This window comes from Marmota flaviventris, chromosome 12 (assembly GCF_047511675.1).
Source record: "Marmota flaviventris isolate mMarFla1 chromosome 12, mMarFla1.hap1, whole genome shotgun sequence".
In the NCBI taxonomy this organism is placed as follows: Eukaryota; Metazoa; Chordata; class Mammalia; order Rodentia; family Sciuridae; genus Marmota; species Marmota flaviventris.
This window is the reverse complement of record NC_092509.1, coordinates 75,717,435-75,847,558: the sequence shown is the minus strand read 5'-3', so window position 1 is coordinate 75,847,558 and position 130,124 is coordinate 75,717,435. Positions and strand designations below refer to the sequence as shown.

Sequence of the window (130,124 nt, the reverse complement as noted above, 5' to 3'; positions counted from 1 at the left end):
AGAATGCAAGACCCCCCCCAACCACGCCTCCTGATGCTACCTACACTGCGTCCTCAACCCAGGCCTTGAGAACTTGGTGATTTGCCGTCATACTTGAGGGGCAGCTGCTCCCCAGAGGTGGAGACCAATGTTTAGAGGCTGTTGATGTCTCCTCAGGCCACAAAAGTCAGGGGCAGGCTGGGCTTGATTTCTGCCCAGCACCAGTTCCACTACACTAGACCTCTACAGCTGTCCTAGGCAGCTAGATACAAAAGTATAGGACCCGACCAGACCTCAGACAATTAGTGCTTGCTGGGAGGGGACTGGGGGATCAGAGTGGGGGCTTTAAGCTGATTTTTTTTTTCTTTTGATACATATCTCCAACCCTTTTTATTTTTTAAGACGGGGTCTCAGGCTACGTTGCCCAAGCTGGCCTTGAACTTGAGATCCTCCTGTTTTAGTCACTGGGATTACAGGTGTTCACTGCTGCCCCTGACTTTAAGCTGAATTTGAAGGCAACCAGATGAAACCTGTCTATTAAGCACCTGCCCCATGCCAGACACCGTGCCCAGGCTTGTCTCATTGATCTGCACAATATCCCCTTTCCCTCTGCTTTGCCCATGACAGTGGGCCCCCAGAGGTTAAGTGATTTGCCCCAGGTCTGTGTGCCACTCCAGCCCTTGGTCTTCAAGGAGGGGAGGAGCACGCAGGAAGAGAGATGAAGACGGTGCAGAGGCCCAGAGGCAGCAAGCAAATGCGAGGAAGGGCCTGGGCATGCTGCTGTGCTAGAGCACCTGGAGGCCACTGTGTGGCCAGGGGACAGTGGCAACCTTCTGCACGCAGACGCACCTACATCTTTCAGTCTTCCTGGGGCAGCTATTCTTGCTGCTGCAGCTGTGGAGACACATCGGGGGTTTCTAGTGTCCATCTGGAGCCATCAGAAGCTTCTGTCCTAGAAGGCTGCGGGACAGGACCCTGTGGGACATGCTCACACCAGGTCTTGTGTGTGGCAGGTGCTTGAAGACTTTCAGGGTAAAAATGATGGCTCTCAAGAAGAAGGGAGCTGAATTCAGAAGTGAAAGGGGGCCGAGTGACTGAAGGGCTGCAGGAGCTGCCCCTGGGCTCCCCAAGGACCAGATTGAGGCATAACCCTGCCCCAGGTCCTGGTGCCCTGTTTCCTGGGCATCTGACAATCACTTTGTCTTTATTTCAAGTTGTAGGTGGACATAATGCCTTTCTTTTATTTATTTATTTTTTGTGGTGCTGAGGAAGGAACCCAGTGCCTCACACGTGCTAGGCAAGTGCTCTACCACTGAGCCCCAGCCCCAGCCCCTGACAATCACTTTCCAATGTCGCCTGTGGCCCTCTGCACCATCTTCATCTCTCCTACTGCGTGCTCCTCCCCTCCTTGAAGACCAAGGGCTGGAGTGGCACACAGACATGGGCAAATCACTTAACCTCTGGGGGCCCACTGTCATGGGCAAAGCAGAGGGAAAGGGGATATTGTGCAGATCAATGAGACAAGCCTGGGCACGGTGTCTGGCATGGGGCAGGTGCTTAATAGACAGGTTTCATCTGGTTGCCTCCAAAATCAGCTTAAAGTCAGGGGCAGCAGTGAACACCTATAAACCCAGTGACTAAGACAGGAGGATCCCAAGCTACTAGACTCTTACAATCAGGAGCCTGCCCATCGGTTGGAGTCCCTGGCTATAAGCACCTTCTGGTGAGCCATTGTCCCTTCTGGGTTCATTTTGCCATCTGTTCCTAGGATGGGTCAGGAAAGCCTGGTCCCTTCCACTGGCCTTCCCTTTCACAATGCCCCCCAAGTGGCAGGACCAGCCCTGTACTGGGCAGTATTGTGAGACCTTTTCCTTTCCTTCTTCCTTGAAGCAGCATGGCCCTTTTGACCCATCTTCCCACCTCCACCTTCCCTAGGTCCTTCACTTCCAGGTGTGACTCCGTGGCATGCCCCTAAACCCTGTCTCCAGAGCCAATCGTCAGCACCATAAATTGGTCACAGATTCAGTGCCTGAACCTGAGGACACAGGTGCAGGACACTCCAAGTTTGCCTTCCAGAATCTCAGTCTTGCTAGTAATAATGGCCTTGCTTACAACAAATTTTGTCAAGCACTCTCCTCCGGGCAGAGTGCCAAGCGCTGAGGATGAATGGTGAACAAGTCGCCAAGACCCTGCTCCATGGAGCCTACGTTCAAGTGGGGAAGGAAGACATTCCCCAAATCAACACAAGGCATGCCAAGGGATTGGAAGTTCAAGAAGATCAAGCAGGATCAGGGGATGTCAGGGTGCAGTGTGGACGGCTGATGTACTAGCATGGCCTGGGGCCCCTCTGGTAGAATCTGGGGGTGTTATGACTTGTAAGGGAGGGAGCCAGGAGGACACTCAGGAATATTCCAGCACAGAGAAGGTGAGAGAAGCACCTGCTGGCTATAAGCTATGAGCAAGAGAAGGTGAGACTGGAAAGACGTTTCGGAGCGGCAAGAGGGTTGGACCAATTTATGTCTCTGACTTATTGAGTCAGGTGTGGTGGCACACACCTGTAATCCCAGTGACTCAGGAGGCTGAGGCAGGAGGATCCCAAGTTCAAAGCCAGCCTCAGCAACTTAGGCCCTAAGCAACTTATAAAGACCCTGTTGCAAACTTAAAAAAAAGGGGGGGGCTGCTGAGGATGTGGCTCAGGGATTAAGCACCCCTGGATTCAATCCCTAGTACCAAAAAAAAAAAAAAAAAAAAACCCAAGATTTAGAGATAGCTGGCTTCAGCAGCTGCGCTGGATTCAATCAGTTTTTAACAGTGGGACCAGACGTCAGCCATCAATAGTTTTTAATAGATTCCCACAATGCCCCCCCCCCACTCCACATCTGGGGCTAGGGCTCTAGCTCAGTGTTTGAGTGCTTACTTAGATGCACAATGTCCTGGGTTTGATCCCCAGTACCACACACCAAAAGGTCCCCAGATGACCCTGATGTGCAGCCACTTACATGACAACCACTTATGCAGAGTCCTGTAGGCCATGGTAAGGGCTCTGGATCTCAATCTAAGATGGAAACTCCGGACCTGCTTTTAAAAGCTCAGGAGATGTGGGCCCCCATTTGGATGGTGCTGTGTGGGCAAAGGAGGACCCCCTCTGGGCTATTAGCTGAAGTGTATCTGGCATAGTGGGAGGGAAACAGTGTGTCACTATGAGGTGGAATCTGCCATCCCATTTCCCAGGGGAGGTAGCCAGGGCTCTGGGGTTAGGTGACTCTCCTGGCCACACAGTAAGGTGGAGGTTTGGTCCCAGGTCTGCCTTCCTGAGCAGTGGTGTGTTTTGCACCAATCCCACTGCCTGGGGTAGGGTCTGGGCTGGCACTGATGCTCCACCTCTTTAGTTGTTTGGAGGACACACATCTGGATCCCCAGGGACTGGGAACAGCACCTTTGCCTTCTGGTTGCCTACAAGCATGCCTGGTAGGTAGCCAGTAGGTTCTAGGAGTTAGACAAAAGTCACTGTCCCCCCATCCCACAAGTGCCTCCTACCATTAATCACCCAGTCCCTCCTCTGGATCCTGTAGGCCTCTTACCAGCCACCAACTAAAGAGACAGAATTGGGCAGTGGGGACCCCTGGTCCTGCTCTAACCACTCTGGCACTCTGTCTAGTGTCAGTTATGATGGGCAGTGTCCAGCTCCAGACAAGAAAGCAAGAATCTCTGTAGTGGATGGAGAAGGGAAGTTAATGTGTAATGATATTAAATTGATCCTTCTGTGTGCCAACTTGTCGCCTTGTTGTTGGTGACAAGTTGGATGGATGGGGCCTGGAGCAGCACTGATGGAATCACAGATGCTACTTGGCCAATTCCATCTTCACCCAAGGTTTTCGCCTCTCCTTTCCTTCCTCCTCCTCCTCCTCCTCCTCCTTCTTCTTCTTTCTCTCCTCTCTCTCTCTCTCTCTCTCTCTCTCTCTCTCTCCCCCCCTCTCTCCCCCTCCTCTTCCTTCCTTCCTCCCTCCCTCCTCTTCCTCCTCCTGTGGGGCACTAGGTACTACAATGAGTGGTCCCAAGATCAACAACCTGACCCAGCCAGGCTTGCGGGCGCCTGTAGTCCCAGTTCCTTGGGAGACCAGTTCAAGGGGAGAACCCCACCCCCCACATCTCTTGCATGAGTAAATAAAAAAAATAACAACCTGGCCTCTTCCCTGGGGAAAACTTTTTATAGGTCCTCTCTGTCCACCCTTGCCTCAAATCCCTGAACAAGTACCTCTTTGTGTGTGTGGTGCTGGGGATGGAACCCAGGGCCTTGTGCATGCGAGGCAAGCACTCTACCAACTGAGCTCTATCCCCAGCCCCTGAGCAGGTCTCGATGTCACTCTCCTGCACTCTGGTCCGCTTCCTGGTGGTGTCACCGTGACCTCTCTGTGACCTCATGGTTTTTATCACAAATCATCACCTGCTTTCCTGACACTGTCATCATTTGCCTCGGCTCCTTTCTGGGCTAGAAGCTTCTCCCCCCAGTTTCTCATCTTCCTGTCTCCTGAGCTTCTCCCTCTTTATTTCCTCAGTCTCCATCAGATGGTTCCAGACTACCTGCCAGGCTCTGTCTTCAGGACACGGGATGTAAATTTGACCCTGACTTGGCCCTGTCTACTCCTAGGAGCTCAGAGTCTCAATCAGTGTGGCTTAGGATGTGGTCTTTCCTCCTTTTGGTGAGCTCTCGGATCTTTGGGAAATAGGGAGTTGTCCATTAGTCATTCTTCTAAAATCTACCCAGCTGGCGTAGAGCAGTTGCCTAGCATGCACCAAGTCCCTGGGCTCCATCCCCAGCACTGCAAACACCAAAAACAAATAAACAAACAAAACTACACGTACACAAATTAAAATCTACAAAGCTTTTTTATTTTTCCAGATACTTTTGAAACTATCTATGTTTTCCCTGAGAAGGAATTGGCTGGGCCCTGGATTCCTGGGGGAAAGTTTTGCACATTCAGGGGCACAATACCAGATTCCAAAATCATACAGACCATGATTCAAATCTCACTTCTCTTGCTTGCTGAGTCACATGGGCATGTTACTTACCCTCTCTGTGCTTCAGTTTCTTTCTTTGTAACACCTTTCTCACTAGGTTGTGCAGATTCAAAGGAGAATGTTCACAAGGGGCCTGGCACACAGAAGGATCAATTTAATATCATTACACACTAACTTCCCTTCTCCAACCACTACAGAAATTCTTGCTCCCCCCCTCCCTGGGGATCCCAGTCCTGGAATTAAAATTGAAGATCCTGAAAGTTTTTCATTCTTCATTCATAAGATCTCAATCAGCAAGAATGTATTCTATACATTCTACTTAAAAGAATTTGCGAGAGTTTTTTAAAAAGATGACCTCAGCTCAGGGTTTTGTCTTCACAGCACTTTAAATGTGTCTAGAAAAGTAAACGCAGAAGGAGGATTTGTGATAAAAACCATGAGGTCACAGGTGTTGCTCAGTGTGGATCAGCTGCCTCCTAAGGTAGTGAGGCCTCCATCCCCAGGAGCATTCAAGCAGAGGCAGGGAGATCACTTATGGGAATTTTAGGGGCACCCCTGCTCCTGGAAATCATACCAATTTTCTGAGGAAGGGATCGTCAGATCTGCTCCTGTCTGATCCTGTTCCTTGAATCTGTCCTCTTTGCCATGTAAGGGCAGCAAGCTGTACCTGGCAAACAAGACACATCTCTTGGAGAAGCCGAGAGGAATATGGCAAACCTTGGTTCTGGGCACGTAAGCACCCTGGATCCAGGAGGCTGGGGTCATCCCCTCAGCCCCGATGCTGGCTTTGAGCCAGATTGAATCCTAACCCTGGAGTTGATAAGGGTCGGAAGGCCACCCAGGCAGGAGGGCATGGGGCCGGGGGTTAGGGCCTGGTACTGCTTCCTGCCTCAGATAGAGGCCTTGAGCCTTATCCTCAGCCACATGTGGCTCTGCTCCTTGGGCCACATGTCCCACTGAATAAAGGGCTCAGGTATAAGAGAGGAGGCAAGGGTGGGATTTACAAGCAACAGGCAGAGCAGTGTGGAGGTCAGGAGTGGAGCCCAGGACCAGGCTGTCTCGCCTGCATTTGGACACCACTGTGTTCTGAGTGTGTGACCATAGCCACCTAATGTGCTTCTCCCCGGGTGGTCTCCCATCTAAGTAGTAACCAGGTCTGACCCTGCTTAGCTTCCAAGATCAGATGAGATCAGGCACATTCAGGTGGTATGGCTGCAGACATCAAATGTTACACGTTTTTTATTTTCTTATGCATTACAGGTATACATAACATGGAGGAATGTGGCTTCTGTGGGACTCAGTTTCCCTCATCTGCAAAGCAGGGTGCTCATAGGTTGGGCATGGAGATCAGAGGGGTTAGCACATGGAAAGCCCTCAGAATTTACTGGACACACAGAAAGCTCTGCATAAGTGTCAGCTGTTAGTCTCTGTCCCCAGGATAGAAACAGGCATCAGAGACTTCACCTTGAGGGTGGTGACCAGAGATCAAATGTCATTTCCTAGAAGGGCAGGGGTGACATGGGGGACAGGAGTGGATCAAACCCCTTCTGTCTGTGAAGAGCCACCTATCGTCCCAAACTGCCACCAGAGTTTGGGAATTCTGGTATCCCTTATCCTGACAAATATATGTGTTAGGTAGGGTGATAACAAACATCTAAATTTAATTTTTTAAATTTAATAGACATTGATTAAAAATCTTCTTGGCCCAAACCAGTCTGAAACACCAGAGATCCAGAAGTAAGTAAACGGTGTTGTCTCCTCCGGGAACTTGTTCTGGTCAGGGAGAGAAGAGCCAACTGAAGAAATAATAAGACTGGCTCCGAGCGGGCACCCTATCTGCATTTCACAGATGCAGAAAGCGGTAATCTCAGAAGGAGCCACAATCCCAGAGGGTGTAAACGGCTCCCCAAAGAACCTGCTCCTTCTGTCTCCTTGGCCTCCCTGCCCTCCGCCCCTGCCAGCCTCCTAAACGGAACTGGACCTCCACCTTGAGGTCATGGGTGGGAAGGCAAACAGGAATAAAAGCATAAACATGAAACATCTGCTACATTAGGGACTTACTGGAACCCACCCTGCCCTGGTGCTTCCTCCCCTCCCTTCCCTGCAACAGCCAGCACCCCGCAGACCCCGCTCCCTTCAACTCAGACCACTTTACAGACTGAGTGCCCATTTACAGTCGCAGGGTAACCTCAAATTATTTCCAGGTGTTTCCGTATTCTACTGTCCACCTCCCTGATCCCCAGGTGTTTCCAGGTTGCAGGGGGTTGTGGAGAGCAGCTTCAGGACATCCTGCTACTTGTCCCACTGTCGTCTCTAAGAAGCTGTGCCCACTCCTCAGCAAGGTGCCTGATGACCCTTGGTGCCCTTCCTTGACCTCCCAGTCTTACTACTAGATCACCACCCTCTGTCTCTGGAAGCTGCCTCCCTCTTCAAGTCTTTGTGCTTTCTAGAGAATGCCTGGTCTTCCCCTTCCACCTCTCCTGATGCACCCTCTCCAGCCCAGTCATAGCCCACTGGGCCTTGGCCAAGTGGGCTCCTGTCCCTACAATGAAAGTGGCCCCGACATGTCCTCGGAATATCCTCTTTATATCCACTATAGTGTTTGATTGTGTGGCTGTGCTGGGAGTGGAATCCACCAGCTCGCACAGGCTTGGCAAGCGCTCTGCCACTGAGCTACACCCCCAGCCCCACATTGTGTTTTATAAAAGTCACTTCCCTCTCTCCTTCTTTCAAACACGTCTCAAACTCCCCTCCCCCCTCCAGGAAGCCCCCCTTGACCAACCCCACGAATACTCCCTTAGGTGCTCAGTTCTGTTGGTACCAGTTGGTATCCCACCAAGGCTGGTGCCAAGGGCCACGGGGACTCGAGCCGGCTTCTTACTGCCATTCTCCAAAAGACCACCCAAATACATAACAGTCTAAATAAAATCAGAGTTTACTTCGGAAACAATTATCACTTCTAAGTAAATCCTCCAATCCATCATCCCTGCCCCAAACCAGACTATCAAGAAATTCTAGAAAGTCTGAACCTGTATGCGCAGGCGCTCAGTATCTGGTAGGTCTCTTTCTTGGGCTTAGGTGGTAAACTGCCTGGGCCCAGGGAGACATGCCTTCTCATTCTTGGCTGTGACCTTCTGTAGGTGTGCACCCCACAATGCTTTGTTAGAGTAATAATGCCACTTGGTAACCAAGTAATGCCTTTTATAATGATTGAGGTGCTTTCCTGCACAGTAGCCCATTTTGCTTTGAAAACATTCCAAGAGGGAAACAGGGCACATATAATTACCCCATTAGACGGATGTGGAAACCGAGACCCCTAGAGTTTGAACACCTTGCTCATGGTTAGCTGAGCAAACCCTCCACCAGCCACGCCTGCCGGCCTCGCCCTGTGACCCTCAGTCACTCACTCAGAACTGCTTTGTTTGCCAGTTTAGGTTTAATCCTTCTACTGTCGGGCTGTAAGCGGTGGCCCCAGGGCCGGCAGGGGAGCCAGAATAAACAGAATGGACTTCTAATCTGCCTCTCCAGGCCGGTTCAGAATGCTGCCCAGCTGGGGGGGATCTGTCTGTGCTTCCACCCCTCCCTGTCCCCCTGTCCTCCAGCCCCTCCGCACACCCCTCCTCCTCTGGGAGCCCCATGTGTGCTGGGTGGGGTCCCAGGAGGATGTGAGCTTGTGGACAGGCGGGATGTTTTTCCTCCGGGGCATTGTTCTGCCCCTGTCCCTTGTGTGTGCAGAGAGCAGGACGTCATCAAGTCGCCTGGCAAGCTCATAGCACAACTGGGGAAAGTTTCCGGAGAGGGACGGACCCATTAGGAATAGCGGAAGCTTTTCAAAAGCTCTGGATCAGCCATACTGGGAAAGCCTAGGAGAAGCAGGGCTTGGACACTCGGCTTCCTGGAGGCCCACTTTATGGATCAGGGTCCCAGGAACGTTGGCAAGCCAATGGTTTGCCAAGCAGAACTCTCAGACTGTGCCTGCCACCCAGGGAGGGATTTGGCAATGGGAAGTGGAGGGGTCCTGGAGCCTGAGCCCAGGACTGGTGGGCAGACGCCCAGCTGTGGGCGTAGAGGGAACCAATATTGTATTTATTTACAACACTTACATCCCAACTTGGGGTGGCTCACACCTCAGGTGGAAAAGGATCCAACCACCTTTAATAGTTCTACTGAATGGAGCCCAGAGGAAAGGGAAATAGAAATTGTTTTGAAACAGCTCAGGGTTTTGCCACTGGGCATGAAAGGCTCAGTGTCCTTAACTGGCAAAGACTCTTCCCTCCCAGAAAAAGTATTTAAATATGCATCTCTTTATCACCAGGCTGGGTGTGTCTGGGTAGATTTCCTCCTTCCATGGGCTTTGTGTACTTTTCAGGGTTGACTAGTCCCACAGCAAGACCAATGAACCCATAGACAGCCTCACTGCTGATACACCAGGAAACTGAGTCTCACCGAGGTTAGGGATAGTTCCAGACCGCACAGATACTCTGTGGCAGAGCCCTAGTCTGTGCTACTCCAAATCCCACGTTCTACAGGACTTCTCAAACATTCCAGGGCATACATATGACTGGGTGCTGGCTAAGACTGCAAATTTCTGGGCTCTGTCCCTTCTCCTCTATTCTAATCCACTAAATCAGGGTGGGGACTGAAATCCGCATTTTTGCTAAATGCACAGGTGGATCTGAAGTGACTGAGTCACAAGTGAGTCCCTGTCTGTTTTAGGACTTTGGCCAGAGAGCAGCAACCTGGTGGGAAGCTTGTCAGACCCAGGCTGCTGCCGCCCTCAGGAACTGGCCCTCTCCCTGCACTTCTCCTTGCCTGGGCAGGTCAACCCAGGAGAAGCATCCCGGCCCCCCAAAATCAAAAAGGACTGATCTGCCGTCTAGAAAAGCTACTGAGCATTTTAACATTGTAAAACCACAAGAGAGAAACCTGAACAACAAAATCAGGAATGAAGTGACACTCATTCATCCTTAGGTGTCTGTAGAAGGCTGCCGAGAGTAAGATCCCGGGCAGACACCTCCAAGATGGCATGTGAGCAGTTTTCTTAGAGCTGAGCTCACCAGGAACCTCCTCCTTTAGAATTGGCAGAGGTTTGCTAAGAATGCACAGCCTGGGCCCCAGCCCAAACCTCCAGGTCAAGATCTCTGAGGATAGACTCTGGGAATCTGCCTTGGAAGTACTCTCCCCAGGCAACCCTGTAGCAAACAAAAGTTTGGGAAAGAATAGGACTAGGATGGCATGACTCTGGGTCCTGAGGTTTAGGGTCCCAAAAAGGACCCTAAAGCTACAAGTTGTGTGTGCGTACATGCACGTGCGGGTGTCGTGGTACTGGGGATTGAACCCAGGCACTCACACATACTGGGCAAGTGCTCTACCACTGAGCTACACCCCTGGCTCCCCAAAGCTACAGTTTTTCCTGGGAATCCCTGGGGTACAGGGATGGATTGTTGAAAGGAGAGCCGCACGTGGCATGTAGAGATCTGGGTTTGAACCTAGCTTGGCCACTCTGATGCTGGGTGACTGACTTAACCTCCCTGAGTCCCAATTCCTCACATGCCTAAGGAGGAGAATCTGGCTCACCTGGAGCATCCTGCGGAGACCTGGGTAGAGTAAGCATGAACAGGCCCTGAGTGAACAGGAAGCTCACTCTGTCTGATATGTTTTTTGGCAAGGCCAACAGGGGCTCCCAGAAGCTTTACACTGGCTCAGGCCCTCTGCATTCCATTTGGGGAGTCAAGGGCTGGATTGGAGGTGACATAGTTAGAGCTCAGAGTCATGACCCTGGACCCAGATGGGGTGGCACAGGGCACCCTCAGAGGCTCAAGGATGTCAGGGGTCAGGGTATAGCTTGCGGAACTCTGCAGAAAGCAGTATACCCCTGGCAGGACAGCCTCGTGGTCATGGGCATGGCTCTGAAGCCAGAGGGTTCAAAATCCTGACTGCACCATTTTCTAGCTGAGCCACCTGGGCCACTTTGCCTCTCTGTGCCTCAATTTCCTTGTGTGTAAAATAGAAATATAAACGACCCATCTCCTTGACCCAGGAAAGCACTCAGATTAACTATTCATTGAGTATCAGCCATGATTGCTTATTAATGGAAGGATTTGGAGTGTGGGAGAGCCTTTGAATAGTCTTAACTTCACAGGTCACTTCCTGTGTATGTGTGAAGGGAGGTGTGCCTGCCATGGCCAAGGTCAGCCCTGGTTGCCCTGATCTGGAGGCGAGGCTGAAAATGGAACCAGGAGTCCGAGTTCTCAGGCTGGGATTTCTGCTCTTGGTAAACGCTCCTGGGAATCAGAATCGGGATGAGGCAGTAGCTGCGGGTTAGGGGAGCATCTCACCGGTGCCTCTTAAGTCAGAGCTTCCATTTCCTTCGGTTCCTCGGGTTCCACTTCTGCATGAATTGAGGGCTGGGCTGGGGAGAGAGACCAGGCTGGAGCAGGTTGTGTCTCACTGGATCTTTGTACTCTGAGAACCTGGGAAGGATCGGAATTCTCCACCAGCTGTGTTCTGTGTGAGTTAGCTAAGAGGCAAGGATAGTGTCCATTCCTTCAGAGAAGCAGCCAGGCGGGAGTGGGGTCCAGCTGCAGTCACTCCCCTGCTCCTGTGTCCTCCCCTTCTGCCCAATTTCCCCCTGAATGGGGAAGGGGACAAGATGGTTGGGAAGACTTCTAGGTGGGTTGTGGAAATCTTTGGGGGCCAAAGTTCTTAGCCGGCCTCCCCGCCCCACTTTCTCCAGAGATTTCTCCTCCCTGCCCTCTCCCCAGGGAGTCACCCTTGGGGAGTCCACTTCACTCAGGCTAGACCACTGGGGGATGATCAGTGCCTACCATGGATCTGGAAGATGATGCTCTGTCTGAAGAAAGCCATTAAGAGTGTGGCTCAGTAGTAAAGCCCAAGGCCCTGGGTTCTGTCCCCAGCATCATGGGAAAAAGGACTCTTTGACTAGACTATCAAGCAAACTCAGTATTTTAAAAGTGGGGGGAAGGTGGACAGGGCTGGGGGTGTAGCTCAGTGGTAGAGGCTTACTATGCACAAGGCCCTGGGTTCCATCCCCAACAACCCTCCCCCAAACAAAAGAATGTTGCTAGGTAGAGGCCCCAGCATGGAAGGAGCAAGGACATTAGGCAGCCACATTCGGCAGAGCACCAAGATCACAACCCAGACACTGACAGACCTAGAAAGGAGACACCAAGCGAAGACTCTCCTCCACCCACCTGCAGAGCTGGAAGAATCCCTGGGAGGACCCGGTGCCAGCCAGGGCCTGGCCTACACCTGGCGGTACAGTGACTCACATGACCAGGTCTCACACAGGGGGAATCCAGGCCAGCAGGAAGCAGTTGGTTCCTGGGTACAAGGGAGAGGTGATATTTGAACAAGACATGAAGGTTGGGTTGCATTTCTGCAGGATCAGTGAAAAGCAGTGAGGGACCCCGCTCTAGGACGACAGGTCCTCCCTTGTCGGGAAGCTGGGGAAGGAGGGGAGAAGAGGATGGAGATGCAAGCAGGGGCCCCCACAGGCACGTGTTAGAGACTGAGCTTTATCCTGTAGACAGCAGGAGACAGAAGCACATGTCATTCTTTTACTGACTATTAGAAGCAGTTTTCATTAAAAAAAAAAAAATTAGAAGAAAAACAGAAAAGGGCTGAGGATGTGGCTCAAGCGGTAGCACGCTCGCCTGGCATGCGTGTGGCCCGGGTTCGATCCTCAGCACCACATACAAACAAAGATGTTGTGTCCACCGGAAAAAAATAAATATTAAAAAATTCTCTCTCTTTAAAAAAAAAAGGAAGAAAAACAGAAAAAAGGTAAGGAAGAAAAGCTAAATAACTCCTAGGCCAATTACCCATTTAAAAAATCACTGTGCATGAGTATTTTAAGGTTTTGCTCTCAGATTCTCTTATAAAGACACATTTATCAGAGTACAAGGAGCCCAGCATGGTGGCACGTGCCTGGAATGTCACCCTATCAGGAGGCTGAGGCAGGAGGATGGCTTGAGCATGGGAGTTCAAGACCAGCCTGGGAACAGGCTTTGTTTGAGACACCCATCTCAAAAATAAACAGACAAAAAGGGACTTGGAGTACAGCTCAGTGGTAGAACACTTGCCTTGCAAGTTCAAGGCCCTATATTTGATCCCCAGCTCCACAAATAGAAAAAGAGTACATGTGTTATAGATATGACACATACTGCACATACTCATGCTATATTCATATGCCTATAGGAGCTGGGAGTGCAGCTCACTGGCACAGCACTCTTTTTTTTTTTTTTTTTTTTTTCAGTGCTGGTGATAGAACCCTGGCCTTGATGTGTTGCTAGGCAAGTGCTCTACCAGAGAGCTACAATCCCAGTCCCTCAAGGCATATCAATATAGCAAAATGCATATTTCATATTTAAAAATGATGCTACACAGGTTGAACATCCTTAATCTAAAAATCTAAAATCTGAAATGCTCCAAAATCTGGAACTTTAGAGCACCAATGTGACCCTCCCAAGTGGAAAATTCCACACCTGACCTGACACAACAGGTTGCAGTCAAAATGCAGGTGCACTAAAAATACTGTATAAAATTACCTTCAGGCTAGGAGTGCACTCTCAGTGGTAGAGCACGTGCTTCACATGTGCAATGCCCTGGGTCAAATCCCTAGCACCAAAACAATAAAAAAAATAACTTTTAGGCTATGTGTATAAAGTGTATATGATATATCAATTAGACCTGGGTTCCATCCACAGGATATCTCATTACATATGTGCAGATATTTAAAAAAAAAAATCTGAAATCTGAAACACTTCTGGTTCCAAGCATCTTAACTAAGGCACACTTAACCTATATTAGAGTATGAGTATAATCCCAGCAACTCAGGAGGCCTGTGTGGGCAATGTAGTGAGACCCTGACTTGAAATGAAAAATGAAAGGGCTAGGGACATAGCTAAGCAATAGAGTGCCCTGGGTTCAATCCCTAGTATCACCAAAAAAAAAAAAAAGAAAGAATATATATGCATGTATTGTGAATTCAGAGCATATATAGCTTAATATACAAATTATTTAAAAATGTTAAACATTTGGTATATGTTTTTTTAAAAAACTAAATTGAGATAATACAAAAGGAGGGTTTTAAATTGTATTTATTAATTTAAATAGACAATACAATCATGTGCTCCATAATTCAAAAGATACAAGAGCATATGCAGTAAGAAGACCCCTTTCCCATCTTCTCCATCATCTAGTTCCCCTCTTTTGACTCAATAGATGCTACAACCTTTCAGGGATTTTATGCACAGACAAGCAAAGAAACATTTTATCTTCTCCCTCTTTTATGACAATGTTACACAAGTGTCAGCCATTTATTCTGTATCATTTTGCTTTTACTTAATCTTAGATATTATTTCCTATCAATTTATAAAGAATTTTATCATTTTTATGACTCCATATTAATATTTTATATGAATGCATTCTACTTTTACTTAGTAACTCCCTGGTTATAGTTATTTGGATTGTCTACAACCTTTTGCTTCTATAAAGAGTGCTGCAATAATTAAATCTGTACATGTATCATTTTGCACATGTACAGCCCTATCCCAGGATAACTCCATAGAAGCGGAACTGTAGGTCAAAGGGTCCAAATAGTGGCTTTTTTTTTTTTTTTTTTGGTGGTGCTGGGGATTGAACCCAGGGTCTTGTGCATTCGACACAAGCACCCTACCAGTTGAGCTATATCCCCAGCCCCATACAGTTGCAATTTTGATGGATATTGTCAAATAACCCTCCATAGAGGATACTCATTGCTTTAAAATGTCCCTATTTTGACATAAATTTGAGACATAATCAGGTCTGAAGTTAGAACCTGAGAGGATGCATTAAGGGAGGGTAGAAAGGACCCAGTTAGGAGGCTCCTGCCATAGGACAGAAGAAGCTCGCCTGGTGCTACCAGTGGGACAGAACCACTGGACAAGGGCAGTTGATGGAGCTGGAGCCACGAGCTCAAGAAACACTCTGGACTTCACACATGAGCATTTGGAGGTGAGGTCACAGAGGTCTCTGACAAGGGTAACCAGGAAGCTGCATCTGACCTGAACCCAGGCGAAGACACTGATGAAACAAAAGCAGCCAAGCAGAGAAAGAAAGAGCCCCTTGGATTCTGGAAGCTTCCATTTTCTTATGATGATGAAATTCTCATTTGTTTCATTCTCCCAGGTCAGGAGGGAATAGATTTCCATTCAAAGCCAGACAGTCAGCCACGTGCATTTGTCCTCTCTCTCCCTGACCCCACTAAAATGATAATAAAGGGATGAAGAAAAGTACACCTCCCTAAGGACTCAGAGCACAGGAGGGGGCCACCCGCGGACACACAGCTCAGCAAATAAGTAGGAACTGGGCCCGGGAGAGAGAGCGGGAGTCACCAAGGAAGTAAGTAAGCGGAGGTGTGTTAGTCAGCTTGTCATTTCTGTGACCAGAAACATCTGACACAAACAACTTAAAGCAGCAAAGGTTTATTTTGGCTCACGATTTCAGAGGTTTCATGGCTGGCTGGTTCCACTGCTCTGGGCCCTGAGGTGAAGCAGAGCATCATGGTGGGAGGGCACGGTAGAGGAGAGCTGTCCGCTCATGGCAGCCCAGAGGCAGAAGGAGAGCGAGGACAGGGCTGGAACAGGTGACCCTTCAAGGGCATGCGCTCAGTGACCTGCTTCCCCCAAATCGGTCCCCCCTTCCTATAATCTGTTCAAATTATTAATCCATCAACTGGATGAATCCACTGCTGAATTGGAGCCCTCATGATCTAACCATTTCCTAAAAGCCCTCACCTCTGGACAGGCTGCATTAGGGACCAAGTCGGTAAGTATATGAGCCTTTAGGGGATTATTCCAGATCTAAACCATAATAGGACCGTGGGCCCAGACAGGAGGGGGACAGTAGAAAAGGCAGAACCCCTGGGGGCTCAAGCCTCCCAGACACCCTGAGTTTCACAGTGGAGAGGAAGCAGCAGACATAAACATGACAACTGATTAAAGGAGGATTGGCCAACGTGATAAGGAACATTCAATCCCCAAGCAACACACAGGGCAGCCAGGGATCTAGCTGCCATCAGAGGGTTCAATGGCCCCAAAGAAGGGCTTCCACTTCTATTGCTTGTGGTCTCCTCCATGTGACATTGGCTCCCTGCCCAAATGAAGTCTGCCCATTGACTAGCCCGGTGTTCTCTTGAATTGAAAAGACAAAAATAATCAGATTTGAAAAAAAGCCCCTAGAATGAGGAGGCAAGTACATGGGAATGGGACGCTCTGAAAGAAAAAGAGAGAATTTAGGGAGGACAAAAGGCAGGGGGGCTTTTAAAAGGTGGATAGGAGGTGAGATAGATTGGTGGGCAAGATTAAGGAGGGAAAGGAGCTGGGGCTGTAGCTCAGTGGCAGAGTGCTTGCCGCAAATGCCCAAGGTCCTGGGTTCAATCCCCGGCACCAAAATAAATAAATAAATAAATAAAAATAAAGAGAGCAGCATCAACAGATGAGTGGGTTAAGAAATTGTGGCGTACCTATACAATGGAGTTCTACTCAGCCATTAAAAAAGGATGAAATGATGGCATTTCGTGGTAAATGGATGGAAATGGAAAATATCAGGCTAAGTGAAATTAGCCAAACTCAGAAACTCAAAGGACACATATTTTGTCCCATATGTGGAAGCTGGAGTAAAATAAAGGAAAGGGGAAGGAAGGGTAAGATAACTTAAAGAGCCAGTCAAAGACAAATTCATAGACCAGTGAAAGGAAGTCTAGTAGAGGAAGGAGAAGGGGAGGGGGTAGGGGGCACGAGAGGGAAAAGGGGGATCCTGAATGGAAACTGATCTCCGTGTGTGGATGAGTTTGTTGGGATGAACTCAACCACTATATGTAACTCTAAGCTCTAATAATAATGATTAATAATAAGTTGCCAGGAAACTTGTTCTTCAACAACGGGGTGGAACTGGATGAGGGAGATGGAGGAACTGTCTATACTATGTTGGCAACTTTTCTGTAAATCTAAAATTATTTCAAAATAAAAAAAGTGACTTAAAAAAAGAAAAAAAAAATTAAAGAATGGCAGCACAGTGGAAACCTTCATGAATGTAGAACCTGCCGCTTGTCCAGGGGACCGTGACTGGGGAGGCATCTGACCCCACAACAATCTGGGATGAGCTGCTTCTCGGTCACTATGTCTTGGAGTTCATCTGCAGTAAACTTGCTAAATAAGGCTCCACTTCTTTGAGCTGTGGATCTTCTGGTGGCCAGAGAACTTGAACTTGGTCCTGGGTAGAGCCTTGATAACAAGCTCCTGGTTCTGCAGCTTGGTCTACATAGACATGATGACTTGGCCAGCCCAGGTGCCGCCACGGGGCTTCCCACCTGCACTATCTGGAGTCTAGATGGGAACAGCATAAGATGGGAGACTTGAACATCCACTGCAAGGGGTTGTCTCCAAGGTCCCTTAGGGCAACCATACCGCAACAGGCTGCGCACACTAAAGGAGACTACTGTTTGCAACCTTGCACACAGAGACCTATGAATAAAGGCATCCGATGGACTTATTGGCTGCAGGAAGAAAATTTTATCTTTTTTTCAAGATAGGGGTTCACTGTGCTGCCCAGGATGGTCTTGAACTCCTGAACTCCAGTGACCCTTCCTCCTCAGCACCCTGAGTAGCTGGTACTACAGGTGCATCCCATGGCACAGAGCCAGGAAACGTTTGAATAAGTGGTAACCTCAAAGAAATATGAGAAGGTATTGCAGCCTTAAAAAAGGATTGGATGCTATGAAAAGAAGCAATCAGAGAGTAAGTGTGAGCTATTGAAAATTAAAAAGGATTATGGAAATTCAAACCTCAATAGTTTCAATAGGAGGTATTGGAAGGTAAGAGAATCAGCCCAATATCTAGGTAACAGTGTATCCAGATGCTGAAATTTTCCTTAGAGGAAAAAATGTTACCTTTAAAAATATAAGAATGACATTGGCTTCAGGATCCTTGTTAATAAAGGCTGGGATGATGCTCGACCTTCCTTCCTCCCTCCCTCCCTCCCTCCCTTCCTTCCTTCCTTTATTTCTTTCTCCCAGGAGTGTTTAACACTGAGCTACATTCTCAGTCCTTTAAAAATTTTTTGTTGTTGTTTGAGACAGGGTCTCACTAAGTTGCTGAGGCTGACCTTGAACTTGCCATCCTCCTATCTCAGCATCCTGAGTCACTGGAATCACAGGTGTGTACCACCACATCTGGCTGACAAAGGCAATATTTAACCAAGAGTTTTACATTTCTGTCCAAACTGCCATTCAGATATGAAGGTAGGACAATGACCTTGGAGGTAAGAATGGCTCAGAAGATGTACATAATAAACATTCCTTCTTGAGAAATTACTTGAAGATGTTACTGGAGTCCAGAGGCCTGACTCTGGATGTTCCAGCAAATCAGATCCAGCCACTCACTCCAAAATCCAAACAGAAAAAGTAATAGTTAAAAAGCAGAAAGGAACTTGAATCGAATCGATATGGCAGTACTGAGAAGGCACAGTGAGGTCAATCATTTCCACCCTGTCTTGCGGGTGTTCATGTGAACTTGAGGTTTAAATGGAGGAAGGGTCAGAGCAGGGGGTGAGAGGTATTCCTAGTAGGCAGTCTTGGTCAAACTGTGCTCTGGTTGATCATTATCTCAGTTCTGGTTCTGCAAGGTGGCTCCAGAGAAGAACAGGTAATTTCCTCTTGTTGCTCTGTCAGGTCTGTGATTCTGAAAAGGGTCAGTTCAGTTCCCATGAGATGTACTCCTGTTTAGCGGGACAGCCTCATATGGGGTGGTCTGCCTGCAAGGCTCTGCTGCTCTGAGAAAACCTAGGGCAATGACTGGAGACTTCTAAGTGCCACACGAGGGGTCTAACACAGGGCAGTATAAATGTCCCTGCAAATCTTGCCTTGGTCTTAAAGGAGGACAAGATAGGTTAAGTAAATTCAGGGCTAATCAATCTTGTATGACTTGTTTTTAGATGAACACACCTTAAATGATTAACATGCTTATGTGCAGAGCTGAGCAGGAATTTGAAGACACACAAAATGAAGGCAGAGACGCCAAGCTTCATCTGGCTTTCAGTTAACCCCCACCCCCCACCGGGGTATCTGCAGGCCCCAGACACAGTCTGCATTTCGCCAAGGCAGCCTCTCTAAGTTCCTGCTATCGATGTGGCATAGCAAAATGAAAGCATAAACAAAGATGAAAAAAGAGAAAAGTGAAAGGAAGAAGTCCTAAGTCAACAGCAATGTGACAGAAAAGAAGTCACAGCCCAGATGAGCGCAGAAGGGCAGAGGGCTCTGTGTGACAGGTCCCTAGGGAAAAGGAGGACCTGTACTCAGGGCCATGGTCTGAAAGTGGATCGTTCCCTCTTAAACTCTCATTAAAATTTAATACCATTATAAGATATTAAGAGGCGGAAACAGATGGACCTTCAGGAAGTAATTCATCCATTCATGCAATTAATGGATAAATGGATTAATGGATTATCTTGAGAAAGGATCTGCTATAAATGCCAGTTTGGTGGGGTCTCTCATGCACTCTCACTGTGTCTTGCCCTGTGCTGCTTTGACTCCTGACTGACTCTGCCAGCAAGAACATCCGTAGATTCAGGCCCTTGACCTGGGGCCAGAACCATGAGCCGAAATACACCACTTTTCTGTATAACTTCTTGTGATATTGGGTTATTGGCAACAGAACTCATTCTAAGACACTGAGGAAATAAGAATGGCATGTAGATGAAAAGAATAAAAAGGGGAAAGAGGAAAGAAGACAATCCAAAATTTGATGAAATTTGATGAAAAACTAAAAGCAAATAAAAGAAAGGAAATTAGTGTAGAATATTGTGTGGCTCTGTGATAAATGTAAAATATTTACATTTTTACAAAATATAAACATTATGTATTGAATTTAAACTTTTAGAATCTGATGGACTCCCAGAGACTTGAGAGGCTGAGGCAGGAGGATTACAAGTTCAAGGCTAGCCTCAGCAACTTATGGAAACCCTAAGCAATGTAGAGAAACTCTGTCTCAAAATAAAAAATAATAAAGGCTCAGTGGTTAAATGACCCTAGGTTTTTATCTCTGGTACCATAAATAAACAAATAAACAAACTTTTAGAACTTATCTATAGGCAAAGCACAGAAGACCTGATTTTATTTAGAAAATGGGGATATAAATTGAACATTCAGGCCAGTAAGATGCCTGCCTGTAAATTCAGCTAATCAGGGGGCTGAGGCAGGATGATCACAAGTTGGGGGCCAGCTTGGGCCACTTAGTGAGACCCTGTCTCAAAATAAAAAATAAAAAGGGCTTGGAATCTGGCCTAGGGTTGTGGTTCAGCAGTAGCGCGCTTGCCTAGCATGAGGCACTGGGTTCCATTCTCAGCACTGCATACAAATAAATTTAAAAAAAATAAATGTCTATCAACAAATAAAAAATATTTTTTAAAAAAGGCTTTGGAATATAGCTCAGTGATAGAGCATACCTGACTGGTACTGAGTTTGCTCCCCAGTATCACCAAGAAAAAAAAAAGTGAGTAAAAACTACTATCACTAGCTTGTGAAATGAATAATAAAGTTGCAAATATGTTACTTAAAGCAACAAAGGTAATCAACAGATTTATTGTTATTTTCCTTAGAGCAAAACAGAAATAAAAACTAAATAAAAACAGAACCATATTGGGAGCGGGGTAGGCGGAGGGGTTGTTTGGATGATGTATATGAATTAAATCCTCATCTCTCATAGTTATAAATCAATAGAGGATATTTAAGCTTGAAAACCCAAGGAGCAGCAGCATAGGCATATTATTTTGAGATATGGAAGTTGTTCCCAGAATAAAGAGCTAAAAGAGTTAGAAGCAGTTGCCTCTGGGAAGCAAGACTAAGGGGTGGGGAGGGACGAGGTAGGGGACTCATCTCCGTAGGCTCCTCTGTTTTAGTTTATTTTTATCCCTGTGCATGAATTATTTTGATACAAAAAAAATTTGAGCCCATCATAAGACAGATGAGAGGGTAGCTGGTGAGACCTAGTGGGGCTGAAGCCGAGTCTGGAGGCCAGACTCAGATGAATTAGACACCAGCATCATGAAACACGTTGCAGGTAGGACCAAAAAACAACTCAGACGCATTGGGGATGAGCGAATGTTCTGATTTTTACAAGGAGACAGAAGGTATTTCTGGAAACTATAGACCAAATGGCTCAATATAGAATCCTGGCAAAATTCTAGCACAGATTATTAAACAGATGGCTTGGGAGTGCTTTGTGATTTATTTTTATTTATACTCTGCTTCATTCCAAAAAAGAGGGGTTTGCAGTGGATTATAGAGATATGTACAATACAATAAGACAAAAAATATTTTTAATGAGGAAAGGGTCTCAAAAAGGCTACACAAAAAGTTACTACATGAACCATCAAACCACCTCTAAGTATATACCAAAGAGAATTGAAACCTGGTCATGTAAACACTTGTATACAGATGTTTGCAGTGGTATAATTCATAATAGCCAAATATCGATCAGTCGATGAATGGTTTAGCAAAATGTGGTACATCCATACAATGAAATATTATTCAGCTATAAAAAGGAACGAGGAGTGCTAATGTATGCTTGCTACAACACGGATGAGCCTTGAAAACATTATACTAAGTGAAAGAAGCCAGACATAAAAAGAATCATTGTGGGATTCTATTTATATGAAACCTCCAGAAAATGCAAATCCTTAGAGACAGTAAGTAGGGCAAGGGATGGAAGAACTGGAGAGTGACTGCTAATGAGTATGAGCTTCTTTGGGGGTGGTGAAAATGTTCTGGAATTAGGTAGGGATGATAAATCCCCACATCTTGCAAATATACTAAAATCCACTAGATTATGCACTTTAAAAGGTTGCATTTTATGATATGTGAATTAATGTCAATCAAAAAGCAGTATAATGGCTGGCCACGGTGGCATAGGCCTGTAATCCCAGCAGCTTGAGGAGCTGAGGCAGGAAGATTGAAAGTTCCAAGCCACCCTCAGCGAAAGCAAGGCATTAAGCGACTCAGTGAGACCCTGTCTCTAAATAAAATACAAAATAGGGCTGGGGGTGTGGCTCAGTGGTGGAGTGCCCCTGAGTTCAATCCCTGGTACCAAAAACAAACAAACAAACAAACAAAAAACCCCAGTATAACGGGGGTGGGGGGGGATGAAGAAAGGAGGGTGAAGAGAAAAGGAAAATAGAGGAACTCAGTTAATCCACAACACATACATCCTAAAATTCTACATAGGTGGTAAAGGTGGACCATAACTTTGGGAGATTTCTAGAAGTTATTACAAGCTAGGAAAATAGTATTAATTAAATGATTCCCAGCATCCGTAAATAAGCACTCAAATCGACTGCTCAGAGGGAATCACAGCTTTGTCTTGTGCTGATGTCTAAGAAATGTCTCTTGTGCATCTTTATAAAGGGAACCATCAGCAATGACATCTCCTATAACTCCAGGGAACAAGAGTCACATAGCTATGTCATAGGGACACTCAAGTGAGACACAAACCACAAGTGCAATTCAATAAAGGCATTAATGATGTACCTAAGTGGAGCAGGGTATCCAGAGGTGGCTGTGGTTCCCTGAAACACTGACCTCCACCCTTAGGTGCACATTACGAGCCCAGGGAACTTTTGCAAAATACCAGCACAGGACTCCACTCACCAGAGATTCTGACTTTTTAAAGTTTGCAGGTGATTCTAATATGTGGCCTGAGGATTTGACAAATTGTACATCATTCATGAAATCCTCCACTAATATTTCTTGACTCAGAGTTTCATAAGTAAAAGGTTATAGTGGTTTAACTACTATATTTAATGCATACTTGTTTAGCTAGTATTTTCTGCATGACTGCTGTGTGCCAGGCAATCAACACATAAGAATGAACAAGCAAACTAATCTCCATCCTCAGGCTGCATTGTGGACACCTTAGCTAATCATCAGAAGGGAGGGCAGTAAGTTAGGAAATGGAGGGAGCACAAAGCAGGCACTTGGGACAGCCCTGAGTGGGCAGGGGGGCTCCCAACAGAATGAACAGTTCATCTGAGTCCCAAAAGGTTAATAAAAAAATAGGAGTAGGGTGGGCACTGTGGCGCATGCTTGTAATCCCTGCAGCTCCGGAGGCTGAGGCAGAAGGATCGCAGGTTCAAAGCCAGCCTCAGCCACTTATTGAGGCCTTGAGTTATTCAGCGAGACCCTGTCTCTAAATAAAATATTAAAAAGGGCTCAGGATGTGGCTCAGTGGTTAAGCACCCCTGGATTCAATTCCTAGTACCAAAAAAAAAAAAAAAAAGGTGGGAGGATGGCGAGTTGTGTTCAGTACTTTTCTCATCGATTTGGATGTCTATTCATCACATCGCATATGAACATAAGGTACATGCCCAGCTGGAGAGAGAGCCCTCTACGGCATGGCTGAGCCAGAATCCAGGCAAGAGGAGCCCAAACTATTTAAATGAGACTCCAGAGCAGGGAAGGGCAACTGGTAAGTGTGAGCAGGACCACAAAGAGTGTTCTATCAGGAGTTCTGCACATGTTCTCATTTAATCCCACATCAACCTTGACAATTGAGGAAACTCCACTAAGGCTCATGATGTCGATGCAGTGGCCCTGAGTGGACACAGCCAGGTGCGTGGCCGGAACCCAAATCCAAGCCGTCTCACTCCCAGCTCCAGGTTCTTTCCATTATTTTTTATATATATATCAAGTTCTGCACTTTGATTAAAAAAAATCAACCTCATAGACAAGATAGAAAGACTTGGTTCCTAGCAATTCCTGTGGGGGAAATGCAAACAGCTACAGGCTCACACACTGGTCTTAGGTGCCTAAGTGTAAACTGACTGTGAGGGACAGATGGTCTCATGGGAGGACCCTGACTTTAGAGTCAGGACACCTGGCCTCAATACTAAGCTTCACCATTTACCAGCTGTTTGACTTTGGACAAAGTACTCTGCCTCTGGAGCCTCCGTGTCCTTATCCATAGAATAGGGACAGTCATGCCAACCTCATGGATTCCTTTTGAATATTAAGATAATCGATGTTCAAAGAGAAGATATTTACAACCCATGTATTGAACAAAGAACTCAGATCCAGAATATATCAACAACTCCTAAATAAATTTCAAAGAGATGGACAACCTATATTAAAAGTAGACAGAAGCAATTCCTATAAACAATATCAATGACTTTTTTCATAGCTATAGGAAAAAGAAACACTTCTAAAATTCATATAGAACCACAAAAGACCCCAAATAGCTAAAGCAATCCTGAGCAAAAAGAACAAAGCTGGATAGCCGGGCGGGGTGGCGCATGCCGTAATCCCAGCGGCTTGGGAGGCTGAGGCAGGAGGGTCATGAGTTCAAAGCCAGCCTCAGCAACAGCGAGGTGCTAAGCAACTCAGTGAGACCCTGTCTCCAAATAAAATACAAAATAGGGCTGGGGATGTGGCTCAGTGGCCTAGTGCCTCTAAGTCCAATCCCCAGTATCCCCCACCCTTAAAAAAAACAAAGCTGGAGGCATCACAATACCTGACTTCAAAATATACTGCAGGACTGGAGATGCAATCCATGCTGGAGCTCAGTGGCCTAGCATGCATGAGGTCCTGGGTTTGATCCCCACACTATAAACAAACACATAAAAGACATACTACAAAGCTATAATAACCCACACAGCATGGTACTGGCATAAAACCCAATGGAACAAACGGAGAACCCAGAAATGAATCCATGTATTTACAGCCAGGTGATTTCAACAAAGCACCAAAACATACATAGAAGAAAGGACAGTCTCTTCAATAACTGGTTTTGGGCCGGGTGCAGTGGCACACACCTGTAATCCCAGCAGCTCGGGAAGCTGAAGCAGGAGGATCCTGAGTTCAAAGGCAGCCTCAGCAAAAGCAAGGCCCTAAGCAACTCAGTGAGACCCTGTCTCTAAATAAATAAACAAAATAAAAAGAGTTCTCTCTCTTTCTTCCCTCTCCTCCTCCTCCTCCTCCTCCTCCTCCTCCTCCTCCTCCTCCTCCTCCTCCTTCTTCTTCTTCTTCTCTCTCTCTCTCCTTAAAAAAAATAACTGGTTTTGGGAAAATTGGACATCCATATACAGAAGAAGGAACTAGGCCCCCATCTCTCACCACATTAAAAATCAAGTTAAACAGTGTTCTATTAAGTAATTATGCATTTTTTAAAAAGCAGCCAGAGCTCATCTAGGTAAATTCCAATTCCTAGGTATAATTCATATTTTATTCAGAGTTGGTGGTTGTACATGTAAGTAACAGTTGGTTTCAACAGTAACTTTTTATAAAAGGGACTTGAGAGATTTATAAACCTTTTTCTCATTGTCTTTCTTTTACCTAAAGTAAAAACTAAGAAATTATGTCTCAAACCTACGTATATTATTTTATATTGCATAGAATAAAAATTCTAATTTTTTCATTGAAAAATAAACAAATAAATAAGAAATCAAGTCAAATGAATATAAACGTAAATGTAAGACCAGTAACTAGGAAACAACTAGAAGAAAACAGTGGACATTGGTCTGGACAAGTACTTTTGTGTATATAACACCCCAAAAGCACAGGCAACAAAAGCAAAAATTGATAAATGGCGTCACATCAAATTAAAAAGCTTCTGCACAGAAAAGAAAACAATCAACGGAGGAGAGACAACTATCAGCATGGGAGCAAATATTTGCAAACTATTCATCCGAGAAGGGATTAACAACCAGAATGTGTAAGGAACTCAAACAGCTCAATGACAAAAAGATCAAATTAAAAAAAATGCTCAACATCACTAACCATCAAGGAAATGAAAATCAAAGCCACCAAGGTATCATTCACCCCAGGAAGAATGGCTATTACCAAAAATGGGGGAAGGAGAACTCATACACATTATTGGTGGGAATGTAAACTAGTACATTCATGACAGAAAGCAATGGGGAGGCTCCTCAAAAAAACTGCAAAATAGAACTACCGTCTGATCTATCTACTTCACTACTGGATTTATATCCAAAGGAAAGGAAGTCAGTATGTCAAAGAGACATCTGCACTGCCACGTGTACTGCAGCACTATTCACAACAGTCAAGACATGGAATCAATCAAGGTATCCATCAATGCATGAGCGGATAAACAAAATGTGGTAGACATACATAACAGAATATTATTCAGCTATAAAAAAATGAAATCCTATCCAACATGAATGGAACTGGAGGACGGTATGTTAAGTGAAATAAGTCAGATACAAACAGACAAATATCACATGTTTTCACTTGTAAGTAGAATATAAAAAGTTGATCTTGGGGTGAGGGATGTAGCTCCGTGGTAGAGCACATGTCTCGTGTGAACAAGGATCTGGGTTTGATCCTAGCGCTGCCAAGAAAAAAACATTCATACTCATTACAGAATAGAAAGACATTAACAGAGGCTTGGAAGGGTGATAGAGAGGGTGGTTAATTGTTGGAACTGTAGGAATAACCTCTGATGTTCTGTCACACAGTGGGGTAACAATGGGGTAATCACTGTGGACACCAATTATTATTATTATTTTTAATATTTATTTTTTAGTTATAGTTGGACACAATACCTTTATTTTATTGATTGATTTTTATGTGGTGCTGAGGATCAAACCCAGGGCCTCACATGTGCTAAGCGAGTGTTCTACCACTGAGCCACAATCCCCAGCCCAACAATTATTATTATTTGTGGTGCTGGGGATTGAACCCAGGGCCTCAAGAATGCGAGAAAAGCATTCTATCAGTGAGCTGTGCCCCCAGTCCAATTAAAAAATAACTAGTAGAGAGGATTTTTAATGCTCCCAATACAAAGAAATTATAAATGTTTAAGGTGATGAATACTCCAATTATACAGATCTGATCATTGTACACATAAATATGTATGATCGTTATGTGTCACTTAAAATGTTTTTAAATGTTAAAAAAAAAAAGCAGGCAGAAGACTTGAAGGGTCATTTCACAAACAAGAGTATGCAAATATGGATGCATATGGTAAGATACTGAACCTTATTTGTCACGAGGGAAATGCAACTAAAAAACACTGAGACACTGGTGCACCCCAACAGGATGGTTACCATTAACATGATCAATGATGCCAAGGGTCAACGAGGAAGTAGAGTAACTGGAATTTCAGTGGTGGCCCTGAGTGGGCACAGCTAGGTGCATGGCCAGAACCCAACCACTTTGGAAAACCAGTGGCATCCGCTAAAGTCAGGTCTATTTATAACATGACAATTTCCTTTCATTTTTATATACTCAAAAGAATAAGGGCGGGGCTGGAGATATAGCTCAGTTGGTAGAGTGCTTGCCTTGCATGCATGAGGTCCTGGGTTCAATCCCCAGCACCACTAATAATAATAATAATAATAATAATAATAGTGTGTGAATGTTTAGAGCAGCTTTATTTATCATAACTTCACATTAGAAACTATCTGAATGCCTACCAATAGTATATGAGATAAATATATTGTGATGTGTCCACATAAGAGAAAACAATAAAGGAGAAGAAACTACTGTTCCCATGGGCATAATGTTGAGCAAGCACCCCGCTGTTTCTGGGTTGGGTACCAGAAATATTCTATTTCTCCATCTGAGGAGTGGTCACATGTGTGGGTAGACATGTAAAAATTCACCAGTTTATTCACTTAAGACTTGTGCACTTTTCTGTGGTAAGTCTAACTTCCATCCAAAAAGCAAACACAAGGTTGCTGTGTGTCATGTGTTTGTCACAGAGCAGGCAGAAGAAAGGCGGCAGCAAGCCCACTGCACTAAGAAGTAAAATCAATAAATGGGATGGTATCAAACTTGAAAGCTTCCTCACAGCAAAGCAAATCATCAAGAACATGAAGAGAGAGCCTACATAATGGGAAAATATCTTTGCCACCTGCACTTCAGATACAACATTAATCTCCATGATATATAAAGACCTCAAAAATCTTAACACCAGGGCTGGGGATGTGGCTCAAGTGGTAGAGCGCTCGCCTGGCATGCACGGGGCACTGGGTTCGATCCTCAGCACCACATAAAAATGAAATAAAGATGTTGTGCCTACCGAAAACTAAAAAATAAATATTAAAAAAATTCTTTCTCTCTCCTAAAAAAATCTTAATACCAAAAAATAAATAACCCAATCAATAAATAGGCAAAGGAACTAAACAGGCACTTCATAAAGAAGAAATACGAATGACCAACAAATATATGAAACAATGTTAAACACCTCTAGCAATTAGAGAAATGCAAATTAAAACTACACTGAGAGGGGCTGGGGATGTGGCTCAAGCGGTAGCGCGCTCGCTTGGCATGCGTGTGGCCCGGGTTCGATCCTCAGCACCACATACAAACAAAGATGTTGTGTCCGCCGATAACTAAAAAATAAATATTAAAAAATTCTCCCTCTCTCTCTCTCTCTCTCTCTCTCTCTCTCTCTCTCTTAAAAAAAAGAAAAGAAAAAAAAAAAAACTACACTGAGACTCAATCTCACTCCAGAAAGAATGGCAATTATCAAGAACACAAGTAACAATAGATGTTGGTGAGGATGTGGGGAAAAAGGTCCACTCATACGTTAAGGGTGGGACTGCAAATTGGTGCAACCATTCTGGGAAGCAGCATGGAGTTCCTTGGAAAACTTGAAATTGAACCACCATTTGACTCAGTATCTCACTCCTCAGTAAGGACCCAAAGGACTTAAATCATCATACTATAGCGACACAGCCACATGAATGTTCATAGCAGCTCAATTCACAATAGCTAAGCTATGGAACCAAACTAGGTGCCCTTCAACAGATGAATGGATAAAGAAAATGTGGTATATATACACAGTGGAATCTTATTCAACCATAAAAAGAATGACTTTATGGCTTTGGCTGGTAAATGGATGGAGCCGGACAATATCATGCTAAGTAAAATCCCCCAAACCAAAGGCCGAACGTTCTCCCTGATGTGAGAGTGTTAACACTCATAAGGGAGGGGAAGGGAAGAATAGAAGTTCATTGGATTAGACAAAGGGGAATGAAGGGAAGGAATGGGGGATGGGAATAGGAAAGACAGTAGAATGAATCGGACATGTATATATAGTATGTCAAAATACGCTCTACTGTCATATATATCTAAAAAGAACAAATAAAAAAGTAAAAATTAAAAACAAAACAAAACATTGCACTAAGTGCTGCTCAGACCACAGGAGTCCAGGGTTGCAGGGCTGGGAGCCACCCTTTGTAAAGAAAGGGTCACAGACAATCAGAGCATGTCATGATGGCAAGATAAGAAGGACAAAGGAACTACCCACTACATGAGGAATGGCTGAAGAAAGTGGAGAAGATGATGTTAGGAACAAAGAACACAGTGTCTTCAAAGGGTGAGTGACTCTCTGCAGAATGAGAATTAGACTTTTTCTTTGCAGCTTTAAAGCAGTGATCTCGAACCTTAGCTGTATCTGCATGCCCTGGAGGGTTGTTAGAACACAAATTACTGAGCCTTTTTCCCAGAGTCTCTGATTCAGCAGGTTTGGGGCAAGACTCACAATTTGTATTTCTAACTAGTTTCCAGGGACATGCTGCTGATGTTGCTGCTGCTGGTTCAGAAGCACACTCTGGTAGCCCCCGTCCTAGTGTGCATAAACGGAGAGTTGTTTGTGCTTTTGTTAATAATAATAATGATGAAAACTTGGGTTTATGGGAACCCAATGTATCAGCTCTTGTGTTATATACTTTTGCAATGTTTTCTCACTGTAAGGGGACTGTGATTCTCTCCATTTTAGAGACACCCAAAGGCTCAGTTTTCTACAGGTCTCACAGCATGGACTAAATCCCTCTGACTCTGAGCCTCAGCATGCTCAGGCTGAGGCCAAGTGGCTACGGGCAGGGATGGTGGAAATGGAGTTCTGCTTGTGAGTGGGAGGTTTCATTTGCATTAGATAATTCCAGACACTCAAAGTTAGGCTAGCTTCAACTGGTAATTTTTTTTTTTTTTTCTGGCACTGGGGATTGAGCCCAGGGTTGCTTTATCACTGAGATTACGTCCCCAGCCCTTTTTATTTTTTTTTTATTTTGAGACAAGTCTTACTAAGATGAAGAGGGCCTTGCTATGTCTCTGAGGCTGGCCTTGAACTTGAATCTTCCTGCCTCAGCCTCCTGAGTCGTTGGGATAGTCGTGCACTGCTTCACCTGACTCAGCTGGTAATTTTAAGCACTAGCACATATTATTCACCATCTCACCAGGATGTTTGTGGCCACTGGTCTAACTCTATGATGCTTCTGAGTCATTTCACCTCCTCCTCTCCTCCTATCCTCATTGACACCTGCAGTGACCACTTCCTTCACCTTCCAAGCAGACTGAACACTAAAGAATTTATCAGGATATTTTTTAAAAATATTTTTAGTTGTAGATGAACATAAGAACTTTATTTATTTATTTTTATGTGGTGCTGAGGATTGAAACCAGTGCCTCACATGTGCTGGGCAACCTAACAGCTCTACTACTGAGCGACTACCCCAGCCCTATCAGGATATTTGTTAAAGGAGGCACCTCATGCACACATCCACGTCTGCTGTTTCTGTTCATGTAGTGGTAGGTCACCTGGCTACCCAGGTGTGGTCCTGGCACAAGCTATCCGCCACCCATACCAACTCCAGACAGAGTCTGCCAATCCACTCTCCAAACTGGCCAGCAGGGCCGTGATGTGGCCGCTGAGATGATAAACTCCGGAAGTGGGGGGAGGGATGGCCTTATGCCCCAGAATGGCCAGAGACACTGCAGGATGTGCTTAATGACCTTAAACTGGAGGCTTCAATCTCCTGCTCCTGCCAATCTGGGAAGCAGAAATCACAAAGGGCCCTGGGGACCAAGGACAGGCCTGTGGTCACTTCAAAGATCCTGCCAAGCATGATAATCAGTCCAAGCCTCAGTGAGTCCCCTCTAGGCTGGTGATACAGCTCCTTGTTCATTTGAAAAAATATATTTAAGGTTTTCAATTATAATAGAAACTAACAAAAACAAAATGGGTTTGTATCCTAAGGAATCTCAGTGGGTAAGGGCTTCTGGCTTTTATTTCCTCGATGCTCTAGTATCTTGTTTACCTTCTCCTGTGTTATTCCCAGGACATAGATTACCTAAGGATGGGCCAAGCTCTGTGATGGGGTTTTTGCTTATCAACTTCCACATGTAATCACAGGACTTCAGTATACCGGGAAGTTGAAAATCTGGGCTCCCAGCAATGCATAAACCCAATGGTGAGGTTTGTGCATTGGAAGAGCAGAAATAAACAGATAATTATCTCTGGGATAGGTTGGGAGCCCCCAAAGAGGGAACCTAGGAAGGTCAAAATACACTTCCGGAGGGAGCTGGCCCTCACAGCAATGAATTGACTGGTCTCCAGAGCTACAGATCTTCACTTCTGCAGACTCTCTCTTTCCGGTGATTCAGTTGTTCCACATTTCGGGGTCTCAGATTGCTTTCTGGAGCTTTTGAGAGATGGGCACAATTCCCTTTCAATTTATAAGAAGGGAAATTAGAAGGTAGTTAAGGGGCCATCTAGGGTTTTTGTTTTATTTGTTTTTGAGGTGTTGGGGGATCCCAGAGCCTACACAGCATGCTAGGCAAACACTCAACCACTGAGCTATATCCCCAGCCCCCAAACCAAGATTTTGCCTTTCAAATGTAAGAATGACCACATTGTTGGACGTGGTGGTACATTGGTACATGTCTGTAAACCCAGCGCTGAGGCAGGAGGATAGCAAGTTCCAGGCCAGCACAGCAACTTAAGGAGGTCCTAAGCAATTCAGTGAGACCCCATCCCAAAATAAAAAATGAAAAGGACTGGGGTAAAATGATCCTGGGTTCAATCCCCAGTACCAAAAAAAAAAAAAAGTTTGATATAGACTATTTAAAAATAAAATATATGTTTTATTACACAAGAGAAATTTTAAATAAATCATCGACAGTACATTTTTAAAAAATGACTACAAAATGCCCCAACCAAGAAGAGATTTGGTGTTAGTGGGGTGTTTTGGATGAATCTAGGGTCATGGGCATGCTAGGCAAGGGCTTTACCACTGAGCTTTATTCCAGCCTCAAGAATAAACATTTGAGCAGTATATGGTGGCACACACCTATAATCACAGTGACTCCAGAGTAAAGCAGAAGGATTGCAAGTTCAAAGCCAGTCTCAGCAACTTAGTGAGACCCTGTCTCAAAATGAAAAATAAAAAGGGCTGGAGATGTGGCTTGGTGGTTAAGTGTTCCTGGGTTAAATCCGCATGTGCGTGTGTGTGTGTGTGTGTGTGTGTGTGTGTGAGTGAGAGAGAGAGAGACGTTTGAATACATAACACAAGGGAAAAATAGATTAGCCAGCGCCCTTGAGGAACTTGTTTTAATTGGGAGATAAACTATATAAATGTAAAACTAAAAGTCATTGTAAAGGTGTTGTGCAAATAATCCACTCACCAGCTATTTATCCAGGACCTGCTCTCAGCAAGGCATTATGAGTTAAGATGTAGGTAAACACCAACCCCACATCAAGAACTCAAGGTGTAAATGGCTTCAGTCGGGGAGGAAAAGGAGCAATTAGTGGATTATAAGAGCTGACTCTGTGAGGACCATGTAGGGGTAAAGAGAGGCAGATGAGGCCCTTGTTGGAAATGGCGCTTAGTTAGAATTTATTTGAGGAAGGTTCCAAGAGGAATGTGAAATCCAAAAGAAAACTGGGATAAAAACTGACCTTTGAAGGACATTTTAAAATGGAATCCAGAGGCCTTAGAGGTCAGGCCTAGCATGTTATTAGGCTGTTGCCTGGGAAAGGACATTCTCAAACTGGCCATGAAAATGACACAGGAATGAGAACCTTTGAACAGGGCCAAGGCTGTGAAGCCATTAACACCTTTTATTGGAGGCTGCAGCGGTAAGGGGCCTCACAAATGACAAATGAACTTTACACCTAGAGAGCCCAGCAATCCATCATGAATGGCCCAATGATGTACAGTCTAAAAGAAAGCATTGCTATGTCAACACCTTTCTTTTCATGTACCTTGCAGAATTACCTTGGTCCTCAGTTTCTCCTTCCTTTTTAAAGTCCTGGCTAATCTGAGTTTCTTTGGAGCACTCATTCAGAGCCGTCTGATTCTGTGCTTTCTAGAACTGCAGTTCTCAGATCCCAAATCCAGTTCTTTTGCTTCCATGGTTTCTGAGTTTAAATTGATCAACAGGAGGTCAATACTGTGTGATACTGGAAAAAAGAAGAGATAAAGAAAGAGAGTGAATAAGCAAAGTCTTTCCCCATGCACATCTTCCTGACCCAAGTCCCAAGTCACCTTTTCCATGGAGCCTTCTAGGTGGAATCAGACACTTCCTCTCCTGGCTCTCAAACCATCCCTCATACAGAACCCCATTGCTACATGGATTCGTTACCGGTTTGTCTCAACCCAAGGTCTCCTTCAGTGCCAGCACCAAACAGGTCTTTTGCCTCTAAAGGGACTGAGTCTTGTATTCACAGTGGAGTGCCTCACTTCATTTTTGCTTGTTATTTTTGTTTCTTACTATTTTATTGCAGCATAACTTACAAACAACTGAGTGCAAAAATCTTAAGTGTGCAGTCCAGTGAATTTTCACATACATTGATACTTCTGTAATGTAGGGATGAAGAGGGACTTCCCTCTGTCCCCTGGAAGTTTGTGGGAATAAATTGACAAAGATTAAATGGGAGAAAAAGTGCCTGGGGTTGTGGCTCAGTGACAGAGCGCTTGATAGCATGTGTGAGGCCCTGGGTTCAATTCTCAGCACCACATATAAATAAATAAAATAAAAGTCCATTGACAACCAAAAAATGTTTAAAAACTTTTTTTTAAATGGGAGAAAAGGTGTACAAATTTACTAACCTGCATAAGTGGGAAACCATAGCATGCCACGAGGTGTAGTCCCCACATGCTTAATATTATACAGGAACTTGCATACCCTTTTCCCTAGGGGAGGGAGAGAATGGGAAATAAATGTAGGTGAATTCTGAGGACTTTTAAAGGATTTTTAGGGGAGTGAATGGAGACACTCTCTTGGAATCTGAAGGAACCCAAAGAACAGACATTAGCTTGTCATGAAAGTCCATCCAGGTATGTTACATTTCTCAGTTTTCTTTTCTGAGCCAGATGACAGGATTTCAGGGTGAAGATAGAAGGTAACTGGGTTCCCTTCTGCAGTATGATCTTAATGCTGATAAAGGAATTCCACTGCCCCTCTCTGTGCACTGGAGGGAAGAGAAACAAGACGGGTTGCAGGAGGAGCTGGTGATGTAGCTCAGTGGTAGAGCATATGCTTAAGACCCTGGGTTCAATATCCAGCATACACACACACACAACTATAATGATGTGGATTCTGAGCCTTCTTTTCAGACTTTTAAATTTTCTTTAGGTTAAATTGCTTAGTATACCAAAAAATGCAAAATTGGGGGAGGGTATTATTATTCTTTGAGTCCTGACAGTAACCACCACCCCAGATCAAGCTACAGACGGCTCCTAGCAACCCATACACTGTGGGCTGCTTCACTGTGGCAGAGTCATTGTCCTTGTGGCAGAGGAGCAGGGCAATGCAGCGGAGAGCACCAGCTAGGGAAATTATGAAATAATTTCAGGTGTTCAGGCTGGAAAAACAAAAACACTAGGCAAAGCCTTTGTACGTGAAGAATTAACATGCACAGAGCAGATCTGTTCTCTGTGGGGCTCTGGGGAGCAGTTATAGGGAACATTTCAGTTTAGCACAAGACCCTTCCTACCACCAGAGCTGACCCACCTTGGAAGCAGATCTCCAGGGAATGACGAGAAGGCCCTCATCGATACAGGTGTCAGACAAGAACAGAACTGACCAGCACTTAACAGAGACTATGGTGGGATAGGGACTTTGTTGGAGGTTGTTCCTCCCAACTCTATGGTTCTGGAATTCTGCGATAGTGGCAGAGAGGACTCAAAAACTGTGATTATGATTTGTCCTTATTTCAGAGGATAACTGTTCATTTTATTACAAGTACTGCGCAGGCCCACCATTATCATCATTTGGTAAATACTAATCATCATCTACAGAGCAATTGAGCCCAAGGGACCCTGGACATCTCCTCTGGGACTCAACGTCTTGAGAGGGAAGGAGCAGAGGCTGGGGATGGAACCTTCATCTGCAAGAGAAGTTGGCTGTCCCCACCTCATGCCAAATCCTCTTGGGATCACCCACCCAAACACTTCCTTGATCCTTTCAGTTTTGGTCCCCTGGCAGGCAAATGGGCATGATGTCATGACTCTTTCCACTACTAGAACATCTGGGCAGAGGATACACAGTAGGGGCTTACTGCTCTGCCTCTTGGGGCCTGTACAGGAACCATGGCCAAATATAAACCCACCGTGGCCGCCTGGGAGAGGGACAGTCTGGGTCCCCAGCAGGGTCCTGGGAGAACACCCAGCCTGGAAGTCCAAATAACCCCCTATGCCCTACCAAGTCCTTTTCTAACAGAAAAAAAAGAACTGTCCCAAAACTCTTTCCCGCGGCCCCCTTCTAAGAATTATTTCAGATTTCCCCCTGGGATTACTCCAGGTCACTGCTCTCCTTCCTCCAGCCCCTCCCCACACTGGGAAGGACCGAGATGGAGTCTGATCAGAATAAGAACATCATCCCCTTTCCCGCACCCTTCCAGGGAGTAGATGAGATGGCTGGTGAAGACAGACGTTCAGCCCTTCCTGGGAGCTTGGTGTGGGGAAGATCCTGGGGTTTCATTCTAAAAGACAATGAACTTAAGCTTCTGAGACTATATGGAAGCCGCGAATACTCTCCTAAGATAAAATGCATATATGACATTTTGCTTTCCATATTGCAAAACTAGACAGGCACTGACAGGCCCTCGAAGTGCATCTGCGGAGCCCCTGGGCTTCAGGCTTGAGGCTCCGCGGCGTCTCCTCCGCGGACAAAGCCGCGGGTGTGTCGGGGAGGCCTCGGGGCTCTCCCGCCGGCTAGAGCGCAGGCGGGTCGCGCTCTCCAGCCTCTCGCTGGGAGCACCAGGACACCTCGGGCGCTCAGTCTGCCGGGCTGTGCAGTGGGCGCGCGGGGTCCCTGGGGGCCGCGTAGCGGCGGTGGCCGGCTGCCGGCTGGGAGTGGGGGCGGGGAGCGCGGGGAGCGCGGGTTGGTCCCCGCCGCGGGGGCGGGCGAGCGCTGGTGCTCGGCGAGCAGCGGGAGGCGGGCGCCCGGCACCGCGCGAGGGAGGCTCGGAGCCGACGCGGGCAGGGCGGCAGAGGCGTCCCCGCGCTGCGGACCGAGGGCGGGCCTGGCCGGGCGGCCCCTCCCCGCCCCTCCCTCCCGGCCACTGGCCTCCGGGCCCGGCCGGCCTCCCGCGGGCGCGCGGCACTCGGGCACCCGGCTCGCTCCGAGCCACAGCCGCGAGCCCGCCCGGCAGCCGAGGCCATGGGCTGCGACGGCCGCGTGTCGGAGCTGCTCCGCCGCAACCTGCAGCCCACGCTCACCTACTGGAGCGTCTTCTTCAGCTTCGGCCTGTGCATCGCCTTCCTGGGGCCCACGCTGCTGGACCTGCGCTGCCAGACGCACAGCTCCCTGCCCCAGATCTCCTGGGTCTTCTTCTCGCAGCAGCTCTGCCTCCTGCTGGGCAGCGCCCTCGGGGGCGTCTTCAAGAGGACGTGAGTGCCTCGCCCGCGCGTCCCAACTCGTGGCCCCAGGTCTGTCCGCGACCTCCCTTCCCTGCCCCCCGCCTCATCGCTGCCCCTGCAGCCGCAGGCTGCCAGTCGCTCCCACCTTCTGGCTGGCGGCGACCACCTTACCCAGCTCTGCCAGCTGTGCCGGCCCTCGCCCAACAGCTGCCTTCCTCCCCCACCCCAGCTCTCCCCCGGAAAACTCTAGGGACTGAAGGTGACTTCTGGATTATTTATTTGTCTTTGCTTACCCCTGTAAGAGGGTAAAACCAGCCCTCATCCGCTCCCCCCAACCCAGCCCGTGGGCAGAGGAGTGATGGAGTTTGCAGAGGTGGGGAGGGACCCCTCTTGCGCAGCTTGTCTGAGGTTTGTCGGTGGCCCCAGCTGCCCGGGAGCAGGAAAGGGGGTGCAGTTGGCAGTGAGGTGGAAAAACAGAGGGACTGCCAGCTCAGGGGCAGTGCTGGTTGCCAGGGCTGGCCTGTGGTTTGACCAGGTGCCCGGGGTGACTACACTCACAGTCAGCTCCACATCGGTTGACGGCCATCTACCCAGGTGGCTACGGGGCTGGTGGGTTGGTTCTATGTGGTGGCCCCTGAGGGAGCCAGGACATGGTTACTGCTTGGCCCCTGAAGTCAGAGCCCTTCTGTCTCTGAGAACACACACTGACAGCATTGGTGAGGCTAGGTAGAAAGGCCCAGAGCCTCATCCATAACTTGGTAAAGTGATCCTCCTAGCTGGTGCCAAGGTCCCCTCCAGTCCTACTCCCATGTTACTCCTCCCTGACCTCTGCAGAAGTACAGAGCTCTGGACTTTCCCTGGCCTAGTGCCCAGTGATGCCCCTTTGAATGCCATTGTAGAGACTCCTTCTCCTGGCTCATTGGACAGGACCACCTGTACCAGGCCTTTCTGGAAGGACAGCAGGATTGACTGCCTACAACTGGGAAAACAGACCCAGAGCCAGGGAATAGGTGACTTCACACCAGACACTGCTGTCCGATTTCCCTAGTCCCCCCTCCTGACTGAGTGGTTTCCTGGATTGCAGGGACTCCATCAGGCAGCTGGCCTGGGAACAGAACCACAGTTGGGCTATCCCTGAGAAACCTCTGGAGGGGCCCTTCTGAGCCAAGAGCTCTTGCCCTCTGGCTCACTCCTAGGAGTGTGCAGAAGGGTGAGTTTTCCTCTGCACCTCACTTCCAGAGTTGATGGAGAGAAGAATTATAGGTGTCAGTGCAGGGGGACCCTAGTTTAAGCCACCTACACTTACCCATCATTAGCAATGAGGGAGTGATTAGCCCCGTTTTCCCCCAAACCCTCTTTAAACCAAAGAATTCTGCTTTTAAGAACCAAATCTTGGGCTGGGGTTGTGGCTCAGTGGTAGAGCGCTTGCCTAGCATGAGTGAGGTAATGGGCTTGATCCTCAGCACCACATCAAAATAAATAAATAAAATAAAGGTATAGTGTTCATCTACAACAAAAAGAAAAAAAAAAAAACCCAAATCTCAGCCAGGTGTGGTAGTGCCTGCCTGAATCCCAGCCTACTTGGGAGGTTGAGGCAGGAGGATTGCAAGTTCAAGGTCAGCCTGGGCAATTTAGATCCTGTCTTGAAATTAAAAATAAAAAGGGAGCTTGGAGTGGAGCCCAGTGGTAGAGTAGCCCTGGGTTCAATCCCCAGTACCAAATAAATAAAGAAATAAATAATAAGTCTCCTTATGTACACCACTAGTTTTCACGGGTTTTGAATAAGATTAGATGTATAGGAGATTCAGAAAACTTCAAGAAAAAGCTCAAGATCCATTCTACCTAGAAATTTAATCAGAAATGAAGAGAGAGTATCTCTAAATCTGAGAGGTATTGTGTTGTGTTTTCAGTATTCTGACTTATGCGCTTTCTTACCTGGAATGTTTTAGGAATATGTATAGTTCAAAAGACAGGAAGGCGAAAGGACATAATTCTAAGTGACAGGTTGGCAGGCCTGCTTTTGTGACATGAGCAGAGATGTACACCCAACTGGGTCATCTCTTCCTGGCTAGTTTTGTGCAGTGGCTCTTACTCAATTGGGGCTCTCTAAACAGGCAACAGAGAGGGTCCTGCCGAGAAAATAGACTCACAGAAAAGAAACTCAATAATGATAACAATAATATTGAACTTTACTCCATGCCAGGCATTATTAGTACTTTACTTGTATCAGTCTATTTAATTTTCACCACAACTCTGCAAAATAGTACTTTTTCTCCATGTTATATATGGAAGCTGAAGCACAGAGAGGTTAAGAAACTTGCCCCACATCACACAGTTATTAAGAAGAGACGTAGCTAGGATTTGTACCTCGGTATTTGACTTTAGAACTAATACTTTGGCAGTGGCTTGATGAAGCAGTCAACATCAATTCTATGGAGGAGGCATAGGCATGAGATGAGTATCCCTGTGAATCTTCATGGATTGAGCATTTCTGGACTCTGGCAGCTCCTGGGAAGCCAATGGTGGGCCTCTGGGGCTTCTTGCTGGGATCTCTGAGAATGAGATAGGTCCTATCAGTGGTTCAAGTTTAAATTCTGAACTTCAGTCCTCCTACTCCAAACATAAAATGTCACAAAGAACTCTTTCCTTCAGTGTAAAGCAAAAAAGCAGACTTCCTGTCGAAATGGGGGGATGCAACCCTAAGTCTAGTCAAGCACCTAGCTCCCTTGGGGTAGTTCTCAAGGTAGCCCCCCACCCCCAAATAAACAGTGCCTCCGTCAGCCTTGCACCAGTCTCTAACATTGCTGCCACAGCCTTGCCTCAGTTGAAAAGCTAATACCCCCACAAGTGCTTTTCAGCTTAAGTGATTACCAGCCAGTGTGCCAGGCTGGCACTCAGGAGTGGGGGATTCGTTTAACAAATCTTCAAGGGCCAGCTGTTGCGAGGGCGCAGAGGAAAGTGACGAATGACACATCAGAGAGTCAGGCATCACCTCCTTCTCTGGGCTCTGCACAGGGCTTGCCTACTACTTAGCCCAAAATGAGGACCCTGGACTGGAGGCGCCTTCTGGATGCCTCCCAGGGCAGGCAGTGGAGGGGCAGCGCCTGCAGAGCTGGGATGCCCAGGAGGACTTGAGCCCCTCTCTGCTCAAGGTAGCACCAACCTTTCTCTGTCTCTGTCTCTCTGTCTCTGAGGCTTCTAGCATAGACAGAGACCTTGAAAGAGGTCACCACATGCAGACCTGGAGGGAGGAAGAAGGGTGCAGTTACAGCCATAAGAACCTGAACTAGCCCGTCCTTAGGAAAATCTTGCTTAGCACAAGAAGGAAACCTTTCAGAAGAGAGAAAGAAAAGCTACCTGTTGGCAGGTGAAGAGGCCTGTGCTTTATCACACAGGACAGGGAAAGGGCACTTAGACGGAAGGCACAGGTTTTCCCGGGTTTCTTGTGGACCTGTCCAACCACTCTGGGCAGCTGAGAACTTCTCTTATCTCGGAGTTATTGGAGCAGATAAGTGACTTTCATAGCTTCCCCAGCCTTTTCCCAGCCTCCTCTGGCCTCTCCCCGTCAATACCATCTGAATTGAAGGCTTGTCAAAGTCTTCCCTTTGCCCTATTCACTCTTGCCTCAGCCACCTCCCCCACCACCTCTCTCTCTCCAATTCCTTCTAGTCTGCAAGTACTGCCTGCCCCAAACCCAGCTCTGTCTGTCCTCCTGCCCCTTGTAACAAACCCATTCTTCACACCCCATTTAAGCAATTTTGAGATCTGCCCCACAAATTTCTGGCTCCCTGCTGTGCCCAGAACACAACCCAATCCAGTTCCCCTCTGAGCTGGGCTTTGGTTGACCTCCCATCCAGAAACCTTTTGCCTGTCCCTTCATGGCTTCTCTGCCTTTCAGCCTGCCCTAGATCCATTCCAGAGCCTCCTGGGATCCCAGCACCAGATATGGTGGTTGTTTTAAAAACCTACCTCAACATAGTCACCATAGGACCCAGCAAGAGAAATGAAAGCATGTATCCACACAAAAATTTGCATATGAATGTTCATAGCAGCATTATTCATAATAGTCAATAAGTGAAATCAACCAAATACCCAAGAGTAGATGGGTGGATAAATAATATGTGGCAATGGGGTACCATTCAGCCATTATGCTAAATGAGAGACCGGTCACAAAAGACCACAGAGTATATGATTCCACTTATGTGAAATGCCCAGAATGGGGGAATAAGTCGTCACAGAGCATTGGTTACAGTTGCCTAGGGCAGGAGGTGGTGTGGAGAGGGGTGAGGGGGTGACTGCTAACGGATATGGGTTTTTCCTTCTGAGATGACCCAAGTGGTGATGGTTTCACAACTCAGAACATGATCAAAACCATGGAATTGTATCCTTAAGTGTACAATTTTAAGCTGGGTGTGGTGGATTACACACACATGTGATCCCAGGAACTCAGGAGACTAAGGCAGGAGGATCACAAGTTCAAAGCCAGCCTGGGTAAATTAGCGAGATACTGTCTCAAAATAAAACTTTAAGGAAAGGGTTGGATGTAGGTCAATGGTAGGACACTTGCCTAGTATATAGTAGGCTTTGGGTTCAAATCCCAGTACCACACACACACACACACACACACAATTTGAATTTTATAGTATACAAATTATATATCAATTTTTTCATTTAAAAAAACCTCAAAACTCATTCTGTCTATTAATTCACTCATTGAACATCTCTCTCTCTGGAGCCAGACCCTGTTTCAGAGGTGAACATGCCAGACAAGGCCCCTGCTTTTATGGAGCTTATGTTCTGAAGGGCAATTTTAGGTGGTGAGTTAAAGGAAATGAAGCAGGACAGGGAGGAAGAGTGGCAGAGAAGGAGCCTATTTTAGCTGAGTGCTCAGAGAAGGCCTCTCTGAGCAGGTGACATTAAAGCTGATACCTGAATGAACAGAGATAGCCAGGCGTGCAAAGAATGGGGTGGGGTAGGGGTGGCCTGGCAGACAGGTGCAAGTTCAAGAAAGTCTAAGGTGCACATCCCTTTGGCCCAGCACCCCAGTCTGCCCTGCACAGGGATATTGTCATGCACAGGGTGCAGCCCTACCCTGGGTCTAACAGGGCGGTCAGGCTTGTGTGCCCCTCTCCTGACTCCCCCCAGTCTCAATCCTAGCCCCTGAAAAAGGTGAGATGTCACTATGGAGTCTGGGATGACTGAGTTGGGAGGGAAGCCTCCTCTCTTCTTTGCCATCATTCTAGCTTGAGATAGAATCATTAAGATGTCCTAGCTCCTTGGGGGTCCCTGCCTCCTGGTTTCTTGTCCATGAATCCCATGCCATCTCATCCAGGAGCTGTCTGCCCCTTTGGGAATGGATAGGGGCTGGGCTTCTGATTGCTCTACAGTTCTGCTGTCCTTCTCCCCTGGTCCTTCAAAGAAGAAACTGTCCAACTGAGCAGGGAAGGAGGAAGGAAGATGTTGAGCACCCTTGCTGTCTAGTGGGAGCCCCTGAGCAAAAGCGTAGGTGAATGTCAGTGCCTCCAGACCCTGGGGCTGCCCAGATGGCTTGGGGCTGGGCCTCAGCAGCAGTCTTCCTCACTCTGGGGTGGAGGGCAAGAATGGGGGACTGGCACCTAACTGCCCAGACCTCTTCTTATTTGGAGCCATTCAGTCCCTCCTCTTTGCACAGAACCAGGTGACAAAGCAGGTGCCCCAAGCAGGTCCAAGTCAAGGTGGCCACGTATCTATCTGGGGAAGGCAGAACACCTGGGCTGAGAAGGGTCAGCACTGTCCTCAAGGTCACACAGCAGACACAGCCAGGCAGGCACCTCCAGCAGAGCCACAATTAGACTGGGAGAGAGAGGACCCTGGCTCCCCCACATTTGCACCTTCTGTGTGAAGACATTAGTAAGCACCTTGGTCATCGCCCAGACATAGGTTTCCGAGACTGTCCAGGCTGTTTCTGGGCTTCCCTAGAAACACTGGTCTTGTGGGGGAATAAAGGTTCTCCTCTAATAGGCCTGAGTTAACCTCTGAACCCAGGGCCAGGGAAAGGAAGGTCAATGACACTCTGTTGGGCTTTGCCTGGATTGGGTCCCACGTCCCAGCTCTCTTCTACTGCATGCTTTTGCCCTGCCTGGACCTCAGTTTCCTGATTTGCTGCATGGGTAGAACTCTCAGGTCCTTGCTGCCCCTGTAGTTGGGATGTTGTGTAGAGGTGAGTAGGGAACAAGGGACAGTTTCAGGTCTCTCTCACAGATCCTGGATCATTATCTCAGAGTCGCCACAGGTGCAGGTGCAGAGGTAGGCTTGGGGGAGACCCAGGGGTCTATGCCCAGCATTGACCTTTAGTGAGCTCAGGGGTGGGGTGGTGAGCACTGCCCAGCAGCCTTGGAGGAGGCTATGTGGGTATAGCAGAGGGAAACTGAGGCTCAGAGGGCTAAATATTAAGTGACTTGCCCTAAACCATATTCCAGGAAGGACAGAGGTGGGCCTAGAAGCTAGTATTCTGACTATAAATCCCACTACATCCTTGATGCCAAAACTCTTTTCACATTCTTATTCCATAATTTCCAATTACCCACATTCCTGGAAGGGGCATGGACCAAGTCATTTAAAAAGGCAATAAATGTCTTTCAGTCTGGATCTGGGACTTCTTTTTTTCTTGGCAACAATATATCATTTTAAAGAAATTTGTTCAGACTGATTTTTGGAATGCTCAGGCACAGCCCTGCTGAAGCAACTGTGAAGGGTGGGCAGTCTGGGATCAAAAAACAAGATTTTTTGTGATACATATGTCCCTATTTGTTTAGAACAGGTCTCCACCCCCCAAGAACCCAGGCCCAATATGGGCTCATCCCTCCCAGCCCCAGTTGTAGGTGTCAGACTCAAATCACAGCCTGACTCCTGTCAGGAAGCACAGTGAGAGCATTTCCAAAGCCTGCTCCTTCTGTCACTGGCCCTGGGGACCAAAAAAAAAAAAAGCCCCCTGTGGACATTTCATGTTCTTCTTAAGAATGACAAAGTGGGCCAGACATGATAGCTCACACCTGTAATTCCAGGGAGGTTGAGCCAGGAGGGTTGCAAATTAAAGACCAGCCTGAGCAACTTAGTGAGACCCTATCTCAAAATAAAAAAATAAAATAAAAAGGGTTGGGGATGTGGTTCAGTGATTAAGCACCTCTGGGTTCAATCCTTGGTACAAAAGGAAAATTAAAAAAAAAAAAAAAAAATGACAAAGTGAGCATTTGTCAGTACACACCAAAAAAATGACAAGCTGAGCTGGATCTGGTAATGCGCACCTGACATCCCAGTGCCTTGGGAGGCCGAGACAGAAAAATCAGGTCTGCCTGAGCAAATTAGTGAGACCCTGTCTCAAAATGAAAAAGGATGAGGTTGTAACACAGTGGTGGAGTGCTTGCCTGGGATGTAAGAGACCCTGGGTTCAATCTGAAATAGAAGGGAGGAAGGGAGGGAGGGAGGGAGGGAGGAAGGGAGGGAGGAAGGGAGGGAAGGAGGGATGAAGGAAGGAAGGAAGGAAGGAAGGAAGGAAGGAAGGAAGGGAGGGAGGGAGGGAGGGAGGGAGGGAAGGAGGGACGAAGGAAGGAAGGAAGGGAGGGAGGGAGGGAGGAAGGAAGGAAGGAAGGAAGGAAGGAAGGAAGGAAGGAAGGAAGGAAGGAAGGATCTTCCACTGTTCTACTCAGGACCTTCCTGGCAGTCCATCCCGACATTATTCTTTATCTTTCTGTCACCATCACCCCCATCAAATAATCTAATAAAAATCCTCCTTCAGCCTCCAGACAGTTCTTTTTCCCCAGGTCATCCCACGTGGAGTGGGAGGAAAGCCCTCGGGCACTGTTCCCATTCCAAGTAGCACCACCCAGGAGCCTGGATAGAGCACCTTCTCAGTGCCGCGCCTGGTGCCAGGCTGCGGCAGGAAGCTTGCTGGGGGTAGGGTGGGCAGCCATTGCAGTCTTAGGCATTTAGAGCTGTGAAGACACCAGCAGGCGCATGTTCTAGAGGCTACAGCTGCTCCCTGTTGCTTTCTAACCCTGCCGTTCAAGTCTCTGAAGAATCTAGCTTCTGCTTTCAGCTGGCCCACAGCCCCTCTAGCATGGCTGGGTCCGTGGCCCAACACCTGCCCCTTACACGCACCCGCACACATATAGACACTCTCCTCCATGGAAAAACAGCCTGCCAGGGGGAACTTAAAGCCAAAAGACCTGGGTTGGAGTCTGGCTCTGTCAGCTACTTGTTTAGCTAGGTTCACTCATGGGTCAAATGGGCAGGATCACAAAGTCAGTCTCATAGCATCTTTTGTCCACTGAATGTCCTGGGTAATGTAAACAGACTTTAGTGGCTCTCTCGTAAATGGTAACTAGTTATTATCCATTATTTATTTTTTTACACCTCCCGCACTTTCCTCCCATCTCAGTTTACTGATCCCAGGTCCCATTTCCTCAAGACTTTACTACAGGACCAGTTGTGGCACTTAACCCTTTCGTGGTTGGTTTTTGGTCTTGTGATGCTGGAGGTGGAAACTCAGGCATGCTAAGCACATGTTCCACCCCTGGGCTGCACCCCAGTCCTCACTCAGGATTATTAAAGCAATAATGAGAACGTGTTAATTCTTTTATATATATATATATATATATATATATATATATATATATATATATATATATATATATACTGGGGATCGAACCCAGGGGCTTTCAACCACTGAGCCACATCTCCAGCCTTTTTTAATATTTTATTTAGAGACAGGGTCTCACTGAGTTGCTAAGGCTGGCTTTGAAATCGCCATCCTTCTGCTCAGCCTCCCCAGCCCCTGGGATTACACAGCACACCTGGCTGAGAATGTGTTAACTCTTCAAAGAGAGTGTTTGCACTTGACTTGGGACAACTCTGCTTTACTTCCAAGTGTGTGAGGGGAGATCTTGTGCTGAGTACTGGGGTCCATGGAGGGAAGCTCGAGGTACACATAGGAGATTCTCTTGCTGTCTCTGAAGTCGCCATCCGGGAGTTTGCCTAGTCTATTCTGTTCAGGCCAAGGAAGGGGAAAAAGACGGAGTCGTTAGGAGAGATCCGCCATTGTTATCAGCCCACAGTGCGCCTTGGCAACCCCTCTGAACTGGGTGCCAAGAGCAGGCAAATGAGATGTGGCAGCAGCAGTGCAGGAAGCAGAAGCACACGGAAGCATGGTGAGCGTCACAGGGAGGTGGCAGGGGCAGCCTGGCCAGGCTGCCAGGGCTGGCGACTGCCTGAGCAGGCGCCCCAGGGAGAACCAGAGGAGTTAGGAGGGACCTGCACAGGCCTCCCACCTCATAGCCTGCCTTCCGTCCATTTCCTCCTAACACGGGCCTAGAAGTGGCATCCCCACCCCACCCCCACACCCTCCCTGAATTCTGAGCTGGGAACACTCTGGGGTCAAAACAGTAATCTCCCCAGCAGATCAGCCTGGAAACAAGAAATGAGAAAATAACAAAATAAGGAACTGCTGCTATCAGCAGAGCTCTTCTGATAAAGGATTTAATCAGATATGGGGCCAGATGAGAGGACGGGGAGCTACCAGGATCAGAGGGAAGCTCTGGCAAAAGACACAGGCTGCAGGGTTGCGGGGGGCCTCCCCAGTCTCTTCAGCATGCTGGACACCCGGAGGGGTCTTCTTGCACCCCAACCCTCCAGTTTTTCATAATCTGAGAAAGTTTCTCCACAACCTTTTAGAAACTTCTTGCTGGCCAGGCTTCTCCCACACATGTTAGCCTCTCAGGCTGGTCCCTGAAAATATGAGTCTTTAGTCCTTTTTCTGAGAATCTGGTTATTGAATAGAATTGTCCCAAAGACCTTGACAGAGCCTTAGAGGCCCCATTTATTCATACTTTGCTGATGGAACAGGCCCCCAGAACACCTGCCATGGGCTCTTCTGTTATCTGAAGACAGGGAGGATCACCCAGGTCACCACTCAGACCGGTTTCAGTAGGGATAACCTCAGGTCCTTCCTTCCTCCCTTCCAGACAGTAGCCAGGCACAGGGCTCATGACCTGTGCCACCTGAGGAGTCACCAAGTGGCCTAAACACCAGGTTGTGGGCTTTGGTTCTGGTGGCTCAGGTCAGCACCTGGAAGGAAAGGCCCCTCTGCCCATTTCTAGGAGGAATGCACACCTCTCCCCTGGGCAAGAGGAGGCTCAGCTCAGGAACTTCTAGGATCAGATCGGAGGCCCACCTTGGGCTACAGGCATATGGCGGCACCCTTTCCTCACCATACTCACAGCAGCTTGCCTGAGAGGGATGGAAAATAGTAAGCAATTTAAGCAACTTGAAACTGTTTCTGAGTACAATGACAGCAGTTAGTCTTTTTCTACAGTCTCTTGAGTCCTCACAGCACCCTGAGGAGACAGGCACGCTCAACAGCTTGCCCACACGCACAGGTGGTGGGCCAGAGCTTCCTCAGCTTCCTTCCCTTGCTACCAAGTAGATAGGGAAGTGCCAGGGCTTCTCAAGACCACCCAGCCAGTGGAGGACAAGGACACAGGTGCCCCATTGAAGGCTCTGGGTCCCTCCACTGACTCCGCCCCTCCCTTGCCCCAGCCTGGCCCAGTCCTTATGGGCCCTCTTTACCTCTACTCTGGCCATCTCTCTGGTGTTTGTCGTCATCCCCTTCTGCCGAGATGTGAAGGTGTTGGCCTCGGTCATGGCGCTGGCGGGCTTGGCCATGGGCTGCATCGACACGGTGGCCAACATGCAGCTGGTGAGAATATACCAGAAGGACTCGGCTGTCTTCCTCCAGGTGAGCCCAGCCAGCAGGTATGGGGTTGGGTGGGGGGTGGAGCACAAGAGCTCCCTGTGCCTGGTCCCTCTCTGCCAGCCCCATGTCCTAAGAAGCTTTCCCTCTGGGCAAGGGTGGTGACTCAGCCCGGTGTGACCACTTACCAGTGGGCCACACCTGCAGTCACTCAATCCTCTGGGCTTGGGTTTCCTCATCTGTGAAGTGGGTCATGATCTCTATCTGCCACGCAAGGTTGTCACGGGAACCCCAGAGCTAACGAGAGAAAGTTCTTTGTGAATTGGAAAAGGGTGATGGAGGGCCGGCCCGTTTGCTCTCCGGACCCCTTCTCTGCCTTCTCCACCTTCCCTCGCTCCTCCCATTTTCTTCTTTCTCCTCCAAGACACCAGGATCCCATCCAGAGCTGCCTCGGTGTCCTCTTCCCTGTGGGATGTTGGCTGGTGGATTCAACAGCCCCAGCGAGGGGTTGATTGGGGAAGGAAGAAAGAGGGAGGGAGGGGATTGGCCTCTGTAACCCCCGGTTATCCCAGCCCAGGGGTGGTGAGAGCCAGGCTCCACCCCGCCCTCTTCCACCTTTCCTGCTTCCCAGTCCTTCTTCCTCCCCGCTCTGGGGCTGGGCAATGGCACCAGGTGCGGTCAGAGGGGGAGGTGGAAGCCCAGGCCATGGCTTCCTGGGCCAGAAGACTGAGCCACACCCCGACCCACCCACAGGTGCTCCATTTCTTTGTGGGCTTTGGTGCTCTGCTGAGCCCCCTGATCGCAGACCCCTTCCTGTCTGAGGCCAACTGCTTTCCTGCCAATAGCACAGCAAACACCACCACCAGAAGCCACCTGTTCCACGCCTCCCAGATCCTGGGCCTGCACCATGCAAAAGCCCAGCCTGGGTCCAACCAGACAGTCCCTGGGCTGCCCCCAAAGGGCGGGACTGAGGTTCGAGTGTCCTACGCCTTCTGGATCATGGCCCTTATCAATGTGAGTGTCGCCGGGACAGGCTGGGTGAGGAGCTAGTGGACAGTCCACATCTCCTGGTCCATCCAGCTTCCACTGCAGATTCTGAGAAACATGCTGGGGCGGAGGGGTGCAGCCGGGAGACAGAGGGTGGGAGAGCTGAGCCCCCTGGATTGGCCTCTGGATTGCAGTTCTCAAGGAAGGTGGGCAGTGAGCCAGTGAAGCAGACCTGGAAGAGACCATGCCAACGCTGGGTTCCTCTCTGGGGTCCCTGGGGTCCTTCATCATGGGGGGAATCTCCTGTGCCCCGCTGTTAGGGTCTCCTCTGACGGCCGTGGGAGGGACAAGATGACTTCTGAGGGGCATTGCCTATGGTGTGGGCAGAGAGAGACCACCCCTCTTGCCGCGTCAGATACCCAGTTTCCACTGCAGCCCCAGACAAACCAGCCGTTCCTCAGGTCTTCATCTGGAAGCCTCCTCTGGTACTCTGCAACCCAGGAGGATCCCCTTAGCATCCCCCATGGAGTAGAGAGCAGGTCCCCACCCCCACCCCAGTCTTGGGAAAGACAATCCAGAAACACCAGAGCTGCCTGACCTCCTGGCTCAGGCCTAGCATGGAGCCTGGGGTGGGGAGTGTTCCAGGTGGTCATTGGCCCGCTTATGGGACAAGGACCTTGAGTGGTTTGTCACTCTGATGTAGAGCCTCTCTCTGAACTAAGCAGGGTTGGCTCTTCAGAGACAGCTGCTGCTCCAGAGCCTCAGTGACACAATACATGTAGCACTGAAGTGGCCCTGAGCACTGAGCACGGCACCACAGCAGGTGTCCCACCCTAACTGGCTCAAGGCCCTGAGCAGGGGACAGTAAGATGCCAGGTGGAGCTGGAAGCCCCTGCTCCCACCCCCCGGCAGAGACCTACTGCCCACCCCCCTGGTCACCGTGGCCTTGGACCTCCTTTCCCTGCCTGGAATCTTCTCGGGGGGTCTCAGCAGCACACCCCTCGCCCTCCACTTCCTTTCCTGTTCATGCTATCCACTGTTTTGGAACAATGCAGATTTGGACCTGTGTCTTCCAAGGGGTCCCTGTGACGGGAAGGATCAAGGACAGGGACGGGGAGCCCAAAGGCCCTGCCCAAGCACAGGGTCTGTTTTTTCTTGCCCCGTGAGGTGCGGACTGGAGGCAGTTAGTTTGCTACAGGATTTTGGGATTTTCCCATTGGTTTATGTCGGAACCAGCCCTCCACAGAAGAGAACTTGGTGGTGCTTGCACATGGGACACCCTCCCTCACACAGAGGCACACCCCACCTGGCACTAGCAGGCATTAGCAGGATTTCAGGGTGGTGCTGCCTTCCCTGAATGGGATTCTTCTGAAAATTGGGTGCGATCCTCCCAGCACCCACCTCCCTGGAAGGCCCCACCTGAGCGATCACGCCTCTCGCCGGCTGTTTCCCCTTGGCCTTCACCCAGGCATTCTGCCATTGCAGGCCTCTGTGTGGGTTTCCTGTTTCCCCCAGCAGACTGGAGGAAGGGCCGTCTCCCCCATCAGGCCCGGGACTCCCTGAGGGCGGGGCTGTGTCTCTTCCCACCCAGGCCCCATTTGCTACTTTACAGCTGCCAGGGACTGTCTGACCTTGACTTGCTTTTGAATATGCAGAAGGTCTCTCAAGGTCACATAGGGAGAGGTCAGTAGAGTGTGGGGTGGATTTTTTCTTTCAGGCTGGCATGAGCCAGTCTGCCTGGGGGAGAGTGAGGGGCTCCCCCGAAGCTGTGGCTAGCTGTGCTCCCCAGCTTCTGGGAGCCTATAGCTCCTTCCTCTTCTTCCAAAGTAAATCAGGAAGGCATCAGCAGACTTGCTAGAGCACTTCCTGGCAGGGAGGGTGGCCAGACCCAGGCAAGGGCACCCGAGGGAGGCCGTGGTGGCTTCTCCAGGCAACCTCAGAAGGAGGAGACCTTTCCTGTCACCCTGGGGAATCTCAGCTAGGTCCTAAGTGGCTTAGTGTAAAGAACAGAGCACCGAACACTGAGCTCACAAACATGGACTTGTCAGAACGAGATCATGTCTGTCTTCCAGTTTAAACAACAGGCTCCTGAGCACAGCTGGGCACCCTGCTAGGACATCACCTCACCCGGGCAGCCTCAGGTGGACATGGTGCCGAGCAGAATCCTGAGACCAGGTTCTGGTATAGCTCTGCCCAAGCCAGCTGCGTGACCATGACTCCCCTCTCTGGGCCTCTAGTTTATTTCCAAGGTCCCTTCCAATCCTAAGGAAGGGATAACTTTGGTCCTCAGTTGCCCCACCTGGAAACCCAGTCAGCCACCTGGTTCCTTCCACCTGGTTCCTTAGCTACCGTGGCTCCTCTGTGAGGTGGGTCCCTTGGAAAGGAGCTGTGTTCTCCCAGGACTGAGCAGAAGAGCATGGGTACCGCCCGGAGGGGTAGCAGCAGGCCTGCTGCGGGGCTGTGCTGACCTCTCCCGCCCCCCAGCTTCCAGTGCCCATGGCAGTGCTGTTTCTGCTGTCCAAGGAGCGGCTGCTGACCTGCTTCTCTCAGAGGAAGCCCTTGCTCCTTCCTGCAGACGAGCTGGCCCTGGAGACTCGGCCTCCAGAGAAGGAAGATGCCTCCTCACTACCCCCGAAGTTTCAGCCATACTCAGGTGAGGCTCACAGCCTCTGAGGCTTCCCTGGTAACCCCTTCCCCAGAGATGAACCCAGATCACATGGTTAGAGAAAAAAACTTGTGACTCCAAAAACTTTGAGACAGGAGATGGAGCAACCTGGCCAAGAGAACAGGGAAGACAGACTTTGGGCTCTAATGTCCATTCTATTCAACCCTGCCTGTGTTACCTTGGGCAAGTTACTTGACCTCTCTGACCCTTGGTTCTACCAGGACTGGGAGAAGGACGGGGGATGTTCCTAACAGCTGGCTGAAAGCTGGGACAGGTGGAAGCAGTAAGGAGGCCCCTCCTGCCAGGGCTCTTCTGACTGCCAGCCGCGTCCTCTGGGCATGCAAAGGGAGGGGGGCAGAAGCTGAGCCTCAGCCCTGCTCTTCCTCTGCCTCCTCCAGGGCACGAGGACCTGTTCAGCTGCTGCCAACGGAAGAACTGCCGGGGAGCCCCTTATTCTTTCTTTGCCATCCACGTCACAGCAGCCCTGGTCCTGTTCATGACAGATGGGATGACGGTGAGCCTGCCTCTGAGGCGCTCTGTCCTGGGAGGCCTCCACCCTGACACCCTCATCTGGGGATGGCACCAGAGAGGCCCATCAAGATTCCTAGAGACCTCCCTTGCAGCACAATTGATCCAAAAATTTAAATTTTGTTTTGGGTACCAGGGATTGAACTCAGGGCCACTCGACCACTGAGCCCCATCCCCAGTCCTGTTTTGTATTTTATTTAGAGACAGGGTCTCACTGAGTTGCTTAGCACCTTGCTTTTTCTGGGGCTGGCTTTGAACTTGTGATCCTCCTACCTCAGCCTCCTGAGTCACTGGGATTACAGGCATGTGCCACTATGCCAGGCCCCAACATTTAAACTTTTAAAGTCCTTGGAGACATGGTCCCCATGGTCACTCAGCATTGGTACCATGGGCTTCTGTCCTGGCTGATTGTATTTATTTTTGTCAACTCTACATAGGGGTCTATATGATTTTTCACTTATTATGTGACCCACATTTTCTTTTTTCTTTTTAAAGAGGCAGATCCCTGTTCCCCTAATAGAGGTCATGCCATATGAGCTCTGGGGTGCTTGGCTTCTTGGCTGTGTTGCAAACCCACCTTCTCAAGCCAGAGCTGTAAACAAGCCACAGGGAGGGCTTAGGCCCAGCTGTTCATCCCATTAGTGTGACCTCTGTTATGCTATTTAGTTCCTTTTTCCACAAAATCTTTTAGGACTAGATTAGGACACTCTTGAATGGCTGACCCATAGACTGGTTGCAATAGGGAGAACCCTCCAGAGAGAAGGCCCTAAAACACTTAATGACCTGGTGGAAAGTACTCCTGACAACTTGGTTGACTGCCAACTCTCAGGGTGACCTTGGACAAGTCACTTTTGCGACTCTCATCTATAAAATGAGAAACTTGTGCATACCTTGTTTTTAGCTAAGGAGCAATGCCCGTCTGCCTAAGTCCCATGGGGACACCCCGTGGAGATCCAGAGACATCTCTTGGGAACCTCTGAGTCTCTGCAGATGTGGCTCTAAGCCAGGTTCTGTCCTTAGCTCGGGCCTAAGTGTGCTCTGTGGTCTTGGCTCCAGGGCCTTCCCCTGCAGAGCCTCTGGGACAGGGCCAGTCAGTCCTCCCCCGCACTCCCAAGTCCGCCAGGGCCTGGACAGCATGTGCTCAACAGAGCCTGCTCTCTCCACAGGGGGCATACTCAGCCTTTGTGTATAGCTATGCAGTGGAGAAGCCGCTGTCTGTGGGACACAAGGTGGCAGGTTACCTCCCCAGCCTCTTCTGGGGCTTCATCACCCTGGGCCGGCTCATCTCCATTCCCATCTCTTCAAGAATGAGGCCAGTCACCATGGTTTTCACCAATGTGGTAAGTGGCTAAGTGGCCTCCTTCCCTTCTTAGTGACTCAGAAGAACTTGTCTACTCCTGGCCCTCCCGCTGCCCCAGAACATTTGCTCGGGATTGCACTCTGCCAACAAATGCAAAAGTAGAGGGAGGAGAGAAAGTGAGAGATGCTGGGGCGGAAGGATGGGATCTGAGCAGAGCGCTCATCTGTGCTACTTTGGAAAAATCCCTTCTCCTCTGTGGGCCTCTGATTTTACACCCTTAAAAGCATTCACAGAATAGGCTTTTGGAGGCGGTGTGTGGAACAGACCCTACTGACTGCCAAGGGCACAAGGGAGGGGCGTGTTGGCCTTGGCACATCTGTTTATTATGGTGCCAGCTGGTCAGTGGTGGCCAGAGATCCCCCAGCCTTTGTAATCATTCGCCAGGCTGCACCTGGGAACTTGCATTTTGTAGCTCTCCTGTCCCGTAGGCCAGGCCTGGCATTGAGGATGACCTTTAAGGGACTGCTGTGCTTAGGAGGCAGGAGGGCTGAGCCCAGTGGTGGGTTAAGACTTGTCCTCATTGCATCCACATGACCAAGGATGACAGAGGCGTCCAGATTACAGATCCTAATGGGGCCATTTAGTCCAGCCTTCCACCAAGGCGTGAATCGCCTCTGACATGCCTTCCAAGTGTTCTCCCATGACTGGGAGCGCACTCTTTTTCCAGGAAACCCAATCCACGGTAAGAAGGTACTTCTTCTGTTGAATTTCCAGCACACAGGAGGCGTGGACATATGTTGGGGCTATAGAGACAAAGATCGTGAGCCCCAAGAGAGGCCCTTGGATTTGGCCTTGTGCTCATCGATAATCTTCTTGAAAGAGATCTCAGTTCCGCGTCGATGGGAGTGAGCGGGGTAGGAGCTAAACTTCCAAGGCTGAGATGGGAAGTAGAGGAGTGAGCGCCCATTTCACTTTGCACATGTGTCTGCGTTGAAGGGAGCTGGGGTGTGGGGACCTGCTCGCAGGCAGAGGAGAAAGGGAGGAAGCCAGCGAGGAGAGGAGTCGTGATACTGAGGAAGGGTCTGGGGAAGGGAAATGGGGTGAAGAACAGGGGGTGAAGGAAGCATTGAGCTCAGTAAAGGAGGAAGGAGCGGGGAGGAGAGATCCCAGCGGGCTGCGAGGTGACGTGGAGGATGGGGACAGTGCTCATGGTGGCCTGCCTCAGCTTCCTCCTCCAGGGTGGAGGGGAAAGTGGGTGGGAATCAGGTTTGAGAGAATGACGGTTTCCTGGGTTTCCCACCGCACCTGAGACAATCAGAATGTCCAGGGGCTTAGTGATCTATTAATTTAACAAACGCCCTGGGGGGGGGGGGTTCGCATCCCCAAGGCTGGGAAGACACTGTCCTAGAGAGAGTGATTCCAAACAGCTCAGACTCAATGGAGGTTCTCTTAGAAAACACAGATCCCTGAGTCCCCACGCAGAGCTGCCACTGCGGGTGGCGTGGTGAGTCCTCTGGGCCTCTGAGTGGTTCTACAGGTTTCGCAGGGGCCCTTGCCGGCCATCCTGTCTGGGAACTGCGGCTACCCAGCCTTGAGCAAACCTTTCCACTCACAGCTGTGATGTCACGACATTGTATTTCTTGTGACCACTTCCAAGACAGCCTCCCAAGGTAAACAGTCCCCTGTTCTCAGTGTTCTCCTGGAGTCATGGACCACTTCCGACTGCGTGCGTGTGCTTGTGTGAAGTCCTGTGGGAACTAGGGGTGCCCCGTGGGAGCAGAAAGAGATGGGTCTGGGGAGCAGAGCAGGGCTGCTTCCTGTAAGGTGGTGTACACCAGGTTTGGATTTTATTCTAAGGGAGCAGGAAACCATTGGGAGGTTTCAAGCAGGGAATGGATTTGATCTGCAGTGCATTTTGAAAGTGCCCTCTAGTTGCTCTGTGGAAGGTCAGACTGTAGGGGTCAGGAGTGACAGGAGGGACCTGTGAGAATCTGTTACTATAGTCCAGGCAAGATGAGCGTGGTCAGGATGAATCTGGAGAGAGAGAAAGATCCTAGAACATTTTTTGAGGTAGGGTTGACGGGACTTGCCATTGACTTGAAGCAGGAGATAAGAGAAGGAGGAATCAGGGGCCATCTAGGGGCAGAGCTTGAACAACTGCATCAATGAGGATTGTGCTGCTCAGCTTTCTGTCACCGTGATGAAGTGCCAGAGGTAATTATAAAGAGACAAGGTTTATCTTGGCTCATGCTTTGGAGGTTCCTGTTCATGATCAGGTGGACCCGTTGCTTTACGCCTCTGATAGACGTGTCAGATGGCAGTGGCCAGGAGCTTGGCGGAGCATACTGCTCACCTCATGAGCCAGGAAGCAAAAGGAGAGAGGAAGAGGCCAAGATCCCACAATCCCCTTCAAGGTCACTCCCAGATGACCTAAGGACCTCCCATAAGGCCTCACCTCCTGAAGGTTCCACCACCTCCCCACAGCGCCACCCTGAGGACCAAGTCTAACACACGGGCCTTTCAAGATCTCCACTAGAGCAGGGACGCTTGTCTTTTCCCCATTCTTGAGAGCCCAGTTTTTTTATTTGCTCATGCCTTGCATTTGAAGTACTCTTCCATGACACCTTTCCCTGAGATTCTCCATGTAGTCCTTAACCACTTCACAACCGGTCCCTTAATAGGCTTCCCCTCCCTGTCCGTTTACAGAGGCCCGCCCATTCCCCTAGCTTCTCATTTTCCTCAACCTCAAATATTTGATGTGGTGCTCAGCACAAAGGTTGTCCTCCACCTTGACATTCATAGACTCCTCACAGTTGGATGCAAGCAAACAAAGATGGGCTTGGTCCTCCTCGAAGGCTTTGGCAGCTTCGCAGATCTCCATGTGCTAGGCCGTCACCTCTTGTAAAGCAGTGTCCACGTCCATCACACTCTAGCACTATGCATCTCTCACCCAAGGCCATGGGTTATAGATGAAGCCAAATTTGTGTGTGTGTGTGTGTGTGTGTGTGTGCGCACGCGCACGCGCGCGCGTGCACTAAACATGGAACCCAGGTCCTTGCCCATGCAAAGCACATGATCTACCACTAAGCTACACCCCCAGCTCCTGGAGCTACACTGGAGCCTCAGCCTCCTCATAGCATGTGGGCAGCAAGAAAAAAGCAGGGGATGGTATTAATTGCCATGGGGAGGAGTAAACGAGTAAAGGAATTCAAAAGTTCGGGTCGGGTGACATTGCTAGTCATCCAGTGATTGACCATATCAAAGGGCAGTTTTATATGCAAGACTGAAGTTCTGGATGCAGCTCAGAGCTGGGGGCATAACTGTAAGATGCTCTGCCATGGAGATATTCAAACCCTTGGAGCTGTGTGAAGGGGGAATGTGGATGGAGAAGAACCAGAGAGGAATCCTAGGCCCCTGTGACATTTAGAGACTGAGCAGAGGAGGGAAAGAGAACAAAGGGAGCCATGGCACCGAAGAACACATTGTGTTTGGAAGCATGGATTTGTCGGGTTGCTTTCATATTTTCGCTGCATGGAAGAAGTCTTTGGTGTTGCTTCTCCATGGTGAGGGAATGCATCGTTTCTCTTCGGAAACGCTTTTGTGCTGAATTCCTCTCCAGGGCAGGAAGTCTGAGTCTGATACACAACTCACAGAACACCTAAGAGGTCATGAGGCAGAGCTGGAGGGGCTGGGAGGAGAGCCACAGGCTCAGGGTTGGGGTTAGTGGCTTTGCTCCTTGGGCTGGTGTAAACCCCCCCACACACACCATGTCTACTATTACTCTTGAAAGGGCTCTTCCTTTCTGCCTGCCCAGCTCCTCATCTGTGAGCTTCACAGAGTGGGCATTAGCCTAGATGTGATTTCTTGCCTGCTTTCTGGGTCTGTATTCTTAGTTTTTCCTGGAAACAGATGTCCTTGCCTAGGATATTTTGGTTGGTGTTTCTGTGCTGGAGATAGAAGCCAGGGCCTTGCACATGCTAGGCCAGTGCTCTACCACTGAGTTACACTCCAGACCACACCCCAGGACATTTTTTTTCTCAAAGCTGCCAGCTTCTATAGAAGATCTTTATTTCCTGGGAAATTAAGAAAATCCCACACATAGGGCTGGGAGTGTAGTTAATTGGCAAAGCACTTAGTTAGCATGCAAAAGGCCCTGGGTTTGACCCCCAGCACTGTTTATTCGGCATGCATGGTGGGGCATTTGCCTAGATGTCCAGGTAGGCCCGCTTCCCTGTGCCCTCTTAGGTCCTCTTAGGGCTTTCCTTCCTGGATCCCAGACTAGGAATGTTGCAGTTCCCAAATCGTCCACTGAGTGGCGCATTGATCACACGGCGCTGCACAAGGGGCCCGGGAGGCAGCTCAGTCTGGGGACTCTGGACTCTCAATTTTTTCACTTCTCTATGGATGCCCGGCTTTGCCCAATCTCTGATCACCTCCACCTCTGCTGCAACAGATAGGCGTGGTGGTGACTTTCCTCGTGCTGCTTATTTTCTCCTCCAATGTCATCTTCCTGTTCGTGGGGACAGCGAGTCTGGGCCTGTTCCTCAGCAGCACCTTCCCGAGCATGCTGGCCTACACCGAGGACATCCTCCAGTACAAAGGTGAGTGCCGGCTGGGAGCAAAGACGCACCCACTCTTGGGCCGGACGCCCCTTCCTCTCCCACGCTGAGGCTCCTCCTGATGGGTGGAGATGGGTTCGTGCTGGAAGGTGCTGGGCTCAACCTTAGACCTGAATCCCTATGCCTTCAGGCCGCAGAGAAGCAGTGCAGCTTCTTTCCAGTATGGTAATGTCTGTGGACCTACAGCTGACGTTGTATGGATCGTGTGCGCTGGAAGTTCCAAACTGAAAGGGAAACAATGTTTCATGGAAAACTTAGAACCCGGGGAAGGCATTTTACTACGGGTTTAGCAGTGCTGGGGATTGAATTCCAGCTCGTGCATAGCCTGCAAGCACAGTACCCTGGAGCTACACCCCAGACCAGGAGAGGCCTTCCTTCCTTCCTCCCTCCTCTACCCCTCCTCCTCCTCCTTGCCCTTCTCTGCTCCTTCTTCTTTTAAACCAGGGATTGAACCCAGGGGTGCTTAACCACTGACCAGTCCTTTTTACTTTTTATTTTGAGATGGGGTCTCCCAAAGTTGCTTAGGGACTTGCCAAGTAAGTTGCTGAGGCTGGCCTTGAACTTGTCATCCTCCTCCTCAGCCTTCTGGGTCACTGGGATCACAGGCGTGCACCCGGCATTTCATAATTTAATGATCAGTAACAGTGCCTCCTTGCTTTGTTGTGGGATATTGTTGAAAGCAAACTTCACACCTGGCTTGAGGTTGACACAGCTTTGATGTCAGAAACCTGATTCTCTCAACTAACCTCCTTTCTCTTCCCTTAACCCCTCTAAGTACATACAGTACTGATTTTTTAAATTAGTTAATTAAAAATAGTTGTATTTTGAACATTTAACATCACCCTTAGAAGTAACTAGATGCCCTGGCTGGAGGCTGGAAAACCAGCATTAAGATGGGAGAAATTAGCACTGTACCCACCTTGATTTCCCACAGTCATGAGAGACAGGGAGAGTCTGGATTTTTGAAATCCAAGGAAAACTCAAATACTTTTAGCTTACAATGTCATCACTGGTTGTTAAGAAAGAATAAAATATTTTCTATGATAAACTTGCACATATTTTGTTTTCCAAATGGAACTTGTTATTATGAAAGTAGTAAATACTCACTGGGAAAACCTCAAACAATAGAAGCATGTTTTAAAGCAGTAAATGAAAGTCGCCCAAAATAACTTCTCAGCAGTTTTTCCTCCCAGTTCCCTTCCAAGCATGTATTATATATCTGTGTGAGCATATATTTAAGTGCAAACGAGGCTGTACCTACAGTATTTTATTTTTGTCATTTAAAAGAAAAACAGTTCACATGATAGGATGAATCAAAGAATCAAACATATTTGAGGTTCTGGGCTTCTGGCTCTTCCAAGTGGGCTACTATCCGTGACCTGAGAAATGCCCCCAAGCAGCACACTCCTGGTTATATTCCAGTGAACCGTGACCGAAGAGGTCCTGGCCTCCCTGTAACTGAGGACTGAGATGTAGCAGCTGCCAGTCATCATCTGGCCATCCCTCGCCATGTCTGTGCCACTGGGGAAACAAAGTGCAGGGGACATGCCCAGGGAGACAGTCCCTTCCCCCAACTCATCCATCCCAACATAGTACCAATACAGCCATAAAACAGCAGCCTGTGGCTCCACCAGCTCCCCGGGGCCAGGCCCTGAGTGCTCAGGTTCCAAATGAAGTAACAAAAGAATGTCATCACATGCCGCACAGTATATCCCCCAGAGTTTCAAGTGACCAACACTTGTTAGCTCAAGAAGTCATACTGATCGGGCCTGAGAATGATCACCCACACCCATCTTCTTTTCTCACTATCTCTGCTTAACTTGGGGCCTCATCATCCCTTACCTGCCTGGGATATTGAGCAGTGGCTGGTTTTCCCAGTTTCTGGTCACCTCTCCCTGCCTTGAGAAGCCCTGGTGTGTTTCCTTGTCTTTAGTCTTGCCTCTGTCTAACCAGCTGGCTCAGTCTCAAGGTGAACCATCTGGGGCTCCTGGAACAAGACCAGTGACCAGGCCTCCCCTGGTGATGTCATGGGCTGCAGCTGCTGGGTGGTTCTAAGGTGTAGCTGGGTCTGAGGACCCCGTAAGCCGCCCTCCATGCTGCTGCAGAGGGAGCTCTTTAAGACACAGCTGTGGAACCTGGGATCCTCCTATGGACCCCCTCCCTTTCTTCTTGGCCTTCCCTGTCCCTGCTGCAGCTCGGAGCCTGCCTTCCAGCCAACTCCTTGGTGTTTCTTGATGATGCTGCTCTGGACCTCCATGCTTTGGCCCGTGGCTACCTCTGCCTGGACTGTGTGCTCTGTTCCATCTTCCCCTTTGCCTACTTGGCCTTCTCCCATCGTTCGGGAAGCTTCTCTGATTTCCCTAGAAAAGTGTGTCCCCTCCTTTGTGTTCCACTGATTCACACCTGCCCCTGCTGCGTGGCCCATCCCAAGGCTTTCATACCCATGTGCTCCAGCATGCTGCAGGCTGGCAACAGGGGGGCAAACAGTGTGGGCTTTGAAGTCATCAGCAGACCTGTCAGTCCTGCTTATGACCTCGTGCAACCCATTTCCTTCCTTTCCCTGGCCTCAGTTTCCTCATCTGCAAAGTAGGGATACAAAGACAAACCTGTTAGGATTGTTTTGTGTATTGGAGAAAATGTAAAGCCCTAGGCTTGGGCGTCTTTGCTGGCTGAGGTGCTGGGTATCTGCTCGCCCTTACTTTTCATCTGTTGCCCTGTGTTCAACACAGTACCTGATGCTCGGAAGGCCCTCCCAGTGTGCTGAATGAATGCATGAAACAGTTGGATGCCCTTGGAATTCAGAGAAGGGAGTGAGCAGTGTGAATTTAGACAAGTCATGGAGCTAGTGGGGTGTGAGTGGCTCAGGATTTATAAAGGCAGAGAGAGAAAAGGAAAGAAAGGAACTCCATGGAGGGGCGGCATTGGAGCAGTGAGCAGTGTGAGAGCAGCCGGGACAGGATGGCGGTGAGGGAGACTGAAAGAGAGGGAAGGAGCACGCTGCCCTGGGAAGGGGATGATGCGCTGCTAACGCTGCCTTCCCTGGCTGGCCAACATGCGGCTGTAAGTGCTGATGTGCGCCAGGGAACCGAGTCAGGGCACAGTCATCTTCCTGGCCTTCAGCCTAGAGGGGAAGGCTGGCAGGTCCACAGCCAGGGAGGTAGGAACAGGGTGCAGGGGGCTGTCAGGGCCCAGAGGAGAAGCTGCAAATCCAGGCTTCTGAAGAAAATCTAAACAAAGAACTCAAAAATAAACAGGAACGTGGTGGTGCACACCCAGTGGGCCTAGCACTTGGGCAGCTGGGGCTGGAGGAGCTCTCCTTCAATCTAGAAGTTCAAGGCCAACCTGGGCAACACAGCAAGACCTCCACCACCATCTCAAAAAAACAAAAAAGCATAGGAGTTTGCCAAAGAGGAGGAGGAGGAGGAATGTTGAGGAGGGCATGCGGGCATGTCGGGGCTGGCAGTGAGAGAGTATGCAGGGTCAAGGAACCCAGAGAGTTCATCCTGGCTGGAGGGGAGTGGGAGCAGGCAGTGAGAGCTGGGCCCTACAGACCATGTGCCTGTGAGGACTTTGGCCCGAAGGTGAGCAGAAGGGTTGAAGCAGAAAGCCCGCCTGGTTCTGAGCATTCGCTGTGGGCCAGTGCTCTGCAGGGCACCTCACGCGTTCTACAGCAGAGATACCCACACAGTGGCCCCGTGAGGGAGGCATCCCAATGCCATCTTACATAAAAGGAAAGTGAGGCCTTCAGAATTTAGAGAAGTTACCTGAGGCACATAGCTAGTGATCAAGCTAGCCTGGGAACCCAAGTCTGATGCTGAAGCTTGGGCTCTGCAGGTCTGCATGGGGCCACCCTATGCAGCAGAGCATGTGGCTGGTCTGTCACGGTGCCAGGAGAGTAAAGACCCTGGTCTACTCTCTGATGCATTGGAGGTTATTAGGAAACTTCTCTGGAATGGGAGGTGGTGGTCAGATTGGGATAAGTCCCAGGTGCCCAGCTAAGCATCATGGGATTCCCCCTAAAGACACTGTGAGCAATGAAAGGCAAGGACAGTAAGCTGTAGGCATTCTCGAAGCAAAGTTACAGGGTAAAGTCCGAAAAGCTTTAGGAATCCAAAGGAGTCCTCTTAGCCATTCCATGTCCTAGAGGTTTCCCAGAAGCATCCTGGATAATCACAGCTGACTTCTGATTCCTCCTCACCTTGCTCTAACCCTAACCCATCTCTCTCTGTCAGGATGTGCGACCACAGTGCTGGTGACAGGGGCAGGGATTGGCGAGATGGTCCTGCAGATGCTGGTTGGTTTGGTACGTGGGGTCCTCTGGGGATTGGTTGGGGAACACCTGTCCAGACAGGTGAGAAGATGCAGCCAGCACCTTCTGGCCTGAGCTGTCTGCCTCCAGAGTTCCTCAGAGCCTGTGGGTCCCACCCTGCCAGGGTTAACGTGTTTTTCCCAGCCAACCTCAAAAGCTGGGCCTGCAAATGTGGGATCTGGGGACATGAACAGACGTGTGGACTAATCCAAAGCAAACACAGGCCACGTCTGGGAGTGGGGCCAGGGGTGACCCGTGGGAATGCTGTTTGGCTCTCAGATCCTGAGACCGTGTGAGCTGCAGTTAGAGTTCTTCCATCCCTGCTCCCTTGACCACCTCTCTCTGCCTGTGGCCACGCTGCACATGGCCCAGCCTCCTGCCCTGACCAAGTACTGGCTCTCCCGGCTCTCCCCAAACATGCTTGTGTTCCATTAAGAACATCGTCAAGAAAACAAAACGAAACAAAATAAAAAGCTAATATCTGCTTTTTCTTGAATACTACAATATAGATATTCCCCTTTTTAAAACAGGGGATACTGAAACTTAGATAAATTTAGCAACTGGCCTGAGGTCAGTCACACTTCTGGTAACTAACAACAGTGACATGGAACCTAGGTATTTTGGTCTCCAAAGTCCCCCTCATTACCACTCCACTCTCCTTTCCTTTCCTTTTGCCCTGCTGCATGGAGGAGAAGAGCCCCATCTCATGATGCCCTTGGCCCTATAATGACACCATGTCTGGGATTTATTTCAGTGTAATCCAGTGCAGGAAAGAAGTGGAAGGTCACAGATGAAATCAGTGCTAAAGTTGGGAGATACATCTATGAGAGTTCCATATGCTACTTTGACATGTCTGAAATTTTCAGAAGAAAATGTACATCCTCTGAAAATTTCCAGTTAGGTCTATGAGGATAGAAACACCTTGTGTGATTGGAGTTTCAACAATGATATGGAGATTTTCAGAAAGTTCCAGAACCCGGAGCTGAAAGACTACAGGGGGTCACCAGGTCTGACCCCAGCCATAGGGTAGGATTTCTGCCTCCCCCAGACACAAACCTTTGAAAAGACCAAGATTTCTGTCCTCCAAGTATTCCTGTCCATTGGTGCGATGGCCTCAGCCTGACAAGAGAAGCCTGCCAAGGGTCCGAGACGGCGCTTCCGCCAATGCACTTTCCACTTGACGTTTCAATGCCTGAATCTCTGTGTTTTCCCCTTTGGCAGATATTCCAGGCCCAGGGCAGCTATAGTTTCCTGGTCTGCGGCGTGATCTTTGGCTGCTTGGCTTTTACCTTCTATGTCTTGCTCCTGTTTTTCCACAGGATGCACCCTGAACTCTCATCAGGTGAGGAAAAGATCCGCTTCTACACAAGAGGAGGAAAACGGCGCGGGGGAGGGAGGGGGAGAGGCTGGGATCTTAGCACGCCACAAGTGCAGCTCTGTTCCAAGTAAAATGCAAGGAAATGTTTATTTTTCTACAGCTTCCTTTCCCCCTCTTCCTGCTTTCCCTGCGATTGTCTGCGCTGAACTCTTTAAGCCGGTGGGAGTGGGACAGGCTGACTCATGGTTTCTCCATTAGCAGAGGGACACGGACTGTGAACTTGGCTTCCTGCATCTCACCATGCTGTGGCACCATGGCCAAATACCTCTTTCCAGCTTGTTGAGGGCACCGAGAGGCACAGCCCGCCTCCCTGGCTGGAACTTGGCCCAGCAGCCTCATTGGCCAACTCTTTGCAGTTCAGGATTTTGATTCTGGTCCAGATCTCTTGTCCAAAAGAAGTTCTTTAAGCCAAATGGCAAAGAACAGATCCTTCGGGGCAGAGACACCTCCTAAGAATAGTCTCCCTCCTGGAGACCCCAGGCAGGGGGAGTCCCAAGCTATTTTCATAACCCTGAGCCCTCAACCTGTGCCTGCCCAGAGCTCTCAAAGTGCCCAGCAACTACGGCTGTGCGCATGGCTAGTTCTTAAGAGAAGGTGCCCAGACAGTCCTGGTCCACTCCATAGAAAGTAGAATAATAATAAAAAGACTGAAAATAGGTATGCACTGTCCTCTGTGTCACTGGGTGAACATATCCACCCCGTGAACACTCAGAGCAAAGGCCCAGAAGTACAGGAGGATCTCCCCCACCTAGAACAGCTCTAACCACAGACTTGCTTCTGAGATGGCAAGTGCCAATCATTGGCTAGCTCAGCACTCAGCACAGAGTGTAAGACAAACATTCAGTTAATATTTGCTGAATATCAGGCTGGGGATGTGGCTTAGTGGTGGAATGCTTGCCTAATACACATGAGGCCCTGGGTTCAATCCCCAGCACTACAGGAAAAAAAAAAAAAAAAAATCTGAGTATCAAATGAGCAACACCTTTCCTGTTCCTTCTCCATGGGAGGCAAAAATAAATGCGCACTCCTGGAGCTCCAGACATTAGCCTCAGCAAGCTGCCTGGGACTGACTTCTTACTGGGCTCCCAAATGAGCCGTGGAACAGCAGAGACAAAAAGCTCGGGTCAATGCTCAGAATCAATAATTGCTGCAAGGAGTCTGAGCAGCTGAGACATGCTATCTAAATAATTAATTAATTAATTTATTTATTTATTTATTGTAGCTTCTACCCCAGACCGACCACTTGGAATGGAGAACTCTGATTACTACCAGAGGTGAAACCGGGGGCCGGAGGCAGGCGAGGCTCCAGCCTCCTGAGCACCAACGCACCTGGACTGTGGAAGGCAGCCGAGGGTCGCAGTGGAGTGGCCTCTTCTCAAAGCCTTTGCTCTAATCTTTTCCACTTGGACTCGGTTGGGCAGAAGAAATTAAATTGAGTCCCCATTAAATTTGCCTGGGGTCCTCCTCTGGCAAATCATTGGATTTTCCTGGTGATTCCGGTTACCTTCTCTTCCCCAGTTCAGACTCAGGTAGGGCTGTCCAGGATACTGAGACAGGAAGGCAGAAGACAGCTGTGCATGTCACTTTGTCACTTCGTGCATAGACCATACCCTGGGTCTGAGGTCACTCTTAGATGAAGTTTGAAAAACTAGGTTGACATTGTAAAGCGTGTTGATCATTGCTCTTTGTAGATGTTTTCAATGAATCAAAACCAACCCTGTTATTCCCTGGCATGTTCAAAAAGGACTGATGTGCTTTTTACTTACTCATGGTCCCAAGTTCCTCCCATTCCTGCCGCAGAGAACAATGGTTCATGTGTATTCTAAGACATCAGAAGGAGAAGTTGAATTGTGTTCTCTTTGGGACACTAATCCAGTGGTATGCTGGGCTTGCTCACACCAGCTTAGAAAAGCTGATCAGGTAATAAATAATCAAAACTTACCACTTCCTAATTTTATTCTATGGAGGCTCTTGAGATCATTCTGGTCTGTATTATAGGGGTGGAGAGGTTACCAGGTGATAAAGTGCTGCTGGGCATCTCTTCCCAACTCCACCATGTTGGCAGCTTGTGATCAATTATGGTGGGAGTATGTATACCACTAGCATCTGGCAAAAGTTACAAATTAGAGCTTTCCCCCGACCCTGGGGAGCCAGTAGTTAAATATTTACCAGTATACCACTGCAAGTAAGCAATGCTAATTGGTCTAGAAATCCCCTGGGAGAAAGAGATGGCCTGTTTTTCTTTTCTGTTTTTCTTTACTGGGATGACAAGCATGTAAAAAGGTGTAAAAACAGCACTAAGAATTTCCAAAAATATTTTACATTTTTTTTTTTTTTTTTGTAGAGGAAAAAACCTTTTATACTATGTCAAGGTCTTTTCTCTAACAATAAGCTGGGACTACCGAAAAATTCTAGCCTCACAGTATGCAGAAAGCAGAGTCTTATCAAGGAATTAGGGGTCCTAGGAAGGGGAGAGGCAGTAACATAAAGTGAGAATATGAACTCTTCAACTCAGACAGGGGCTAAGAGTACTGTGGCTTCTAGAAGTATAAAATAGCTGTTACAAGAACTGGTTTGCCTGTATTTTCTTGATGTATATACAAATGTACATGTATAAATATAAAAATCCCAAGGGCTGTAGTTCACATGCCTGACACTGAAAGGTTTTTCCTGGATCTGCAGGTGTTGACAAGTTAGCCAGCTCTGACTACTACCAACAGCACAGCCATGAGATTGTGGCTAGAGAGAGATCTGGGCCGAGCGCTGGCCTCCCTTCCAGCTGTGTGGCCCTGGGTGGATCACAGAGGCTGTTCCAACCTCACTTTTTTTTAACCAGTAAAGTGGAATTTCTAAAAGTACCCTACCTCACAGGAATTCTGAAAAAATTAAGGGAATTTGTATAAAGCACCTGCTATGCCTGGCATAACTTGCTTGATATACGTTAGAAATTTTTATTTTCAAAGCCTCCTCCTAAGCAATTTAGAAATTGTTCATGTTTGGTACATATTTATTGTTAAGTCAGAAAGACCCAACTTCTTTGGAAAGCTAGCAGTCTCGCGGTATAGTTTTAACTATGTTTGTAAATACTTTTAAGATTAGCCAAATTCAAATGTGCACTCTGACTGTAGTGACTGACCTGGCAAAGAGAAAGCAATTGTATTTTCTTGTGGTTTTTTGGGGGAAAAAAATCCTTTTTATAGAGATTTAGAAGGCAGAATCATTAACTATATCTAAGTTGATCATGATTAATTTGTTAATAAAGAAAATAAGATTAAAACAAATATAAGTAACTTTCCTAAAATAAAATATTTTAAACTTAATAAGTGTGTTATCCATTTTGGACAATTGACCCTTTTACATAAGCTCAGAAACAAATGATCTGGAGAGAGGTCTTGCTCATCTATAGGTTCCTACAGCTGATATTATTTATATATTTGGGGGGAGTAAACATTCTGGAGGTGGAACCCAGGATGTCAGACATCCTAGGCAAGAGCTCTGTCACTGACTACACTCCCCGCTCTCATGGCTGATATTTCAGAAGGAAACTAAGGGCTGAGGGCCCCTATTCCCTCTGACATGTCATTGAAGAAGAAGAAGGCAATAGGCTTTCACACCACAAAGTGAGTTACAAAGTAAGCAGGGCTTCCTTCCTGATCTTCAAGTTTTGACATTTCAGAGTACCATGAAGTCACCCTGTTCCCAGATTCCTTATTACATGGATATGGGAATCTAACTCATCAGCACACTTGAGTCACCAAAGGAAGATACGGTGATGTAGACACAGAGGCCTGATATAGAGAATGCATTTATTCATTCGAAAGAGTCTGATCCAGGTGCAGTTTCAGCAGTGAGAAGTCTCTGCCTCACAGGGACTACACTGCAATTGAAGAAACAGGCACAGACATCACTGTTTCAGATAACACACAGAAAGGTGAGAGGTAGTGGAGTACCACAGAGAAATAGAAAGCAGGGAAGGGGGTGGGTGGGAAGAGGGAATGCACACAGATGCTCCGAAGACTTTACTAAGGAGGTGCCATTTGTGCAGGACCTAAGAAGAAAAGCCATCCAAGTACCTGGCAAAGATCTTTTTAGACAGGGGACATGGAGAGTCCAATGGTCTTAGACTGGAATGTGCTTTATAAAATCTGAGGAACAGCAAATGGACTAGTATGGCTTAAGTGAGGAAGGAAGACAGTGGCAGGAAGTAGGCCGAGTGCTGGCTGGGGGCCAGACCAACAAGCCAGGCAAAGAATGTGGAAATTTTTGTATGTGATGTGAGACTATTAGGAGAGTTGCAAGCAGTGTAATGACACGGTTTGACTTAGAGGTTTTAAAGTACCATTCTGGATGTTATGCGGAGATGAGACTATGGGGCAAGCACGGAATGTTAAAGACCAGCTTGATGTAATACTGGAACATGTCAGTAGCAGTGGAATTGGTGGAAGTGATTGGATCAAAGCTGTATTTGGAAGGCCAAACTGACAAAATTTGCTGATGGATTGAGTACAGGGTGTGAGGCAAAGATGGGAATTGAAGATGATGCCTGGGCATTTGACTTGAGGAACTGAGTATATGAGAAGGTCACTTAAGGGCTAGGGTTGTGGCTCAGTGGCAGAGCGCTTGCCTAGGACACATGAGGCCCTGTGTTCTTAGCACCACATAAAAACAAATAAACAACAACAAATAAATAAAGGTTAAAAAAAAAAAAAAAGGCCACTTAATACTAGAAAGCATTGGGACCACTTAGAAGTCTTGTTTTACACATGCTCGTCTCACAATACTAACTTGGGTGTCAAGAAGATAGCTAGATAAATATGTCTAGAGCCTACAAGTCAAGGCTGAAGATGTAAATTTTGTGATCACATACATATAGAGGGTTCAAATCCATGGGACTGAATGAGACCAGCTAGGGAGTGAATGTAGAGATTCAAAGATCTAAAGATCAGGGTTCTTCAACACCTCAAGGTTTAACAAGATTCGATCCAGCACAGCAAATGAGAGAAGCCAGAGGTAAGAGGAAGTTCAAGAGAAAATGTGGTTTCTTAGAAGTTACGTGAAGAGTATCTCATGAAGGAATCTGTGCTGTCAAGAGGCAAACCAAGGAATGAATATCAACTGCTGAACCTGGCAACACAGATGGTGACCTTGATTACAGAGAGGCTACGAATTCAAAACAAATACAAATCACGGAGTGGACTCTGGCACTCCAGCAACTTCCTGAACACCAGAGCTCATCACTTGACCCGCACAGCTGTTAGAGATCTTTGCCTCCATTTCACCTTCAATATTATCCACTGCTGGGTTACTACTTTAAGAGTTACTCCCTCTGAAGTCACTTTTATCAACTCCTTCAGGCACAGGGTGTACTGCCATCAGTGCTGGGTTTTATAGCCACATCAATATGAAATCTTACAACTGTTAATGATTATCTCCCAACTGACAATGCCAGCTCTGAAACAAAGTGTTAGTGTATTGGTGTGTCATCCAATCCATCTGTAAAACACTAAGTGCTTGCCAATTAAGCATGCCGCTCAATAGAGGTTAGAAAATAAATGAAGGACTTGAAGCATCTGATATTCTAAAAGGCAACTGAATCTCCAAGTACTGAAGACTCTTTTATGAGCTCATGGCATTACTGTTCTAGGTAATGTGTTTTAAGAATGGTACTTTAGGAGAGTTTATCAGTTCCCACAAGAGAATATCAGCCAATGAGCATCGTCATCTGAAGTGACATCTCACAAGGGTAGGTGAATTGCCTCACCAGCAATTTTCAACTAGAGATATGAAATAGCTTTCTGATATGATTTTTCCATCTATTAATCCCACTTTCCCCTATATGTGTTATTTCAAACCAGTTCTGAAAGGCCTCATTTCATTTGTTAAATGAACTTAAATCTCTGCTTTTGTAGCTCAAAAACCATACAAAGAAACGTGCTAAAACAGAAATAAGCAAAAGTTGCTCTTTTCAAAAGCTACAATAAAGGCATCTTATTAAAAAATGTTTTTAAAAAACCTTTAAAATGTCAATAAAGTAAAATAGAGATTTCACATAGTTAATAATTTTTTCTTGCTGGTCAGTTCTCTTTTAATTCACTTTATGCCAATCATTTGCAGTCTCCCCCTTTCACTGCCTGTCCCAACCTAGGTTTTAAATATTTTAATGTAGATACATACCAAGTAGTTGAAGATCAGGTTTAACCAAAAAGCACTGGGAAAATTAAATTCCTTCCTTACCCCTTGTTAGCATGGATGGAAATACAATACAATGCACAGAGACTATCTCAACAAATGTGAAAGAAGGGAAATGAATAATCAATCCAGAAAATTATTTTGTTAAAAATATTTATTTAAAAAAATACAACTGTTGTCCATATCTAGTTGCACATATATCTACTAATATATCTGTATAATTTTGGACTTGTAGTAAATTTGCTACAGTGCTTTCTTAAAGCCAGCTTGCATTATACAAAGCAAATTCCTCTGTCAGTTCTTACACAAAATAGTTTAAAAATGTATCATCTTTCTTAAAAGATACATACCACCATTATACAATTTAACAAAATTTTTGCATAAAACATGGGAGGTGATAGAAAAAATGACCACCTGGTTGGTTACTCAGAGCAACCCCTTACAATGTGTGGAAATGCACCGAGTATTAATTGTTTTTTTTTTTTTTAATCTTAAAAGCAGCATATTATAAAGCCCTCAAAGTGCTTGCATATCCCTTACTTTACCCACCTAAACTCTGCATAAAGTTTCTTTGTGCACAGAGACAGAATTCCAGACTCGAGATACAATCACCCTAATCAACCCTGAACAACATGCCTTTGTTCACCAGGTAAACCCTGCTGCTGGCTAGATGACAAGGCAGTTTCTATCGGCTTCACCAACAATTAATGTGAATTTTCATAACCACTAGCAGTTACCACTTTAACTGCCTTTTAAGGAAGAAGGAAAAAAAGGTGATTTTAATACTCTGAACGTCTCCCTAATGTAAGTTAAACTGAAATTAATTAACATAAGTTATTAATAATACCTTAAATTACTCATTCTGGGTAGTTGTGCACTTGTACTATATCTAATAGAGTTTGTTATTTAATATCATTTAATTTTTAAATGCTGGCCATATTTTATAGTCCACAAACCAGTTTCAACTCTAAACCACCCAGAGTATGAAATTTAAAGAATCTAACCTACGGTTAATAACTCCCATTGATCCTTAGTTGTCTCTCAGATATCTTTTTCTTTTTAAGATCCAGTAGGGCCCATGGAAAATTATTAGTTTGTTCTTCAAAATGCAAAGTTAAGTCAGGTGTAATACCTGTAGTTCCAGCTACTCAACAGGGCTGAGGCAGGACTGCTTGAGTCTAGGAGTTCAAAGCCGGCCTGGGCAACATACCAGACCCAGGCACAAAAGAAAAGCAAAGTTATACATACTTCTTCTTTTCTTAAGCCAATATGATTATCTGGTGAATAAAGGGCATAATTCTAAGAAATTAATTTTGAACAAAATTTTATTTGCCTCTAAACAAAGCTATCCAGTAGCAAAATGAATTAAAATTCGTATTTAAATCTTCCCTACTCCACAAAGATAAATGAAACTGTTAGAAGGCAAAGTGAAGAAATACATGACTATGACTAGAAAAGAGTAGGAGCCAAACAGAATAAATAGGCCCCCAATGATCAGAAGTTAATTGTATTAATTTCTTTTTTATCTTTACATAGATGCATCTTAGTTAATTTCACTAATACTGAACAGGGAAGTTTATAAAATATGTTTCTCTATCATATAAACAATGAATGCAAGCAATGAATGTACACACAAAGGCCACTGGTAATACTGCCACAAAATACAAACAAAAAAAGAAATGTCTTAGAAGGGACTATGTCCTCTACATGACAGACAAGAAAACGAGTGAACATGAACAAAACAAAACAAAAAACTTATAGTTGGATTTTTTTCATATTTAAGTATAATCTAGCAACTGCACATCTTTTAAAAATCATAGAGTACATTAAAAGCTTGCAAATTACTTTAAAACATCCTAACCCAAAGAGCCTACCTTACACAACCTAGAAGAATGGCTCACTAGGTAGTCTTTTATCCCTTCCCCAAACACTCCTAAGTTTCCCCCACAAAGTAAATGAGAAATAAACCTTACTCCCATGACCCCTAATATACTAAGCTGAAATTAAACAAAATAATCATTAAGTGCTTCCAGTTATTAAAAACAAAAACAGTGCTAATAATGGTGCCCAAGAAAGTGCGAAGTGATTTAATATGGTATATTCCCACCATGAATGCCAGGCAGATCTGAATGGTTCTATTGGCTAGAACTCTGGGCCAGCCACAGGGCATTCCACTCCATCCCTACCCCATCCAGGAGATCCCAGGCCTGTCTGAGCATGGCTCATAATCCTTGGAAGAGAGAGAACCAGAGCGGGCCTTTATGAGATGGGAATGAGACCATTCAACTCAGAAGCCCTCCTTTGCAGTTCTGTTAATGCTGTTTGTGTACAGTTTAAATGGGGTAAATTAAGCACAAAGCTAGAATTCCTCCACTTTTTATATCAATCCATGGTCGAATTCTCTGTATGGTAGACACAGTACTTCTAATATAAATCTCCTTTCTGAGAAACTTAACAACCAAGTCAAATAAAAATTTTCACAAAAGCAAACAGAAATGTAGAAATTTTAAGACAAGACATCCTTATTAGCTCAATAATATATGAACATAAGGGAAGAGTTTAAGATGACCTTGTTTCGAGTACAACATATTTCAGTGCGGTATTTCTAAAATGTTAGCAAGCAATTAGTCTTTAAGGCCCATGATTCTGTATATTTAAAAACTGAAATGTGCAAGACATTAATCTTTAAAAAGTAGCAACTGCAAAGTGCAGCAAATTGGTTTTTTTTTTTTTTTTTGAGTTTTAGTATAAAATAAACTAGGAGCCATCCTAGTTTAGAGGATAATATATAATCCCTGTGAAAAACAGATTTATACACACACTCTCTCAGTCCATACATCAGTATATACATACACATACATGTACTTAGCCAATAAATCAGAATGATTTAGAAAGAATATTCTAGTCTCCCAATTAAATATTTCAAAGTAAAGTTTTAAATCTCATAAAACTCCCTGATGTGTATTACACACAAAAATTTAGCATTCAAGAGACTTACTATGTTTGTATCCTTCGTGAATGTCCTAGTAAGAGGTTTCATTTAAAATTATGTGGGGCTGGGAGTCTAGTTCTGTGGTACAAGGCCTACGTGATCCCCAGCACTGCAATATAAAATAAAATAATGACAACAGCAGCTTGAATTTCCTGGCTTCTGTAGGAAGTTTAAAGTCAACATTTCCCCTCTCGCACAAACCTCCAGGTTTCCATCTTTCACAATGGCTAAGTATGAACGGCAGCATTCTCAAAATGGCTGCTCTTTGGCAGGCTATCCAGGTATCTCTCTGTTCAGAAAAGCAGCTAGAAGACCCTGGCAGCTTCAGATGGAGCACTGGTAAGCCACTTACACCACCACCACCACCACCAATTCACCTCTCAGATCTGCTGTGTTTATTATAGTCAAAACACAACTTTGATAGTGGCAGGTTCTACCAAGAATGAGAAGTGAAATCAAGTACCTCCTGTTCTTGCTTAATACAGTACCACCACCACCACCACTCCGTGAAGAATTCTAGACTCCAAGATTAAAACTTTTTCCTTCAGTGAGGATGGTTCTCATGTTAAAACAGGGCACCTGTTTCAGGCAATGCCAGCATTGATAACAAAAACAAAACATTTATTTGTTGATCCCAGACCAAAAAAATAATTAAAATACTTTCCACAGAATGCTTCTCTGGTCAGAGCACCTGCTGAAGAAAGACAATCATGGTTGACCTTCACTTCATTCAAACTACTGTGGCCTGGACATTAACAGCCTGATTCCAGTTTAGAAATACTATATTCTATCACATCCTCAGATTGGGTTTGGTGGTTCATTCAGAGCCCCAAGTTTCTGCCCAGCAACCTGCATTATCTCCACAATTGTTTCTACACCTTAGAAGGGCACTTCAGCACAATTCTAGATTTCTGGGGGTAAATAAAACATATATAGTAAATAAAGCAATAAGCAGAACAGACCCATCAAGAAAAGAATTCCTTCAGATGCTATATCTCTCTTTCTCCCTCATGGGCGCTCTCTCTCTCCTCTCTCTTTCTCTTTCTCTCTCTCTCTCTCTCTCTCTCACACACACACACACACACACTTATTAATACAGAAAGAAAGTGGAAATTGTTATATATCTTAGCATAAAGATAACACAAGAACAAAAGAAGTTTTTAAGCACACTTGATACAAAGATGAAAGAGATAACAAGCTGTCAGAAATAATATGCATGACGCTCTGGAAAACATTTGGTAATCGATGTTATTTGGCAACTGTGAAAAAAATTAATGTGAAATTTCAAAAGCTTATGACAAGTTCTCCTGAAAACTTGCAAGTCTAAAATTCTCTAGTTTTACGTATATTTTATAGCATACATGTTACTTTAGTGTAGTGGTATATAACAACAGAAACACATGAGAGTTTTTCATAGGGAAAGTTTCTGTTTTCAAAAATTTACTGATGAGGGGTGTGTTAAAAATGATTAGAGACTGCTGGGGCATGGTGGCACATATCTGTAATCCCAATGTGCAGTTGGGAGGTTGAGGCAGGAAGATCATAAATTTAAGGCCAGCCTCAGCAACTTAGTGAGACCCTGTTTTAAAATTTAAAAAGGACTGAGGATGTAGTTCAGTGGTAGAGAACACTTTTCTGAAATACCACTGAGTGTCTTAAATCGATAGAAACATAAAGTTACCTTTTAGAACTTTGGAATTATAATACAAATTCTAAAATCAGAATGAAACAATGCTACCAGAGTAGACATTGCCCAATGTTGGTGGGAATAGGACTGCGGTGATACCATAAATAGCCTGGAGTTACAGCTCCAGAATTCCAAGTCTCAGATTTAACAGCCAGTCAATGCCTTTTTTGATCTCTAATATAGCATGCAAATAAATCTTCAAGGAATTTCCCCCATTATTAAAAAAAAGGAAGGAAGGAAGGAATTCAGTAGCCTCATGGCTTACTTTCCCCACCAAAAAAAAAAAAAAAAATTTTTTTTTGATACCGGGGATTGAACCCAGGGGCACCTAACTACTGAGCCACATCCCCCTTTTTCATATTTTGTTTAGAGACAGAATCTCGCCAAGTTGCTTAGGACCTTGCTAAATTGCTGAGACTGGCTCTGAACTCTTGATCTTCTTGTCTCAGCCTCCCCATCTGCTGGGATTACAGTGTGTGCTATCACACCTGGCTCCACACCAAAATTTGAAAAAAAAATTACACCTAGATTTTAATTGCCAAAATGTGGGGGGGAAATATCCTAGATTTTAAAGATAGATTCTTCAATTATGTATAAACTTTTTTTGTTTTTAAAAGAAAGTTTTCCCTTTGTTCAAACATACAAAGTATGCCATGAGAAAGACAACATCACAAAAGCACTGTGATAAACTGTGAGAGGAAAAAAAAAGACTTACACAGTGGTGCATACTTGTTATCCCAGTGACTCGGGAAGCTGAGGCAGGAGGACGTCGAGTTTGAGGGCAGCCTGGGCAACTTAACAAGACCTTGTCTCAAAGTAAAAAATAAAAAGGGCTGGAGATACAGCTCAGAGGTAGAAGGCCCTTGGGTTCAATCGGTAGTGTCAGAGGAAAAAAGTTACTGAAGTCAAGACATGAGATTTTAATTTGGTAATTTTACAAATCAGCATATAATTAAAAATTATTTTAAACGTGAAAATCCACCCAGGGGTGGAATAAATGCAGTGGTTTGTTGGCACTGACTCTGCATCAACTATGAATATCCCTTCTCAATTCCATGGCAGTGGCTTAAAATCAGCCCCAGTGGAGTAATATACATCAAGAAAATTGATAAATTCCATAAATTCAGGGGTTCCCCTGGCCACCTCAGAGATTCTGGCTGCTAAACATTTTCCAGCAGATGACTAGAGCAGAAGTGATCACAGAGGACATCCCAAGGCCCTGGCAGCCTGCTCCTCTCCTTTGACTTAGGCTACCGTTGCCCACCAGCAATTATCCTAACAAAGTGACTACTGAGATACCAGCTGCAGCCACGAAACACGTCTCCCCAGTGAATACTCAAGTCATATGTTTGTTTTGTTTTGTTTTTTGATATTTGTTTTAGTTGTAGATGGACACAATACCTTTATTTTGTTTATTTATTTTTATGTGGTGTTGAGGATTAAACCTAGTGCCTCACACATGCTGGGCAAGCATTCTACCTCTGAGTCACAACCCCCGCCCCACGTGGTATGTTTTTGATGCTAAGAATTGTTCTTAGACTTTTCCAGGAGGGAGGCTGTCTCAGAGCCTCACACACTTGCTAAGGTTGTGAACCTTGACTTGAAAAAGGACACACAGACATGGACACAGACACACACACACTCATGCACGCAAGCGCTTCCCCAACTTAGTTGATCTCAAAGAGAAAGCAGAGCACCATCTACCTCCTAAGGCCTCATGCCTCTCAGAGGCTTTGGCGACAGACTTAAGCAAAGGAGACCTGATGTTAAAACAGCTTCCTAGGGAAATGCCTTGAGTTTTAATGGTGCTAAGGTACCTTTGTGCTGAGACAGAAAATTATCAAATATATCATCTGTGAAAATAAACCAATGGCTTTTCTCCTTTAACTCAAAGATTAAAAAAAAAAAAATACTTTTGTGCTTTCAGAATTTAAAACATCTATTTAAACCAACCATCAATATTTAATTACTATACAAAATGTTAGCCTAATAAAACTATTCCAAAGAGCTGCTCAGGGATCTAATTTAAAACAGGTATGAAAGCTAAATAATTCAATATGGGAAGAAAGTCCAATGTCTGTTCCCATCACTACTGACCACTACCTTTCAACACTACTATTGCACATCTCAGGAACAGAACGTTCAGCTGGTAACAACCAACAAAGTAGTAACAGGTCCCCAACACGCACCTTCAGAGGCAGCTCATCGAGGACTTTCCTTCCACTGCTAATGAGACAGCACAGTATGTTACACAAAAGCTTTTCTACACGGTATGTAAATAAAACTTAAAGCAAATAATGTGCATCTGGAAGATGCTGGCTTGTAACAGTATCATGTTGAGCCCTCAAGTCTTACTCCCTCATTCCACTTAGTTCCCATGATTCAACTACAAGGTTAAGAGACTAGTTTGTTTAATGGGCACAGTAGTGGTGGAAGCATGTTAATTTAGTCCTGGACTTTAAAGCCAAACTTCTCAAAAGATTCCACTGTGATACTGGTATAACTCAGTCTGGGAATCAAGCTAGCTGTCCACACCTGGCATTGACTTACCTAAGGTAATATTTTATAAATCTTATAATATAGAGATGAAGGTCTAACAATGCAATCACTATTTAGCATTGCCAAATGAAATCTGTTCTTCCCTAATGAGAGAGAGAGAAACTGAAAGAAACAAGCACATCTTTGTCTCACTACTGATTAGAAGGCTTCTCTTTGCAGTCTACCTTCCTAATTACATCCGAACACTGTCACAACCCCTAATAACCTCTGATTTAAAAGGAAAGATGCTAAATATACAGCAGGAAATGGGGTAAACCAGATAGGAAGGAGCAAGATTCTTTCTCTTTGGCTCTCTTCTAACTGGGAAGAGCCCCATGTGTTGCTTCAAGGTAATCAAACCTTTAATTTAGAGATGCTTCCAATTTTCAAAACCCAAGTCCACCCTCCTAGAAGTCATCGTGTGCCATGCTGTATTCTATGGGTATGGAATCACTGTTTAGAGAGAAGACGTTACTGTGCTAGATGTGTGTGTGTATGGGGGGGGGGGGGTCCCACAGTCTCACTGAATGTTCTAAAAACCATCTTATACCCTAAGTTGAATATCTTATGTTGAAATAGACTAGCTCTAAGCCCTGTTGACAGGTCCAGAGAAGACCATGCATGTAGCTAAGAGACCCACCCAGAATAAATGGAAATAAGATGCCTTTCTTTGGAGTTGCTTATACATGTTGCAGTTCGCACAAAACAAAATCTCCTCAGTAGTACTGCACCAATCTTACTGTGTATGAAGAGGAATGGTTCTTTTTCTCCCACTGCTTTAAAAAACTCACATTTACTCATTCAACAGAGCACACTTAGTCCTAAAGATATGGCCAATTTCATTTAACTAACATTTCTTTAATTTTTCCCCCTGGTCAATGGGTCCCAATGGCCAGGAGTTAACTCTATTCTTAACCACTCTTGCAAAGCATTGCTGCTAAACCCCACCAAAATTACTTTAACACAAAGCTCAAAATATAAAAGAAAAAAAGAAGAGAGTGGGAGGTTTGACTTCAATTAAGGCATTTTTACCTATAATCCAAATTGAGTCCTATTGGGAGGGAATCCTAAAAAGGTATTTCAGTGGGAAATGACAAAAATCACAATTGTATATTATCAGCATTGTAGAACTATGGATCTCTCACTTCAAACGCAATCATGCCAAGTGTCTATTTCTTTGTTCCTTGGTTCTCTCACTTCACAAGTGCGTAGGTTATGTCTTCTGCAGGTCTGGGGAAAATGGGCCAGGAGTAGAAGGTCCATCCAGGCCAGAAAGAGTGAACGGCCCATGACTGTTCAGTACAGAAGGAAACTGAGAAAGAAAACAAAAACACTTTATCATCTTACTACTCAGTCCCAACTTTCACTTTGTTTCTACTATATTCCCTAAGGCAGAACACAGAAAACAGACTTTGCAGTGGCTCACAGGATAAAAGCAGTAACTTCATCAATAAGTATATGATATCATAATAAAACCTTAAGTGTTTGTCCTAACATTTTAAGTATTAACTCCATACAACCTCAACGGAATGGAAATAAAGAACAAACCTTTACATTTCATTATGTTAAGATAACGTAGGTTTACATTTAACCTCAAATGAAAGTTTTAGAAAGTTAACTAAATGACAATATGCACCTTAGAGTGTTATTCAGTTATAAAATAAAACATGAACCCTCAAAAAAGTCCAGAAAGATAGGGTGCTCATTTAGAAAAGCATTCCTTTCCCATCACATATTCTGAGATCACCCACTTAGGAAGATTCTAGGCTAAAGCTACAGAAGCACTACCACTTTGCCCAAATTATGTGCTCAGGAGAAGCAAAGAAAAATTTAAAAATAAAATATGGAAGATTCTCAACACTTTTCCCATTTAATAATTCAGGAATTTTGTGTGTGTGTGTGTGGGTAGGGAACAAGATGGGGGTAGTACGGGGATTGAATCCAGCGGGGCTAAACCACTAAGCCATATCCCCAAAGCTTTTTATTTTTTTGACACAGGGTCATGCTAAGTTACTGAGGTTGGCTTTGAACTAGTGATCCTCCTGCCTCAGCCCCCCAGCTGCTGGGACTACAGGTATGCACCACAGCCTGTTTGTTTTTAAAAAGGAGGGCATACAAGTTAGCATTTCTGAGATCCTGGGGTTTATCCCTAGCATTGAAAAATCTAAATAAATAAGTAAATAAACAAACAGAAGCAGAAGTTGTTTTTTTTTTCTTTCTTTTTTTTTTTTTTTTTAGGCACAGAGGATGGAACCCATGGCCCTGCACATGCTAAGCATGCGTTCTACCACAATGCTACATGCCAAATCCCTAAATTTTGTCTTCTTTTCCTTACCCATTCACTTTCATAAGAACAAAAGAAAAATTATAACTATAAAATATAAGGAAATATCCAAGGAATAGTCACCTCTGAAAAAGTAAATAAATTGACCATGAGAAAGTTTACAATTTATAAAGTCTAAATGTTTGGCCAAATATGGTTAAAACCATTAAAAATAGCAAGACTTTTCCCTAACATATTGGTGAAGAGATTATATTCATTTTCTGATATATATCAATTCTGAGTGAGGAAGAAATGAGAATATTTGATAGACTATTCTCAAGGCTTTCCTCTATTTAAAAATACAAAATTCTTAATTAAAAGAGGGAACCTAGCTGGGTGCAGTGGTGCACACCTGTAATCCAGCAGCTCAGGAGGCTGAGACAGGAGGATCTTGAGTTCAAAGCCAGCCTTAGCAAAAAAGCAACTCAGTGACACCCTATCTCTAAATAAAATACAAAATAGGGCTGGGGATAGGGCTCTGTGGTTGGATGCCCGAGTTCAGTCCCTGATACCCCCCAAAAACAAGAGGGAACCTAAACACACACACACAATACAAAGTCAAATTTTAAAAAGAGAGAACCTGTACATAGAGCTCTCCTATATACAATCATGTGCCACATGATGACTATCTGGTCAACGAGGGACCATATACACAATAGTGGTTCCCTAAGATTAAAATGGAGCTAAAAAATTCCTATCCCCTAATGATGCTAGAGCTGTCCTAATGCTGCAGTGCAACATGTAAACAAACCTACTGCACTGCCAGTCACATAAGGTAGAGCACATGGGCTGGGGCTCAGTGATAGAGCGCTTGCCTAGCATGTGTGAGGCACTGGGTTCGATCCTCAGCATTACTACAAATTAATTAATTAATTATTTATTTATTTAAAGGTCCATCGACAACTAAAAAAAATTTCAAAAAAAGTATAGCACATACAGTTATGTACAGTTCCTAATGTTTGATAATCAATGACTACTGCTGGTTTATGTCTCTACTACACCACACTAGACGTTTCATCACTATTATAGACTGTGCGCTTTCCACTTACAAAGTTCCACTTACAAAATTCACTGTAAAACAGATGCCATGTTCTCCCTGCAGCAGCCTCACACACCTCCTGCTTACCTTGTCTCTGGATTGCATCATTTTCTCCTAGGCTTGGTATCTCTCTCCCCCTCAGGTGTGGAGCAGGCTACACCACTGAAGTTTGTATGGTACACAATCACCTAATGTCATCTTTCTAAGAATGTATTCCTGTCACACCAATATGAGGCTGTGTTCATATCTGTATATATGTATACGTATCTACAAAGGCAGTCCCTGACATATTATGGTTTAAGACAGTGCAAGAGCCATATGCATCCAGTAGAAACCATAATTTGAATTTTAATCTTCTCCCCGGCCAGTAACATGCAGTATACACCCCTTTGCCATGCTGAGTAGCAACAGAGGACCACACCTCCCAGTCAACCACCGGATCACAGGGAAGCAACTGATGATCCACGGTGTGCCACTGCTGTGCTGCTGGGTGATAATGTTCAGATGGTGAGGTGTATCAAATGCATTTTCTTTTTCTTTTTTGTTAAATCCCCTGAACCCAGGGCGTTGCACCAACCCTCAGAGCAAGCACTCTGCCACTGAGCTTCATCCCCATTCCTTTTTATTTTGAGACAGGGTCTCACTAAGTTGCTCAGGCTGTCCTTAAACTTGGATCCTTCTGCTTCCTGAGCAGCTAAGATTACAGGCATGCACCACAGTGCCTGGACTAAAAGTATTTTCAGCTGATCGTATTTTTGACTTACAAAAATGGGGTCATCAGGGTATAAACCCACTGTAAGTTCAGACCCGCATCTATGTATAGACATATCTATTTACAGATATATAGATTTGGTTTTAATGAAAGAGGGTCTCATTATATTGCCCAGGCTAGTCTCAAACTCCTAGGTTCTAGCAATCCTCCTCCTCTTTCAGCTTCCTGAGCAGCTGGGACTATAGGCATGTACTACTATACCCAGCTCTGTGTGTGTAAATACATTTTTGATAGAAGAGTTCTAGTATTTTAAATGACAAAAAAAAAAAAAAAATGGATGAGTCCAAAATCTCAGTATCAAATAATTTTTGGTCTAAATCAAATGAATATTAATAGTAAATAATGAAAAGGAAACTGCTATGAATATTAATATAAGCTGCTCGCTAGCTAGAAAATCAATGTAGAAATTAAAAAATAAAACAAAGAATATTTATCAAACAGAAATTATATAATGACTAAACTGAACAGTGAGACAGTGCCTTTTTGCATACCTCTTCATTTAACATCACAAGAGATAGCCTTTTACCTGGAAAAGCGTGTTAGCACCTTGCAGTCTGGCTGGACTCAGGGGAGCCACAGGGCTGAGAGTACTCCAAAAGTGGATACTGGAGAGCAAGGGGCTTGGAGTCAACAAGATGGGTGTCTGCAATACACAAAAATATACACTAAAGGACGTACCAGGATTATGCTTTATCCTTGCCATAGTATACAAGTAGCCAAACTATAATTAAATTAATATACTAACTGAACCCAAATATGATATTATTCTCTACTCCAAATATCCCTAAATCTAAAAATTTTATTATGATGAAAATCTCAAGAGATCATTTTTCTAACCTAAGAAAGATAAGGTCAAAGTAACTAATTTTTAACAAATTTACACAGGGTCTTTCCCAAATAGAAAAACAAACCTGAATCCAGATGCAGAAGAATAGTGGGTAAATGAATCATCATTTTCCTTCTAATAATGAGATGGTCTGGAAGTTATCTATTAAAATGTTCTATGAGATGAGCAAGTTAATAAATACCTACTGTAACTAAACAAACTTGTTATTCAACATCACATCAGTCCTTTTTCTCAAAGTTCTCAGGATTTTTACTACTGTAACAGTTTCACGAGACCCAACCAGAGAGAAATATGAACATTTACTCTCTTTAGGAGGAAGTAAAAATATATATATATATACACATATATATATTTATTTACTTAAACAACAATATATTTTCACCAAAAATACTCTAAACCTTTTATTTTGGCAAAACTGACTGAAGTGAAAAATTATCCACAGGGTTACACATAACCTTTCTAAGACGAATAAGAACAGAAAACAAACTTTCAGGTGGAAATTCTAGATTTGTTTTAAGAAGTGAGTAAATACAAACAATGGCATTAAAAATATAGAGAGTTACCTGTGAAAAAAGTGCTGGTGTAAGAGAAGCTGTAGGGAGAGATGGGCTTAATATCCCCAGTGGGCTTGGGTCACTGCCTGTAATCACAAGGGTAGGAGCCAGTTCTAACCCTTTGGGTTTCTTGGATCTTGATGAATTATTTGTTTTGTCCTTTTCTGGCAAAGCTGAATCTTCATTTTTAGGATCCAGTGACAAGTTCTCTGGAAGTTCCATTGGCTGAGAAGCCACTGAATCAATGTCTGTGTCGATGTCTGGGTTGGAGCCCAGCGGTGGAGAAAGTGTCCTAGGAAGCTCCTTCAAAGAAGGGGGAATGGACGGAACAGGAGGTGTAGGGGTAAAAATGGTAGCTACGCTGGATGCAGAAGTTGGGGATTCCAGGGAAGGCAGTTTAGGGGAAACCAATGTCTCCAATGCTTGGATAGTTTCATCAGAAGACGGGGAAATACTTGAGCCAGTTGAAATGGTGACAGCAACAGGTTCAATGGGAGGCTTCTTAGAAGGTGTTGTCACAAATTTGATGACAGATGGTGTTGGCTCCTGAGGAGATTTTTTCTCTGCCAGTTTCTCAGCAGGATTCTCCATCTTTATTGACTTGAAAAGCTTCTTATTGGAGGTGTTCAAAGAGTTGAGAGTAAATGAAGAATACAAGCCAGAGTGTATGTAATCATTGCGACTAGAGGTCTTGGCACCAGGCTGAGGTGGTTTCTCTTTCCCTCCATTCTCCACATCTTTGGAATTGTTGCTGACTTCACTGGAGTTTAAAGTTTCATAGTCTCCCTCAATCCTACCCACTGTCATTGGATCCATTTTCAAAATCTCTGGGTAAGAGACAAACTTGTACACAAACTTCTGACCATTCACTTTTTTGATGATATTCTGTAGGTAAAGAAAATAAGCATTGTTAGCATGTGCAAAGCCCTGAGTTCCATCCCCAGTACTACAAAAAAAGAAGATAAGCATTCTTACACTTTCCTATAAACTTATGTCCCACAGCTTATGAGTAAGGTAGCTTAATGATAAGAAGTGGGCAGTTTACTCAGAAGCCTCAAAATCATATACATTCATCTAGCTATACCAAACACAGCCTCTACTATGATGGAGAAGTTAAGGCAACAACACTCAAATGTTTTATCAGCAACTGAACTAGTATGTTACACAAAACCCGAATGATTTCAATTGTTTACCTCTATCAACCAAGTATTTGTATAAAGTCAGAACTTAACTGAATTGCAATCTCAAATAATTCCAAAGGAATAAGCCATAGGCATCCTGAGTAAGCAAAAAGGAATTCAGAACATTGCAGGTTCCTACTTCCTTCAGAAATTCCAGTTGATCCTTGCCTCTTATCTGTGTACAGGAAAGCTGAAAAGATCAATTACTTAAAGGTGAAAGTAAGAGCTCATCTCTAAGTTGCCCAGGCTGGCCTGGAACATATTCCTGCCTTAGCCCCCCAAGGGGCTGGGGTTACAGTTAGTTTTTTAGATTCTAAGTCTCTGGACCATTTATTTTTCCTCAGTGCCCAAGAACGTATTCAAAATAGTAAGAAATTAAACAAACAATTTTACCTAGGAAATCAACTATATTAATAGCTATTCTTTAAGGTATTAACCTATACTCCCTGAGTGAAATGAAAACAAAATTAAGCAAAGCAGGTGGGCATGGTGATACACACCTATAATCCCAGCTGAGGCAGGAGGATGGCAGGTTCCAGGCCAGCCTCAAAACTTAGTAAGACCAAAGCAACTTAGAAAATAAAAAGAACTGGGATGAAGCTCAGTGGTAAAGAGCCTCTGGGAGCCCTCATACCAAGAAAAAAAAAAAAAGTAAAGCTATAAAAAAAGTATACATGACAATTTTTAAAGTAAGTTATGACACACATGAGAATATTTATCCTCAAGAATCTCAGAATTCCTTTTTTGTATTCCAATCTGGACTTTTTCTTTTAATGACAAATGTAGTTGGGAACAAAATACATATAATAAGAGTAGGTTACTGAGAGTTTACAGAAACACACCCAGAACATTTATATCTTGTGTCCTAATTCTAAATGCTAAGGCTATAAAATAAATTGTATTAAAATAAAACAAGACATTAGTACCTATAACCTCAACAAGAGAAGAAATAATTCTTGGCTTGAGGTTCTCTGTATAGCATCAAGATCAGGATGTGTGTTACCTTTACATAATAGTATCTGAGGGCTCGGCTGAGTTTGTCATAATTCATGTTAGGCTTGTTCTTGCGAATTCCCCAGAGACGAGCAACCTCTTCTGCCTGCAAAAGCTTGAACTCCCCATTGTTAGAGGTCCAGCAGATCATGTGCTCATTCTGAGGCTCCTGCAGGAGCTGAAGAAGGAACTGCCACAGGGTGATGGCACTGTCCATAGCAGTGGGCTGAAAGAATACAGATTTGTGATAGAATTAACAATGTATGTCAGGCCTGTTTTAAGTGCTCTAAGTGTACTAGCTCATTTCATACCCACAATATTCCTATTAGATAGATATGGCTGCACTCTCATTTTACACATGGAAAAATGAATCAATAGAGGGTTAAATACCTTGTCCAGTCTGTCCAAGGTCACAAAGCAAATGGCAAAGTTGAGATTTAAGCCCAGATGATCTGAATCCAGAGTCCAAAGTATGCCATACAGCTTCAGAAGCAACTTGTAAGGAGAATAAAGCTAGTTCTGTAAATTTTGGGAGCAGACTGAAGATTGCCAGCCATAAGAGTATATGTTATTAAGAATTTGGGGCTAGGGATATAGCTCAGTTGGTAGAGTGCTTGCCTCATATGCACAAGGCCCTGGGATCAAATCCCCAGCACCATAAAAAAAAAAAAAAAAGAGTTTTCCCTACAGTTTCACTATCATGGTCTCTCAGAGGACCACCATCTATCTCAACCTCTATCTAGTTTGATTATTTACTAAGTTGTATGTCCAGAGCAGGCCGGGAGCTGAGGTACAGGTGAAAGTAAGGTGAAAAGTAAGAGCTAGATTCTTTTGCTCCAACTGATACTTCTCCTCCAAATAGTATCCATTATCATAAATGCAATTTACATATAATTGGCAGCACTGAGAATTCAATAAAATGTTCCCTAATTTACAAGTTCTGTTACAGTTCTATCTATCTATAGAGATTCCATCTGCATTCTATCCTTTTATTTGATTAGCAACCTTTATTTAATTAACAAGACAAACTGAAAGAAAAAAATCCCCCGATATCTGTTTTGAGGCCAGTTTCTCAATTTTAGCATTACCGATATTTGGGGCCAGATCATTCTTTGTTTTGGGGTATTGTCTCATGTGCTAGATTTTGGCTGCATCTCTTGTCTCTATCCACTAAATGCCAATAGCATCCCCTGTCCCACTGAGACCATTAAAAGTATCTCCAGGGCTGGAGTTGAAGCTTAGTGGTAGAGCTCTTGCCTAGCACATGTGAGGCACTGGGTTCAATTCTTAGCACCACATACAAAAATAAACAAAATAAAGGTACTGTGTTCATCTAAAACAAAATTAAAAAAAAAAAAAGTCTCTAGAAACAGTCAATATTCTGCTAGGAGAGGTCAAAATTATCCTGGTTGATAATCGCTGGCTTGGGCAACAGGGCAAAATGGAAATACACTCACAAAGACATCTTCCTCATAGAATTTCAAAATATGTGGTCCATGAGAAAGAATTCTTTAGGGCAAAAACTCTGGCCAGACATATATAAACTCATCCTAAGAAACCTGTAACTGAACATTTTCACACATAAAATAAAGAAACCTTCCTTTCTGTAGGAATGAGAACTCAGTGGGGCAGAATAGGATTGAAAATAAATTAAATCAATTCCATTAAAATATTACAAAAATAGGTAAACTGGACTACATCAAAATTTAAAACTGGGGCTGGGGCTGTAGCTCAGCGGCAGAGCACTTGCCTAGCAAGCATGGGGCACTTGGTTCGACCCTCAGCATCACATTAAAAATAAACAAATAAAATAAAGGCTTTCTGTCCATCTACATAAAAATTTTTTTTTAAATGTTGTGCTGCAAACAATACCATCAGATGAGAAGACAATTCTGAAAATGGGGGAAAATATTTTCAAATCATATCTCAAAAACAACTTGTATCTAAAGTAACTTAAAAAGGACAAAATTATGATGAAGCAAAGGATTTGCATGTCTGTAATCCCATCAACTAGTAAGGCTGGGCAGGAGGATTCCAAGTTCATCATCAGCCTTCGCAAAGGGTTAGCAACATAGCTCAGTGACACAACAACCCAAGGTTCAATTCGTAGTATCACAAAACAAAACCAAAAAAGTAACAACAATAAAAAAAATGTTTCTCCAAAGAAGACATGCAAATAGTCAATAAGAACATAAAATATGTTCAACATTATTAGTTATAAGGGAAATGAAAATCCAAACCACATAAGAAACCACGTCATACCTACAAAGATGGCTATAATCAAAAAGATGGACAATAACAAGTAGGGAGAAATTGAAACCCTCAGACATTGCTAGTGGAAATCTCATGGCCACTTCAGACAAGTTTACTACATAAACCACTCCTACATACCCAGGAAAAATGAAAATGTATGTCCATACAAAAACTTTTGCCAGAATGTTCAGAGCAGAATTATTCATAATAACTAAAAAGTGGAAACAACTCAAACATCCATTAATTGATGAACAGATAAATAAAATGTGGTAATGGAATATCATTCAAACATAAGAAAAAAAATGAATTATTGTCACAACATGCATGAACCTTGAAGACACTACTATGCAAACGAAACAAGTCAGCCACAAAAGACGACAGGGTCCATGGTTCCATTGACATCAGAAGTCCAGAACAGGCCAATCTACAGCCAAAGAAAGTAGATCACCAGTTGCTGGGGGTAGAGGAAGAGTAGGGAGAGGAATGAGGAATGACAGCTAATGAGTAGAGGGTTTCTTTTTGGGCTGCTAAACATATTCTAAACTTAGATTGTGGTGGTAATTGCACAGTTCTGTGAATATACTAAAAACCACTGAACTATACACTAGAGGTAGGTGAATTCTTGGGTATAAACTACTTCTCAATAAAGATGTTTAAAACAAACAAACCTAACAAAACAAATGTTACAAGAGTTAGGCCTAAGGAGACTAATTCTAACAACATATAGCTCACGGAGATGAGATCCTTAAGGGTCAACTACTTCCACTGCCAAAAAGAGGTAGAGTAAGAAACTGTAGTGAAAAATATTTGGTTTTTTAAAACTTTTCTGAGGCACTTGAAATGTTCTCCAGTAATCCTCATGTTTACCACTTTGAAACTGGTCATACAGAGACACTGTCATCTGCAAATAAAGATGGGAAAATAATAAAGAATAGAAAGGGGAGATGCCACAGTCAAGAAGCTGATACCTTGGGTCCAACTTCCCTTCGTCACAGCAACATCCTCATCTATTCATTAGGGAACCCTCTTCTCTAGATGGTCAAAACATTCATATCGCTAGTTCACTGTGAAGAAGTATTGTATTTAGGTACTAAGAGATAATAATCCTCAAATGAAGAGCTTCCTTAATGTTAAACAACTGTGCCCTCTAGAAATCAGCTCCCCAGTCTTGACCTGAGTTAAAACAGTGGTTATCATGTTCATCAAGTATGGTGGGGCACAGGGAAGTTCTTTGTCACTTTTCTGAGTTTACCAAATAGCCATTTTCTTCTCATGATGCTTGTTCATGATAAATTACTTTTTTTTTTTTTTTTACTATACAGTTTTATTAAACAATTATTTGTTAGCGTAAGCCTGTAAAAACTATTCCCTTGTACATATGAGTTTAGACAAAGAAATCAATTTCCACATTTCCAGACATCACCTTTGTGTCAAGAATGCTTAGGGTAAACGCAGAAATGTATGCATGAAAGAGACAATAATAGAAGAAAGGAAGACAGAGAACAGGAAGTTCTATTTTACTATAAAAGTGCTGCTTATAATTCCACTTATTTTGGGAAAAATTCTAAAACCCAAATCATGGAGTCTTAACACCTATCATGTAGATCACATTTGAGCCCTACATGCTTATAGTAACTAAGCTACACAGCTAGAAAAACAGAAACAATCACTAAAATATTCACAATGAGCATACAATTACTGTCCTGAGCAAAGAGAAGGTTCCCAAAGATAGGTGCCCAAAGGTGGTGAAGGTTTGTGTCCACTTTCCCTTTGGTTACCAGTGGTTCAGTATCCATGGAGTCAAGTGTGACAAGCTATTGGATACTTTAGTATAGAACCTACCTGCTACAGGAAATGCTGATGCCTCTGTAGCACATTATTAGATGTCTAGGCTAGAAGGCTATATTAGGAGGAAAAGAAAAAGAGCATCATGGTTTTGGACGGGAAAAGTGGAAATGAATTTTCTTTTGAGAAAAACTAAAAGAGTTATAAAATGGACAACTGCAATGGATACTTTTAAAAGAATGCTTTTTTTGTGTGTGGTGCTGGGAATCAAACCCAGGGCCTCACATATATTAAATAAGCATTCTATTCCTGAGCTACACCCTCAGCCACTAATTCAATTTTTTTTTAATTAAAAAGAATTTTTTTTGGTCCTGGAGCTCTACCCTGAGCCACATCCCCAGCCCTTTTCTGAGTCAGAGTTTGGCTAAGTTGCTTAGGGCCTCCCTTAGTTGCTGAAGCTGGTCTGGAACTTGCGATGCTCCTGCCTTAGGTTTCCAAGTCACAGAGATTACAGGCATGTGCTACTGTGCCCAGCTCCCCAATTCAAAGTCCCTAATTTAATTTTAATATCAGGTTATTCTTTCAACTGAAAAACTGGCAAACTCCTGAGGATATAGATAAAACTCTTTTCACTTTAGTTTTTAAAAGTGTGGTATTAATTATGAACTTCAATGATTTCCAGTCATAAAGGAAAACTAAAGGAGGAAAAAAATAATTAAAAATTACAAAGGTTAAGAGTTAAAAATATAAATCCTTTTTCTCTTGTTACAAACAGCCGAGGAGAGAAAATACTTGATTTTCCTTTTCACAAAATCCCAATTTTTCAACATGGGAATGGTAGTGCATGCCTGTAATCCCAGCACCTCAGGAGGCTGAGGCAGGAGGATCATGAGTTCAAAGCCAGCCTCAGCAATTTAGTGAGGTCTTAAGTAATTCAGTGAGACCCTGTCTCTAAATAATATATGAAAAAGGGTTGGGGATGTGCTCAGAAGGCTGGATTCACTCCCCAGTACCAAAAAAAAAAAAAAATTTTTTTTTTTCAACTTTCCCAGTGCGGTGGTGCACACAGCTTGGGAGGCTGAGACAGGAGAAATGAGCTCAAAGCCTGCCTCAGAAAAAAGCGAAGCACTAAGCAATTTGGCAAGACCCTATCTCTAAATAAAATACAAAATAGGGCTGGGGATGTGGCTCAGTGGTCCAGTGCCCCAAAGTTCAATCCTTGGTATCCTCCCCCACCAAAAAATCCTGACTTTCGTATAATTATAAATTTTTTAAAAAATTTTAAAAATCTTGTATTTTCCTGCTCCAATTTAAGGAATCTGATTTTTTTTTCCTTCTGGTACTGGTGATTATATCCAGGGTCTTGAGTATCACAGACCAGTGCTCTACTATTGAGTTACACCCCCAGACCTTTTTATTTTTTGAGACAGGATTTCACTAAGTTATCCAGGTTGGTTTCAAATTTGGGATCCTCCTGCCTCAGCCTCCTCAGGAGCTGGGATAACTGGCATACCACAATCATCAGGGTAGGAGTCTGATTTTTGAAGGATTAAACACTGAAAACAACTGATGCTATCAACACTTCAAAGAAAGACCAATCCCTGTGCTAATTTAAAAGAGGCAGCTGCAGGTGTAGCTCAGTGGGTATGGTACCTCTGCCTAGCATGCTTCAGGCCCTGTGTTCCAGCCCCAACATTAAGGAAGAAGAAAAGAATGAGAAAGAAAGAGGTATCCATGTTGGAATGGCTTATTAAAGAAGATTCTATGAAGTGAAATGCTACCACCCTCAACATGTTTATAATACACATAGTCCTGTTGCTGTGGCCACCCATAACCCAACTATTATTCAGTGACAGTAGCTAAGACCCAAAAAATAAGTTTCCAAATTCTTCAATGGCTGCCTAAAAAACGAAAAATCTTAAATGTATTAAAATTAGTTTTGAATCAAAATAATCCTTGTCAAAAAGTAACCGGATGTAGCAAATCTACTGCACAGGATCTTATACAAGGAGAATAAAGAATATTAAATGTATATTTCTTCCTTGGTGTTGAGTGTGTGTGTGTGTGTGTGTGTGTGTGTCTGCGCGCTGGGAATGAAACCCAGGGTCTTGCACAAGCTCTCAGAGCTACATTCCCAGTTCCAAATGTATACTGTTAAATTACCAAAAAAAAAAAACAACAACAAAAAAACCCTTAGAAGACAATATTTTCCTCAGGATGTAACAGACTCCATTAACAAAAGTTTTAATACTTAAATTAAAATCAAAGAGAGAATTCCTTAGGGGGAAAAAATTGAATCATACTACATTTTAACGAAAATGTCAGTCCTAAATACCGAAGCACCAAGTTTTCCACGCGGAGTGGGACGGGGAGGGAGGATCTGATCCAGCAACCAAAGGGACAGATTTGGGAATCTTTATTTAAATGTCCTAAACTTCAAACATTAATAGTTTGGGGAAAAGCCAACTGTATATCTCTTGATCACTTCAGTCAAGAATACCTCTTATATCTACCAATGCCCCAAAAGATGTTTCCAATTTATCTTACTAGGAATGAAGAAGCGCCCAGCCTTGCTGCAGCTGTACAGTAAGCAGAAAGTAAAGGCGGGAGGTGGGTGCTGGAGAGAGGTAGAAAAAGAAATGAAACTTGATACCGGATGAATAGCGAGCGAGGGGAAAGGAAGAAACACCTCTGGGACCGTGCGCCCCAGAGAAGATCAAAGTCCGAGGAAGAGGCACAACCTCACGGGTCTTTGTAACCACTCAATTACTGTACTTTCATTTTCCAACTTCCTGTCACTACTGAAAGTCAGAATTGCTCCCCTCCTCCCCACCCATGCAACAAAACCCGCTGCCACCTTTTGCCTAAAGGACCTCGCGGAACCCAACTAGGGAGTGAGGAGTGGAGCGCAGCGATCCGGAGTCCACCTGCGCGCTGCGGAGCAGGGGCCGCCGGCACCAGCGGCCGGGGGCGGGTCCCCAGGGGAGCGCACCGCAGCCCCGCCCCGCGCCCGCACTTCCTGTTGTGCTGCGAGCCCCTCGGCCCACGCGCCCGCCCCCAGTCCGAGGGGCCGCAGCTGGACCCTGATGCGGAGCGGGCGAGCCGCTCACCAAGCCACGCGCGAGGCTCCCTTTCGCTCACGGTCTCGAATGCAAAGCTCCCCTCCGCGGCCAACTCCTCACGCTGGGAACTTGAGGATGGCGCGGCAGCCGCTGCGACCCCCGCGGCGGAGCCGGAGAAGGCGGCGGCGGCCGCCGAGCCGAGCCCGCCGGGTGTCCGCAATCTCCCGCATCTCCCGCCGCCGCAAAGCCGCCGCGACTCCTCGCGTCCCGCCCTCCCGCCCCCGCACGTGGCGGCAGTGTCGGCAGCGTGGGTCGTCAGGCCGCTACCCGCCGGGCGCGCGCTCGGGGCGTTCCTCGCTTCGGCCGGGCCTGCTAGGCGCTCAGCGGCCGCCGCCACTCTTGAACCCCCCGGTTGCGCTAGGGCCCCTCCCAGACGCCGCCGCGCGTCACTTCCGGGGGCAGGGAGGGCGGGGCTGCGAGCCCAAGGGGATCCGCTAGGCACGGCAGCCCCAGAGACGCGACTTGTTGGAGCCCGCGGACCTGGCGTGCGAGGGGCACCCCCTGGAGTTCTTCTGTTGTCACTGTCCTCTGTTCTTGGTCCGGTCGATTCCAGTTCCCTGAGGCTCCTGTAGGAACTCGGAGAACCAAAAGCGAGGCCTCGGTCTCCCCGGGGTAGCCCGGGCCCTTGCTTACTCCCCGGTCCGAGGCAAGGGGGCGGTCTCCTAGCCCCTGCCGTTGGGGCTGCTTCTAGTTGCTGCTGAGCTTAAGTTGGGGGGACACTCTGTCGCCCGTCCGACTTACCCATCCCTTTGTGGGTCCAGAAGTTGATGGAGCGACAGCTTTCTCATCAAAGTATCAGATCCCAGGACACTACCAACACTTGATAAATACTATATCTGCACCGTGCGCTCTCGCCAGTGCTTTGACAATGACAGTAGTGACAGTAGCTAAGACCCAAAAAATGTTTCCAAGCACAGGTGGTGTGTGTAAAGCCTCTTCTGGTTTTGGAGGTAAAGACCTGGAGTACAGTCGTAGCAATACCTTTCATTAATTCTGGGGCTATGAGCTATTTTCTTAACCTCTCCAAAACATTAAGTTCATCATCTATAAAATGGAATGAGAGAACCCAACCTCCTAAAATAGCTGTAATGGTTGAAGAAGATAAGGCGAATAAATGGCCTGAGTTTCAAATTCGTGGGTTCTCATTATTAAAATTATTAAAGAGCAAGGTCACACTTGGTACAAGAAGCTACTTGAACTACTTAGCAAAAGGAATGGAGAGTCATTAAAATCTGGATTTCTGAACAAAATTCTCAAAAAATAGCATATTTATCAGGTAAACTAAAGACAGGTCATTCTCTGAATTACTGATTGTTCCTGGCAGTTTGCTAGCTGTGTGACCTGGAGTGAGTTTTAACTTTTCTGAAATTTAGTTCTTGTAAAATAGAAATGACAGTGTTTAGGGTTTGCTGAGAGAATTAAATGAAACAAAAGACAAAGTGCTTTTTTAATACATTAGCTGGCACATAGTAGTTACCCAGTAAATGGTGATATCACTTTATCTTGGCCAGTCCCCTCACCCCCATAATTGAATTCATGGTAAAAATTAACTGAACTCATTGAATGAAATGTGATCCTATCATCCCTTTATAGGCTCTTCCTCCCTCCCCTTCCAGTGCTGAGGATAGAATCTAGGACTTCAAATGCTAGGCAAGAGCTCTGTCACTGAGCTACATCCCAAGGAATCTCTAGTCTTTTGGAAGAGACTCATTACTTCCTTTGCCTGCCATCCAGCCTTCTCCGTAACAGACTAGTTATAATGCACAGAGGTAGCTATTCCTGCAAAAGAAATTACCAAAAAAAGATGTAAGCTTTTCAGAAATAATTTTACCAAAGGATATAAACATTTTCATTAAGAAATATGTGTTTTATCCAGGTGTCATGGCACACGCCTGCAATCCCAGCTATTTAGGAGGCAGGGGGAACACAAGTTTAAAGCCAGCCTCTGCAACTTAGCAAGATCCTGTGTCAAAATAAATAAAAAATGCTGGGGATGTAGCACAATGGTTAAGTGTCCCTTGGTTCAATCTCCAGTACATAAAATAAAAGGAATATGCAGTATCTGAAAAGCACTAGCAATCTTGACCCTAATACAAATTTTTCCCTACAACCAACTTCCATCTTAGAAACCAAAAGAAAAAAAATGGGAATTATTAAGGTAGACTGTTAAAAGATATACTCATTGGAAACATTCATTATGAAATGTTTAATTTTAAAACTCCACACAAGAACACTGAAGGGTTGTGGAGATTACAGATTTCTCTGCTGTGCCCAAACTGGCAGTAAACATCTGATTCAGCCTTGGGATAGGAGTTGTGTCATATCCCCTTCAGACTGAGCTTACAGTATTGTCAATTGCTATGTATTTTTGGAAAAGAGCCTGCTTTGGGAGTTCTTAAATTAGTCATAGTAAGTTGGTCTGCTTTTATATTCTCCCTCCCTCCCTCCCCCCCCTCCCCCCCCCCGCCTCTCTCTCAATGCAGTACATGTTGACAGCTGAGAAACTAGAAGAAAAGTGGATTTCAAATTAGAGAACTGAGGGTTGGGGGAGTTCATTAATGTGCCTGGTTTTCCCACTCAGCAGTCTATAAATACAGAATCTCTCCATGGTTCCTCATACAACAGATGGTTCTGTTTTTGCAAACCCCATGGTGATTACATTGGTCAACCAAAATGACTGTTTTTTTGTTATCTTGCCCATGCAGTAGATGGGTGCTCAATCTTTGCCCAAGCTACTCAGGACTATCCCAGATAAAATTTGTAGGCTTTATTAAAATGTTTAAATATATGTTTTCTACCTGATATTCCCTAGACTGTTCCTTAACTATTACAATTATCCCAGCCCTGCCACCCATATCCCCCTAATTTAATTATATTTCTTATCTTAGCAACACTAATTATGATCATTTTTTCACATGGCAACTTCCCCTTTCCTCTCTTCTGTTTCACTGCCTGCCTCATGATTACCCACAGTTAGAATCCCCTTTTTCTAAAGAAATATCTCATGAATTCTGCCCAAGCAAGCATGGAGCCATCCAGTTGCCTGTTAATGTCTTTCAGGCAGTATCTTGCAGCGCATGACATAAAAAGAGATTCTTTAAGTGAAAGAGCACCAACCCCAGACAGGGACAGATGTGAAGCAGATTACACCATGACTGAAAAGAATAAAGATTGGGGAGGGGCTGGGGTTGTGGCTCAGTGGTAGAGTGCTTGCCTGGAATGTGTGACGCACTGGGTTCCATTCCCAGCACCACATAAAAAGAAATAAATAAAGGTATTGTATCCATCTACAACTAAAAATATATTTTAAAAAAGATCAGGGGGTTGGGGATGTGGCTCAAGCGGTAACGCGCTCGCCTGGCATGCGTGCGGCCTGGGTTCGATCCTCAGCACCACATACAAACAAAGATGTTGTGTCCGCCGAGAACTAAAAAATAAATATTAAAATTCTCTCTCTCTCTCTCTCTCTCTCTCTCTCTCTCTCTCTCTCTTAAAAAAAAAAAAAAAAAAAAGATCAGGGGTTTCTGAGTTCTGGTCTCTAGATCTCTCTGAAATCAAAGTTTGTTTCCCCTAAGAAAATCCTTATGATATACTTTCTGGACCTCACATTCAACATTTCTCAAAAGAGATTCACTTTTCACTTCTTGTCTGTGATGAGTAGAATTTTTTTTTAAAGGTGATTGATCGCTTTTTGAGTTGAGCTCTTGTTAAGCGGGCCTATAGGTATTGTATTTGTGTGGCCTGAAATCTTAGCTAGAGGAAAAGTCATCTTTGGAAATAAAACATTGACTAGATGTATATTGAATCTGGTTGCATTTGCAAACTCTATTATCAACCAAGACCCTAAAATTTGCCAAATACAGCCAATAGAATGATGTTTTATAAATATCATTCACCAAAACTATCATTCTTGGCAAGAAATATTCATCCTCAATAATAAGTCTTAGAGGGTATTCAAGGTCCAGAGACAACCCCATAAAAAGATCTTTGACCAAGGTACTCGTGGCCTCTAGACTATGAGGTAAGTTCATGGCAACATGTTTCACTTGTTGTGATCTCCACACCACATATCATTTTCCCAGAGAGAACATGGAAGGACCTGAGTTACTGCAGCTATATGCCTGGGGCTTAGCAACTATCTAAGACAGTTAATGATCCGTCACAAACACAGCTTAAAATAACATCATATAATTTGAATCTTTGCTTTCTACACCCAGCCTACTATTTCCTCTACTAATATTTCTAACCAAAAATAATTTTATTGGCAAGTGTAGTTTTATTGATAAATACACTTTTCTGGGTTTATAAAAGTTAATATGGAGGATCTAGAGAAAGAAGGGAACTTACTGCTTTGTTTCTCATTGCCCTTTGAAAAAGATGTTCCTTATTTGTTAAAAGCTCATGAAATCCACTCTACTGTTGAAGATTCTGGATCATTGAACCAATTCCTTTCAGGAATCAGTATATATATATATATATATATATATATATATATATACACACACACACACACACACACACACACACACATATATATATAAGAAGGGTTTTTCAACTCTTGCATTTTATAATCAGTGACTGGAAAAATTTTTCCTATTAATTTAAGAGCCATCAAGATACTCTACTGTTACCTTAGAAGAAACTCAAGAGGATTTGTTCTTTTTTCCCTAGGAATTTTCATCTTGGACAACTGGCAATACTGATGCCCTCAGAGACCTTTGTTGCTGTCCATGACTCCCACCATTCTGCGTCCTCTCACAATCTCTCATAATATACACACCTCTCTCTCTCTCTCTCTCTCTCTCTCTCTCTCTCTCTCTCACTGCAGGGCACTTTACTATCTTACTACATCCTCAGTCCTTTTATTTTTTATTTGGAGATAGGGTCTCATCAAGTTGCTGAGGTTGGGCTTGAGTTTGGCAATCCTCCTACTTTAGCCTCCGGAGTAATTTACAGGTGTGTGCCACCACACCCAGCCACATTCTTTCTTGATCCTATTTGCATAAACAAAGAGTTCAGCAAAGGCTGTGGCACCTGCCTGTAATCCCAGCTACTTGGAAGGCTAAGGCAAGAGAATAACAAGTTTGAGGCCACCCTGGGCAATTTATCAAGACCCTGTCTCAAAAAAAAAAAAAAATGTTTTAGAGTACTGAGGATTAACTTGGTAAAGCACTGACCTAGAATATGTGAGGTTCTGGGTGCAACCACAAATACTGGTGGCAGGAGGATTTAGCTAAGGCTCCAGAGAAGATGTGATGGTCAGTCAAGCTGACAAATTAAGAGATAGTGCAGCTCTAAGTAGGATTTAGTGTTGTAGAAAGGGAAGAAAAGTGAGGGATTGGGAGAATAAAATTGCCACCGCCTGCTGCATTAAGGAACATTTCCTGAAAAAGGTGGAGTTTGCAAGACTTGGTGCTAATTGAAAAATGTGGACTACCACCTTTTTTCTTCCTTACTTTCTATATCTAGCAGCAAAACAAAATTAGTTTTGCTGTGCTAGAGAACTTAGCTTGTGAGTTGTATAGCCAGTTCGGAAGAATAACACAGCCACCAGCTTCTTCTTTCTGACTCTCAAGGGAAGAACATTTGAATTCTGTCTAGACTCATTCTGTAAAATGGGAAAATTGTTGGCCCTTTAGACTTTTTTTTTTTAATTTCCGCTCCTCCCTAATTCTCAGAAAATGCAGCTGTGATTCATGCAACTGATCAACCATATCAATCAGATTCCAGTGGGAGACCCCTAAAGTAGAGAGAGAATGGGGGCATTCTCCATGTTGGAAAAGAACCCAAGAAAAGGTTTCATGAAGCAAACAGTTCTGGTTCTGTAGAGAAATTAATATGAAAAGCTGAATCCTGACTCTCAGGCTAATGGGTGAGTATGGCGTCTGGGCAGAGGGAGCTGGTTGGATGAGATAAGTGTTCTGTAATAACTGGATGTGCCAGCTGCACAACAGGGTGACAGCTGTCACAGCAAGACAGCCCTGTATGAACAGTGTGGGGCAGGTCACCCCCAACACCCTCCTCTCCTAAGCCGCCTCTGTTTATTACTGATCCTTCTGCAGACACATTCTCTTTAACTGTCTTAAAACAATTTCCTAAATTCTAGCCAAACTGCCACCTTTTCCTACTTCTTACCTGGAAGGCAGTCAGCTCCATGTAAACTCGCCCCTTATGTACCAATTTTAGAGTTTAATTCTTAGTGTTTGGGAGGATGAGAGCCTCACAGTTTTTCAAATGTGCCTTTTAACTTCCTGCCTTCTTGTGGCTGTTCTTGTGACTTCCTCTAGGAAGCGGACCCTGAGTGCCTACCACGGCTGCATTACCCCTCCCATTCCTGCTGTAGACATCCTTCCAGCCCCTCATTCTCATCAACTATTACTCTTTGGAGGCCAATGGCTTACCAAAATAAAATATGCACATACATTTTAACTCAGTGATTATACTTCTAGAGATGCAGTCACATAGGTATACAGAAGGATAAGGTCTATTCATTCTAAATAGTGGAAATAATGTAAGTGTTTACCATCAAGGGTCAATTTTTAAAAATATGATCCGCCTGTACAATGTAATATTTTCAGCCATTTAGAATGTATACTGCTAGCCAGGCATGGTGGCATAGACCTGTAATCCTGTAATTGAGGAGAGAATCATAGGTTTAAGGCCAGCATCAGCAACTTGGTTAGATCCTGTCTCAAAAACAAATGACTGGAGGCATAGCTCAGTGGTAGAGTCCTCTGCGTTAAATCCCCCACCACCACACACACAATAGTTTGCTTCATAAGAATATCTTTATAAAAACACCTCCTGAGCCGGGCGTGGTGGCATATGCCTTTAATCCCAGAAACTCAGGAGGTTGAGACAGAAGGATTTCAAGTTTAAAGCCAGCCGTAGCAATAGAGAGGTGCTAAGTAAATCAGTGAGACCCTGTCTCTAATAAAATACAAAATTGGACTGGAGATGTGACTCAGTGGTTGAGTGCCCCTGAATTCAATCCCTGGTACCAGAAAAAAAAAAAAAACACCTCCTGAAAAAAAGGCAAGATGTACATAGTATGAATTTTAACAGGTAAATTTATATATGTATATGCAAATATATGCATACAGATACATGGGAAATGTTTGGAATGATGAATAAGAAAATAGCTGTCAGTGCTAAGCAGGCTAGGATTCTCAGAACAAAAGGTGATTCACTTTTTTTTTTTTTTGGTACAGGGATTGAACCCAGGGGCGCTTAACCAATGAACCACATCCCCAGCCCCCTTTTTTTTTTCTTTTTAAGTATTTTTTTTAGTTGTCGATGGCCCTTTATTTATTTATGTGTGGTGCTGAGAATTGAACTTAGTACCTCACACACGCTGGGCAAGTGCTCTACCATTGAGCTATAACCTCAGCCCCAGCCCTTTTTATTTTTTATTTTGAGACAGGGTCTCACTAAATTGCTTAGAGCCTCTCTAAATTGTGAGACTGGCCTGGAACTTGTAATCCTCCTGCCTCAGCCTCCTCCTCAGGTTGATGAGATTACAGGCACAGGACACCACATCCAGCTAAAATGTAACATCTTAAATTTTTGTTTTTGGTGGTGCTGAGGATTGAAAATTTTTTTGGTGGTGCTGAGCAAGTGCTCAGCTAGGCAAGTGCTCCTCTACACTGAGCCATATCCCCAGGCTCCATCGGAACCATTGGTAACTTTACAGTTCAGCGGCACTAAGTCTATTCACATTGTCACGCCATCGTCACCACCATCCGACTCCAGAACACTGTCTTGCACATCGGAAACTCTGTACCCTTTAAACAATAACTTTGCATTCCTCTTTCTCCCGGTCCCTGGAAACTACTTTTCTACTTTCTGTCTTAACGAATTTGAGTACTCTGCATGCAACAGCGGTTCACTTGATGCTTTGACTGTATCCCTCGTGGCTTTGAAACTTACATGTATTTTTCTTTTCCCTAAACTTCTCCTTCCCAATCTTCTCTCTGATCCTCTTTTCTCTAACCTCTCCTCCCATATCTTCTTTTCCCTTATCTTCTCCTTCCTGATCTCTCCTCCCAAATCTCATTTTCTCTGAATCACCTGTTTAAAAGCCCCCAGTTCCTGTTGATGGGCAGCAATCACAGCCTTTGGGACAGGAGTCCCCTGGGTTTCTCCTTTGCTAGCAAAGCAATAAATCTTTTTCCCTTTTTTCAAAACCATGTCCTCGTTATTGGATTGGCACTAGGACCGAGCTTTGAGCAACATGTCAGTGGAATCATATAGTATTTATCTTTTTGTGTCTGGCTTATTTCCTTTATCATAATGTCATCAAGATTCATCCACCTGTGGCAAGTGTCAGATTTTCTTTCCTTACATATGTATAGTGTAAGTTTAAAAAAAAACCCTGTAGTTTAGTATTCAAAGATTAAGAAAAAGGTTTCCTTCGTTCTCTAGGCTAGATAATATAGCATACCTGTCTTCTGTTGCAATTATTTTGAGCCATGCACAGGTGATAAGAATAGTCACCCCTTCCATGATTGCTTTCCTAGTTCTGCAAACAGTACCACCATCTCTTTTGTACTCTTAACAGAAGAGGAATAAAAGTGGATACTTCTTTATCACCCATGGAATCACAGCCACTTGTGTATTCGGGCTGAGGACCGTAGCACATGCTTTATATACCACAGACCAACAGGTTTGGTTCTTTGGTTATACTTCAACCTCTTCCAGCCATTACTGCAAATGACTGCGGTCCACAGCCTCATATCAGAGAATCTCAGGGTTAGAAGATACTTTGGATAATGCAGACCAACAATCCCTAAGCGCTTGGTCTTCACAACTGTGCTCCAAGACCTTCCAGCTTGTATGTCATTATCTCCAATGCAGAGTCATTTACCCTGTGACTGCCAACATCTGTATTCCTGTAACTCTCCCAGCCCCATTCTGATCTCTGGAGAACTCAAAGAACTCTCTTTCCTTCTCCCTGTGACAGCCCTTTAAATAACTGAAGATAGCTCTTATGTCCCCTGAGGTATGTCTTTACCAAAGAACATTTTCATTTCCTTTACCCATCCAACTACCTTCACCATCTTGCCCGTTGTCCATGCTCTAAATAGGAAGAACAGAGACAATAATCAAGCAAAGCATGGTTTTCTCTTGCAAGCTATTGACCTCAAATGAATACTCAATCATGAGGTTTACACAAGCAAAAAAAAAAAAGCCTGTAATCCTAGTGATTCAGGAGGCTGAGGCAGGAGGATCACAAGTTTGAAGCCAGCCTGGGCAACTTAATAAGATCCTGTCTCAAAATAACATAAAAAGGTCTGAGATGCAGCTCAGAGATAGAGCCCCCCTGGGTTCCATCCCCAATACCAAAACAAAACAGAGAGTGATACATAAGATTCAAAATTATGGGTGGCCTTGCTGTTCTAAACACCTTGCTGCCTGCCCACTCTACTCACAACAAGCCTCGCTGTAACCAGGAAAAGGCAGCATACATAAAACTGTCACTTTAAGAAAATTTTGTGGTGCTGGGGATTGAACCCAGGACCTCACCTTTGCAAAGTAAGCATTCTACTTAGCTACATTCCCAGTTCTTTTAACTTTTCATTTTGAGACAGGATCTCACTAAGTTGCTGAGGCTGATCTCAAATTCTCCATCTTCCTGCCTCAACCTCCTGACTCTCCAGGATTATAGGTATGTATCTCTTTGCCCAGCCAAAATGCTACTTTTTAAAATGAGGCAAATGCTACTGCTAGATGTCTGTGTGTTCAGAAATTTTCCATGAGCTTGTTAGAATTAAGGATTGGGCCAGTTTCAGCCATCCATCCCCCTAGACGTGTCCACTTTAGCTTCCCAGCATAACAGATAGTACTGTGGTCTGGGCCAGTAGTAAGGAGGTGAGATTGTAGGGCTCCTCTGCTCCTGGAATTCCCAGTCTTCATTGTCCCTAGTACCTCTTTATTTTGGAACCAAACTCCGCTGTGCATAGTTTGCTTCTGCGAATCTCTGAAACTCATTGATAGGAATATTTAAGAGAGTAGGGACTACCCTGCACCTTCCCTCATCAAAAATTGCTTTTTGCGTGCCTGTAATCTCAGCAACTCGGAAGGTTGAGGCAGGAGGATCACATGTTTGAGGCTAGACTCAGCAATTTAGCGAGACCCTGCCTCAAAATAAAAAATGAAAAAGCTCGGGACATACAGCACAGTGGTAGAGTGCCCTGGATTCAGTCCCCAGTAACCCTCACCCTGTCATCGCTGAAATTGCTCTTCAACTGGGTGAGGTGATAACGTGCCTGTGATCCTAGCTGCTCACAATTCAGAGGCAGGAGGAGTTCTTGAATCCAGGAGTCTGAGACAGGATTGAGCAACACAGCAAGACTCGATCCATATCATTAAAAAGCTTTTTTTTTTTTTCCACTCTTCAGAAAAACATTTCATCCAGTTGTTTATAATTTTCATAGAAAGCCATGTCAGTGCCTTATTTTCCCAGGGATATTTTTCCCAGGGATAATTAAAAGTCTTATTTCTAATTATAGTGTCCAATTAAGGGGATTCCAGACTTCAGCAAAGAGGTGAGGTTAGTGGAATCTTCCATCCTGGTGTTTTGTTTTGTTTTTTGGCAAAAGGCCTTTATTTTATTTATTTTTATGCGGTGCGGAGAATCGAACCCAGTGCCTCACACATGCCAGGCAAGTGTGCTACCACTGAGCCACAACCCCAGCCCCCTTCTTGTTCTTCTTGAACCTTTTTTTTTCTTATCTGTAAACTGAGGGGGGCTGATCCCCAGTTCTTTTTTTTTTTTTTTTGAAATATATTTTTTACTTTTTAGTTATAGATGGACATAATATCTTTATTTTGTTTACTTATTTTTACATGGTGCTGAGAATCAAACCCTGTACCTCACATGTGTGAAGCAACCACTCTGCCACTGACCCATAACCCTAGCCCTGATCCCCAGTTCTGGCACCTATGAGTTGGTGATTTATTTGGTGTTAGTAAATAGGTCTAAGAACCATCTCTGTGCACCCCCTAGCCCCATGCCCACTAACCCCCCCACACACACACACAAAAAAAAACCCAAGACAGATAGTAAAGATGGTTCATAAGACTCCATTTGAAATTGGATTAGAGGTCATTCATGACACGTTGTAGCAAAGAACTTGTCTACATTTTGTCCATGTCCTGAGAATTTCTGTGAGGCAGAATTTAAAGGCAATGGACTAATTTATCTGGTGGAGGAAATTTCAAGGCAGCACAGCATTCAGGTGGTAGCGTGGGTACTGCTGGAAGCTGTTAGCCAGATTTTCTGTGATAATTGGGAGCAGAAAGCCAAGAAAAAAGATTTGAAAGACTTGCAATTTGGCCACATAAGAAGCCTGGGTAAAATTGGGACCAAGGAAGGTGTCATTGTTAAAGAAATTACTGCCATTAAAGAAAAGCTAAGTACTTTGCATAGACTATAGGAATTGTGCCTTGAGGGCATCTCAGCAATCAACAAGATCACATCCATCACCTGCTTGAGTGGGTAAAAGTGAGACTCCTCAAGAATAGACCCTGGGGGCATAGTGCTCACCCAGGGGTGCCTAGGAAGTTGTTTCTGCAGGATTTGATCACCAAGCTCAGCTTCCTAGGTATTCAAAGGCTGCAGTAGCCAAAGTCCAAGGGGAACTGGATAATCTGGATCTGGTGGCAGACCTTGGCATTGTTCATATAGTGCTGGTTCTGCAGGAATACAGGATGCTGGAGTTATGGAGCTGTCCACTGAGATTTCATAGGAAGACCTGGGAAGCCAGGAAAAGTGTAGTAGGGTTTGAATCCTTGTAGGCAGTGCATGAGAAAGTGATGCATAAAGCTTTGAAGGTGAAGCTAAAGCTGGAAAGGAGACACCTGGGATTGAAAGGTATCAGTAACACGGAGTGTCTGCTGAGGAAAGCTGCTGGCTGCTGACAGAGTCAGGTAAGAGAGAAACTATTTGGATTGCAACTGACAAGGTCACAGGAGCAGAGCTACACAAGCCCTTTGAGAGAACATCCCACTGCCACGTGCCCCAGAAGTTGGACATAGAGCTACAGAACTTTGCCCGGACAGATTTTGGTTTTGCTTTGGTCCCATCTCTTCTTTCTATGCCCATATTTCTCTCTTTTGGAATGGGAATGTTTACTTTGTGCCATTATATATTGGAGGCATATGACTTGATTTTTATTTTTACAGAGGCTCACAGCTAAGAGTTTGCCTTAAGTCTCAGAGGAGACTTTGGACTTGGACTTTGGGTAATGCTGAAGCTATTTTTTTTTTAAATATTTATTTATTTTTTTAGTTATCGGCAGACACAACATCTTTGTTGGTATGTGGTGCTGAGGATTGAACCTGGGCCTCACGCATGCCAGACGAGCGCGCTACCACTTGAGCCACATCCCCAGACCATAATGCTGAAGCTATTAAGACCATTCGGACTAGCGGGGATGGACTGAGGGCACTCTGCATTGAGATGGACATGAGATTTTTGGGAGCCAGAGGTGGAATGCTGTGGCTTGGATGTGAGGACTCCTCCAATATTGAAGTGATAGTGTAGGAATGTTCAGAGCTGAAATGATTAGGTTCTGAAGCTGTAACCTAATCAGTGGATTAGTACATTTGACAGATTAACAATTGAGCAGTAACTGAAGGTAGGTGGGGCATGGCGAGAGAAGGTAGGTCACCCTGGCTTCTCCTCTCTGCTTCCTGGCTACCGTTAGGTAGCAGCTGTCCTTCACCATGTCCTTCTGCCATGATGTTTTACCTGACCTTAGGCCCAGAGTATGAAGTTGGCCAACCGTGGACTGAACCCATGAGCCAAAATAAACTTTTCCTTCTCTAATTTGTCCTTGTCAGGTATTTTGGTCATGACAATGAAAAGTTGATGAACGCAATTTCTTATTCTGCCTAATTTATAAATTTAATTTTTTCATAGGTGTGTACATATAGTGAGGGGAACCATAGTACTGTGTAGGGCTCATAGTAGCTGAAGTTTCAGGCATCCCCTGGGGGTCTTAGAACGTATTCCCCATGATAAAGAGGTGGGTACCATATTACTAAAGTGAATATAAACAAAGAAAACATTGCAATAAACTATGTGTTACCCAAAGGCAAACCAACCATCTTCAGTCCAGCCACCTGATGTTAGGAGTGTTGAGCTGAGGTTGTCTACTTGTTCAGGATTTCATCTGCCCATTCATTTTGTTTGCTCAATCACACATTTAACCAAGTGAGCCAGGATATTGAGTAGTAGGTATAGGTACAGAGCTAAGTTTGGAGCAACAATGATTAAGATACAGCTTTTGCCCTGGAAGATCTTGGTGCAAGAACAGATTGCAAATTCATACTTGGGCTTCAGAGCTCATCTTAACATCACTTCTAGGATCCCTTCACTGGGCCACATCTCAGAATGAGCTAGGGTCCCCTGCCCATCCATGCACTTCTCTAACCCTGTGTCCCCCCATCACACATTCTGTAACTGCATCTGTGTATCTCTGAACTCCTTTCATCAGGGATATTCAAAAAGGCAGGGATGGCATCTGTGTCTTCACCCTGTCACAGCCCTGGCACATGGTGTTTGGTCAATAAATACTCATAGGATTGATGATTCAAATATATTTCTGCCTAATGGACATGAAAACCACAATAGCAGTGTGCTACGGGAAGACTGAGGAAAGAATGATTAATCTCAGGGACCCAGAGAAGGAGATGTTTAAACTGAGACTGGGAAATAAATGCAACTTTACTGGGCAGAGGAGATAGAGGGCTTTCCCTGAAGAGAACACACCAAATGCAAATGCACTGAAGCTCCAATGCGCAAAATTTGCTTGAATGGTGGAAGCAGCTCCTTGCAGCTAAAACAGCATTTGAGAGGCTGAGGGAGCAGGGGCTGGTGGGTAATAAAAAATTGGACCAAGCAATATGTGGAGGACTAGCTTGCTTTCCCTGTGCAGAAGTGTGAGTCTCCTCCGAGTCCTGCTGTAGGCTGAGCACAGTACGATCAGCTCAATGCTTTGGCACAGTAACTCAGGCTGCAGTACCACCTGGACCTGGTGGAGGAATGGGTGGAGACTACAGAAAGGAGATGCCTAGGTTACTGCCATAGTCTGGGACAGAGATGATAGACATGTCAGTGGCAGTGAGGATCGCCATGAGACAATCCATGTGAGGGATATGAGGGTGTAGAATCAATGACACTTGGTGGTTCTCTTTGTGACTAATGCACGAAGACTGAGAAAATGTACGCACTGTTGACTGAAATGCTCATTTTTTCAAGAGATCATCATGTGTGCAGGACACTGTTGCGCATGCCTGTAAAACCAGTGACTCAGGCAGGAGAATTGCAACTTTGAGGACAGCCTTGGCAACTTAGACCCTGTCTCAAATCATTTAAAAAGGGCTGTGGTTGTAACTCAGAAGCAAAGCACCCCTGTTTCAATCCCCAGTACCACCACCACCACAAAAACATAAAGTTTATTGTATATTAGGTGAAAAAAAAAACTATTTTAAAACCCATCCTCCTAGCTGAGTGGTGGCACACACCTGTAATCCCACCTACTTGACAGATGGAGGCAAAAGGATTTTAAGTTCAAGACCAGCCTAGCCAATTTAGTGAGACCCTGCTCAAAATAAAAAATAAAAATGAGCTGGGTGTATAGCTAAGTGGTAGAGAACCCCTAGGTTCAACCCCCAATCATGAAAACAAAAAGCAAACAAAAAAATCCTCCTTGTAGTGTAATCCCCTTTCCCCCAACTTTGTTCCTCTATCCTACTGGTTTCCTTGTACTGTTAGAAATAACTGGTTCCTTGAACATGTCTTGAAGGGCTGGAGGAATTCTCAAAATTCCTCTACTTTAAAAAAAAATAGCTTTTTAGCCAGGTGCTGTGGTGCATGCCTGTAATCCCAGCAATGTGGGAGGCTGAGGCCAGAAGATCACAAGTTCAAGGCCAGCCTCAGCAACTTAGCAAGGCCCTAAGCAACACAGTGAGACCCCATCTCAAAATAAAAGATTAATAAAGGCCTGGGAATGTGGCTCAGTGGTTAAGCATCCCTGGGTTCAATTCCCAGTACAAAAAAAAAATTAATACTGGAATGATATTAGATTTACAGGAAAGTTGCAAAGATAATGCAGATGCTTCCTATATGTCCCTCACCTCTACTTTTCAAAACTTGATAATAGAACAAAAATAGCCCTGAACCAGTTGTCTTTGGGCAAATCACATCATCTATTCAGGCCTTAATTTTGTCACTGAAAGAAAGATAACTGCCTCTGCCTCACCATCTTAATCAGCTGGGACTATAACAAAATATCAGAGACCAGGTAGCTTATAAACAACAGATATTTATTTTTCACAGTTCTGGAGGCTGGAAGACCAACACCGGGGCTCTGGCAGCTTCCATGTCTGGTGAGCACTCAGATCCTGGTTCACTGTGTCCTCATTTGGCAAAAGGGGTGAGGGAGCTCTCTGGGTCTCTTTTATAAAGGCAATGATCCCATTCATGAGGGCTTCACCCTCCTGACATAATCACCTCCCAGAGGCCCCACTCCCAAATGCCCTCATGTTGGGGGTTAAGTTTCAGCATAATTTAAGGGGACACACTGAGTCTATAGCAGCCACGTCTGTGCTATTCACACATCACTGCAACAAAACACTGAGAAGCCAGCCAGCCTGTGTGGTGTTCTCTGGGTCAAGGTCCTCTCCAGAGGCAGGTGCAGTAGTCCCAGAGACTCAGGAGACTGGAGGAGGAGGATTGCAAGTTGGAGGCCAGCCTGGGAAACTTAGTGAGACCCTGATTCAAAATAAAAAAATAAAAAGGACTGGGGATGCTCAGTGGTACAGCACCCCTGGGTTCGATCCCCAGTACCATGCACCCATGTGTGCACACACACAAATTCTCCCCAGGATCCAGGTCCCTCCCTCACAGCCCCATCTGAGCTGCCAGAAACCAAGTCTTGGCTCACAGAGGGTCCAGCCTGGGGAAGGTAGACAAGCATTATTGGATGAAATGAGTGCATTAAGTGGGGACTGTAAAGTGCCAAACGCCTCTGCAGCTGAATCGATAGAAATGGTCTACTAACACGCTCATTTGTACACACAGCAGGAGAGTGATCTGTCCAAGCTCAAGTTCTAGTGAAGGGCAGGTTGAGGTCAAGTGATACGGTCACCAGGGCACATCAAGCTTCCTCCAAATGTGCGTGGAGACCTAGTGACAGTGTTAGATGTCAGAAAGTCTGAGCACTACACAGCTCTTCAGCCAACAGTGTCAGAAGTGCCAGGCCACTGTAATCAGATCTGACCCTGGAAAACAAGGTCTTCTCTTCTAGCAGTATAAGAAGACACTTGAGATCCCCATCTCACTGTAACTAGTTCTGGAGGGGGTGGGGGACCACCTTGGGCCAGAAAGAAGGTCCAGGAATGGATGGGGCACGCCTACCCAACTCTACCCTGGCCACCCTCTCTCCAATTCCTGGCCTCAATTCCTGAGGGTACAGTTGGTTAAATACAGGACATGGACCACTCTGCAGGGGAAAAAAAAAAAAGAAGCTTGTATATAAAATGAATGGCATTAAAAAAAAAAAAAGGGGCTGGGGATGTGGCTCAAGCGGTAGCGCGCTCGCCTGGCATGCGTGCGGCCCGGGTTTGATCCTCAGCACCACATACAAATAAAGATGTTGTGTCCGCCAAAAACTAAAAAAATAAATATTAAAATTCTCTCTCTCACTCTCTCTTTAAAAAAAAAAAAAAGAGGGAAACCATTAGGAATTAAGAGAAACTTGAGATACTTAACAACTAAATGTAATTTTTTTCTCAGTTGGGTCCTAATTTGAACCAACCAAAAGTAAAAATACATGTTTTTTAAGCAATTGGGGAAAACTACATGGACTATATAATTGAGTATATTTATTGCATACTTTGTTAGATATCATGGTATTGTGATCAAGTTGCTAAAAAGTTCTATTTCTTAGAGACAAATACTGAGGTGTAAATAGCTGAAAAGAAATTGACTGGCACATGCTTTAAAAATACTCTGGGAACGGGAGGCTGAGGCAGGAGGATTGCAAGTTCAAGGTCAGCTCAGGCAACCCCAAGAGACCCTTTCTCAAATTTTTTTTAAAAAGTGTTGGAGAGGGGCTGGGATTGTGGCTCAGTGGTAGAGCACTTGCCTAGCACATGAAGCACTGGGTTTGATTCTCAGCACCACATAAAAATAAAGGTATTGTGTTCATCCACAACTAAAGAAAAAAAATTTTTTTAAAGTGTTGGGGAGCTGGGGTTGTGGCTCAGTGGTAGAGCGCTCGCCTAGCATGTGCGAGGCCCTGGGTTTGATCCTCAGTGCCACATAAAAATAAATAAATAAAATAAAGGTATTGTGTCCATCTACAACTAAAACAAAAAAAAATTAATGAAATAAAAAGTGTTGGGGCTATAGCTCAGAGGTAATGCACTCTTAAGTTTAATCCCCAGTATAAAAAAATAAAAATAAAAACAAAAAACCAGCCAGGCGAGGTTGCACGTGCCTGTAATCCCAGCAGTTGGGGAGACAGAGACAGGAGGATCGAGAGTTCAAAACCAGCTTCAACAATGGTGAGGCTCTGAGAAGCTCAGTGAGACCCTGTCTCTAAACACCCTGAGTTCAATCCTCGGTACTCCAAAACAAAAAAACTCACAAAACACATAGCTGAAACCAAAATGACAATGATTTAATTGTGAAACTGGGCTCATCATACCAGGCTGACTACTTCTATTTGAAAAATTTCATCATAAAGTCAAATAATAAATAGAATATTTTAAAAAATAAGTTAAATGAACCCTTGCCAAAATGTTAACTGTATTGACCACTCAGAAATTGAGAGAAAGGCAGGCCAAAGTTGAAAAAGTCAGGGAGATGAGAAGGCAGGGATGGTTGTGAACTTGACCTGGACCGGGCTGGGGATGTGGCTCAAGCGGTAACGCGCTTGCCTGGCATGCGTGCAGCCCAGGTTCGATCCTCAGCACCACATACAAAAAAACATGTTGTATCTGCCGAAAAATAAAAAATAATTAAATAAATATTTTAAAAAATTCTCTCTCTAAAAAAAAAAAAAAACTTGACCTGGACCCGTGTAAAGGACATGACCAAGGCACAGAGGTGCCGAAATCCTCACCATGCACATGCCAGGTGTGTTCCCTATTCTCTTGCTGTGTTATGGGTGCTTGTTCCACCTTCTTCTCTGAACCTTTGAGGAAAAAAAATGCCCCCGCTCTTGTGAACTTCACACTCTTCCTGTTCTCTTCCTCTATTCTCACACTCCCCAATCCAGGTGTAGCACAGCTTCCTGGGACTGCCCATCAATCCAGAGTGCTGGCCTATGGCTCCATCTGCTGGTGGATCCTGAGAACTGACGTTGATGAAAGCTAAGGGTCCCCAACCAAGAAGGAGTTGAGGATAATTTGGGGCGGGGGGGGGGGGGGGGAGCCGGGCCCTGGGGATTGAACCCAGAGGTACTTTACCACTGACCTATATTCCTAGTCCTTTTTTTATTTTGAGACAGTGTCTCTTATTTTGGTTTATTTTGGAAGGGTATCAGGATTGAACTCTGGGGCACTTGGCCACTGAAACACATCCCCAACCTTATTTTGTATTTTATTTAGAGACAGGGTCTCTCTGAAATGCTTGGTGCCTCACTTTTGTTGAGGCTCATAATCCTCCTGACTCAGCCTCCCGAGCTGCTGAGATGACAGGTGTGCACCACTGTGCTGCGCTCACAAAGTTTTTTAAGTTGGCCTCAGACTTCCGATTCTCTGCCAGCCTCCCAAGTCACTGGGATTACAGGCGTTGCCACAAAGCTCAGCCAGGATGATTTTAGAGAGACCTGGTTCTTCCCCCTCGACAAAATAAACACAGGCCAATTAAACATATAGGAAGCCTTTAATTTCATCACCATAAACATTATACTCTGATTGCTCACATACAGTATAAAATATTTACTCCACTAAATAAATAAGACATAACATTATTGCAAACGGCACTTAAACCCCCAAGATATAAGAGCTCCTTGGCTCGGTGGGGTGCTCCTGAGTTTGTGTGAGATTCCCCGAGCACAGATATGCCCTGGAGGCTGAGATGGACAAAGGCTCGAGGAACCACAGGTGTGCTTCTGGTCCTGCAATAGCCCCAAAGAGAGGTTGTGGAGCCGGTGGGGAAAGTTGGGGTGAAGTGGGAGTGAAGGGCAGTGTTTTATCCTCCCAGTCCTACAGGGAACAGAGGGGAATTGGAGGAGCTAGGCTGGGCCAAGGGAGGAGAGGAGGCTGGGGATGCTGCTGAGGCCCGGAGCTTTTCCACTATTCCTTATGTCCCCAGCCTTGGGTGAGGACATCTGGGATATCAACTGGGGTGAGTAGTGCTTCCAAGGTGCTGGGTTAGGTAGTTTTGGGGGCCAGACCTATCACCCCAAGAGAAGGGATTCTGGCAATGCTCAGCCCAATGACCAGACATTTCAGGGGTCTGGTTGTTGGTGATCCCACTGAACCCAACTCCGAGACACCAACCCAGAAAAGCTGGGAATAGATTTCCTTCTACTTTGTTAAATAAATAAGTTAAATATTTAAAGGCCTGTGTCCTCATGATGGCAACCCAGGGACCAACAAGCCATGTCCTGATAAAAGGGTTTGGGGGGATCAGCAGAAAGGCAGTGCTGTAGACCAAGGGGGCTTCACCTGGCCCCTTAGGACTCTTCCTCTCAATTAGCTTTCACCCCTCCAAACACTGTTGAAAGTTTCACACTAGAAACTTCCATGCAAGAGCCACACGGGCAGGGGTTCTGCAGAATAAGGGGGCCTGGGGTGGGAGTTTGTTCAGTTTTTCAAATCCCTTCTCCAGGTAGGTCTCAATCAGGACACTGGCTGTTAACCCTGAGCCTGGCCAGGCCACCTGCAGAGTCCTGCATTCCAGTGCATGGAGCTAATCAACTATTCTGCCTTCCTGGCCTCCTTGCACAAATCCACACTGAAACTGCCATTCGGCCAGCCCTAGAGACTGGGGAGATGGGAGAGGGAAGCCACCGTCCCCTATCTCTGCAGCTATGCAACTCACTGCCACGGGGTGGCAGCAGAGAGCCATGCCACTTTGGCAGCAACAAAAACTGGAAAGTCAGCCCTGCAGCCCGGTGGGAACGCAGACCAGGCAAGGCAGGCCCCCTCCTCAGTGTGCAGGAAGCATTTCACACAGAGTATTTGGCCAAGTCACTCTTGTCAAATACTACCTGTGTAGCAAAGTAAATGGCAATCAGACCCAAGCCTGCGGCTGACACCATATAGGCAGTGACAGATTGGCTGAGTTGGACAATGGAGCCCATAAACAAGGATGGGGCCACCTGGGACAGCAAGAAGGCACTGTCCAGGATGGCAAGGTCCAGGCAGATGCCCCGGCCCGGGATCACCCTGGCCTCGGTAGGCTCACCCACCACCACTCTCATGGAGACATCGCAGGTGGAGGCGCCGCAGAGCGCAGGGGCAGCTGGGAGCAGGCCACCACCTCCAGCACCCATGTGTCCGTTGGGGAAGGGAGCTCCAGACTTTGGGCCTGGCAGGAAGCTGGTCGTCAGGCTGTCCTCACTGCCACCACTGCCAGTGTCCCCTCGGTATTTGGGCAGGAACACCTGGGGGGGTGTGGAAAAGAGGGGACGAGAACAGGTATGTACTCAGGCACGGGGATCCCCAGCTATAAGAACAGGCCCTAGCTTTCAACCCCGGGGCCAAAAGAAAACAGGCAACAGGTCAGAGAGCTGAGGAGACCCTACTTGACCCAGGTCTAGACAGGACCTCAGGAATAGCAGGAATGACGGCCATAAAGGTGCAAAGCCAAAACCAGACCTCAAGGTCTCCTCTGGCTTTTTCTTGGGTAAGTCACAAACTTGATTCTGCAGATTAGGAAGACAGCCGAGCCTCCCAAGAAAAGGGAGAGACAGAAAGAATCAGGCAGGTGAGAGGAGAGAACCACGAGAGAAGGGATAAGACCCCACACAGGGTCTCCAGCCCTCTTCCTCCCTGCCCACCCTCTTCTTGGCCATCTGGAAATCCCCACTGCCCTGCCAGGGAGAAGCCCCGCCCCTCTGGGGTTGCAGGCCCTGGAGTTGGAGTTGGAGTTGCTGCCCACAGTGAGGTCCCTGCCCTAGACTTCAGCCAGGGAGGGCTGGGGGGCTGGAGGGCTGGCAGATGGGGTCTAGGGAAGGGAGGAGCAGCAGGAGTGACCCCCTTGCCCACTCCCACAGCCCAGCTGTCTAAGGTTGAAGCCCTTCTCACTTCCTTCCTGCTGTTCACCAGAGATCAGAGGCTGAGTCTGATCTATCTCCCCCACCCCCACCTCAATGGCCTGGGGCCTATTTAAGGACAAGACCAGATCTTATCTCACACTGTATCTAGCACAGGCTTTTTTTTTTTTTTTTTTTACTATACTGACAACTGAACCCGGGGTTCTCTATCACTCATCACCAGCTGCATCACCAGCCCTTTTCATTTTTTATTTTGAGGCAGGGTCTTGCTGGCCTTGAACTTGTGATCCTCCTGCCTCGGCCTCCCTAGTAGCTGGGATTACAGGCGAGCCCCATGATGTCTAGCCACAGCGCTGGCTTCCTGAGTTGGCTGCATGAATAAGCTGGGAGCCAGGACACAGTTCTAGCCTGGTGCCAGGGAAGCCCAAGGCTCATCATGAAGCCTGACAAGTGGGCAAAGGCCAAGCCGACAGTGTGCAGGGCCAGGTCTGCCCTCTGCTGCCTCCTAGGACCTGTCCTGCTTGCTGCCCCAGGAAAGGCCTGAGAGGCTGGAGTCTGGAGAGGTCCCTGGGGACAAACATGCTCCTCAGTAACAAGCATGAGTCCCAGCCTGTCCCCTGGCTCCAATGCACATGCTCAGGCCTAGTCTCCAGCCCAGGGCAGCGTTGAGAGTAGGGACTGGTGAAAGATACCATGGGCCCAGAGGAGCCTCAGGGACCAGTTCCCCTCCCAAAGTTAGCCCCTCCCCCTGCAGCTACCTGCAGAGCAAACCAGCCTCCTAGCTACTGCACTCCTGTCCTACAGGGGCAAGGACAGGTTTTCCCTATACCTGGCAGCTCTATGAGCACAGGCCTGTGTCTCCACCCTGAGACACCCCAACTTGTGCCCCCTGGGGTAGAATCCTGCATCCAGCGTTGTAGCTCAGTGAAGTCAGTGGAGGGGACAAGGGTAACCACCTTCCTGCATACAAAAATCTACCCTCCTCCTGCAGGGGCTGTTTAGTGTGGGGTCAAGCAGGAAGAAGGCCCCCAACTTACCCAGTGCCCAGGTGAGCTGAACTGGTATATCCGGCTCAGATATCCACCAAGGGGCAGGGGAAGGGGACAGAGGTAAAGGTGTGAGGCAGGAAAGGGAGAATTCAGAGGAAGATAAACCTGAAAGAGAGAGCCCTCCCCATTTTGGAGACCAGAGCAAGACTCAGGCTAGTCACAAGGCCTCTCCCTGTGGCTAAGGCCTGGCCATTCTACTACCATATGCCGAAGCTAGGTGCCCCAGAGGGCATCTCACCCAGGCCCCTGCCTCCTGGGAGAAGACAGCCCAGACTGAGGGCTTCTCTAGCCCGATTCTTCAGGATTCCCGGTGAAAGATTCTTCACTTCCTGCAATCACACACTCAAGTGCTTTATAGTTCCAAAGCCAGGAAGTCATTCCCAGAATCTAATCTACACGCTTCTTCCGCAGCCCAAGCTCCTGCCTGGGAGCTAAGATGAGCTTCCTCGGATCAGAGAAAGTCTTCTCCAACACCTCTTGCCAGACACTGGGTTTTGGACTAGTCTTCCTCCCCCACCCTACTGGCCAAGGGCCAACGTGAATACCTGCTTCTCACGGTGGTAGAGGGAGGCCAGCGTGTAGGGCAGGATCTGCAGGGCTGAGAAGGTGAACCCGGTGAGGGCTGCCGAGGCCGTCACCACAGCCACACTGCGAGACAGGCAAGTGGCGCCAGCAGCCACTGGGAAGGCCACCACACTGGCCAGGTAGACTGCCCGGGTGCCAAATCGCTGCACCAGCCGGTCCATGACCAGGGAGAAGACCAGGGAGATGGTACACTGCAAGAAGAGCCCCAGGCTGCCCATCCGCACACCTGGATGTAGAGGGGAGAGGTGGTCAGACAAGGCCAGGTGGGTCAAAAACCCTACACGATCTGGGGGTAGCAGGGGATTAGGAGCCATGGGCATCTGCTCCCCCTCCTCAGTTTCTCACCCCGTAGCAATGGGAGTCTTGGCTCTTCCACAGACACTTGGCCAATGTGGCCAAAGCTGTTGGCTGAGGGCAGAGGAAGATGTTCTAAGGAAGATGTATGAGGACCCTCAGCTTTGGGTACAAAAGGGTAAGAGGGGACACAAAGAAAGTTCTAACAAGCCTTTTTTTCCTGGGGATTGAACCCAGGGGTGCTTTTATCCCCTGGATTACAGGCATGTGCTGGGCGCCCAGCTTCTACCCAGGCTTGAAGATGGCATTCTAGAACGACTGATCAGGACGGCCCTGGTGAGGTTATCTGAAAGTCCGAAGGGGAGCAGAGGGCAGGATGGAGCTGAGCAGAGCCGAAATCCATCTTGATTCCTGCTTCCTCTGTCCCTTGAGTAAGCTCAGTCTTTCCTTCTGACAAAGTGCGGCAGTGCGTCTGAACACAGAGAAGCTAGCAGCCCTACTGAGGCAGTAGGCAAAGCTACTCCCCAAGGAGCCCGACATGGATGGGGTATATTTTCCTTTCCCGATGGGAAGTTGGGGAACAGGATGCACAGCCACCAGCCCACACCCACCCGGGAACCTCTCCCAACCCAGGAATGTCTGCTGAATGCAGTTACCCAGCAGCTGCCACTGGCTGCTGAGGCCTTCTTACCTTCGTCATAATGTCTCCGGGCCTCGGTGCCTGGCTCGGCTCTGGGCACGCCCTGGTACAGGCCCTCACCCACAAAATCCGTGTAAAACAGTGTGAAGGTCATGAGTGCCATCCAGCTGCAGAGCTCCGCCACAAAGAGTCGACGCAGGGTGCGAGGCATGCGGCAGCAGAGCTGGTGCAGCCGAGGAAACAGGGTACCCAGGTTCCGGAAAGCCAGGTGGGCATGGCATGGGCAGCAGTGGGGAGACGTGGAGGGGACTGAAAGTGCTTCCACTGGCTCAGGCGGACCCAGCACAGCCTCCTCGGCCACAAACAGGGTGGCTGCCATGCAGGTGAGGAAGATGAGAGTGAGCAGGCCAAAGAGGCACTCTTCCTGGGTGCCCAGATAGGGGGCCAGGGCGCTGGCGTCCCAGTCAATGGCAGGTAAGAGGTAGCCCAGGCAGCCCCCAAGGCTGATCATGAAGGCGTAGACAGAGAAGGCCTGGCGACAGTGGTCTGGGTCCCGGAAGAGGTCAGAGAGTAGGGCTTCCAGTGGAGTGAAGCACACCTGGCCACAGAAGTCCAGCAGCCCTACACCCAGGATCAGCAGTGCCAACTCCAGGGGCCTGGTATCTGGGCACAGCAGCTCCGCCAGCCAGCCCGCCCTCGGGATGAGAAAGAGGCTCAGCAAAACACCCAAGGACAGGGCCCAGATGAAGGGCCTCCGGCGGCCGTAGCGCCCACGCCACTGGTCACTGGCTGAGCCTAGGAGTGGGACGGAGACCAGGCCCAGCACTGGACCAATGCCTGTAAGAAAAGCAAGAAGCAAGAGTTAGTGGCTGAGACAAAGAAGGGGAAGGGGGAGAAGGGATGTAGCTCCTTGAGAAGCATGGAAATACCATCTTCATGGGGTCTTAACTTACTCCTCAGAGGGGTACTACAAAGGCCTCCATTTTCAGATGGGGAAACTGAGGCATGGAGCACTAGAAGTGATACTTATTCAAAGGCACAGAGGTAAGGAGGTGACAGGCAGGGCTGCGACAGGTGGTCCCACTTCAGGGACCCTTCTTCCCGAGGGTGAGTGTCACATAATGGTGACCATTGGTCTTCTGTGGCTTTGCAGCATTCACCTGTAGCATGAGGAGTTTGCCTGTGTCCTGTCCTGGGGTAAGAGAAAGCCCTGCCTGGGAGACTCTGGTTGAGTCCCTGCAGCTGCACAGCCTGGGCCGTGACTCCCCTAAGCTCTCACAAGCCTCTTTCTTTCCCTGTAACATGGAAAGCCCCAAAAGCTTGCTGTAAGGAGTAAATGAGGTCACAGATGTGAGTTATAAAGGGCTGGACAAAGGTTAAGAGCAATTTTTTTTTCTAGTGTCTCCATGAGCTGGACATTGTGTAGGGACCAGGCAAACAGAGGTGGCTAGATTATGTCCCTGTATCATTTCATTTCTCTTGGGGGATTCCCTCAGCTCAGGGTCACCCGTCTGCCTAGTAATGCCTGCCCACTAGGCCCAGGGACAGCTGTCCGAGTAGCTCTCTAGGCAGAGGACCTACTGCCCTACATCCCAGGTGCACGTAACTGGAGCAGGAGGGAAGGAGGGTACAGGCACTCACCCAACACCATGGTCATGAACTTCTCTTCTACCCCCACTTCCAGCAGCAGGGGAGGCACGTAGGTGATGCCAGCGGCCAGACACACTTCCAGGCCAAAGGTCAGCAGGTTGACCAGCAGGAGCTGGGCTTTCCGATGCCGGAGCAGGCGGCTCACCCATAGTCTCTGGACCATGGTGGGCCAGGCAGGTGGGGCTCAGTCGGAACTGTTCACACACTCCACAGCAGCTTTATTTCAGCCCTGCCCCAGAAGCCCAGGCCTCTCCTCCTTGCTGCCACCGACTGCCTAGGATTCAGCCAGGTGCCCATTTCCGCCGGCCCTCTGGTACAGGTCCAATGACTCAGCCCATGCTAAACACCGTTGCCCCGCAGCACTTCAGTGGGGACAATTCTTGTCACTCAGATCCTAAAAGGGCAGGACAATCACAGGTACACAGAGTGTTAAGTCCTAGGAGCCAGGGCTTCAGGATTTTCTTTGAATTCTCTGAAACCTGTTCATTCACAGGCTGATGATGTGGCCCTGTCCCTTAGATGCCACTCCTGGCTGCCTAGTCAGGAAATGCATGTTAATATTAGCCTAAGGCTGACATAATTAATAAAGTAAATATGATTTTTAAACCTTAGCATACCTCAGAGCCAAACAGATGTCAGGTATTCTCTGTTTTGGAAAAGCTTTGCAATTGCCCTTGCCTGCTATCGTATTGAAGGTGGGGCACTGAATCAACTGAATTTCCAGTTGCTCCGGCCCGGCTATCAAGGTGCCCCTAGAGACCCTCTGCCAGGCCTGGTTTGTTTGCTTTCCTCTCTGCAATTCCCAGAGCTGGGCTGCTCAATTCCCCTTTGTTAAGAGTGACACTTCTGATTCCGCACCTCTTGGCCCTGAGCCATGTTGCACCATAACCCCCACCTCCAGGACCAGGACGAGGGCGAAGGGAGGAAAGGCTGTGGCTTGTTGGGTTGGGTTTCAATCTGACCCTGAAGCCACTCATGCAGAGCTCCCCTGGGTCAACCTAGGCCTGAAACCCTCTCTCGAGTCTCCCCCAGAGTTCACCAGGGAAGTCCCACCCCCAGGTGGCTGTCAATTGTCACGGAGCAATGGGGCCATTCCCAGGTCCCACCCTCACAGGAGCATGAAACCGCACTAGCTGGCAGCACCTGTGATGACGCCAGTGACCCCCTGAACTGGCGTCAGGATGCCCCGCCACTTCCTGGCCAGCCTTTCTCAGCTCCCCAAACAGATTCTTAGAGAAATTCCCACACTCTCTCCTGCCAGCCCTACCTCCCGCACACAGGGAGAACCATCCCTGGGTCAATGCCCATTCTATGCCCTGCAGCAGGTGGCTCCAGGTCTGGCTTCCTAACAATGGCACCTAGTGCAGTCTGCTTTGCTCAGACTATGAAAGAAGGAAAACAGATCAAGTTCAGCCATCAGCAGAGATGGATGGGGTGGAGTGCTTAGTGACAAAGGGGAAGGGGTCCCTAATTTGTCTTCTGTTCCCAAACAGAGTCAGGGGACAGAACTTTCCTCCCCAAGTCAATCCTATAAATGCTGCTGAAGAGCAGCTAGCTACTCCCCGGGCAGGGCCATCTAAGGACCACAGTGCCCAGGGCTGGCTCCACCCACACACACAGGGGCACTTTCCTGCATGCACATCCCCCCTGCCAATCTCAGCATCTCATGATAAAAGGCGCTTCACTTCTTTTATCTTTTCAAGCAACACTAAGCCCTGCGGGACCTTGCACATTACAAAGCATGTTGTAGGATGTTGTAGGTGCTCCAAGCTGCGCCTCAGAGAAATCAGGCGACCATCAATCCTAGATAAGATCTGCCCATACCATATGCCTTCTGGGGCTTTGCAACTGGGAGACCAGGAAAAAAGGGACGTGAGGTAAGGCTGGGCAGCCAGCAACCTCCTCTCACACTTTGGGAAGGGGCAGGACTTCTGCAGGGGTGGCATGAGCACGAGTATAAAATACTGATCCCCATGGTCCCCAAAGGGAGGTATGGGAACCAGGCATCGGGAGTAGCTGGGCTGCAGTGGGTTCAGCATTACCCCTCCCCATAGCTGCACTTTCCAGCTCTCTAGAGGGAAACTGGGGGGTGGGATACAGGAGACCAAGGGTTGGAGCTCCCCATTCGCGAGGGAGGGGCTCTGGGGCAAAAGGCTGCAGCCCATTCCACTCCCTGCCCTTGCCCTCTGTCTGGGAGGGCCCTGGACACTCACCAGCCCTGGGTTTGCAAGGGACCAGATCCTCCCTGAGCAAACACTGACTTTGTCAGACCCAGCCTCACCCACAGCCTGCCCTCCTTCTCCAAGTCCTGGTTGCTCCCGGTTTAAAAAAAATGGTAGCTCTCCAGCAACCATTAATCACTCCACCTGCCTTCTCCTCCCTCAATCCAGCTCCTCCTGATCAGAACCACTCTTAGCCCACAAGGGAAAAAGACAGGCTGAAGAGAGGAATTTCCCTCATCCTCTTACAGCCCAGTCACCTCTAGAGCTGCTCCTCCTTCCGGGGGTGCCTCCCTCCACCCACCTGAGGTTCTCTACCAGGTAACTGGGGGCTGGGCCAGGTGAAGAGTTCACAGAAAGAAGCTGAGTAGGAAGTAGACAGGCTCCTAGCCCTGCTGCACCCCTGTGTTCTTAGGTTGCAGAGCCCGTTCTCCCTCTTTTCATACCTACTCTGCCCTGGAGGTCCAGGCACTCTTGACACCCAGAATTACCCGAGGAATCCCAAGCCCATAAGAACACCCTCTCCTCCAAAGCCCTGCTTTCTTATGTCCAGCACCCCGTCTCCCCACTCCCTCCCCACCCCACGTCCTCAGGATGAGGGAGCCTACAGAGGACTCTAGCACCAGCTCCAAATGCCAGCCATCCTTCCAGGGCCTCCTTCCCTGAGGCACCACCAACCGGGCCTAGGGCCTGCCTGGTTCCCGGGCTCGGGGAGCTCAGAGAACAAGGTGGTTCAGTACCACTTTCCAGGCCTTTGCTCTGGTCAGCAGTCCTAGGGCACACTTCTTGCCCAAGCTCAAAAGTGACCCATCACTACTGGCCACCCCTGGTCTGAGGAACTCCCCTGTCTTCTAGGAGTAGAAATATAGGCAGGGGGACAGAGTCTACCCTCCCCACTCTTCAGTCTCACAGATACTTCCGACTCAAATCTTCCTGCCCACTGCATTTGAAGCATTCTGTCTGTCTGGCAAACAGAAGATCAACCAGAAGAGCCAGCTCCTGATTGCTCACCTGAAGAGGAAGGGGCAAGAAGTGGAGGGCTGACCTCTCAGAAGGAAAGGAGCAGGGCGCCTTCTAGGAAGGCAAGTCTGGCTCCAGTTGCAAACATTTCTCCTCCTCTCCAGGACCCCTCACAGCTGGAACAGCAAGAAAGCCAGAGGAAATCCCTAGTCCACGGGACCATTCATGGAGTTCCATTCTAAACCACCCTTCCCCGTCCCTGAGGGCACAGAACTGAAGCCAAGGGCCCTGGGCAAGGTCAGTGCACCTGGATTCTATTTGCCCAGGTCGCAGCACCCAACAGTGCAGGGTGGGTGATGTCGGATTCCTTCACACCCCTGTCACCAGCCCCAACAAGAAAGGGCATCTGGGAAATATTTTTACCCAATGAATGAACGGATGGATGGATGGATGGACAGATGGACAAACGTATAAAAGCGGGGGGGGGGGGCGGGAAATTTCTCGTAGAGGCAACTCCTTGGGCTCGAAGGTAGTGACCTAGAATGCCCCCACTTCAGACTGGACCCAGGGCAGGCAGCATGGGAAATGAAACTGAGCAACAGGAACAAACTTGGCCTGAACTTTGTCCAAAATTCAAAAGACAGTGGAGGAGGCGGAGGAAAGGCGACCCAAGCCCACTGCCTGGTAGCTCCCTAAGGGAAGGGAGGGTCAGAGGGACGCATAAAGAGGCCTTTGAGGGCTTTCAAAGGGGCTCCTGCCACCCCGCATGGCTGAGGTGGAACTGGGGGGAGCAGATTGCCTCCGCTGACAGACAGAGGCCAGAGGGAGCCTGGGCTGGGGGCAGCCCCCGCCCCGGGCCAGTGTCAGGCAGCAATTCTATGGCCTCTTTATGCAGGCCAGCGTCCCCACACCCCGCCCAGGCACATCAAACGGCGCAGCCCCCACCCTGACCCCGCCAGCTCCGCGACCCTGCCTCCTCCCTCGCTGCGCACAAAGGCGGGCTGCTTTCTCACAGCTCCTCAGGGAGGCACGAAGCACACTCCTCCGTCCTGCAGGGCCACCCGCCACCCCTCCCCAGAGAGGGAAACCCCGCAGGGGGCAGGCTAGCCCGAGGAGCAATGACTCAGCCCAAGAAAGGAGAGGGGTCATCCTAGGTCAGCTTCCCCAAGACTGTCCCACTCCAGGCCAGGCCAGAGGCAGGAACGGGTTACTTTCCACTGCTCCAAATCCCACTGGACCCCAGCACCTCATCCCATGCTAAGCTCTCCTAGGCTCTCTAGGCTGAGGCCGGCAAAGTGACCTGTCAGGTCTGAGGGCTCACAGCTCAGCATCCCTATGTCCATCCCCCTGCCTCAGTCCCAGGGACCAATGACCTGGGCCTTGCCTGGCACACTGCACTCCCCAAGGAGCCACACCCTCTCGTAGCAGCTTCACCAGGAGTCCTGGGGATGCCCCACGACAAGGCTGCAGCAGCCATCCACAGACTAGGAAGTGTCCTCTGAGGCAGACAGCTCCGATCTTTACAGACGCCTTGGTTAGGGACCCTGAGGCTGTGGGAATTCCTACCTGGGCTCCTGGGGTAGGAGTTGGGGGGTGGGGGTGGGGGTGGGCACAGCACTAGACTCCAGAAGGGATTGGAGCCTTCCAACCCTATCAGTCTTTGATTCTCTGAGCCTAAAGATTTCCTAGGCAGTAGGGATCTCTGCTTTGCCTGTCCGGCCCTGGAAAAATGCAACAGTGATATGGACTAATAGCTGAGGGCTATGACCTCACAGGGTCCCACACACACACCTGAGGACACCACTCAGAAGGGGACCTCCCTGCCTCCAGGGAATCCTAAGAAAGAATAAGAGGCGGGCAGTGGGAAGGGGAACCCAGCCCCGCCCAGACTTGCTCCCCAGCTCCTGCCTCCCCCAGGGCCCTGAGGCCAGGGATTTAGCGCTCACCCCGCTGAGCGGCCTTTTCTTCCCGCTGACTGGAAGCCTTCTGCTTAGCAGCTTGTCAGAGAGAGTGAGGGGCTGCAGGCCGGGACACAAAGGGGGATTAGGGAGAAACCTCTCGGCCTGCAGAGTAATCCATCAAACTCTCTCCCGGCTGCCAGTACCAGCCCCTTCCCACTCAATTCCCCTTCCAGCTGCTGTTGGTCCCCCACCCCCTCCGGCTCCTGAGCCCTGTCACTTCGGGCAGCAAAGAGAATCCCAGGCCCTGGGGGGGCAGAGGGGGCACACCGCAGACACTGGGAAAAGGGCAACGGCTCCCTCCCCCACCTCACCCCCAATGTGTGAAAGCCCAACAGGTGGCAGTGGCTTGGAGGAAAGTTGCTTTTGTTGCCCTGTCTGAGAGCCCCAGTTCAGCTTCGGAAAGGAAACAAATGCTGGAGGAGATTGGGGGAAGGGAGGGGAGGGACAGGGAGGCAGTCCCTGGAGCTGGCACTCATCTCCCCTCCCCTCTCCAATCTAGTGACAGGGATTCTGGGGCTGGCCTGACCCTCACCTTGGCCTGTCAGTCCCTGCCAGCCTGAGCTGAGACTGAAGTAGATCACCTGACCATCCACAGTGACAGTCAACATAGACACACATTCTGATTTCAGGCACCTGGGCCTCTCAACCCGACTTCATCTCTGAGAACAGCTGCCACCCAAGGTCACACTGGACATGCCCTCCACACTAGGACTAGCAGTACTCTTCAACCAGGAGCCTGCTTCCACCTCGAGGCTACAAGCCTCTGAGTTGGACATCCCCAAACTCTGGCAGATTCCCAGAGTGACCAAGGTGAGGGAGTCACCTGGACCTGGGTTTGGAAGCCAGCTCCACCACTGATTCTTGACCACCCAAGCCTCAGTTTCCTAATCTACAATTTAATAACAGCATCGGCACTCAAGGTCACCACATGCACACCAGGCGTTCTTCCAAGCATTTTAATCTTTCAACCACTGGAAGAGGTGGGTACAGCAAGTATACTCACCTCACAGGCAAGGAAACTTAGATGAAGACCACGGACCTGGGCTGAGGATGTGGCTCAGTGTAGAAGGCTTTGCCCAGCATGCATACGGCCCCGGGTTCGCGGACATGTAGTGTTTTAAGATAAATAATGTGAAGTTTCTTCAGTGGAGGGAGCTTGGCGGGGCTCTCTGCTTTCCAAACATAGTGGTTAGGAGGACCATATCCCGGACTCCTCAGCTTCTAGCTTCTATTCCTCTCTCTCTCTCTCTCTCACACACACACACACAACTAGCGCCTCCTGCAGCCCCCAGCAGGAGGAATGACAAGAATGTGACGGCCTCCCCAGGTGCTGGCCCCAACAGGTGAGAAGAGGTCACTGCCACAGACCTGCCTGCAGTGGGAAGGCTGAGAAGAGAGGTCTGAGAGTGGGTGGTTTCCCCACAGGGACAATGATCCCCAGTGTCTGACCCCTACTAACTGCCCAGGAGGTGTCTGGCATGTGTTAGGTGCTTGATCTACCTTTTAATAATTCATACGACTCACACTCTCCTACCAAGTAGGTATTTAATATTCCTATTTTCTAAGGATGAAAGTTTCCGTTTCAGAGACCTTAACAAACATGCCCAAGTTTGCACAAATAAGAAAAGAAAAATTTGGAACCATTTGAAAATTCTGGAAAGCACTTTGAATTGGGAGCCAGGAGAGTGTAGTCCTATTTCAGCAATGTCTACGGCTGTGTAGCCTGCACGAGCCATTTCATCTCTCTGGGACTCAGTTTTCACACCTGTAAAAGAAGAGCTAGTCTAGATAATGCCTATGGTTCTTTCCAGGTGTGTGTTGAGGTGATCTCACACCTAACCCCTACCTCAGGGAGGTGCTCTCCATGGACAGGTGTCTACTGAGGGTCACTGACAAAGTCTTATGGCATTAAGGAAGAAGTTTTCACAGCCTTCTACCAATGAGAGTCTAGGGGAATCTGGTGGAGAAGGCACCGAGGCTGCACTTACCCATCCAGTACCTGCCCACACACTGTTCAAGTACCAGCACAATGCCAAGGGTCAGCTGTCACCTGAAATCAAGCCAAGTAAGCAGGACATCTGGAGGCAGAGCTGCCCTCTTCCCTACTTCCTCCCAGAGTTGGACTCTGTTCCTGGCAGAAATTAGTAACTAAATTGTTTCTCTTCTTGGGCTACAATAAATGCAAAGTACCCAAAACTCCTGTGGTCCAGGGTTGGGTAAGAGGACCCTGGGGGGTGACTCGGGACCTTGGCACAATCTTCAGGCCATCAGGAAGCTCCTTCTGCCTCCTTCCACCTCTTCACAAGGCGCCTGCAAAGTGAAACCTGAACTGCCTCCCTCCTAATGAACTTGACCCTTGCCAGTCAGCCAGGCCAGACCAGGCGGCTCTCCCCATCCATGCGCAACCAATCCTGGTCCTCTGCCTAGGCCTGGCCTCCCTCAGGAGGTGAGGCACAGAGGAAAGCGGGGAGGAGATGGAGCAGGTAGAACAAACCCACTGAGGAGCAGCACCTTGGCCCGAGGGCCAGACCCAGAGGCTGGTCCCAGCTCTGCATGCCCTACGGAGCTGCAAATTTGATGGTCTTCATCAGCCTTGACATCCTCAGGTCTGTGACCAGCCCCATTTATAATCAGAGGGCTCTGGATGAGATTTAGTTCTTGGGAAGCGTGTTCTCAAAAACAGTTGCTTGGTGAACAGCAAGGTGAAAGCAGGCCCAAGAGACTATCAAGGAGCGCGAGTCTGCCCACCCTTGGAGGAGAGTGCAGCCTAACCTAAAGGAATGCCACAGAGCACTGAAACCCACCCACCCACTCACCCCACACTTATTGAGCACCAATTATGTAGAAGCCCACTCTGAAGGTGGTGGGGTCACAAAAAGCTGATCCCCTTTAGCAGAAGAGAGAAAATGTGACCAAGTGCATGCAATCCGTGTGCACTGAGGTGATAGGGGTGCCAGAGAGTCCACAGGAAGGAGGCAGGTTCAAGGCTTTCTTGAGCAAATGGACAATGCTGAGCCCTGAAAGATGAGCAGGTAGGCCCTGTGCAGAAAGGTAAAGTGAGGCCCCTGGAGCCCGGATTTCCAAACGCTCCCACCCTCCTCTTGGCCTCTCCCCACTGAGATGTGCTAGGAAGAATAGGCGACCACGGGACTGGGTTCTGATCTCTAATCCAGCCCAAATCTCTGTGTCCTAGATAAAGTTCCACACCTCCCTGGGTCCAAGATAGGGAAACTCCTCAGCACCGGGCTGGTTTTTGCTTCCCAAGTAGGCACCTGCTCCAGTTACTTCCCCCTCCTGAACAGCCTGCCTTCTTCCCCTGAACCTTGTCCCATACCTCCTCCAGACTCCCTGGAACCCAAGCTGCCCAGTACCCCCTGTCTCCCCCAAATCTTTCCCACATACCCCTCAGGGCTGGAGCCTGTACATAGTCCTCAGGCCTCTGGTTTGTAATCCTTTCCTTCCCCCACTAGCCCTTCAGCTCCTGGTAAGCAGGGCACACAGGCCCTGCCCAGGACCCAAGGAGGATATGAGTGCTCAAAGGAAAGAAAGTCTATGGGTGAGGCCGAGTCAGGGAACTGCCTAAGGAGATCTGACCCAGGATTCAGACAGGGCCATGGAGACATCTAGGTGCTCAGCCCTCTATAGTGACAGAGTCAGGAGTGGGAATCTATAGTGCCATGTCCCTAGGGATGGATAGGGTGCTCCAAGCTCTTGGCACTATTTGTCAGCTCAAAGTAGATGAGATTAGACAGACTTCGGGGGGGAGGGGACGGGGGCTGACAGCTCATACCAGGGTGAGAGAAACTGCTGTCATGGGCTGGCCACTCCTGAGGAGATCCCATTTGGCTGGGCATTCCATCTGGTCCGAACTTGGTGAACTGAACGAGGGACTGCAGGCTATGAGACCAGAGCTGCCTCCAACTGACTTCATGCTGGCTGAGCCAGCCCCCACCAGAGACAGTAACCTCTAGTACCTGGTCTGGGTAGGTACTTTGATAAATATGCATATCTCACTTAATCCTCAGCATCATCTCACCAGGTGAATATTATCTCTATTTTACAGACAAAGAAACCAAGGTCAATGGGCTGGTGGAGGGGTGAGATAGGGTAGGAAGGGCAGGTCCATCTCCAGCCTCAGAGGCAAGGAGCCCCACAGTCATTCAGGGTTGGTGGCAAACTGTGAACTTCTTTTAATGGAGAAGGAAACCCAGACCACAGAGTTAAAAAAGAGATTCAACAAGAAGTTCTGGCCACAGATCAGGACCATCCTGTGATGGCACCGTCACCAACCCCTGCCCCCAAGCAGAGACACTTAATACACTGGACAAAGCTCAACGCTCCAGCTCTATTGCTGGGAGTCAAGTGGCATCAGCATTTGAGACACTGGGCCTGGTACCAACTGGTTCAGCCTCCACCCCTGCTGTCCAGCGAACAGGGCCGGTGACTGTTCAGGGAAAGCTAGGCTGAGTTCTTCTTCTGGACACCAAAGAACAGTGCAAAAGATCCCACAAGCTGGGAAGGGAGGACAGAGCAGAGTCCCTGTTTGGTGCACCCTCCCCACACAGTTTTCCTAAAAATAACAAATCACCTTTCTGCTAGAAAGCTCTTAACCATTCAGGGCCGATATCACCTCATCATCTTCCGGTACCTTCCCTTCCATCCTACAGAGAACACTTGGGAGGTACCTGGAAGGAAGGCAGGCAGTGCAGGGGGTTCTGAACTAATCACAAAACGAATCTCACAATGCTGACAGGGGAGAGAGACTAAGGTGCCCAGTCCTGGTGTGTTCCCTGCACTGGACAAGTTCCATGGCAGATGTGTCATTCATAACTCACATTTGATTATCTGTGGTGTAATTCCCTTGCTAAGAAACTCTGGTTTCTAAGCTAAACCACAATGATTGCCTCCATTGTCACCAAATAGCAGCTGACATTTACCAAGCTCTTTTTACAAGCAGCTGCTGTACTCGGAGATTTACCTACATCAGTTTATTTAATCTTGCAATACTGTGAGATAGGTACTATTACCCTCATTTTATAGAGGAGAAAGTTGAAGCTCCAAGGTCAAACAACTTGCGCAAGAACAAACAGGATTCAAACCCTTTTTCCAGAGCCAAGCCTCTTAACTATTCATACCAACTCCCCCCAAAGTCCAGGAGACCTTGCTCCCAAAGAAGTAAGGTCTACACAGACTTTTTGTGTGTGTGTGTGGGGGTGGGGGGGTGGGGGGGAGGGTGGTACTGGTGATTGAATTCAATCCTTTTTATTTATTTATTTATATATTTATTTTGAGATAGGGTCTTACTAAGTTGCCCAGGGGCTTGCCTTGAACTTGCCATCCTTCTGTCTCAGCCTCTAAGTCACTGGGATTACAGGTAAACTCCGTGGTCCCTGGCCTTTTTTTTTTTTTTTTTTTTTTTTAAAGAGCAAGGTCCCAGAAAAAGAGCCCCAGACTGTGTGCTGCTATCCATTCAGTCACAGGTGATAAATGATGTTCATACCAGCTAACATTTGAGTACTTACTACATATGTCTCAGGCTTATAGTGAGGTGCTCTCCATATATTGTTTAATAAGGAAAAATTTTAGACTTTATATATTACATATAATTATAAAGTTATTTTTGTTATAATGTATTTAACAAATAACAAAGCTACATAGTAGGTGTGATCATTATTATGATCATCATCCCCACTTTGTAGCCAGAAATGTTGAGGCTTGAAAGAGGTTAAGCAACTTGCTACCATAGTGAAGCACAGCTAGTGGGACCAGCCACTCTACAGACTTACCTCTCTAGCAGTCTGACTTCCATCCCTGATGTGTTACAGGTTCTAATGGTGGAGGGGACAGTGTCCAAAAGTGACCTCCCTTCCACAGTCCTCACACCATCCCTCCCTGCCTTTCTGCCTTCTCTCTCCAGAGCCCTCTCCAGGAGGAGCTCCAGCTTGGGACCTGCCCACCACCCCTGCATCACCCAGTGGCAGTGGCCTGGCAGGCCACAGTGGACCACCCAAGCTCAGTGTCCAGCTCCTCCTACATAGTTAGTTAAGAGTCAGGAGAGGCGGGGGGAATTCACCATATACTCCACAAGTGCATAGGAAAACTCCCCCCAGCACACACCCATTAAATTGGGGCCTGTATGTCCACAGCTGTACATTCATCCACAGCTGTATTTTTATCTTCAGACTCATCCGGCTGACTCAAGCTCCATTTTGTGGGCATTTTTAGAACAACAGAGTCCTGGCTCCAGGACAAGCCTGGGGGGAGGTGATAAGGAAGGAATGGGGGTATGTGTGAAAAGGTCCAACAGAAGGGCCTGTGACCTCAAATTATGTCCACTTACTCCCTGAGACTTGTCACTCTATAGCTTTCCTCAGGCTTCCCATCCAGCCTCTTCCCCCATCCCCACCTGTCCCATGCCAGCCTCCTCTTGGTCAGGTAAGTCCACACAAGGCTATTTGCACTCTGAAAGGAGATCTGTTAAGTGCTTCAGGAAAGGGAGCCAGAAGCCCCCACAGCCTCACCCCCACCCCTGAGCAATGTTTCCAGGAGCCCAGCAAGGGTCACTCTGGGCCCCAGTCTATTGGCAATGTCAGGCTGCAGCTCCAGGGCAGCCGGGCAGCAACTGGGCTATTCTTAGTCTACCCTCCACCAGTACTAGGTCTGTGTAACAGCTGAAGGCAAGTCCTCACCAGGTACCCACTATGCCAAACCCCTCCCTACCCCAACTCCCTTGGGAAAAGAGGAAGCACCAGGGAATGCCCCCTGGCCAGAGGGAAAAGCTGAGCAGGTCAAGAGTGTGTGTCAGAAACAAGGAGGCGGATTCAGAGGTCAAGGGCAAGAGCAACTCCCAGGGCTCCACCGCCTGAAGGGAATGGGAGACTAGGGAAGGACTGAGCCTGGAGATTAATGGGGGCTTCTCCACCATGGCTATGCTGCTGCCCAAGCCTAGAGCTCTTAAGAAGCTGTAGGGAATGCCTAGCTTCACACCACCACACCTGTTTGCTGTTTACGAGAACTTCCCCCATCCCACCTGAGCCTTGGGAGACAGGAGCAAAGAGCGAGCTCTACTTTCTGTACCCCAGAAGGATGATGGAGCTCAATAGAGGGTACAGAAACACACACCTCAGTTCAACTCTACCCAAAGCCTGGACCCAGGACTAGCCCAGAAGGGCTCAGTCCCCTTTTCCTCCCTTAGTAACCATCTCCCTCTTCCCCAAGAAAGCTGGCCAGAGCTGAGCACCCCGGTCGTGGGCCCCTCTGCCGGCTCCCCCAAGTCCCGGACTGTGCGCGCCACGGTGACTCATCCTGCCCCTTTCCGGCGAAGCCCAGACAAGGGAAGAAAATAAATGCAACTTTCCAAAGAAAACTCTGACGCGGGAGGCTGCAACAGGAGCGAGCGGCCGGTTCGCCCGCCGTCTGCCCGGCCTGGGGCTCCGGGAAGGGGCCTCTCCGGGTCCACCCCTCCCGGCCCGGGACAGTCGGAGGACCCGGGCGCCTCCAGCCTAGCCCGCGCTCCACGGAAGAAAGCCGAGCTCAGCGGGGACCCCAGCAGGCGCCTGATACTCCGCACGCTCCCTTGGTAAAGCGGGGACCGCACCCCTGGGCGCCCGCAGCCCTGCGCTCTCCTCTGGGATTCGCTTGGGGCTCCGCGCGCAGTGGCCCCGCGCGCAGTGGCCGGGACAGCCACGACGCGGCCCCATCCCGCGGGGTGCAAAACACGCGACACCGCGGAGCTCGGCCGCACAACGCCCCTCCCTTTCCCGCGCTGGGACCCTGTCCCTGGGGAGAGGAGGGAGCGCGCTCCTACCTGGCGGAGGTGTGCGGCTGTCACCCGGGGCTAACGCGTGCAAGCTCGTCCCCCCCCTTCTTCCCCCCCACGCGCGCCAGCCGGCGGCTTTTAAATCTCCAGGTTACTCGGCGGGGGGGGGGGGGGGGGAGAGCATGCGCGCTGGGGCTACCGGGAGGGGGGCGGGGCGAGGCGGGACGAAGGTGGGGGGTGCTGGGAGGGGGATGGAGGGGTGGGGCTGGTACCCAAGGGAAGAAAGCGGGAGGTCGCAGAAGCTGTCTTTGTAGCCGC

The 130,124-nt window shown here is 46.8% G+C and overlaps 3 protein-coding genes, 1 long non-coding RNA gene and 1 pseudogene across 6 annotated transcripts; 1 reads left to right on the top strand and 4 right to left on the bottom strand.

Annotated features, from left to right (window-relative positions):
* Positions 1–17,435: 17,435 nt before the first annotated feature.
* LOC114092276 (small nucleolar RNA SNORA70) lies at positions 17,436–17,563 on the bottom strand (annotated as a pseudogene).
* An 18,805-nt stretch (positions 17,564–36,368) lies between these two features.
* Positions 36,369–66,467, top strand: Mfsd4a (major facilitator superfamily domain containing 4A). The gene is made up of 10 exons (XM_027934827.2): positions 36,369–36,690; positions 47,233–47,431; positions 48,140–48,400; positions 50,858–51,026; positions 51,437–51,552; positions 52,733–52,906; positions 57,320–57,467; positions 61,718–61,788; positions 63,016–63,136; positions 64,395–66,467. The coding sequence occupies exons 1-10, from the start codon at positions 36,461–36,463 to the stop codon at positions 64,448–64,450; spliced, it is 1,545 nt and encodes a 514-aa protein (XP_027790628.1). The 5' UTR covers positions 36,369–36,460; the 3' UTR covers positions 64,451–66,467.
* On the bottom strand, positions 38,755–40,225 carry LOC139701412 (uncharacterized). Its single transcript, XR_011703987.1, has 3 exons — positions 40,018–40,225; positions 39,824–39,901; positions 38,755–39,212 (listed from the first exon to the last, which is right to left on the bottom strand). It is a non-coding gene; the product is annotated as an uncharacterized lncRNA (long non-coding RNA).
* Positions 66,468–69,497: 3,030 nt separating the features above from the next.
* Elk4 (ETS transcription factor ELK4) lies at positions 69,498–91,638 on the bottom strand. Of its 3 annotated transcripts, none has more exons than XM_027934850.2 (5): positions 91,436–91,638; positions 84,298–84,513; positions 82,123–82,998; positions 81,239–81,355; positions 69,498–77,890 (listed from the first exon to the last, which is right to left on the bottom strand). In XM_027934850.2, exons 2-5 carry the CDS (start codon positions 84,502–84,504, stop codon positions 77,792–77,794), a joined length of 1,299 nt encoding a protein of 432 aa, XP_027790651.1. In that variant the 5' UTR covers positions 84,505–84,513; positions 91,436–91,638; the 3' UTR covers positions 69,498–77,791. The 3 variants fall into 3 exon arrangements, with proteins under 3 accessions (XP_027790651.1, XP_071456235.1, XP_027790652.1); XM_071600134.1 differs by lacking the exon at positions 91,436–91,638 and adding an exon at positions 88,383–88,402; XM_027934851.2 differs by lacking the exon at positions 91,436–91,638 and adding an exon at positions 84,678–86,359.
* An 18,691-nt stretch (positions 91,639–110,329) lies between these two features.
* Positions 110,330–129,913, bottom strand: Slc45a3 (solute carrier family 45 member 3). The gene is made up of 5 exons (XM_027934849.3): positions 129,855–129,913; positions 116,899–117,301; positions 115,309–116,094; positions 114,284–114,549; positions 110,330–112,077 (listed from the first exon to the last, which is right to left on the bottom strand). Exons 2-5 carry the CDS (start codon positions 117,068–117,070, stop codon positions 111,640–111,642), a joined length of 1,662 nt encoding a protein of 553 aa, XP_027790650.1. The 5' UTR covers positions 117,071–117,301; positions 129,855–129,913; the 3' UTR covers positions 110,330–111,639.
* Between the last annotated feature and the right edge of the window lie 211 nt (positions 129,914–130,124).

Coding starts and splice junctions, on each gene's coding strand:
- Elk4 (XM_027934850.2), bottom strand. CDS start 84,504: ATGGACAGTGCCATCACCCTGTGGCAGTTCCTTCTTCAGCTCCTGCAG. Junction 81,356..82,122: donor CACCAGCACTTTTTTCACAG/GTAACTCTCTAT, acceptor TGTGTATTGCAG/ACACCCATCTTGTTGACTCC. Junction 77,891..81,238: donor GTGCTAACACGCTTTTCCAG/GTAAAAGGCTAT, acceptor TTTCTTTCTCAG/TTTCCTTCTGTACTGAACAG.
- Slc45a3 (XM_027934849.3), bottom strand. CDS start 117,070: ATGGTCCAGAGACTATGGGTGAGCCGCCTGCTCCGGCATCGGAAAGCC. Junction 116,095..116,898: donor GTTCATGACCATGGTGTTGG/GTGAGTGCCTGT, acceptor CTTTTCTTACAG/GCATTGGTCCAGTGCTGGGC. Junction 112,078..114,283: donor TCTACCACCGTGAGAAGCAG/GTATTCACGTTG, acceptor ACACCCCCCCAG/GTGTTCCTGCCCAAATACCG.
- Mfsd4a (XM_027934827.2), top strand. CDS start 36,461: ATGGGCTGCGACGGCCGCGTGTCGGAGCTGCTCCGCCGCAACCTGCAG. Junction 48,401..50,857: donor GGATCATGGCCCTTATCAAT/GTGAGTGTCGCC, acceptor CCCGCCCCCCAG/CTTCCAGTGCCCATGGCAGT. Junction 51,553..52,732: donor TCATGACAGATGGGATGACG/GTGAGCCTGCCT, acceptor CTCTCTCCACAG/GGGGCATACTCAGCCTTTGT.